Source organism: Budorcas taxicolor, chromosome 4, assembly GCF_023091745.1.
Source record: "Budorcas taxicolor isolate Tak-1 chromosome 4, Takin1.1, whole genome shotgun sequence".
NCBI classification, from domain to species: domain Eukaryota; kingdom Metazoa; phylum Chordata; class Mammalia; order Artiodactyla; family Bovidae; genus Budorcas; species Budorcas taxicolor.
This window is the reverse complement of record NC_068913.1, coordinates 67,491,631-67,634,823: the sequence shown is the minus strand read 5'-3', so window position 1 is coordinate 67,634,823 and position 143,193 is coordinate 67,491,631. Positions and strand designations below refer to the sequence as shown.

Genomic DNA, 143,193 nt, shown 5'->3' with positions numbered 1-143,193 from the left:
TGGTATCTGTTCCTTCACCCTGAACAGCTCAGTGGAGCATGATAATCCACAGGACCCCCTTTACCCAGGTATAAATTTGGTTTAGAATTATATTACCAAGGAGCTCGAACAGAGGAGCCCGGGGTTGGCATTGGCCCCTCACCCAGGGCAAGGTGAGGTCACAGCTCCGCTCCCTTCCCTATGATCTCCCAGCCCCTGAGGATGACTCTTGGATGGGAAACCCACAGCTTTGCGTGATAAACAATGCTCACAGACAGTACACTGGGGACTCATATTAAGGAAAAAGAACATTTTCCTAAAACAGCAGGATTGGAAAAGAACGTCCTCTTCTATCTTACCTCGCAGAGAAGTTTTCTGTCCACTCTGCCCTCCTCCGCAGTCCGCTGGTCTTATCCACAGTGATGTCCTGCTGGCTTCCTTCCCAGAAGCCAAGCCCCTTGCTCTGGGCGTCCTCCCTAAAGAAACGCAGAACCAGCAGGAGCTTGCACAGTTGTTTTTCATTTCTAGTTTGTATCCTTAGGCTCAGCTGTGTCTTCCTATCAGTCTGGATTATGAACAAAGGGAGTTGATAAAATTTTCTTTCCCTGCCTTCAGAACAATCCACAGGGGTGGGCATGTGAGAAAGAGGAGGGGGAGTTTTTCTTGTCAAACTTGTGTATGAACATGAACATACAGCTTAAACCAACTAAGTATTTCTGCTTTACATTAATTTTAAATGTGGTAAAATATACATAAAATTTCCATTTTCACCATGTTGAATATTCAGTTCAGTGGTGTTAAATACATCCAGGTTGTTGTGCAACCAATGCCTAGAACTCTTTTCATCTTGCAAAACTGAAACCCTGTATCCCAGGGTTAAATAACCCCCCATTCCCCTCCCCCAGCTCCTGGCAACCACCTTTCTTTTTTTTTAAATTTGTTTTATTGAAGTATAGTCAATACTCTTCTACTTTCTGTCCCTGTGATTTTGACTATTCTAAGTACTGCATATAAGTGGAGTCATACAGTATGTCTTTTTTGAGACTGGCTTATTTCAACCAGCGTAATTGAACCACTCCTCAAGTTTCGTGCAGGTTGCAGCATGTGTCAGAATTTCCTTCCTTTTTTAAGGCTGAAAAATAGGTCATTCTAAGTATTTTGTTTATCCACTCATCTGTCAGTGGACACTTGGGTCGTTTCATCTTTTTGGCTATTGTGAATAATGCTATTATGAATATGGATGTTATTTTCTTTATTCTTTTGTTCTTGACTCTGGCCAGGTTACCTCAGGGTTATTAGGGTGAAAATAAGCAATCTTAAGGTTTTAAATTTATTGTATTGTTTTACTTCTGAAATAACACCTTAATGGAAAACAGAGGAGACCAGATCTCCAAGTTTATACCAAACAATTGATTTTGAAAGAAAACAGAGCAGAGCTTCTTGGCTCTGGCTGCACTGGGGAAATTTGCTAAAGCACCTGTGCCCAGGTCCTACACACCTGAGAGTCTGAAATAATTGATCTGGGCCTGTTAAGAGTCACCTGAGCACTTTTAAATGGCACAATGCCCAGGCTTTACCCAAGACCCATTAAATTAGGACTTCTGAGGGCAGAGCCCAGGCACTGAGGTACTTTAAAGCTTCCCCAGGTGAGTTTATTGCTAGCAGGGATTGAGAACCACTGGCAGAGCTCCCTGGAAAGACTAAAGTTGGGCCACCTGGACTGGGATGGAGCAGGAAGAGGGCTGGGGCAAGAGCTTGGAGAAAAGGGGACACCTGATGGTGTCAGGTGACCCCAGATGGAGATCCAGATGGAGCAGGGCCATCCCTGAGCCTGCTCACATCTGTATAAGTGGTCCTTCCATTAAACTCTCCTCCATTACCTTGTCTGAGTGAATCACCCTTTCCTGCTAGATCCCAACTGATACAGTTGTCCTCATTTAGACAAGGTTTCAAAAATCACTGAAGGCCGTGAGCAGATGCTCTAAGACTACAACTACTAGACCTGGATCAGGAAAACTGTTAAGAGCAAAGCAAGTTGTGAGACAGCGACTGCAGCCCAACCTCTCCCCCGGCCTCTCTTCATCTCTGGGGCTTGTGCCTCTGTTCTCTCCTTGCTGCCCCCAAATCTGCAGTCCCAAGGTCAGCCAGCAGAGGGCACCTGGTGGGTCTCCATCTGCGGTCCTGGCCCCTGGCTGGCCTGCGGCAGGGGCCGCCACACTCACCTCCACCCAGAGCAGCGCCTGGAGGTCCCCCGGGCAGAGGACTACAGGCAAGGCAGAGTATCAGAGCACATTGTGCCTGATGTTTCCTGGACACGGAGTCACCACTACCTGATGGCCCGATGGATTTCAGACGTGATTTTCTCTTTACTTTTTTGAGGATTAATAAATTACACAAAGTGCATAAAACTTTATGCAGGTGGATACACTTTTACATATGTATACACCTGTGTAGCCACCACTCAGAAGATACCAAAATTTCCAGCACCTCAAGATGCCCTCTTGCACCCTGCCCAGTCAACTCCCCTCACCCCCACAAGGGCGGCCACAATTTTGTTTTCTTTCACTAGAGATTAATTTTGCTGATTCTCGAACTCCGTATCAGTGAAATCATACCCTATGTACTCTTTTGGGTCTGGCTTCTTGTGCTGTATGTTACATCTGCAAGAGTCAGCCGTGTTAGTGAATGAAGAAGGAGTTTGTATTATTCACTGCTGTGTGGAATTTCATTTACAAATGCGTCACAATTTATCCATCCTACTCTTAATAGACATTTGGGGTGTTAACAGATTGGGGGCTATTATGTATAAATCTGCTATGAACATTTTCCAATGCAATTTTTGGTGAACATGACACTCATTTCTTTTAGGAAGATACACAGGAATGGAACTGCTGGGTCATAGGGTAGACATAAAAGATGCTGCCGATTTTCAAAAATGATTGTACCAACTTACACTTCCACCAGCAATATCTGCTTATTCTAGTTGCTCCACACTCTCATTAATAATTTATATTATCAGCTCTCCTAATTTTAGCAATGCTGGGAAGTGTATAGTTATATATCACCGTGGTTTTAATTTGCAAATTTAGTATATTATTAAAGAAACCAGTGAATTCATAAGGCAGAGAAATCAAGGAGTTCTTTGTGCTGTTGCCCTTGTCAGAGAAGAAGAAACTGTCTTCTACTTTGTTCTCTAGGTTTTTCTGCATGGTCTAAGAATTAAATTGACATGTGACATTAGCAGGAGAAAATCAAGCAAAAGCTTAGTAGCATCTGTATGTTGGGGCCCAGAGAAGGTTACCCCAACATATGCAGCAATAGCATACTGATTATTTTGAATTAAAGTTTCTTAACAGCCATAGCAAGAGGGACATTCTGACCCTCCTTTCTGTCTCCATGAAAGCAGGAAATCAGTATCCCTGTGAAAGGTGCCCTCCCTGCATCAGGAGGTAGTGTGTTCTCAGATGCTCAGTCGGGTCCTACTCTTTGTGACCCCCCTGGAGTGTAGCCCGCCAGGCTTCTCTGTCCATGGGATTCTCCAGGCAAGAATACTGAAGTGGGTTTCCATTTCCTCCTCCAGGGGATCTTCCTGACCCAGGACTGAACCCATGTCTCCTGCGTTGGCAGGCAGGTTCTTTACCACTGCACCAAAAGGGAAGTCTCTGCAGGTAGAAGGTTGCCCTTATCCCCAGAGAAGGGGAATTCAGAGCCAAGAAGCCTCTGTAAACAAACCGTGTTCCTTCTTTCATTTACTACCTCAAGCCCACATTCTGTTTCAATTCTTCACTAATTGGGCACCCAAAACTGGTTTCTTTTTCTGCCACTTCCTCACAAACTTACAGTTCCTTTGTCTAAGAAGTATAAAAGCTGCCTGCTTTGGCTACTTCTTAGGTCCCATTTCCCTGAACCTCTGTGTGAATGAACTTAAGTTTGTCTCTCCTATTAATCTCTCTTGGATCAATTTTATTATTATTCCAGCCACAAGAACTCAACAGGGGTAAGTAGGAAATTTCCCCCTCCCCAACATACACATGGGAGAGACTCAGGAAAACTAACACTCCTTGATGGCTAAAACCTTCACCTTAAATACCGCCCTTGGTTAAAGACAAAAGAAGACACTGGGGGAGTGGTTCAGCACTTCAGAAAGAAGGAAGGAACTTCATGTGAAGATGCAAAAGAAAATGTTTGGTAAATAAATGTTTGTTGGGCCATGCAAGGACAATGAGACACAGAGTGGACTCTCATCTTTAGGTTTTCCCAATTCAAGTTAAAAAAAAAAAAAAAGAGGTTCAGGGGAATTAGCACCTAAAGACACCAAGCTTTTCTGAGCAGAGTCGGGCTCAGTATGTGCGGACTCCTTATTGATGCCCTGGGCCCTCTCACACAGCCTCAGATGACCTTCAGTTATGCCTGCAGGTCTCAAGGTGAAAAAGACTTATAAGTCTGTCTGACCCGTGTCTGGGCTGACCCTTCATCACTAGTGGGATTCCTCGGGCAAAGTCGTGTAAATTAAAACCTTTATTTAAAAGGACTTCTCTGGTGATTCAGAGGTTAAGACTCCAAGCTTCCACTGCGTGGGGCATGGGTTCAGTCCCTGGTTGTGGAACTAAGATCCCGCGTGCCACGTTCACATGTCGCAAGGAAGATCGAAGCTCCTGAGTGCTGAAACACTCCTGGCACAGTCAAATAAATAAATAAATATAAATATTTTAAAAAACGACTTCCCGTTTCTTGCAAATTTGTCTCTAAATATTAAATATTTCTTCCCCCATCCCAGGAACTGTCTGTCTCTCAGGGCCGGTTTTGTTGAACGCTGTGTCCTACACCATCTTCTCCACCAGGTGGCAGCACTAGAGCCCCAGGCACAGGCATCAATTAGCCTTCCTCTCATAGTACCACGAAGAATTCTTTTCTCTCCTTTGTATTGCGTTTAAAGAACAAGCTTTGTTTTGCTTTTAGAGGGTATAAGTTTCTCAGCCCCTGTCTTTCCATAGGAATCAGACCTTTAGTCTCCCAAAGCCAAATCTGAGTCACAGCCACAGGGCTTGACCCTCTCATGATGAAGTTTTTGCTGCTGGGTCTTTCCAGTCCCTGGACTGGCTGAAAGCTTGGGAATAAGACAGATCTCAAATGACTTCTACCTCTCCCCATCCCTAAGTATGAGATTTTGAGCAGACTGATCTTGAAACCTCCATTCCCTCATCTGTAAGATGGGTACAATGATGATACTCACGTCATCAGGTTGATGTGCAGATTAAATGAATGTCTAGCATAGTCCCTGGCACTGATCAATGGACTGATCAATGTTAGCGCTTATAACCATAGTGAAAGGAAGTGAAACTGTTAGTCATTCAGTCGTGTCCGACTCTCGCGACCCCTGCCAGGCTTCTCTGCCCATGGAAGTCTCCAAGCAACAATACTGGGTTGCCATTCCCTTTCCCAGGGGATCTTCCCGACCCAGGGATCAAACCCATGTCTCCTGCATTGCAGGCAGATTATTCACAGTGTGAGCCACCAGGGAAGCCCTGTTATGAGTATATATACCCACAGAAAAAGATACAAATTGTTAACAAGGATTATTTCTAGTGGCAAGATTAGAGCAATTTTTATCTGTTTCCCAAATACTTTTCACTAGGCATGCATCGCTTTTACGATCAGGAAAAAGACGAAAAAGACAATTAGAATGTAATAGGTTATTGACACAAGTTGCTGGTGATTCCACTGAAATATTGAAGTATTTTCTCCACTGCTCAATCAGCTCTGAGGGCTAGGCTTATGTCTTACCTATTTTGATATCTTTAATATTAAATGTATCATTTGAAGCCCAGTAGTAGGTAGTGAATATGGACTTCCCAAGGGGCTCAGTGGTAAAGAACCGGCCTGCAGGAGACGAGGGCTTGATCCCTGCGTCAGGAAGATCCTCTGGAGAATGAAATGGCAACCCACTCCAGCATCCTTGCCTGGAGAAACCTTTGGACAGAGGAGCCTGGTGGGCTACAGACTGTGGGGGCGCAAAAGAGTTGAACATGACTTAGCGACTAAACAAGAACAACAGCAGGCAGTCAACACTCATTTCTTGAACAAAATCTCAGTGATAATTGCTTCTGATTTTAGTTTCTCAGTGTGACTAAACATCTTTTCTTTTTCTATGATTTTTTTCCCTTGCTTGGGTCCAATTTAGAATCTTTTTAGAAATTTAATTGAATCGTCTTCAAATCCTTCCCATGAGAATTCCTCTTAGACTGCTGAGCTGGTTTCAGGTGAGTTTTCAGAAAGCCTTTCACCTGAGCTCCGCACAACTCCTACCAGGAGGAGATATGAATGGCGTTTGAGTTGAGATCAATCTTTTTAGTAGCTAAACAAAGACACGAGTGCCGGGGTGAGCTAGATTTCACAAAAACATTTTAAAAGGAAATAGACTTTTCGAGAAATGTATCCTATTTTTAACTTGGAACCCATGGTGAAGAGGGTGGTTTGCTTTTATCTGGAGGAGAGGGGGTAGGGCTATGGAGGATAAAGCTTGGCAGTCGCTATCCTTTGCTTCCTTTGATCTTCACTTTGCATGAGTGGAACTGTGGGGCTCTCTCTAGAAAGGACAGGCTTGGGTACAACACTGCTTTAGCATTTCTTTTAAAAAAGCAAAAGCAAAATAGATGACATCAGCCCTTGGCAGCTGATGCATTTTAGTTCTTTCCTCACACTATTGATAAACCTTGGATTCTCTCTTTCCAGGGAATTTGAATCTGATGAGAAGCCCAAAAATAATTACTGCTAAGCCACCTGAGGCAGGGACCCTGCGAGACATGGAAACTCTACAGCAGCCCCCATTTCTGCAGAGTCTCGATATTCAATCCCTCCTTCAATCCCTCCATCTACACTAGACGCTCCTTCGATTAAGATGTCCAAACACTGAGACTCCTAACTGGGTCTTAAAATATTCTAAGTCAGACTTGGGTCCTGGGCCCAGGTGGAGGTGGTGAGGGGGGGTGAGATGTGGCCAGATGTTGCAATGGTGGTCCTCCTGACATGGACATCTGCATCAGGACCACGTGGAAGATGGAGGGAGAAAGGAAATCTGGGTGCTCGCACACATTGGTCGAGATGGTTACTGTCCCTTGCAACCTAAGATTTCAGTTGATGTGACGCCAAAGCCTGGCTGTGTTCTCTTTGGCCCCCGCAGCTGAGCTCCCGATGCTGGCAGGAGCGGGGAGAAGCTCTTGCCCTCTCTGCCTTTGCACTTGGGCATCTGGCCCATGAAGCAGAGCCCTGTCTTCTGCCACGTGCAGCTCCTCTCTGCAGATGGCTCAGGCCTGGTCCTTGTGAGGCTGAGCTGCAGATATTGTCTTTCCACCCCTGTGTCTCTGCCCCCAGGCACTAAGACATAAACATCCTCTCTGGAAGAAAACTTATGACCAACCTAGACAGCATATTAAAAAGCAGAGACATTACTTTGCCAACAAAAGTCCCTCTAGTCAAAGCTATGGTTTTTCCAGTAGTCATGTATGGATGTGAGAGTTGGACTATAAAGAAAGCTGAGTGCCAAAGAATTGATGCTTTTGAACTGTGATGTTAGAGAAGACCCTTGAGAGTCCCTTGGACTGCAAGGAGATCCAACCAGTCCATCCTAAATGAAATCAGTCCTGAATATTCATTAGAAGGACTGATGTTGAAACTGAAACTCCAATCGTTTGGCCACCTGATGCGAAGAGCTGACTCATTTGAAAAGACCTTGATGCTGGGAAAGATTGAAGGCAGGAGGAGAAGGGGACGATGACAGAGGATGAGATGGCTGGATGGCATCACCGACTCACTGGGCATGAGTTTGAGTAAACTCCGGGAGTTGGCAATGGACAGGGAGGCCTGCCATGCTGCAGTCCATGGGGTGGCAGAGTTGGACATGACTGAGTGACTGAACTAACTAAGTAAATTGGCATGAGGACAACAAAAGAATAAATAAGTGAAAGAAAGTCAAATCATGCAGGTCTCCTTGGCAGAGGCCAAGCATCTCTGGATTGTCAAACTTGCCCTGACATGTCTGAGCTGAGAAGTAAAGGCCGATCAAGCTCACATCTAAAACCCTGGGTCCTACAGGTTTCCTGTTCTAGCTAACAGGAAACACTGCCCTGACCCTTCCCATCCAATGATTTAGTAAAGAGCTAGGAAAATCTCCACTCGTTCAAAGATGAGTCATCAGAAAGGAAGCTGCAAAGTCTCTCCGGGCAGAGGAAAGGGAGAGGAAAAGCAAGTAGCAAATGCAGACTCCTCAACAGAAACACCGCCTTCGAGCAGACCAGGGCTGGGACCAAACAAGTGCCGGGCATTTTAAACAACAGTGAGATGGCCCCCTCCAAGGAGACAGAGTACGGGGGAAGGATGGTGCAGCATCTGGAGGTGAAACATGAGCTCAGAAAAAAAGTGGAAAAAGAAAACAGAAATGAGCCCAAGGAAGAAAAAAACACTGCTGAAAATATCGTTAAGGACACAGAGGGCAGGAATAACAAAAAATGTCAGCAAAATGAAATGGCAATAAATGAGTTTAAGAGAATTAGATGGGCAAAGACACCTGATGTTTGTTAATTAATTTATTAAGCACCTAGGATGTACTAGGCACTATTCTAGGCACCGGTGTAGGGCAGCAAACTTGCCTCCCCAAAATATTTCTTGGGCACACGGATCATTTTGAGCTGAAAACAATCAAGGCCCAAAAACTCCGGAAGAGACTTTGATCTTCTGCTTAACTGCCTGAAAGAATTTAGATAGAGGCTCTGTTCCTGGAATAGAGCCTTCACCAGTGACATCTGCAAAGAATGTGAGCCAGTTTTGCTGGGGGAACTCAGCAGAGAGCAGAGTCCACGCTGCGTCCCATTATCTCGCTGTCAGCCCAGCAAACACTCCTTTGCCAAATGGCTGCTTTTTCATCACCATGTGAATTGCCTTCCTCCCCTTTGAGGTCCCAAACCAATACCCCCAACATTGTCTTTTGTCTTCAGCTAAAAATGGTATTTAAGGTGAGGGTTTTATTCACTTTGGACAGTTAGTTTTCCTGGGCCTCTCCCATGTATGCGTGCATGTGTGCTTAGTTGCTTCAGTTCAGTTCAGTTCAGCCGCTCAGTCGTGTCCGACTCTTTGCGACCCCATGAATCGCAGCACGCCAGACCTCCCTGTCCATCACCAACTCCCAGAGTTCACTCAGACTCACGTCCATCGAGTCAGTGATGCCATCCAGCCATCTCATCCTCTGTCGTCCCCTTCTCCTCCTGCCCCCAATCCCTCCCAGCATCAGAGACTTTTCCAATGAGTCAGCTCTTCGCATGAGGTGGCCAAAGTACTGGAGTTTCAGCTTTAGCATCATTCCTTCCAAAGAAATCCCAGGGCTGATCTCCTTCAGAATGGACTGGTTGTTTATGTTCAATTCTTTGCGACCCTATGAACTGTAGCCCGCCAGGCTCCTCTCTCCGTGGGGATTCACCATGCAAGAATACTGAAGTGGGTTCCCATGGCCTCCTCCAGGGAATCTTCCCACCCCAGGGATTGAACCCTCGTCTCTTATGTCTCTTGCATTGGCAGGTGGGTTCTTTACCACTAGCGCCACCTGGGAAGCCCTCTCCCACGTATACATGTTATTAAAATTTTGTTTGATTTTCTCCTGATGATCAGTCTCATGTCAATTTAACTCCTACACTAGCCAGAAGAACCTAGGATGGCAGAGGACCATTTCTTCCTCCCCAACTCTAGAAATACAGCAGCTGCAAAGCTGACACTGGTTGGGCCCTTACAGCTCCCAAAACAAAGTCGTGTCTCATATTCAGACCATCTAAAGTCGAAAATGCAAAGACCACTGTCGAAGGACCAAGGGAATGAAAAGTATCCATTGAACTGAGAAGCATCTTGAGACAAAACAATGAGACAGGTGGCTCTATATGGTCAATGGATCAGTTTATTACAGAGTTACTTACTCACAGGGTGGGATCCAGATCAGGTGGTCAGCAATCCAGGAGCATTTGCAGCTGAATTCCACACCACTGAGGGGCCACAGGGACAATTTTATAGCTAGCCTAAGATCGAGAGGTATGAGCCTGGAAACAGGACATGCATTCCTAAGTCAAGATTTCTGAATGCTAACTGGGCTCATGGGTGCTGGTAATACGTCAGTGAAGTTTTCATCATTGTTTGGGAACCAACAGTTTAAAGGCCACCTGATCCCAATGATTATTAAATAATATCTATGAACTACAAAGCCCTTGATGACAGAGAAGTGATTTACTGCACAGCAAAGCCCTAGGTAGGGTCAGCAGAGGGACAGGAGAAATGGTAAGGTCCCAAGATGGGGTCTGATATGCTAACAGCCATACAGTCACCCAAAGGAGATGTGGAGTCAGGATATTCCATGGACTACTTCTGCTCCCTCCCATTGGCAGGCATCTGGTGGTACCCAGCAAAGCCTCCTCAAAACGAATTTTCCCGAAATTTCTAACTTTACCCGTGTCTTCTCCATGCCTTGGTCACTGTTGGGCTGACCTAACCATAACCTCCCCAATAGGACTGTCTCTGAAAATATGGCCCTTAGGGAGGGAATTAAAGTTAAATAAAGTCCTAAGGGTGGGCCCCTGACCCAACAGGACTGGTGACTTTATAAGAAGACGGAGATGCAGGCAGAGGTGCCAGGCTAGTATGCAGTGAGGAGGAAGCTGGCTACAAGCCAGGAGGAGGACTCTCACATGAGGCCCGATTTGTGTTACCTTGATCATTAATCTCCTGCCTGCAGAACTGCAAGAAAGTAAATGTTTGCAGTTTAAGACCTCCAGCCTGTATCAGAATTTCCTCCCTTTCTTTGGCAGAATCATACTCCATTGTATGTACATATCACATTGTGTTTATCCATTTATCTCCTTCTATATTCTTTAGAATTCCTTACCCTTTAGTGGTTAACTCTCTCTTATCAGTTAATAATTATGTTATCCTTGTTCATATTATGTAGTTCCTATCTCCTAACTGCAACCCTGACCAACACACCTGCCTTTGGGAACTGCCTTTCTCTCAGTATGACTTGGATGGGGCCACTCATGGCCCCTCATTTCTCCCATCATAAATCATATTACCCTCATTGTGCTAGTAACAGTGATGAGCTCCAGGGCAATAACATGTCCCAGCCACTGCCAGTCAGAGTCCTTCTGGAGGATGGATGGGTGAACGTGGGAATCCCCATGGATTGCTTCTCTAGAGTTCTTGCAGCCACATTTCCAGACACTACAGGGGGCTTATCTTGTGGTAGGAGGAACTGAGACCAATATGCAAAGAGAACTAGAGATGGAAATGAGAAAGGAGGAGGTTTCTGATTCACTTAGAGGTGGGACAGCTGGAAAAGGAAGTTAGAATTTAAGGAAATGAGGAAGTCAATAAGAACAGTGGGTTAGAGCAGCCAGACAGGGGAGGAAACCTCAGGAGCTGGTGGCATCCTGCTGTTGTGATAATCATGATATCAAGACTGGGTCTTTTCGGGCGGGGGGATGGGGGCGGGGGGCGGGTGGGACTTCCTTGGCAGTCCAGTGGTTAGCACTCAGGGCTTTCACTGCCGTGGGCCCAGGTTCAGTCCTTGGTTGGGGAACTAAGATATTGCAAGCCAAGCGGCATGGCCAAAGAATAATTAAATACATTTTTTTAAAAGAGAGAGAAGGAAAAAAAAAAGAGAAAGAGAGAAGGGAAGGGCTCAAAAATGGGCTGGAAAAAGGCCCCTGGATGGAGCACTGGTTGGTGGTGGACCCCGGTGAGAACAGGGTGGGTACAGAGCTCTGGACTAATACCGTGGGTCTCTCCCTGTCCATTTCCAAGACCCTCGAGGGCCCTGGGCTCAGGCCAAGCTTGTGTGCTTAGTTGCTCAGTCATGTCCGATTCTTTGCAACTCCACAGACTGTAGCCTGCCGGGCTCCTCTGTCCATGGGGATTCTCCAGGCAAGAATACTGGAGTGGGTTGCTATGCCCTCCTTCAGGGGATCTTCCCAAGCCAGGGATCGAACCCAGGTCTCCCGCATTGCAAGCGGATTCTTTATTGACGGAGCTGCCAGCGAAGTGCCCGGGGCCATGCTTGCTGTTCCTCAAAGGTGCTGTGGCTCTCAAGCTTCACCAGCTCATCCTTTTGACCAAGTCTGACTGATTCTCTCCAATTCAGCCCAAGCAAGGCTCTTTAGAGAAGCCCAGCAAGTCAGCTTCTTGATCCCAAAGAGGAGGTACTTGGTGTGTTCTTTCCTTGGTCAACCACTTACCGTCACTCTGTTGACCCCTCGGGTTTGTCTCCTTCTCCAGCCTGTGGACTCCTTGGAAACAGGGACTTGGGTTTATCCATTTTTGTGTTCCAAGCCCAGGGTCTGGCCTTGAAAGGAGCTCAGGGCACACCAATGGGTCTGTGACTGCAGGGGTGTGCTCATGATCCCCCTATGAGAGGAGAATGTGATCTGCTCGCCTTGGAGCTGAGAGAGCCACTTGTCCACCTGCTGTTTGCGAAGGGAACAAACCACAGTGAGTTGACTACATTCGGGCATCCAGCCAGAAGGGTCTGCGGACTCCAGGAGCGTGGATGCTGTGCTAACCCTGGGATGGCCGAGACACACTTCCAGCTACACAGAAACCTTTCTGCCCTTTTCTCCCAGGCAGGCAAACTGTTGAGGAACATTGAAGAGTTGCCTTCTTTCTATCCTTGGCAGCTTTAAAGGGCTCACCTCTTGCCAGTGTTCCCTTAGTTCTCATGCCAGTTTTTTCTCTCCCCCTTCAATGTCCTTTCTACCTCCTTGCCTGCTACTACCCTAAGACAGGGGTTCCAGACTCTAGCCTGTGGGCTGGATCCTTGGAGGACCTCAGTCTTTTCCTAAGGGCTTTCTTCTGTTTGGATGAGGCCCACCCACATGATGGAGATTTACTCTACTCAAAGTCTACTGATTTAAATGTTAATCTCATCTAAAAATTCCTTCCAGGAACACTTGTGTTTGCCCAGATATTTGGACAGTGTGGCCTAGCCAGGCGACGCATAAAGTTAAACATCACACTGTATGACCCAGTGCTGGTCAATGGGATGCTAGCAAAAGTACCCAGGGCTTCCTGAAGAGGGAGACAGCTATGCTGGCCCGGGTCATGGTACTTCTTCTTCGCCCTTCCTGTCCAAGAGGTGAGCCTATTAACTGGCATTCCACTAGCCATCTTGAGCCAGCCCTGGAAAAGCCAACAGAAGCTCAAAGAACCTAGCCGCAACATCCTTAAGCCTCGCACCCACCCTGGACTTCTTACCCTTGGGCTTCTTTTCAGATGAGAGGAAAACAGAGCACTGTGTTGTTACGCCTGTTGTCCATGTCTCTGTTACTTGCAGCCAGAAGCAATTTCTAGCTAATATTCTCTGCTTCTTGGCCATGCAGACCTCTCTCAAGTCTGCACATCCTGGTTCCCAGGCTCCCACTGACTCCCTGTTGTACCTCAAGTTAGATGCCCAGTCATTTGGGTTAGCCTGAATGGGATCTTGCCTGTATCCACGAACCCTCCTGGTATAAGGCATAAGCCATGTGGGAAGGACTAAGGAGATGAGGGGCATGATGGGGGAGATGGAAGAATCTGAAAAAAGAATATAACTGAATCACTTTGCTGTATACCCGAATCTAACATATTAATAGTACTGTAAATCAACTATACTTCAATTAAAAAAAGAATTCTGTCTTGAGCACCCAGATGGATACCACGTTTTTTCCTCCAGCAGGCAGTTTATCATCCTCATACCAAACTCTGGTACCTGTGGAAGTGTTCTCAGTGACCAAAGAGCTCACCATCTCTCATCTCTCCCCTGGAGTTGCCATGGTCACAGCCATTCAGGTGGTCTCAGGCTGCATCATCAAAGATACTGAGTTCAGAACAAGGGAGGTGATGCTCCTGCCCTCTTGACTCTGTTAGAACATACTCCAGCTATATCGTGTCTAGTCTTGACCCCTAACCACAAAGAGAACTGGAGCTAGTCTAGGTAAGGTGACCGTCAGGAAAACACAGCAATGAGGATGTTCTGAGGAACTTGGGACCAGATAGCTCTTAAGGGGATAAGGTCCTGTGCATAAATGTCTAAGGGCAGAGGGTTCTTGGTGGCCCTAATACAGAGCAAGGACAGGTGGGCAGAAGCTGTAGGTAGGTAGACTTCTGCAACATAAAAACATTATCTGGGTCAGAGTTGCCCCGTGTGGACTGGAAGCCTGAGGAGGGAAAGAACAGTCCCTGCTGAGAGGAGTTTTGGGGGTACCTAATGGGTTCCTCCTCCTAGGCACCAGGGATGTGTGGAACAGGGACCACAGCTCAAATGCCCACAGGTGCCAGGTGAGTCACATGTAGGAGCAGTCCAGCCAATGGCACACAAAATCAAAGTTAAAACCAATGGCAGCAACAGCAAGCACTATGCATATAGAACAAAGCCTGCTGCAGAGGTGTGACTGAGTGGATGCAGCGCTTCTGCCCAGGGAGGTGGTGGTGGTGGGCTGCTGGAGGTATTAGCTTGCTGGGACTGTCATAATAAAGTACCCCAAACTAGGTGGCTTCACAGAAATTCATCATGTCACAGTTCTGGAGGTTGGAAGTCCAAGATCAAAATACTGGCAGGGCTGTGCTCCCTCTGAAGCTTCCGAGAAAGGATCCTTCCAGCTTCTAGCAGCCTCAGGTGCCCCTTGGCTTTTGGCAGCACAACTCTGATCTCTGCCTCTGTCTCCGTGGCCACGTTTCCCCCGTATTGCCCTCTACTTACAAGGACACCAGTCACATTGGATTAAGGGCCGCCATACACCAGGACAAATTCAATTTACAAGTCATAATGATAACTTAGTTATATCTTCACTGACCCTATTTCCAGATGAGGTCACAGTGGAAGGTGGCCTTATCTTTTTTGAGAGACACAACTCAAACCATAACTGGGAGTCTGAGGTCCCGTCCAGCTGGAGCCGTGTCGGCCTAGGCGTACAGCTAGCTTGGGTGAGCCTCATGCTTATCTGTCTGGTTTTGTTGTCCTATCTTCCCAGCTTGCATAAGCTTCCTCCTCTCCACCTAACTGGCAAAGCCAGAGTTCCACTGATATGTACAGACTGACCAACTCTCTACAGGACAGGTATGGAGGGTCTGACTGCCTTAGGGAAGAGCTGAGAAGGGGCTTGAGGGCTTCCTTATGGTCACGTTCTGGGGGCAGGGTCCCTGGTGCTCAGAAACCTGCTCAGAGGCTACTTCCTGCACAAACACCCCAAAAGGCCCAGCCTCCACATGCAAGTCACAGCCCTGGCTCTGCGGAGCTGTTGGTTTGTGGGGAGATGCTCCCCTCTGCTGGACAGAGGGAAGTCTGCTCTCCTTCCATTTCTCAGCATGTGTTTCCCTAAGTTGCAGGTTCACAAACCCATAGTAAAAACAGTCAGGGGCTAGAGGTTAGCAGGGCCAGTTTCCCCATTATTCAGTGGGGAGACTGAGGCCAGAGAGGGGAAAGGCCTTGTCTCAGGTCCCACAGAGACCAGACGTGCGCTGCCTTCCTCCTACACTAAGGTCTGGGAAGCATCTCTTAGGATCCTGGGGCTGTGAGCTGGAAGAAAGCCAGGGTGGGGCCCCTGGAAGTCTGCACACGGCTGAGCTTGGACAACAAATGGCCAGAGAAGGAGAAGGTAAAGAAGTAGAGGCATCAGAAAGCTAGACAGACCCTGACCCAGGGAAGACAGCCAGGACCACCAGTCAGGCCATTCACTTGGGATGATTCCCCACCAGCCTGTGTGGTCTAACTCCACACTCCTAAGAAGTCATGGACAGACAGAACTTTTGTAAATCAAATGCTCTTCCTACCCACCCTCTCCTCCTGTGTCCCAGATAACCTGACCATCTTTCCCACTTGTGACGCAGTGGTAGGATGGTAGTTAGAGCAAGTTTGTTGTTCAGTCATCCAGTCATGTCTGACTCTTTCTGACCCCATGGACTGCAGCATGCCAGGCCTCCCTGTCCCTCACCATCTCCTGAAGTTTGCCCAAGTCTACTCCTCTGGCAAATACCAGAACATATCATAGCTCAAATGCAATGGAAACTCACTTTTTGCTGCTGTCAACAGACCATAGAGCTTATCAGAAAGGAGTCAGGGAGGGGCTCTGTTCCCCATAGTCGCGAAGGCACCAGCCTCTGCCATCCTTAACTCATGGACATTGAGACCCAACCAGCAGAAAAGGGAAAGGCATAGAGGATGGTACATAGGCTGGGAAGTGATGTACAACAAATTTTAGTCATGTTCCATTAGCTGGAACTCAAAGGACCTGGAAAGGACGAGGAAAAAAAAAAACAAAAACAAAAACAGTCCAGACCGGGATTAGATGGTGATCTGATGGGAGGCGTGGCGATACAAGAATACACCTGGCAAACTTCCTACCACAGGTGCTGCTCTTTGAAATCCTTGAGTCTGTGCCAAAGCTCGCCCCCTACAGGCTGCTCCCTGCCACTGACAGCGCAGCTGACGCACTAAGGCAGCTGGTTCCTTTGAGTACAGGGGACTCCTCTACTCTCAACTTTGTTCCCGAACTCCCAGGGGTTTTGCTGAACCTTCCTTAGACTACAGGGAAGGCTGGGATGCTTCACTAGGCTGTCTCTCCTCTCTCCTCCCCGTGGGGTCAGACTTCCCTGTGGCCTGGTGGTTCTCCCGGCTTCCCTCGCTTCCTCCCTCTTTCCTTTCACATCGGAGCTCCCCCCAATAAAATCCTCATGCGCTTCATCCTGTCTTGACGTCTGCATCCTGGAGGACTCCGACTAGCACGGGGGACTACTCCCTCGTATCCTGACTCCAGCTCTCTTTGGAGTCATTTAATCCAGGTGGTGAAGACAGACAAGGCTTGTCTGAACAAAAGACGCTCTGGGTAATCTCAAAACCTGCAGATTTCATATAGAGGTATCAGGGGTTAGGATTTCGACATATTTTAGCGGGGGGTGGTGTGTGCGTGCGTGCCAAGTCGCTCTAGTTAAGTCTGACTCTTTGCCACCCATGGACTGTAGCCCATCAGGCTCCTCTGTCCAAGGGATTTCCCAGGCAAGAATACTGGAGTGGGTTGCTCTGCCCTCCTCCAGGAAATCTCCCTGACCCAGAGATCGAACCTGTGCCTTCTGCGCCGGCTGCACTGCAAGCGGATTCTTTACCGCGGAGCCACTGGGGAAGGCCCTGCCCGGCCTCGACAGGGTTACTCTACTTTTCTTCACAAAGGCTTTTACAAACCTTTTCCACCCTCCTCGTAACAGCCCTGCAACCCTCCTCTTCACATTCAATAAATGACTTTACCTACTCCTTCACAGAAAAACCAACACAAGGGGAGTCCCTTACCCCTAAGCTTTGTCTGCCTCTCCCTTTCTCCACCTCCTTCTTCTGTCCTTAATCACCATATTCATCCTTAGGTATAATCTATGGCCTCTGTTTTGGATCCCTGTCCTCTGATGCAGGAACCCTGCACCTCTCCCATTTTTTTTTCCACACCAGGAAATATACCCACTGGCTTACAAGTCCATTTTTATTATTTGCTTTTCCCGATTCTCCTTTTTCCTCCAACACAACTCTCTATAGCATGTCTGATTTGCTCTGCCTTTAGAATATTTCCTAAATCCAATCCCCTTTTCTCTAAAAGAGAAGATACAGGTTTATATATAACTGATCCACTTTGCTGTACACCTGAAACTAACACCACACTGTAAATCAATTATACTCCAATAGAAACTTGAAAAGCCCCATCCTCTTTCAGTATCACCACTATTACTATTCTGATCCAGGCAATCGAACAGGCAACTACAGGTAACTATCTCTAACTGGTCTCTCCACCTCCACTCTTATCTCATTCTAGCTCAATCTCCACACACAGCCAGACATAGTAAAAGACACATTGGACCATTGACTCCTCTGCTTCAAATGCTTCAGCGACTTCCCATTGCACTGAAGATAAATGATTTATTTTTACATGGCCAACAAGATCTACATGATTTGGTCTCTGTTTACCTCTCTGATACTATTTCTTACTTCTCTCTTCACTCACATTCCAGATACATGGGTTTTCTTACTGTTCTTTACACAGGCCAAGTAGGTTCCTACCTCAGGGCTTTGCACATGCTATCACCCCAGGTCTTCTCATGGCTAATTCTTTGTCATCATTCAGTTCAGTTCAGTTCAGTCGCTCAGTCGTGTCCGACTCTTTGCGACTCCATGAATCGCAGCACGCCAGGCCTCCCTGTCCATCACCAGCTCCCGGAGTTCACTCAGACTCACGTCCATCGAGTCCGTGATGCCATCCAGCCATCTCATCCTCTGTCGTCCCCTTCTCCTCCTGCCCCCAATCCCTCCCACCATCAGAGTCTTTTCCAATGAGTCAACTCTTCGCATGAGGTGGCCAAAGTACTGGAGTTTCAGCTTTAGCATCCTTCCTTCCAAAGAAATCCCAGGGCTGATCTCCTTCAGAATGGACTGGTTGGATCTCCTTGCAGTCCAAGGGACTCTCAAGAGTCTTCTCCAACACCACAGTTCAAAAGCATCAATTCTTTGGCACTCAGCCTTCTTCACAGTCCAACTCTCACAGCCATACATGACCATAGGAAAAACCATAGCCTTGACTAGAAGGACCTTCCTTAGTCGGCAAAGTAATGTCTCTGCTTTTGAATATACTATCTAGATTGGTCATAACTTCTCTTCCAAGGAGTAAGCGTCTTTTAATTTCATGGCTGCAGTCACCATCTGCAGTAATTTTGGAGCCCAAAAATATAAAGTGTGACACTGTTTCCATGGTTTCCCCATCTATTTCCCATGAAGTGATGGGACCGGATGCCATGATCTTTGTTTTCTGAATGTTGAGCTTTAAGCCAAACTTTGCACTCTCCTCTTTCCCTTTCATCAAGAGGCTCTTTAGCTCCTCTTCACTTTCTGCCATAAGGGTGGTGTCATCTGCAATGTCACCTGCTCAGAGGGGCCCGACCATCTATCTAAACACCACCCTTACCCCAAGTCATATTTCATATAATTTCTCCCCTTTATTATTTTTAGAGTCTTTATCACTGTCTGAAACTATTTACTAGTCAGCTCATTTTTATCTTGCCAGTCTAGTCGCAAAGAACATAAGCTCCTTGTAAAGAGGAAGTCTGTCTGTTCATTGCTGTCCATCCAGTGTCTAGGAACAATGTCTGGCACCTAGTAGGCACTTTGTAAATGTCACTGACTATGTGACAGGTGCCAGGGCTTTTAAGCAGAATGCAAGATTTGGGGGTGGGGGGTGACCTCTTTCTGCTGTGACATTCACTGAGCAAGTCTTCAGAAGTCCCTTGAAGGCCAGTAGTTTGGTCACTTGTGTGCCAAGCTGGAACACAGGAATCGTTTCAAAGTCTAGGAGTCCCAGGGCTTGCATCCAGCCTCCCTAAGGGTGCTGCATAAGCATGTCTCACCAAGATCCTGGCACTGTGACCAGGATGGTGTTTGGGAACAGTTGCTGGTCTCCATTTCTTGAGACTCACAGACCTTGGTTCCCGGTCTCAGAGAAAATTCTGCCGCTCTAGCCACTTCTGCTCATGTTCCAAGCCCCTGGATAGGCATCTTCCCCCATCTCCCCATGTTAACAGTGTTGGAAGACAAAATCTTCCCTTAACTATGCCAAGGACTCAAGGAGGGAAGGAAAGGGCAGTGGTTCTCTTTCCTCCTGATGCTTCCACACCAGTAAACTCAAAACAGAAATTATTCTGGTGATAAATGACTCTGAAGCAGCCAAAGATATTATCACTCAGGACCTTGCCTCCTAGTTTTTGGAGGACAGAGGCAGGAAACAAATCTCTCTTGGGCAGGCTGGAGGTTGAGACAGAACTTTATTAATGACTCAGAAGCCAGAAAGGGCTTCCCAGGTGGTGCTAGCGGTAAAGAATTCGCCTGCAACATAGGAGATGCAGGAGATGTGGGTTTGATCCCTGGGTTGGGAAGATCCTCCGGAAGAGGGTAAGGCGACCCGATCCACTCCAGTATTCTTGCCTGGAGAATCCCATGGACAGAGGAGCCTGGTGGGCTACAGTCCGTGGGGTCACAAAGAGTCGGACCCAGCTGAAGAGACTTAGCACACACACATGCACACGGGAGCCAGAAAAGAGCCAGTGAGAGAGAACTAAGGGAGCCAGCCCAGCCGGATCGTGGCCTGTGTTCACTCCTCCTACATTTGGAATCTTTTTCAGGGCACCTCCCTGCTTTAGTTCCCACTATTGCTCCTGGCACCTAAGTGCAGAAGACCCATAACAATCAAGCCTTGGGGTCCTCTGCTTCTCAGGGGTTAAACGTTTACTGAATGACTATTTGATAAGTGCCTGGCTCTTCTATAGTAAGGAGATTCAGGGAGGACACTACAGTCACTGCTGTGACACTCTCACTGTCAAAGCTTCACAAAGGTCCTTTAAAAGTCAAAAGATTGGCTACTCGCTTCTCAAGACAACAGATTTATGGTCGATTCAGGGAAGAACCCTGTATTAGTTATCTGTTTTTGTATAACAAATGACCCTAAAATCTATCACCTTAAAAAACAACATTTATTACCTCACAGTTTCTGTAGGTGAGAAATTTGGGAGCTATTTAGCTGGGTGGTTCTGGATTAGGGTCTTCTATTAGGTTGGAGTCAAGACATTGGTTGGGGCTGCAGTCAGCTGAAGGCTGGAGTGGGGCCGGAGGGCTTGCTTCGTAGGTGGCTCACTTACTTGGCTTATGTTAGTAGGATTCATCTCTTCATTGGCCATTGGTACTAGTCATCGAAAAGCTGGAGAGGAGACTTCCCTGGTGGTCCAGTGGTTAAGATGCCTAAGGGAAACCACCTGGGAAATTCTGCTAAGGTTCTTGAAGTATCCTGAGCAGAGGTGCATGAAGCACAGCTTTGCCTTTTAGAAATAATCACTGAGGCAGAAGTAGGGAGGATGAACTGGAGGGAGGAAAGGACAGATTTGCCTTTTAGAAATAATCACTGAGGCAGAAGTAGGGAGGATGAACTGGAGGGAGGAAAGAACAGTGATAAGACTATCCTCGCATGAACATGGATGCAACATTATTGATTGAAAGAATTTTAAAAATGTATAATTGTATCCAAAGTGTAGAGAGTTTAAACATGGTTTAATAAAAATCTAAATAAGAGTATATCTAAAATTTTAATTGCTTTTCATATTTAAAATTTTTAAGATAAATTCAAAATTACCAATTAAAATAAAGCCAAAAACTAAGCTTAACAAATATCAAAATTTGAAATAAAAAATTTAAAAATACAAATAATTCTAAAATTTATATGGAAACACAAAAGAGCCCAAATAACCAAAATGATTTTGAGAGAAATGAACAGAGCTGGAGGAATCACCCTCCCTTACTCTAGACTACACTATAAAGCTAATTAAAACAGCATGGTACTGCCACAAAAACAGACAGACAGCTCAATGCAACAGAATAGAGAGCACAGATATAAACTCATGTGCTGTGGTCAATGAATCCATGCCAAGGGAAGCAAGCATATACAACAGGGAAAAGACAATCTCTTCAGTAAGTGGTTTTGGGAAAAGTGGACAGCTACATGTATTAATAAAAGAATGAAATTAGAACATTCTCCCACACCCTATACAAACTTAAATTAACATGTTTTGAAGACCTAAATGTAAGACCAGAAACCACAAAACTCCTAGAGGAAAATACAGGCAGAACACTCTGACACAATTCATTGCAATGTTTTTTGTTTTTGGATCTGTTTCCTAATAAAAGCAAAAATAAACAAATGTAAAATGTAAAAGCAAAAATAAACATAAGTAAACTTAAAAGCTATTGCATAACAAATGAAACCACTGACCAAAAAAAGGCAACTTACTGAATGGGAGAAAATATTTGCAAATGATATGACTAACAAAGGGTGCATATACAAAATATCTAAACAGCTCATACAAGTCAATATCAAAAAAACAACTGATTAAAAAATGGGCAGAATAACTGAACAGAAATTTTTTCAAAGAGGAAATGCAGATGGTCAGCAGGCACATGAAAAGATGCTCAACACTGCTAATCATCAGAGAAATGCAAATCAAAACCTATCCGTGAGATATCACCTCACACCTGTCAAAACGGCTATCATCAAAAAGAATACAAATAACAAATGTTGGCTAGGATGTGAAGAAAACAGAACCCTCACACATTGTTGGCAGGAATGTAAATTGATGCAGCCACTGTGAAAAACAGTATGGAGTTTTCTCAAAAAACTAAGACTAGAACTACAATATCATTCCACTCCTGCATATACTTGAAGAAACACCAAAAAGACAAACTTGAAAAAAATACCTGCACCCCAATGTTCACTGAAGTATTATCTACAATTGCCAAAATACTGAAGCAACCCAAGTGTCCATCAACAGATGAATGGATAAAAAGAAGATGTGGTACATTGGAATACTACTCAGCCATAAAAAGGAATGAAACTTTGCATTTGCAGCAACATGGATGGACTTGGAGGATATTATGCTAAGTGAAATAAGTCAAAGAGAAATACTGTATGATACCACTTATACGTGGTATCTAAAAAATAAAACAAACTAGTGACTATAACAAAAAAGAAACAGGCTCATGTACGGATGTAAGAGTTGGACCATAAAGAAAGCTCAGTGCCAAAGAACTGATGCTTCTGAAATGTAGTGCTGGAGGACTCTTGAGAGTCCCTTGGGTAGCAAGGAGATCAAACCAGTCAATCCCAAAGGAAATTGACACTGAATGTTCATTGCAAGGACTGATGGGCGAAAGCTGAAGCTCCAATACTTTGCCCACCTGATGCAAAAAGTTGACCGATTGGCAAAGACCCTGATGTTGGGAAAGATTGAAGGCAAAAGGAGAAGGGGGCAGCAGAGGATGAGATGGTTAGATAGCATCACCAAATCAATGAACATGAATGTGAACAAGGTCTGGGAGATAGTGAAGGACAGGCGAGCCACAATGAATTGGACAAGACTTGGTGAAGGAACATCAACAAATAAAATACAAACTAGTGGTTACCTGTAGGGAGAGAGAAGGATAAAGAGGCAACATAAGGGCAAGGGATTAAGAGTATGAACTATTATGTATAAAATAAGCTACAAGGATATGCTGTACAACACAGAGAATATAACCAATATTTTATAAAAAGCTGTAAGCGGAGTGCTGTTGCTGTTGTTCAGTTGCTCAGCTGTGTCCGACTCTTTGCAGCTCCATGGACTGCAGCATGCCAGGCTTCCCCGTCCTTCACTATCTCCTGCAGTTTGCTCAGACTCACATCCACTGGGGCAATGATGCCATCCAACCAGCTCACCCTCTCTCAGTCCCTTAAAAATTGTGAATCACTATCTTGTACACCTGAAACTTATACAGTATTGTATATCAACTATACTTCAATTAAAAATATAAAATTACCTATTAAAATAAAGCCAAATAAAAGTTATAATTAATAAAAATCAAAGCTTGTACTAAATGAAGTCTCTTCTAGCAGGTGCCTAATATTTAAGTTTCATGTCAGGTTAACAAACTTAAATATATTCTCTGTGTAGAAAACAGTCATACTACAAAGACTTACTGTATAGCCCAGGGAACTATACTCAGTATATTGTAATAACCAGTAATAGAAAAGAATCTGAAAAAAATATATATGTATGAATGTATAACTGAATCACTTTGCTATACACTTGAAATTCAACATTGTAAATTATACTTCAATAAAAGTATATATTCTATCCCCCAAAATTAAATCTTGAAATAAAAGCTTTAAGAATACAAATTATTTAACATTCTGTACCTGCTCTGCTTATGCTAAGTTGTGTGTACTCCTCTAGAACCACAAACTGAAAGAGGAGGAGAAGTACTATGAAGTTTTCACAGTTCTGGCTTCAGTCTGTTGAGCCTGTGTACTCTTGTACACTCCTGGGCACGGGTCCTCTTTGCCCATGACCCCTTTCATTCCCTGGAAGACTTGATTTCGAGGCATCTTCCTCACCTCCTCCACTTTGGACTAAGGTGTGTACCGTTGGTTTCAGGAGATACTGTCAAAACTGTCCTCCAAAGTCTGTACCAATCCACATTTCCCTCAGCTGTGTGGGAGGGTTCCTGAGCATCTCCTAGCATTTTCCATCATTTCCATTTTAGGCATTCTAGTGGGTGTGTGTAATGCTATTTCTAAAATTAACACATTCCTTATTTTTCTATTCTCTCTGCGGAAACAGAATCCAGCTTTTTCAGCCAACCTGCCCTTGCGGCAGGAGGGAGAGAAGAAGCCACTTCCAGAGGGTCCATCATCTGGGGCCTAACCATGAGTCAGGTCAGCTGAGGCAGGGCCAAGCAGAGGGAAGCCGGGGCACTTGGATGCTCTCTCCACTCCCTGGCACAGTATCGCTTTCCAGTCTCATGTCTCTGCCTCTTGCCTTTCCTCATCTTTGCTGATTGAAATCTTGTTCGCCCAGCAAAGGATGGTCAGCACTGATTTCCTCCAAATAAGTCCATCATTCTCCCTTTCTTCAGTTTTTGTCTGGACATTGGGAAGGGCATGGATGGGTGAAGATGAACAGACCATTCACTTCTCTTTACCTGTCTCCTTCTCTGGGGGTCATCTGAGCTTGGGCAACACTAAGTCTAAGCCTCTATCTGTTTTGACGCCCACCCAGGTAGCTCAGTGGTAGAGAATCCGCCTGCCAATGCAGGAGACGTGGGTTCCATGCCTGGGTGGGGAAGACCTCCTGGAGGGGGAAATGACAACGCACTCAAAGTATTCTTGCCTGAATAATCCCATGGGCAGAGGAGCCTGGCGGGCTACAGTCCATGGGGTCGCAGAGTCGGACATGACCCTTTAAGAACCAGGGGGCGAAAGAACAGAAACAGAAGTGTGTACTCCCGTGGGTCGGCCAGAACGTCAGTGTCCCTGTACACGCCTGTGCTCTGAAGGTCCTCGTGAGTCTCAGTCCGCGTGTCTCGGACAGGGCTGAGTCCTTAAATGTCCACTAACGCACTGTGCAAATCTGTTCGCCGGGGGTCTACCTGGGGCCCCACAGCCCTCGTGCACGCCCGAGGCGGCTCAAGCCCTTTCGGGGCTCTGAAGGACTCCGGGTCCTTCCGGGGTTTTGTGTCGAATCGGCCGGTGGCGACCCGGCGCCGCGTCGCGGGGTGGGGAGTGTGCGGCTGCGCGCGCCGCCGCGTTTACGCGGCGATTTCATCATGCTCCCGGCCCGGCCGCGCGCGCCGCTTCCGCCGCCGCCCGCTCCCGACCTCCCAGCGCTGCCGGCTCATGCCCTCTCTGCGTCCGGCGCTGCTTAGAGCTGCCCGCGCCGCTCTGCTGCAGTCGCTGCCAGCGGGTCTCCCGGCCCGGCCTCCGCTCCTGCCCTGCCGGCCCATCAGCAAGCCCGCCCGCGCCCCGACCTGGTTCCCCGCCGCCGCCTCCCGGAGCAGCATGGACGGCGCCGGGGCTGAGGAGGTGCTGGCACCTCTCAGACTAGCCGTGCGCCAGCAGGTACCGGCATTCTGCGCTTTGCACTCAGCCCCGGCTCTCCTCCCTCCTGGTCCCCTCCTTCTCATCTTCTCTCTCTCTTTTTCCCGGGCACCGGTCCACCTCATCGATTACCCGTCTCTTTCATTCTCTGAAAGCCCTTGGTTTCCAGGCATCTTCCTCGCCTCTTTCACTTTGAACTCAAGTCCCCGCGTGCGCCGGCCACCTTCCCTCGCGTGGACCCCTCTCCTCCCCTCTCCTTGGGTGACTCCCGCGGATCCCTCGACATCCTGCCTCCCTTCTCTCGCCATCTGTTCTCCTTTCCCAGTCCTTGTTACTGCCTTGCCTCTTCCCTCTCCGATGACGCTGGGATCTGTAGCCCTTAGCTTCTCCACCCTGTTCTAGCTCAATAACCTCAATTTTAGATTTCCTGTCCCTGCTATGTTCTTTGTGCTTCCTGGGTGGCGAGATTCCTAATTCCTCCCTGGTCAGTTACGATCCGAAGAAGCTGCGGGTTCTCTCTTCTTACCGCCTGACTCTTTTTTTTAAATCTTCAAGATGCTTTAAATAGTGTTTCTTCCTTGACATCTTCATTCGGTGCTTAGTGAGCCGAATGGTCCGCTGAAAAAGTGAAATAGTTGAAACCTGGAGAAGGGGAGGTTTTGAACTTCCTCCCTCTCTTCTAATAATGTGAGTTCATCATCCTTCGCTCCTGTCATTTTCTGGGTTCCGAAAAGACCACTTGAAACGAGTGAGCTTTCAGATCGTAAACGTGGGAAGCTGTAAATGTTCCTGAGTTACTTGGTGAAGGCAGCCATCCTTCGTATGGAACATTTTGAAATTTGATTTTGTGGAAGGGAGGGAGGTTTCATGGAGTGGAGAGCTTGGTGGTTTAATCCAGGCCTCCTTTTCCTAGGGCACTGCATGGACATCAGAATTTAGAGAGGACAGGGTATTCTCACATCCAGTCAGGTAGAACCAGAAGCTCGGAATAAAACCCCAAGAGTAGATGACCTAGTAGGAAGCACCGAACGGGTTTCTCCAGCACTGGCGCCTGATGCAATAACTTGCCTTGGCTACGGAGGGTGGATCCCTCTCTCGGAAATAATTCATTGGGGAAGCGCTGCAGAAAATTCGGCAAATTCTTCCCCTTTATCTACTTCTCTCTAGTTTGAGCCTGATTGATTCTATCCTGTTTAATTTTGAAGTTTTACTGTGGGCTTAATTTATTCTTTTTTCTTGGTATCAGAGCTTTATGCATGCTTGTTCTCCATCTTCCTCCACACACCCTCCTTAAATAAAATTAAGTGTGATTCCTTTTGTCTTTTCTCTCTCAACTTTTTTTCCCCCTCTTTCTTCATATCCTTCACTTCAGAAGGGAGAATACATCTAATTTGGAAAAACGCACACCCAAACCCCTCCCTCTGCCACGTTACCCTGGAACTGCAGTGCACATTATCCATCTGTAGTAAGACTTTGGAACTAGTTAACTGAAGTACACTTTGATGGGGGAATAGCCTTCCCCTGTTATTACTGTCTTGTGTATTGTTTATGTTGGCTTGATTGCTAGATATTTGGTGCTTCAAGCTATTTTCCGAATATGTAAGTTAGTCTGTGTCAGTCAGTTTGTGTTTTCTTTTCCTAATTTTTCAGGACCACACATAAATCAGTTAACTACCTGGGACTTTGAATCGCACTGATTTCAGGGTCAACTGGAAGGGAATTTAAAGATCATCTGGTTTACCTTTTTTTTTGCTTTCGAAGAAAGGAGATGCAATTTCCACTGTGAAGTTTGTGCAGTTGAAGACATCCTTGGAGTGGGATTTGTAAGGTGCTTAGTAACGGGTTTCGTTAGTGGCACGTGTTTCAGATAGATGGCTAGTTCCTATAAATTTGCCAATCTGCTATGCCATGTGAATGCTGCTGTTTTTTTTACAGATTTGATTTGTTGATTGGCTGAAATGTGTTTCACCATGGCACATTCTTAGTTGTTTCCTGAAGAATTTAGTTTTGGAGCTTGTGAAAGGGCCTCAGAGCACCTAGAAAACTGTTAATTGTTTGATGAAGGACACCCTAGGGCATTGAGCTAAAAAAAAAATTAGCATACAGTGGCCAGACTTTATTTTGCCAGATTTGTTGTTGTTTAGTTGTCAAGTCGTGTCAAACTCTTTTGTGACCCCGTGAACTGTAGCCCACCACCAGGCTCCTCTGTCCATAGGATTTACCAGGCCAGAATACTGGAGTGGGTTGCCATTTCCTTCTCTAGGAGATCTTCCTGACCTAGGGATCAAACTCGGGTCTCCTGCATTGCAGGCGGACTCTTTACCACTGAGCTACCAGGGAAGCCCCAGTTTGCCAAATAAGGGCATTAAAAAAAAACAAAGCAGTGCAATCAAGAAACTACCATCTGGTTTCCCCTTTTATTTCATAAAAGAAAATCTATTTTAATACCTAAGAAAGGACAGGCCATAACTCAGAATAAAGAACAGTCTTTTATATTTGAAAAATGTTCTGATATATTGGCATCCCACCACCACAACCACCACCATGCTGATGAACATATCCTGGAGTGTCTTGTTTGGGAAGTGGCTCTAGGGCAGCGTTTCTCAAAGTATGGTCTGCAAACCCTTGGAGGTCTCCAGGGTCAAAACCATTTTCATGATAAAACTAAGATATTATTGGCATCTTCAGCTCTGGACATTTGCACTGATGGTACAAAACATGGTGAGTAAAACTGCTGCCCTGTTTTACTAATGGGCACATTAGAGCTCTTGCTTAATCCACAAAGGACAAATGATACATTTATGAAGTTTTTGTCAATAGTTGTAAAACATTTGGGAATCGGAAATTCGTTTATTAATCTTCACAAGAACTGTCCAGGTCCATAGGCAGAAAGTTAAACATCGTTAAAAGGTAATGTTTTTTTGTTTTTCTTGGCTGACTGAATATACACCATGATACGTATGAAGGATGAATGAAAAAGGTCTGTTGGAATGATTTCTTACCTGTAATTATTTCATTTTATAAACACAGACTTTTAGTTCTAATCTATGTCTTTATGGTAAGAATTTATATAGAAATTAAGCTTCTAGTTGATGTATCTTAAAGGTAATTTAGAAATATTGATATTTCACATTGATTTCATTCAATACACACACACACACACACACACACACACACACAGTAGTTAGTGGTGAAGAAAGGAGAGAAAATAATTAGAAATTAGGAATCCATAAGTACTTTCTTTCCATGTTTAGATCAACTGCACCTTTTGTTTTCAGAATTAGATCATTATAAATCATGGTTTTAATTATTCCATTATTCAGAATGAACTCGATTATTTTCTTTTTAAAAAAAATTTGTTTATTTTTTAATTGAAGGATAATTGCTTTACAGAATTGTGTTGTTTTCTGTCAAACCTCAACATGAATCAGCCATAAGTATACATATATCCCCTCCCTTTTGAATCTCCCTCCCATCTCCCGCCTCATCCCACCCCTGTAGGTCAAGTATTTTCTTAATTGACTGAGGTTTTTAGAAATGATTAACTCAGTGTAGGATTCCTGACTGTTCCATTGCTTCTGTTGATAGTGAGCCTCTCCTGGAATGTGTGTGTGCCTCATTCTATGCCTGAACTTTAAAAAACAGAAAAAAAATGATTCAGGAAAATTAATTTTAAGTTCTTCTTACCTTTACCGAGTTGTGGCCTTGCTTGCCCAGTGTCCTTTGAAAAGCTCCAAAAGAAAACATGGGAGTGCCAGTACTTGACATACAAAGGTAGGTATTCAAAAGAACTGCTTGCTTCTTTTAGACATTCAAAAAGAACTGCTTGCCGCTCTCTTTTCAGAACACAGACTCTCATAGGTTCTTATCCCCATCAAAAAGGACTGTTAGTGAACCTTTAAGAGATAAGTGTTCTGACAGGTAGAGGAAGGGAAAAGAACCACTGAATGTGTAAACGCTAAGCCAGTAGATATTCACCAAGTATTAAGTGCTTAGGATTGTGCTAGGTTTAGGTTGTGATAGCAGGCAAGAAATATTTGAGTGCCAGCACTGACATTGTAGGGTTCCTGTCTTAAAAGAGCCTGCTGTATAATGGCAGGGACAAATAAAATGCATGTAAATAAATAAGCCAATCCACTGATGGGATGATTTCAAGTATTGTGTGTATAATAAAGAAGTTAAAATTAGAAGGTGACTGAGGATGTTGCTTTAGCTAGAGGGGTCAAGATAATAAAAGTTGTTAGTATAATAACAGACCAGACCTATTTGTATGTAATAAGAGAATGAAAAGAAGAACCAACTCAGTGACTCTCAACCATATCAGACTCAGTGTCCCCTTTTATACCACATATTTTGAAATTCTTTACTACCCTGTAATGAAATTCATGCCTCAGAAATATCATATTTCATAAGAAAAATATATGTACACATAGTGCTCTAAATGTAATACAAATAAAAAGTAATTTATAATAAATAATATGTATTTCAGTGCATAAGTTTGGGGGTATGACTCCACTGGTAGTTACACTGAAGTAAGCAGATGCTGCTGTTGCTACTGCTAAGAAGCTTCAGTCGTGTCCAACTCTGTGCGACCCCATAGACGGCAGCCCACCAGGCTCCCCCGTCCCTGGGATTCTCCAGGCAAGAACACTGGAGTGGATTGCCATTTCCTTCCCCAATGCATGAAAAGTGAAAAATGAAAGTGAAGTCGCTCAGTTGTGTTCAACTGTTACATGGGTCCGCAGCCTACCAGGCTCCTCCGTCCATGGGATTTTCCAGGCAAGAGTACTGGAGTGGGGTGCCATTGCCTTCTCCGAAGCAGATGCTTATACCCCTATACAGATTTACTGTGAATGCAGTTGCTACTAATGCACATTGATAAAGATACATTGCATTGTTTACTCAGATAGGGCAGCAGCATAGCCGGCAGTCACACGTCTTCTTTGTTTTTTGTTCCAAACAATAGCAACTTTCTAAAATTCTGAACAAAGCAAGGTATAGTCTTCCTTTTTTATTTTTTTAGTTGAGGTGTAGTTTATTTGGGGGCTTCCCAGGTGGCACAGTGGTAAAGAATCAGGCCGCCAGTGCAGACGATGCAAGAGACACAGGTTTGATCCCTGGATTGGGAAGATCCCCTGGAGGAGGGCATGGCAACCTGCTCCAGTATTCTTGCCTGGAAAGTTCCACGGACACATGGCATGGTGGGCTACGGCCCATGGAGTCGCAAAGAGTACCACACAGCTGAGCAACTGAGCACTCACGCATAGTTGATTTTAGTCTTCCTTTAAATTACATTTTCCTGGGTGCATCCCTGGAAAATTCAATGTAAGTTAAAACTGGGGAAATACTTCTCATTTATAAGCAGAGTTAGATTCTTAGTTCAGATAATTTTAAACAGCTTTTTCGCCTTCTAACTGGGACATTGTGAAATAGCATGAATTACAGGAGAGGGGGTTCTGTTCACTGAATGGGGGAAGTAGGCAGGAGCTCGGGAAAATATCCACAATGGGGAAAGGATGATGGTAGGCCCCTCAAAGGACTTGGGGTTTTAGAAGGAGAAAGGAGGAATCAGTTTGAAAGTACAGAGGGTGTTGAGGTCCTTTAATGGACCGGAACCTGGTGGTCCGGAGTCAACGATAAGAAAGTAAAAGAGAGAGAAAGAGGCTGATATTCCTTGGTTTACGCAGAAAACCAATAAAGTCCTTGATACGGGGCTTGCGTCGCTCACGAAGGCACCTGGCGCCCTCTCGAGGGGGTGAAGGCACAGTGCGCCTTCTCAAGAAGGTCTTAGAAGCCTGGGCAGGAGAATGAGCACGCCGGGTTCCTGTGCTCCAGAGAATTAGCCTGAAAGAGAGAGAGGAAAGAAAGAAAGACATGGGGACCCAAGCTCTGATGGAGCAAAGGTGTTTTATTCAACATTGTGTGGGTATTTATACTGTCTTACAAGGTAGCTATTTTCAGCAGAGATAAAATCGAAACTTAGAAGTTATCAAGGAAACATGAGGTCATCCATATGAAAGAGAGAGGGTTGTAAAGAATCACTTTAACCGTATGGTTCATGAAACGGAAGGGGTTAGTAAATAGTTACTCATCACCGTATGGAAAAAGTAAGGAAGGCAATGCATGCATTCCTAAGCCCCCGGGATAGTCTGCTACTCCACTTAATTCCTGAATATTCAGGAAGTAATAAGGGACAGAGGATTCATGACAGATGCAAAGCAGCACACAGGAGTATATGTAAAGTTCTTATATGTAAACCCTTTGCATAATGTTCTTTGTTTTTTCCCTAACTCTTTCCCTAAAGTCTCAGCAGTATAAACATGGTTCACAGAAAGGGCAGTAAATGATCCAAGCAATGTCTGAAAGTCTTCTTTTGGAGGCAGGACGAAAGCCCAAGTTTGTTGGCTGACGTTTATGCATAATTTTCCTGGGCCCAGGTCACAGGGGAAGGACTTCATAGCTTAAAGAAATGTTAATTAGTTTTCCCTCCTCCCCAAGGTGTGAGGGCCCTTTCACGTTCCAGGGAGGAGGCATACGGGTGGAGTCATTGACAGGATCGGTTTTCTCCATCCATTTTATGACCTGCAATAAAGGGGGGTTGAGTAAGTAAGCCCAGTTAAGTCTGATTAGTTAATCTGGTTCGAGCAGGGGAGGCACAGGTCAGGAGCCTGAGAATTCTCAGGAGAACGTATTCAGGACTCAGGGGCATTCTCTGTTGAGAAACCAGATTTTTAGCTTGATTAGTAAGGGTTTTATTTGTCCCCAAGTGGGGAGATCATAAGGGTGATGCCACCGAGGGCGGTACTTCCTAGAGATCTTTAGAGCCACCATGGCCCATATTGGAATTTCTTCCTCCTGGGGTTGTCCCGTCTCCATTTTGGAGGCCGGGGTCCCCCTTGGGTCGAATCTTCCAAAGAGGAAGCCATGTGAGTTTGTTGGATCCATCTGGGGAAATACAAGCATACCCCTTTCCCTGTAAGATTAATTTCCCAGATTTCCATTGTTTCGTTAACCCGTCTTAGTACCAGATGGGCAGAGGAAGAGAAGTGTTCTTCAATTCCTTGAAATGCTTTTCTGCCCTCGTTAAAATGTCTCCCTGTGGTAAGTTAAAAAAATTTAAAACAAAGCTGTATTAACAATAGTTATAGGTTTAGAAAATATCTTATGTTGGAATCTAGTAAAGTCTGCTTTAGATAAGAAAGACAGTGGTGTTCCTGTGTATTCCCCCTTTTTAATTTTCTTATTTGTAACTTTAGTGTGTGATGTGCTCTTTCGACTATGCCTTGTGCCTGTGGATTATAATGAATACCTGTAATATGTTTGATAGAAAAAGATTGTAAAAATTGTTTAAAGTGTCTAGAAATATAGGCAGGGCCATTGTCTGTTTTTATAGAACTAGGAGTTCCCATTACAGCAAAACAAGTTAATAAGTGAGTTATAACGTGTTTTGTAGCCTCACTGCGACGAGGTGTGGCCCAAATAAAAGGAAAATTAGTGTCGATACAGACATGCAAGAAAGAAGATGGAGAAAGTTCAGGGCAATGAGTTGCATCCATTTGCCATAGTTCATTAGGTTGCAAACCGCGAGGATTAATACCTTGTGCGACGGGCTGAGTTGAAGATGTAGGAGTCTACAAGTAGAGCAGTTACTAATAATTTCTTTAGCCTGGCGGTATGGGATTTTCCATAGCTGGTGTAGGGAACCAGCATTGTTACGCAACAGAGCATGCTGTTCTTCCGGAGTGCCAAAGGAAACCAGTTTACCAGCTTGCTCATTACTGTAAGTCATGGGACCGGGAGGGAAAGGATGTGCTCGAGTATGTGTGATATAAATGGGAGAATTGCGGTTTCTAACAACAGATTGTAGTTCAAAAAAGAGTTGTTGAATAATAGGTTGATGGGAGTTTATGGTGGAGGTTTCTATGTTTTTTAATACAAAAACTGAATATATAGAGTCAGAGACTATATTAATGGGGTAGGGATGTAGGCAAATAAGTTGAATAAGAGTGTATAATTTATTTTGTTGAGTAGAATGAAATTTTTTTTTTTTAATTTTAAAATCTTTAATTCTTACATGTGTTCCCAAACATGAACCCCCCTCCCACCTCCCTCAGAATGAAATTTAGTATAAAAGACTTTATATTCCTTAAGAGACCAGAACGAAGCTTTGGCGTTTTTAGTCCTATCTATATAAAAAACCTTAGCCTGTGGTATAGGCTGTGAGCTGATAATGCTAGAAATAATAAATTCAGTATTTTTGAAGAAATTCCACAGCTTACCAGAAAGATAATGAAATGAAATTTCTCCAAAATATTCCAGAAAAGCTATTTGGAAATCGGTAGAAGTTTTTAATGTGTTCTCAAATTGAGATTTATTGATAGATATTACAATTTTATGAGGATCAGAGCCAATTAGAGTTTTAGTCCTATTTCTTCCATTGATAATGATTAGAGCAATTAAAGTAAGGTAGGGTGTACGTGACTTTATTCCCCTAAAATGGGTATAGATCCTTTCTACTGGGTGTTCTTGTTGGGCAAGAAGTCCTGTGGGAGAATGAGGAGAGGGGAGTACAAATAATTCTAGTGGTAAATCTAGTTTGATGCGAGTAAGAAATTGTTTTTGTAATTTATTTTGCACCAAATAGAGTTCCTTTCGTGCCTCTTGAGAAAGTGAACGAGGGCTATTTAAATCAGGATCTCCTTTTAAAGTATTAAATAGGTTATTCAGTTGATAATTAGCAATGTCTAAAGAAGGTCTAATCCAATTTATATCACCTAAGAGCTTTTGAAAATCATTTAAGGTTGATCGTTTATCAGTACGGATCTGAGTTAGTTGGGGAGTAATATGTTGTCTATTAAGAACAAACCCCAAGTAATGGTAAGGTGTAGAGGTTTGAATTTTTTCACGGACAATGATTAATCCAGAGGTTTTTAAGCATAGTTGAGCTATATCAAACATGTGTTGAGTTTCTAAGATAGATGGAGCTGAAAACAGTATATCATCCATATAGTGAATAACAAGAAAGTTAGGAAATTGCTTTCTCACAGGCTCAAGGGCGTTGGCTACGTAGTACTGACACGTGGTGGGAGAATTCATCATCCCTGTGGCAGTACAGTCCATTGGTACCCTTTATGGGGTCCAGTATGATTAGGATAAGGGAGAGAAAGCAAATCTCTCTCTGTCTAAAGGGTGTAAAGGTATATTAAAAAAGCAGTTGTAAATCAGCAATAATAATATGCCACTTTTGAGGAATAGTGGTAGCTGATGAGATTCCTGGTTGTAATGCACCCATAGGTTTCATAGATGCATTAACTTTTTTAAGGTCTGTTAGGAGACACCATTTGTTAGATTTTTTTTTTTTAATAACAAAAATAGGAGAGTTCCAAGGAGAACAAGATTCCTCAATGTGCTTTAATTCTAGTTGTGTATCTAAGTTCCTTAGCCGCCTGTAATTTCTCTTTGGTGAGGGGCCACTGCTCTGTCCAAATAGGCTCGTCATTCTTCCAAGTTATTCTAATAATTGTATTGTTTGTTAAATGAGCAGTGGCCCCTAGGTAGGATGTGGAATGCACATCTGAGTTTGCCGTCGCATAAGGAAGTCCCTTCCTATCAGGTTAAGGGGTGCGTCTATCACATAAGGTCTTAGTGCTGCAGGTTGGCCTTCTGGTCTCTCATAGGGATAAATCTGAGTACTCTGATGAACCTCTTGTACTTTGGTTTGAGAAATCTCTGCAATTTGGCAAGAAATTTTTTGTACAGGCCACGATTTGGGCCATAAATGTTTGGAAATAATAGTACTATCAGACCCAGTGTCGAGGAGACCAGAAAATCTTTTACCATTAATTTTGACATTTATAGTCGGTTCGGCAAATTCAGATACTAATGATGTCCAAAAGGACTGTTTTTGATCTGTACTGCCGAATCCACCTGTCCGTACATCATTAGAGGAATTAATAGAAAAGTAAGGTAAAAGAAGTAATTGAGCAATTTTATCCCCCTTTTTAAATTGTCATAAAATCTGAGATGACATCATAATTTGAATTTCTCCTGGTTTAAGGAAAGCTGTTATGAAAGTTCGCCAGTCATGGGGAGTAAAATCTCCAATAGAGGATGTTATAGAATTTAGAAGTGCTTTAGTAAAAGACGAATGTGGGCCATACATAGTTATAGCTTTTTTAATTTGTTGCATGTGAAAAAGGTTAATACCCTCATAATGAGGTATTATTTGCCCTTGAGCATCAGGATTTCTAAAAACTGGAAAGGCGGCGAAACCATCAGCTTCAGAGACCTGGGATTGTAAAGCCAGCAATTCAGAGAGCCTCTGTCGTGAAGGAGAGTGAGTAGGTCAATTATTGTTATTCAGAAAGGTGCTGTTGGTGTTAATGTCAAAAGGTGTCTTAGGGGAGTCCTTGCCAGAATCATTAGGTTCTAGCAAAGGAGAGACTTTGGGAATCGTGCCTGCTGGCAGGGGAGGAGCGCTTGGAGCAACTGGGGCAGGGCTTGTAGGAAAATTCTGAAATATTTTATGTTGTTCTAATTCAAAACTACCTTCATCAGGGAACCAAGGGTTACATTCATCCACTGTCTGAAGGCAAGCCTCTATTCACTGATGTGAAACTGAAAGTCCCTGAACTTTAAATAAGTGCTGAAGTAAAGTAGAAAAGTGATGGGGCTTTCCAGCCATATTACCCATCTCTTAGTACTTAGCAGCCTCAATAGGCCCTTGGGGTCACTTTGTCTGAATTTGCCAAGTGCACCAGGCTCCTGTTTGGACGCCACTTGTTGAGGTCCTTTAATGGACTGAAACCTGGTGGTCCGGAGTCGACGATAAGAAAGTAAAAGAGAGAGAGAAAGAGGCTGATATTCCTTGGTTTACACAGAAAACCAATAAAGTCCTTGATACAGGGCTTGCGTTGCTCACGAAGGCACCTGGCGCCCTCCCGAGGGGGTGAAGGCACAGTGCGCCTTCTCAAGAGGGTCTTAGAAGCCTGGGCAGGAGAATGAGCACGCCGGGTTCCTGTGCTCCAGAGAATTAGCCTGAAAGAGAGAGAGAGGAGGAAAGAAAGACATGGGGACCCAAGCTCTGATGGAGCAAAGGTGTTTTATTCAACGTTGTGTGGGTATTTATACTGTCTTACAAGGTAGCTATTTTCAGCAGAGATAAAATCGAAACTTAGAAGTTATCAAGGAAACATGAGGTCATCCATATGAAAGAGAGAGGGTTGTAAAGAATCACTTTAACCGTTTGGTTCATGAAACGGAAGGGGTTAGTAAATAGTTACTCGTCACCATATGGAAAAACTAAGGAAGGCAATGCATGCATTCCTAAGCCCCCGGGATAGTCTGCTACTCCACTTAATTCCTGAATATTCAGGAAGTAATAAGGGACAGAGGATTCTTGACAGATGCAAAGCAGCACACAGGAAGCCTCCTGTTAAATGCTTCCTGACAGGAGGGGAATAAGGAGAACATGTATCCCATTTCCAATCTCTTTTCTGTGTTTGATTATCTGTATTATCAACTTTGTCTTTCTGTTCCATCCCATGGAATGAAAATTATCCAGGGGTAATTTCTTTTCTAAGTCACTAATTCTCTCTTCAGCTCCCTGATCTGCTGTTTAAACTGTCCAGTGAGTTTTTAAATTTCAGTGATTTATTTCCTAATGTTCTATGTGTTTCTTTTTCAAGTCCCCTGATTGTTTTTGATAGTCTCTTATTCTTTACTCATGTTTTTGATTCCTCTTTTTATTTTACTTTAAACATCTTAAGCATTTAAAAAGTATGTTTGGTCATTCTAATACTTTTAAAGGATCTAATTTCATTATTTGTTGTTTTTGCCAAGTCTCATTCATGGTGTCTTTCTTCCTCATGGATTTTAAAATTTTGAGCTGAGTTCTTACTTTGGTAACCTTAAACTGAAAATCCTGAAAGGCCTGTGGAAGGTCTACTTTAGAGAGCAGTTGCTTCTGTTGGGCCCCCCAGGGCTCTATTAATTTGATACCTTTTAATTTCTCATCTTGAAATTTCCCAGACCATGTGGTAACGTTTTGTTTGTTCTCTCAGATTACTTATTCTACCACGTTACTGTAAGAAAATCAATGTACGGGTGGTAGGTTGTCGGAGGTGAATGAAGTAGTCTAAAGAAATTAGCAAGGAAAAAAATGCAACAGTAAAGGGCAGAGGAAGGTAAGTGACTGAGAACAAATGGGCAGAGAAGTAAGCAGAAAACTAAAACAGTCTCTTTTTTTTGTATGCAAGAAAAAAAGAGATTCAAGGAGATGGTAGTCTCCTTGGTTCTTCTGAGTTCTCAGCGCTTATCTTGCTCTTTACTTTTTTTTTTTTTTTTTTCTTTTTTTACTGTGCTGGATCTCTGTTGCAGGGAGCAGGCTTTCTCTAGCTGCAGAGTGCATACTGCCTAATTGTAGCATGTGGTCTTAGTTGCCCTGCAGCATGTGGGATCTTAGTTCTCCGACCAGGGATCAAGCCCTCATCCCCCTGAATTGCAAGGCAGATTCTTACCCAGTAGATACCAGCAGGGTTTTTACTTTTTGATCAGTGCTTTTCTCCCCCCTGTGCATCTCCTCCCCACGAAGAAAACAAACCAGTAATAATCACAGTGCAAGAGTAGTTATTTATGTACCTGTCTATATGTTTAGATTATACATGCTGAGAGCAGAGACCTACAGTATTCATAATGACCTTTCACATAATAAACCTTTGAATTTCCTCATTCTCACACAGATACTGTTTAAAAGACCTGCTGAAAAGCACATTTCTAACTTTACTTCTGAGACCAATCATGACTACAGATTCTCTTTGTTGGCTAGGGAGATCTCGTACGAAAACTCAAAGAAGATAAAGCACCCCAAGTAGATATAGACAAGGCTGTAAGTGAGCTCAAAGCCCGAAAGAGGATTCTGGAAGCAAAGGTGAGTCTTGGATCCTTGGAAAGGAACGTAAGTAGATATAGAATTGCTCATCTTTACTTAGTCTCTGTGGGTGGGAGAGACCTAGAAAAAAATCTAAAAGTTGCTCTATCTCTGTTTATCCAGAATGCCTTCTCCTCCTTCTCTACTTGGCGGACTCCTTTCTTTCAATGTGTAATTCAAAATGTCAGCTTTTCTACAAAACTTTTCCTCACCCTAACCTACTCCTTCTCCCACCAGACAAAAACCCTAGACTGGTTGTGTTCCATTAATTTCCCTGGAAGGCAATTGTGTTCTTCTTGAGGAATTCTTTTATATTTACAAATAATGGTTATGCTGTTTTAAAATCTCTTCTTTTAAGGAAAAGTTTTATTCATCTGATACCTGCTCACAAACCTTTCATAGTATCTCACATCACTAAACTGAAATCGTTTGGAGTTTTTTCTTTTTTTGGCCAAGCTGCACAGCTTGTGGCATCTTAGTTCCCCAGCCAGGGGTTGAACTCAGCCCCAGCAGTGAAAGCGTCCAGTCCTAACCACTGGGAAGCCAGAGAATTCCTCATTTGGAGTTTTAAGTCACTATTTCACTACAGTGATCCTCTAAAAAATACTCTAAAATACTGCTTATTAGTATCTACATCTAAGTAAGCTTAGTTTTATAATCTTGGAAATAGTCATACATTTTCCTAAATAGTTAAATAAAGGTATCTTTTCTGTAACTCAGAGGGAAAAACCCCCAAGGTTTCTATTGTTTTAAGGGTATGAAAATCTTGTCTGATAAATTTTATATTGAATTCTGAGGAATAAAGTAAATTTAGGTGTGTAAACTGAAATTCCCACTCACTCCTTCAATCACATATTTTCTCTTTAAAAATCTCTTACAGGAGCTAGCATTACAGCCCAAAGATGATGTTGTAGACAGAGCAAAAATGGAAGATACTCTGAAGAGGAGGTTTTTCTATGATCAAGCTTTTGCCATTTATGGAGGTAGGGGATTAATGAATGAAAAAATGTGTTGTTAGTGGCTTTAATATGGTTCCTAAATGAAAAGCACAACTTGCCAGTTGATATCTCGTTGTATCAGGTCATGCAAAGCAGAGGATAGATATCTTACATTTATTTGTTTAGTCATTCATTTGGTATGATACCAGTTCTTATTTCCTTCTACCCTCCTTATTCCTAAAGATGGCTTTTCTTCCATTAGGATCTAGGGAATTGGAGGGGTAGGCAGATATTAAGTGTTTGATGTGTCCATGTACATATCAGACTCTTCTTAAAATTCCAGTGGAGACTTGGGAGTAGTAGAGGGCCATCTGTAGCACTGGCCAGCTGCACTGTGCTGTTCCCCACAGGGCAGTGATAAACCCTAGTTCCTATGTTACTCATTATGGCAACTGCCAGGTGAAAACATTCTTCTTAGCTATGCAGATAAATTTCTACATCCCTCTGAACACTACATGAATTTATATAGACAAATATAATTCACTGATATTTTCATAAGTAATGGAGATCATTGCAACAGTATTAAACTTTCAATACTTTGCCACCGAAACTTGATTTGATTTTTAGTCCCAGCAGATCTCTAAATGTTTTATTTCTTGAGGTTTAAATAGTGGCTCAAATACCAAGAATAAATTGGAGAATGGGGTATTGGGCATCATTGTTATTCCACTGATGCAGCAAGTTATTTTCTCATTTCTATGGCAGAAAACTATAATCTGCTTTTTCATTTTGTTTCTTGCATAAGGAGGAACTTCTTTTTGTTTTTAGGTTTTTCTAACCCTACTTGAAATTTCAGCCTTCACATACAGAAATAGTAAATAGAGTAAGACGTTTTCAGTTTAAACATCTGTCGGCTAGTTGGAAATAAGACTCTTTAGTACTGGGGGATTTGAAATGTTGGCTTGAGTACCTGTTTTGGGAATATGTGAGTCTTTCGGCTTTCTGATGTCTTCTTGCTTTGATTTGTTCAGAGTGATAAGGCAGAGTACGTTTTCCTCTCATTTTGCAGGTGTGAGTGGTCTTTATGATTTTGGCCCAGTTGGATGTGCTTTAAAAAACAATATTATTCAGACCTGGAGGCAGCATTTTATCCAAGAGGAACAGATCCTGGAGATTGATTGTACCATGCTTACCCCTGAGCCAGTTTTAAAGTAAGATTTCTACTTTGAAGGCTGAAATTCTTTAATTTATATACCTAAGTAACTTTTTGATTAAAAAAAATTACCCATGTTCATTGTGAAAATCTGAAAAAAACAAAATATATACTCATTGCCAACAGATAGCCAGTTTAAAATGTTGTATTTATCCTTTCTTTTTAAGTTTAGAAGTAGCATAGTGTGGCGTTTAGTAGTAGCACAATGCTTTCTTTCACCTAATATAGGTGAACATTATATCAATAAGCTTCAAGAGTATTTTTAATGACAGAATACTATTCTCTGTTACAGATGTGGCATAATTTACTTAGCTGGTGCATTAGTATAGGCGTTTAAGTTTTAGTTTCTGAGTTTTGATTGTGCTGAACATCCTAATAGATGAATTTTTTGTATATCCTGGTGATTTCTTTAGTATGAATTCATAGAAGTTCTGGGCAAAACTATGTACATTTTTAAAATTAAATACTACTATGTGTATTGACGTTTCAATGCCGAAATTTAGATTGTTCCTACCAACATTGTTGAAAGCAGGTCAGCATTTCTCAGATATGAAACTGAAAGAGGAATTGTTACTATTTTTCATCATTTCATTTAATATTGCTTGTTAAAGAGCTAATTTTCACTTTTTGTACACCTTAAAGTGAAAGTGTTAGTCTCTCAGTCGTGTCTGACTCTTTGCAACCCCATGGACTGTAGCCTGCTAGGCTCCTCTGTCCATGGAATTCTCCAGGTAAGAATACTGGAGTGGTTAGCCATTCCCTTCTTCATGGCATCTTCCCAGCCCAGTGATCGAACTCAGGTCTCCAGCATTGCAGGCAGATTCTTTACCATCTAAGTCACCAGAGGAGCCTTTTGCATACTTTAAGCTCTCTCTCAATAATTTCAGGCAATTAAAATAAGCTGAAATTCTTGATGATAGATCTAAAAGATCAGGACAACCTATTCTTAGCTGCTTGCTCCACTAATAGGAGCCACGTAGCGATAATACCAGTGTCCCTACAGGTTTCAGCGGCAGAAAACTCTTTCTTTAAGGTTCAGTGTCTATACTGAGTTCTCGCAGATTCTTGGCTAGTCAAATTCCCCATGGTTTTGGCTTTTGCTTGGATCACTAATAATAATGGGATAGGCATGGAGTAACTGATCCTGAAAAGTAGCACAGACCTTGACAATTTGTGAAAAAGTATAATCTAGCTAATATTTTTTTTCCTAAGGGAAGGGAGAACTTGGGAAGCAGGTAGGAATAGATTTAAGGAAGAATTTTCTTTGGCATACATTTTTATCTACCATGGGATATTCCATAATGGATATGGGACTTTTCATCTGTCAGATACACAGATGTAAGCTATGGATAAATATATAGATGGCAGATTGTCTTAAAAGGTAAAATTTATGTGTTAAGCTGTATGAAAATGACTAATTGACTTGGTATTAACTTAGGACTTCTGGCCATGTAGACAAATTTGCTGACTTCATGGTGAAAGATTTAAAAAATGGAGAGTGTTTCCGTGCTGACCATCTGTTGAAAGGTATGGCTTTTCATCTCAAGTAAACACCTTTTCAAGTAGGATTGATCAAAGCAAAGGGTTTGGATTAAACTTTTCTCTCAAGTTTTTACATTTTTTTTCTTGGGACATAATATACAAAGAATAAAGTGCACAGATCTTAGTATATAGAACAAGTCCTTTATTGAAAAAAAATATATATATATACACACATATATACAGATAATTAGAAATTCTAAGTCACTGAAAGAATCAAGAGAGTATTATGACTGTCTCTGTAAAATCAGCCATAGGATTCATATAAATTAAGAATATTATCCTTGGGTTCAGTTTTTCACCTGTCCAGTGCTGAAACTCAAAAGTACATTGTCCCTTTTTCCCACTGATTGAAATTGACATGTACAACACTATTCTTGCAGCTCATTTACAGAAATTGATGTCTGATAAGAAGTGTTCTGCTGAGAAGAAATCAGAGATGGAAAGTGTCTTGGCCCAGGTAAGTACTTGAGAAATGTTATCATGATAACCCAGGTAGGTGCTGTCTTTCTTCAGCATTTGATGACTTGAATTCCATATTGTGCTGACCTGGTCACAGTAGTATAGAAGGAGAGCTTACCTTCTGTCCTTCGTATCATCTGTTTTTGCATTTTTATTTTCTCTGTCAGCATTTTATGATTAACCCTTTACTTATGTCAAACTAGCAAGTCAGTGTAAATAGGAATGAAATTAGTTTTCTCTCCTTAGAAACCAGTTTTCTGGATTTAATAGCAAAAACCAGGACAGTGTCTAAGGATGGGTAGTGTTCAGTGCGGAGATCTGGGGCAGACATCTGTGTGAGACTTTCTTATCAGCCACTTGATCTACTTCTGATTGGACTGTCCCTGACTATGTGCTCTTCTTAGAACCTGATGGAGCAGGCCCCTGCTTTTCCTGTAGACCTTTAGTTTTGTATTTAAGTTGACAAGTTTTAGGGAAGGCATGGAGATCATCTATTCTAACTTTTAGCCAAATGCAGAAATACCTTCTATATCAGAAGTAGTTCTTACTCTTTTTGGGGGGCCACAAACTGCTTTAAAAATTGATGAATACTGCACACCTTTGCCCCAGGAGGATCACATGCCTATATGTGAATGTTGCTGATTTCTCACCTCATCTATCTTTTTAAGCAAAGTATTTCTCCAGCACCATATTTGATCATGAAATCCACCACAGCTCATCTCTTAAATTTTATTTACTTCCTTGGATGGAAAAAAAAACAACCAGTGCCTTTTTTTTTTTTCATCCAAGAAGTAAGATTTTCTCTATCTTGTGTATGAATAAGTAAGGCTGAGTGTAGAACTAACACCCCCAGAAGATGTCCTTTTCATTATAGGAGACTGAAATGCAAAAGTAGGAAGTCAAAAGATACCTGTAGTAACAAGCAAATTTGGCCTTGGAGTACAAAATGAAGCAGAGCAAAGGCTAACAGAGTTTTGCCAAGAGAACACACTGATCATAGCAAACACCCTCTTCCAACAACATAAGAGAAGACTCTACACGTGGACATCTCCAGATGGCCAATACTGAAATCAGATTGATTATATTCTTTGTGCCAAAGATGGAGGAGCTCTATACAGTCTGCAAAAACAAGATTGGGAGATGACTGGCTCAGATCATGAACTCCTTATTGCCAAATTCAAACTTAAATTGAAGAAAGTAGGGAAAACCACTAGACCATTCAGTTCAGTTCAGTTTAGTTGCTCAGTTGTGTCTGACTCTGCAACCCTGTGAATTGCAGCACTCCAGGCCTCCCTGTCCATCACCAACTCCCGGAGTTCACTCAGACTCATGTGCATTGAGTCGGTGATGCCATCCAGCTATCTCATCCTCTGTCATCCCTTTCTCCTCCTGCCCTCAATCCCTCCCAGCATCAGAGTCTTTTCCAATGAGTCAATTCTTCACATGAGGTGGCCAAAGTACTAGAGTTTCAGCTTCAGCATGATTCCTTCCAAAGAACACCCAGGACTGTGTTCTCCTTTAGAATGGACTGGTTGGATCTCCTTGCAGTCCAAGGGACTCAAGAGTCTGCTCCAACACCACAGTTCAAAAGCATCAATTCTTTGGTGCTCAGCTTTCTTCACAGTCCAACTCTCACATCCGTACATGACTACTGGAAAAAACATAGCCTTGACTAGGTGGACCTTGGCAAAGTATTGTCTCTGCTTTTGAATATGCTCTCTAGGTTGGTCATAACTTTCCTTCCCAGGAGTAAGCGTCTTTTAATTTCATGGCTGCAATCACCATCTGCAGTAATTTTGGAGCCCCCCAAAATTAAGTCTGACACTGTTTCCACTGTTTCCCCATCTATTTGCCATGAAGTGATGGGACCAGATGCCATGATCTTCGTTTGCTGAATGTTGAGCTTTAAGCCAACTTTTTCACTCTCCTCTTTTACTTTCATCAAGAGGCTTTTGAGTTCCTCTTCACTTTCTGCCATAAGGGTGGTGTCATATGCATATCTGAGGTTATTGATATTTCTCCTGGCGATCTTGATTCCAGCTTGTGCTTCTTACAGCCCAGCATTTCTCTTGATGTACTCTGCATATAAGTTAAATAATCAGGGTGACAATATACAGCCTTGACGTACTCCTTTTCCTATTTGGAACCAGTGGTATGACCTAAATCAAATCCCTTATGATTATACACTGGAAGTGACAAATAGATTTCAAGGGATTAGATCTGATAGACAGAGTGCCTGATGAACTATGGATGGAGGTTTGTGACACTGTATAGGAGACAGGGATCAAGACCATACCCAGGAAAAAGCAATGCAAAAAGGCAAAATGGTTGTATGAGGAGGCCTTACAGATAGCTGAGAAAAGAAGAGAAGCAAAAGGCAAAGAAGAAAAGGAAAGATAGACCCATTTGAATGCAGAATTCCAAAGAATAGCAAGGAAAGATAAGAAAACCTTCCCCAGTCATCAGTGCAAAGAAATAGAGGAAAACAGTAGAATGGGAAAGACTAGAGATCTCTTCTAGAGAAGGAAATGGCAACCCACTGCAATATTCTTGCCGAGAGAATCCCATGTACGGAGGAGCCTGGTGGGCTGCTGTCCATAGGTTTGCACAGAGTTGGACACTACTGAAGCGACTTAGCAGCAGCAGCAGAGATCTCTTCGAGAAAATTAGAGATACCAAGGGAACATTTCATGCAAAGATGGGCACAATAAAGGACAGAAATGGTATGGACCTAACAGAAGCAGAAGATATTAAGAAGAGGTGGCAGGAATACACGGAAGAACTGTACACAAAAGATCTTCATGACCCAGATAACCACGAAGGTGTGACCGCTCACCTAGAGCCAGACATCCCGGAATGCGAAGTCAAGTGGGTCTTAGGAGGCATCACTACGAACAAAGCTAGTGGAGGTGATGGAATTCCAGTTGAAGTATTTCATATCCTAAAAGATATGCTGTGAAAGTGCTGCCCTCAATATGCCAGCAAATTTGGAAAACTCAGCAGTGGCCACAGGACTGGAAAAGGTCAGTTTTCATTCCAATCCCAAAGAAAGGCAATGCCAAAGAATGCTCAAACTACTGCACAACTGCACTCATCTCACACACTAGTAAAGTAATGCTTAAAATTCTTCAAGCCAGGCTTCAACAATACGTGAACCATGAACTGCCTGATGTTCAAGCTGGTTTTAGAAAAGGCAGAGGAACCAGAGATCAAATTGCCAACATCTGTTGGATCATCGAAAAAGCAAGCGAGTTCCAGGAAAACATCTGCTTTATTGACTATGCCAAAGCCTTTGATTGTGTGGACCACAACAAACTCTGGAAAATTACAAGAGGTGGGAATACCTGACCACCTGACCTGCCTCCTGAGAAATCTGTATGCAGGTCAAGAAGCACAGTTAGAACTGAACATGGAACAACAGACTGGTTGCAAATCAGGAAAGGAGTACATGAAGGCTATATATTGTCACCCTGCTTATTTAACTTATATGCAGAGTACATCATGCCAAATGCTGGGCTGGATGAAGCACAAACTGGAATCAGGATTGCCAAGAGAAATATCAATAACCTCAGACATGCAGATGACATGACCCTTATGGCAGAAAGTGAAGAAGAACTAAAGAGCCTCTTGATGAAAGTGAAAGAGGAGAGTGAAAAAGTTGGCTTAAAACTCAACATTCAGAAAAGAAAATCATGGCACCTGGTCCCATCACTTCATGGCAAATAGATGGGGAAACAGTGGAAACAGTGACAGACTTTGTTTTCTTGGGCTCCAAAATCACTGCAGATGGTGATTGCAGCTATGAAATTAAAAGATGCTTGTTCCTTGGAAGAAAAGCTATGATCAACCTAGGCAGCATATTAAAAGGCAGAGACATTACTTTGCCAACAAAGATCCATCTAGTCAAAGCTATGGTTTTTCCAGTAGTCATGTATGGATGTGGGAGTTGGACTATAAAGAAAGCTGAGTGCCAAAGAATTGATGTTTTTGAACTGTGGTGTTGGAGAAGACTCTTGAGAGTCCCTTGGACTGCAAGGAAATCCAGCCAGTCAATCATAATCATGAATATTCATTGGAATGTTGGAATCCAGTCGTGAATATTCATTGGAAGGACTGATGGTGAAGCTGAAACTCCCAATACTTTGGCCACCTGATGCAAAGAACTGACTCACTAGAAAAGACCGTGACTCTGGGAAAGATTGAAGGCGGGAGGAGAAGGGCATGACAGAGGATGAGATGGCTGGATGGCATCATTGACTTGATGGACATGAGTTTGAGTAAGCTCCCGGAGTTGGTGATTTACAGGGAAGCCTGGCGTGCTGCAGTCCATGGGGTTGCAAAGAGTCGGACATAACTGAGCAACTAAACTGAGGACTCCCTAACACTGCTTTCCTCTGATGGAAATTACTGGACACTTCTCCACTGTTGCCTTGATTTTTTTAAACCTGCTGATTTTCCTCTGCAGTGTCTGGCTTTCCCAACATTAGCTGAGAAATTTTCTCCTTTGTCATTTAAATTGAAAAACTTTTTAATCTGGCTGTTGACTCATCTGCCAATTTATTTTGGGCCATATGAAGTATATTCTGTTCCCTTTTTGAAACTCATTTCTTCCACGTTGTTGCTTATGGCTTAGAAAATGAATTCTTATACTTTAATACTGTTAGGGCCACACCCTCATTTCTCATTTCCTTCCTTTTCCAAAGACATGACCCTTAGTAGAAAAAAGACATGAAAAGAAGCCCAGATTACACCTAAATTATCCTCTTTCACATTCAGAATTGTAGATTTATTAGGGATTTTGTGTGTATGTGTCTTTGATCTTAACAGCTTCGTTCATTTCCAAATAAATTGTCAGAAACAGGAAGTAGTTAGTTGTTTTGTTAAGTCATAATTTATAGTTTGAGCACTGACTTTCTGTTTCATCAGGTATATGTTCCAGGAGAACAGTTTGGATTTTGATTTTGATTGCCATATCATATATATCTGTGATATCTCATACACACACACACACAGTCGACCCTTGAACAACATGGTTTGAACTTTGCGAGTCCACTTACACTGTGATGAGTTTCAGTAGTAAACTCTACAGTACTACACAGTTTTTAGGTCGTTGAATCTGCAGATACAGAATAACTGTGGATAGACAGGGCTGGCTGTAGGTTACACGTGTTGTTCAAGGGTCAGTTCTGTATTCTTGTCAATTTAATCTTCAGTGAAGTGTTAGAAACCCATGGAAGTGGCCTGATGCTGAAATGGCCCCAAAGGATTTCCTGGGCAGAGGCCCATCTGTTGCTTCAGCATATAATAGCATTTTTTGCATCTGTTAATGCTTGTGATTCCTTCTCAGCTTTATGAAGCGTGATATTAATAGTTTATCTAAAAGGCATTGATTCACCCTCTGTGGCTAAGAAACGAGGTAGAATCTGTTCTCCCCATTTTGCAGATAAGCAAACAGGCTCAGAGAGGTTAGGAAGGAACTTGATCCTGAATCACACAACCCATCCGTGGTGGAGTTGGGCAATTTATCCAGGATTTTCTGATCCCGAATGGCCATAAATCATTAGTTGATTTATCTAATTATTTTTATTAGACATTTTTTAAGTTTAAATATTCTTTACTATTAGATGGTGTGTCATCATCATTCGAGGTTCTTGAATTGGAGATCCTATATCATTTTAGAGGGTTTGGCATTGATCATCAGTGTATAGGATGTGCAGTGCACTGGGAAATGCGGAAGTGGATAAGACACAGCTTCTGCCTTCAAGCTTCTCCCATAGTATCTAATGGGAGAGGAAAGTTACATGCACATTTAATTAATAGACAGGGAAGCGCACCTGACTCTTAAGTATACAGAGTAGTAAAATTCATTGTGTAGACTTATCTGCATGATTCTTGCCAACCAGTAGCTATTATAATTGAACAAGAGATAGTTTGCCCTATCTTTCATTGTGAAATGGTACACGTGTGAATTTTAGGTCGGTCCTACAAAGACACTCCATTTCTCTGTTGGTGAATGTAAGCTATGTAAATTGGCTATGGTTTTAATATAGACATCTTAAGATTAGGTTAATCTGATATTTTTATTTTGGGTGAATTTTAATGGTGGGTGGGGTTTTATATATAATATTTTATTGGTATGCCTTGTTTTTTCTCAGTCTCTTACACTAATCATTTTCTTGATGTATTCTTCAGCTCGATAACTATGGACAGCAAGAACTTGCAGATCTTTTTGTAAACTACAATGTAAAATCTCCCACTACTGGAAATGATCTTTCCCCTCCAGTGCCTTTTAACTTAATGTTTAAGACCTTCATTGGACCTGGAGGAAACATGCCTGGGTATGTATCACTTATTGTTTATGTAATTTATTATAACTACTTGTAATAAAAGGTAAATATTAGTAGCAACCATGAAGGAAAATGTTTGAAAAATGATTTGTACGAAGTACACACAAATATATTAAGGAGAAATAATGATAGATATATTCTAAAATTTTATTTCTTCTAATTCTTTCTGAGTATAATTTTTTTTATTATATATTGTCATTTGGGGGAGGGCATAAATACAGAAGTCTGTAATCATCACTTCTTATAGTTATTACTGCATAGGGCAGGAGAGAGAGTTGAAGAATGATTTTGAAGGATATTGAACCCATTGTTGAGGAAGACTTTAGAAACCATTTAGTGTAGATCACACTGCCCACTGGAACTTTCTGCAGTGTTGGAAATAGTCTATAAGCTGTTGCTGTCCAATATGGTAGCCACTACCCACTGCCATGTGGCTGTTGAGCATTTGAAATGGGGCTAGTGCTTCTGGGGAGCTGAATTTCTAAACTTATTTATTTATTTTTTGGCCATGCCACATGGCATGTGGGATCTTAGTTCCCCAACCAGCAATGGAACCTGTGGCCCCTGTGCTGGAAACAGATCTTAATCGCTAGACATGTGACTAGTGGCCTACCCTGTTGGACCGGATACATTTAGCTTGTTGATGCATTAAAAGGTGGTTTTTGCAGATAGAGTAGAAAACCTGTAACAGTTTGCAGTATGATCCAGAATTTATATGTTCAGATTCTTTGTTCATTGTTAGCAAAGTTAGTCAAAGTATTCCATTTCATAGCCTCAGATATTTTTCTCATGGTCTCATTTTAGGGTAAGACAGGATAGGTTTTGCTAGATAAAACTAGATCATGCTTCCTGGAGTAGAGAGTGAAGAATAACAAACACGAATTGTGACAGTGTATTATTGGAGTAAGACAGTGGGCTGGTTTAGGATATTTTGTGGAAAGAGGCAAAGGATGAGCCTTTCATTTTGTTAATACAGAGAGTCATAAAATGGGCCATGACCTGTGACCTGCCTTCCCACTGCTGTGAATTTATCTAAGGAAAGAATTCAAAAGGAAAGGAAGGTATACTTATCAAGAGTGTATTAATTAATGATAGAAGATAGTGGAACAAAACAGCAAAAATCTTGTTCAGTAAAGTTCTTGGGGAAAAAATAAAAAACAGCTAATTTTAATATGTCTTTAACTATTCCTACTTTAAAAGAGGATTTTAAAAGATAATTCAAGATAACCTGTGCTCTGAAAGTGGTTTATAACATCTAATTCTTGCTCTATGTCTTTAAGCAGTAACATAATGGGATTTTATTATGGATGTGAAAACAAATGTGACTACTTTGCCAAAAAAAAAAAGAGTATATAAATTGAAAGTAAAAATAACCTATTCATCCAGTAATTTGAGGACTGCTAAATAAATGATAGTAGTTTATTTTAGTAGAATACTCTGCAACTGTTAATAAGAAAAATTTACTGTTTTTTTAATAAAATGGAAAAGCATAAAAGAAAGAATTAATAATTTAGTACATTCTACTTAATAAATATGCATAGTAACTGTAACTATGCTTATATTTGGATAAAAACCAAAAAATAAAAAGAATTGATATATTAGAGTGAGAAGACGGTAAAATTTTATTTTTTGTTTAAAAATTTTTTTCCATAAAACGTTTCTTTTGAAGTAAGTTCTTGAGAGTGCTTTCTTGTGTGATATTTTGCACAGAATATTGTCTGTGAAATTGAAAAGAAAACAATGGCTATAATGGTATATTTGAGTGACTATGTCTTTTTAAAATGTGGAGAAAATCAGAAGCAGCCTTGGGCTGAAAATACAAAATACCACAAAGATTTGATCATTCTGGATTTCCCTATTTCTTTGTGTCTCTGGGTACAAAGAAGAAAATTATATGGAAAGCCTTGAAAATTGCCTGCTGTGATGTAATGGTTTTGTTGAGTGAGTTCTGATGTTAATTGTCAGCCTGTACTGGCTTCTTTTTATTAATAGTTCCACGGTTATGCTTTGATGTGGGTTAACAGCAGAGGGATGCTTAACTTTATTTTTAAAAGGATCTAAAATTGTCATCTGCCTCCAAAGTAAGTGATTAATCAGGAGAATATCTGAAGTTTTAGAGACATCATGAGAGAAGTCATCTTTGATTCACTGGAGTGATAAAATGACATTTCTAACAGTGGTATTTCCATACCAATCACCTGGTACCTTCTCTGTTACCTGTGTGAGAATGTTTGCTACTGAGGAAAATATCTATTTCTAAAACATTTTTAGGGCCCATACAGCTTTGTGTGAATAGTATATTTAGGACTTTTAGGATTTGTATCTAGAATTTCAGATTTATTGGAAAACATGATTTCTTCCTTTGTAACAGACTGGTTTGTTTAAATTTATAGATATTTGAGACCAGAAACTGCACAGGGGATTTTCCTGAATTTCAAACGGCTTTTGGAATTCAACCAAGGAAAGTTGCCTTTTGCTGCTGCCCAGATTGGAAATTCTTTCAGAAATGAGATCTCCCCTCGCTCTGGACTGATCAGAGTCAGGTACCACCCATGGTGTTCTGCTGGTGAAATTAGTGAGTGACTTTTGCATTGAAGTGGAAACAGAGGCTTGCTGATTTGAAACAGCTTTCTTCTTGCTTACCTCATTTTTAAACTTATTTCTTTTTGGTTGCCCTGGGTCTTCGTTGCTGCTCACGGGCTTTCTCTAGTTTCCGCAAGCAGGGGCTGCTCTTGGTTGCGGTGCACAGACTTCTCACTGGGGCGGCTTCTGTTGGCAGAGCACCGGCTCTAGGGCGCATGCTCAGTAGTTGTAGCGCCCAGGCTTAGTTGTTCCCCGCCACTTGGAATCTTCCCCGACCAGGGCTCAAACCCGTGTCCACTGCATTGGCAGGCAGATTCTTATCCACTGTACCACCAGGGAAGTCCTTTCTTACATGATTATATCTTTATTTTTATCCTCCAAAAAAGTTTGTTTCATGTTTGTTACCTTCAGTTGTAGTCTCTGAGATGATGGGCGGTTTTGAGTGACTGTGTGGTTTGAAGGGAAGGGGTGAATAGCTGACGTTTCACATCTGCTCCAAAATGATCTTTTCCCCTTGTTCATGTTCTGTTTTGAGGGTGGCAAGATCTTGATTGTCAACGCAGGCATTTCCTGGAAGTGGTGGTGGAGATGAGAGTAGGGTGATTTAGAAGGAGGTGAGGGTTATGGCAGGAGGGCCATCCTAGGCATCCAGGGCAGACAGTGTTGCTGGTGTTGGGGTGAGGGTGTTTCAGTAGCCAGTTGGTATTCCTCCACATATTTGGGGCACCTTTATGACAGAAAGTCCAGCTAGCAAGCCTGCTTCTGTCTACTCTAGTTCAGACAGTGTCTTGTCCCTATTCTAATAACCTCCCTTTGTCAGATGTATCCAGGAATGTGCAGAAAGGCATCTTGGTCCTGCTGAGTTATGTTTTTCTCATTATGAGTTAGCTATTTATGACTTAGGTTTTTTGCAATTTCTATACATTTTCTTAGTGATATTTTAAGGTAATAAATTTCATATAAAATGGGCTGTGTTGGTAAACTTCACTTTCTTTTTCTTAGACTCCAGAGTATTTTCCACAGCCCCAGCAGCCCACCCACTTCCTTTGTTCTCTTCTTGTCATGCTGTGCTTAGTCTCCCAGTCGTGTCCGACTCTTTGTGACCCCATGGAGTGTAGCCCGCCAGGCTCCTCTGTCCATGGGGATTCTCCAGGCAAGAGTACTGGAGTGGGTTGCCATGCCCTCCTCTAAGGGATCTTCCTAACCCAGGAATTGAACTGGGATCTCCTGCATCACAAGCAGATTCTTTACCAACTGAACTATGGATCTTACTTGCTGAAATTACAAGCATCAGGCATCGCATATCCTATAACTATCAGAGCATGCAAAGCCCCTGCCTAATCTTGTGAGTCCTGGTGACACCCTCTGAGGAGATGCTCCTATGTTCTCACCAGACTTTATCTTCAGGCCTGTAGTCCCTTCAGCTGAATGGTCTAGGAAAGGGAGAGTTCATGAGGAAGGAGCTTGTACAACTTAGAGAAGTGGAATGGGGAGTACCTGCTGAGCCTTGCTGCAAAATGAAAAGTAGTCCTAAATTTTAACTGGGTATTGTAACATTGACAAACTTGTCAGACTTGAATTTGTCTTATTTCTCAGTCTCTGGGTTTCTCCATGTCTTTTTTCCTTTTGCTTTTGGAAAAGAAAGTGTCTGCAAGCGTGCTTTCAGAATAGCTGTCTGAGACTGAGCTTGTCTAAAGCCAGTGTTTTGGAGAGGGTTTACATCAAAGAGAGTAACCGTTGAGTGATTATAAAGGACCATGAAGTAAGGCAAAACTTGGGGCCTGTGGAATAAAAAGTGATAAGCAGGGAAAGCAGTTTAGAACAGAGAAACGGTCCCAGGAGTTAATGGGGGAAAGTCCACTGGGGCTTCCTGCCATTTTATTTCCTGGTCTTCTGGATTTTGGTTGATTTTGTCATGTGCCTCTGCAGAATCCTGGTGGAAATCCATTCATCCTTCACAAGTCAGTATCTCCATGGTTTTTATTCCATGGTAGGGCTAGGACGGAGAAGGCAATGGCACCCCACTCCAGTATTCTTGCCTGGAGAATCCCAGGGACGGGGGAGCCTGGTGGGCTGCCGTCTATGGGGTCACACAGAGTCGGACACAACTGAAGTGACTTAGCAGCAGCAGCAGCAGCAGGGCTAGGACTTGTTTAATGTTTCAGCTTCTTCTTGACTTAAAGTTGGCAGGTGGTAAGTCTTTGTATAGCTGTGATCCCTTTCGTTTAGGTGGGGAGTATCAGTTGTCCATATGAAATTTTTTAAAATTAAATTTCATTTTGATTGTCTGGCTCTGTCTTCTGGTCTGATGACTATTTTGTCTCCACAGTTCAGGTAGAGTCTCTGAACGCAAAGACGAGAGACAGCTGATACAGTCAGTGCTTGTGATGATCTCCGTCTCCTGTCTGTGAGCTTGGATTAATTGACAGGACTTTGGCAGCTGATTATCTGGGGATTCTGGGCAGGGTCTTTATTTTGATCTGCCCTTCATTTTAGGTGTTCTCTTGCTGTCGTCCTGGTTGGAAGCTTTGTGAAGACAGACATCAAGCTTCTCTTGTCTGTCTCTCATTGCTATGCTCGCAGATGTTTGATAGCTTTTGAAAGGCAATTAAGATATAGGTGCTGCTGGACTGAACAAGAGATGATATTAAAAAGTAAAAGTAAAAAAAATAATCAAAGCTCTTTTGCAATGCATTTCATGTATTTTTAGGACCCATTTAAGCAATTTTTCATTACTTCTAAAACATCTGAGATAATCATGGAAGTGCCCTAGTAAATTATGTATGTGTGTTTTAAAGAAGAGAGATTTGATTTTGACTCATAAAATTAACTTAAAACATTCCCCCCCAATAGCTACTAAATTGCCATTCAGGGAAATCTTTTTGGGAAACCATTACTATGTGCATATTTATTTCATCATTATGCAGTTCGCTTGATGTTAGCTTGTTCAATTCATGCTTTACGTCCTCTGCCTTGAATAACACATCATTTAGGAAGCTGTTACTCTAAAGACACCAACTGTATGGTGCCATTATCAGTCATTTACTTGTTCAGAGCAATAAAAAGGAAGAAATCAGACTATTATAAAAAGCTAAATTCACTTTTAATTGCCATTCTTTGAGAAGTAAATATCAGGCACTTCATTTAGTGTGCATTAGTAAAGACTTGCCAGTGCTTTAAGAAAAATCGTTTTATTTGGAAGGCACTATTCAGTAACTCATTTTTTGTGTGTGTCTGACATTTGCTCAGAGTCTCTTAAATTTTATTTTTTAAAGATTGTTTTTTAATGTGGACCATTTTTAAAGCCTTTATTGAATTTGTTATGTTATTATTTCAGTTTTATGTTCTGGTTTTTTGGCCAGGAGGCATGTGGGATCAAGATCAAGATCACTCCCAACCAGGGAGTGAACCCACATCCCTGCATTGAAAAGCAGTCTTAACCATGGGATCACCAGGGAAGTTCCTGGGTTTTCCTAATTTTAAAAAAACTGTATCAATCTGTTCTTTAACAACTATTTTCCATATCATTCTGTGTTATTGTAAAATGAAGTTTAAAATAAGGGCTTTGTTCATTTTTTTTAAGTGTGCCACTTTTATCCTTTATATTTTTGCTTTCAGAGAATTCACAATGGCAGAAATTGAGCATTTTGTAGATCCCAGTGAGAAAGACCATCCCAAGTTCCAGAATGTGGCAGACATTTACCTTTATTTGTATTCAGCGAAAGCCCAGGTCAGCGGACAGTCTGCTCGGAAAATGCGCCTGGGAGATGCTGTTGAGCAGGTAAGAGTCCATAGATAACTTAATTTAGAGCATACTTCTTCCTGGAGTTCAGCACTTAGCAGATTCTGTGTACTGGATGATAAAATGTTTTGACAGTCACTTTATTTTGATTACAGTGTGTGGGTTTTTTTTTTTTTTTTACAGTATTTATTACACACTGTTTTTATAGTGGGAGGGAATTACCTGAATATGCCAATGTGTGGGCCATTGGGACTAACATGAAAAAAAATTTAGTAGGGCATGTGGAAAAACTTCGTTGGTTTGAGTTGTACCGCATCAGTTTTTTGGGTTTTTTTTGGCCACACTCGTCTTCATTGCTGCATGCAGACTTTCTCTAGTTGCGGTGTGGACTTCTCATTGTGGTGGCTTCTCGAGCTGTGGAGCACGAGCTCTAGGGTCTTAGGCTTTCGTAGTTGTGGTGTGTGGGCTCAGTAGTTGCAGCTTGCAGACTGTAGGGCTCAGACTCAGTAATTGTGGCACACCAGCTTAGTTGCCCCACAATAGCTGGAGTCTTCCCAGCCTAAGGATCGAATGCGTGTCCCCTGCATTGGCAGGCAGATTCTAACCACTGGACTACCAGGGAAGTCCCCCATCAATCTGACTTTTAACAATATGGACTGCTTTTGGGGAGACATTTTGACTCACAGGAAGCAAGCCCTTTATTTTAAACTCCTCTGTATTACCCATAACAATTGGGATAAGGGCTTGCATATAGTAGAATTTCTCTATGATTATTTGCCTAGAGAAATGAGTGAGTAAAAACTTGGTAACAGTAGTTGCTGCCTAATAATGGAATGAATTGCCCTGGGAACAATGAGCTTCCTGTCTGAAAATATTCAGGTGGAGGCTGAGTGATAATTTGTCAGCCATATTGCAGAGAAGAGCCCTGCAAGTGGGAGGAGATGGGGCTAGACGATGTCTAAAACCCTTCTGTACTAAAGTTGTAAGGGGATTTATACTATATGGGGCTCACAAGTTTTAGTGGATAAGAATACGTTAAAGCCCTCTCAGCGTGTCTTATGACTTTTGTTAATTCAGAAGGAGTATATGCCATTCCTTAGGGTCAATACTGTGAATGTCGTTTTTAGTACTGTAGACTTGGAAGGTATGAGGTAATAGGCTGAATTTTTGCTGACCCAGTGAGTATGGTGGAAAGATTTTGAATGACATCATTCATTATTATCTGCTTGTTAGCTTGACAGTTAAACTTTTGAAAATAGCCTTAATCACATTTTTGGGGTATTTCAGATCATTCTGAAAGCTGTATACATTAGCTTGCTTTGTGTTTCAAAGATTTTTCAGTAGATGATAAATAACTCAATGGAAAATGGTAACCTTGGCCTTCAGAAGCCTTAATGTTTGTGATTTTCTAAAATTCCTCTGTGCTTGTTTGCATGTTGCTTGCCTACTTGTCTATGAGCTTGTTTATTCATTTATTTTAGGGTGTGATTAACAACTCGGTGTTGGGCTATTTCATTGGCCGCATCTACCTCTACCTCGTGAAGGTTGGAGTCTCTCCGGAGAAGCTCCGCTTCCGGCAGCACATGGAGAATGAGATGGCCCATTATGCCTGTGACTGTTGGGACGCTGAGTCCAAAACATCGTATGTGAGTAGAACACAGTGGCTCTAACCACGTGATTTTCACGTTGTTAACTTAGACGCATAGATGTCAAAGCTGCCTTTTATGTGCTTCTTGTCAGAGTGGAACAAAAAGGAAAGAGATCTCTTCCTGAGCAAAATGGAAAAAGTAGTTGCCCCGGTGTGCTCTCATAAGAGGGGGCTACCCTTATGTCCCAGGATCCCTTTGTAGATATGGATGGCTTTTACAGAGAGAGAGAGAAGGCTGGTGACAGTGTGTTCCTGGCGTGTCCTTTGCTGGTGTGGGCAGTGTGATTGGTAACATGCCTGAACGCAGCTAAGATGGAGTGGCCACCTTCCTGACCCCCGCAGATACTGGAAGTGGTGGCCAGGCTGAGTAAAGAAGCCCATAGTGCTCTTCGTTTGGAGAGCTGTTTGGTAAATTTGGAGGATAGACTAGGAGATTCTGATCTCTTATTTACGAACTACCTTTTCTCAAATTCTGTGTATTTATTAATAATTCAGAGAAGACCTCCAGGTTACCTCTTCACTGTTCCTTCCCCCCCTCCACCCCCCAGACGTGAACATTAGTACTAAAGTCTAGGATTAAAAGGCATTTAGATATAGGAGGTGCTTTAGCATTGGTAGCAGTGGGAACAGGGCAGCAGCCACGAGAAGCGGGCCCCAGAGTCTTCTGCGTTTCCTTTATTTGGTATTGGAGAGACTTCTCACCCATACAGAGACTTAACTCAGGGTCCTTGATTCTCACATGCCCTTGGTTTCTCTTAAAAAGTAAAAATTTAAAAGTGCCTTCCTTTGAGAAAATAGGTTCTTTTTATTTTAATTAAAAAAAAATTTTTTAATGGTACTGGTACATCTATTTGCAGAGCAGGAATAGAGCTGCAGATGTAGAGAACAGACATGTGGGCACAGGGTAGGAAGGAGAGAGGAGCATTAACGCATCTACACCACCGTGTGTGAAATAGACAGCTAGTGGGAAGCTGCTGTAGAGCACAAGGAGCTCAGCTGGGTGCTCTGTGATGTCCTAGAGGGCTGGGGCGAGGGCAGTGGGAGGGAGGCTCACAAGGGAGGGGGTATGTATATACTGAGGGCTGATTCACGTTGTTGTACAGTAGGAGCTAACACAGCGTTGTAAAGTAGTTATCCTCCAGTTAAAAAAAAAAAAGTCATTTAAAAAATAGCAACCTTTTTTTGTAAAACGGAAAGTGAAAAATAATTCTTTAAGTGTGTTATATAAAAAGTGAAACTTCCAACTGTGCTCCCCAAGAGTATTCCATGTCTGTTTTCTCAGTCAGGGCTCAACAAACATTTTCCGTAGTAAACACAGTTAAGTGTTTTAGGCTTTGTGGATCTCTGTGGCTCTCTTCTGTTTTTTGTTTTTTCTTTTTTTAACAACCCTTTAAAAATATAAAAACTATTCTTAGTTCCATGACCCTTGATTTGTCAACCCCTATTCAAAGTAATTTTATATGCTTTAAAAACATATACATAAGTGACAGATAGCCAATAAACACTTGAAAAGATGCTCAACATCGCTCATTATTAGAGAAATGCAAATCAAAACTATGAGGTATGGTAGAAACCAACACAAAATTATAAAGCAATTTCTCACTAATTAAAAAATAAATAAAATGTTTTAAAAATACGCATGTGTATATGCATATATCTGTAGTGACTCTTATTGATATTGTTTTTAGCATATACTCTTAACTTTATTGAATTAGGAAAGAATCTGTTAGGTTTTTCTTGTTAGGTTAACTTGATTCACAAACTTACTTGACATATGTTTGCTTAAATGATAGTGGTAATTAGTTTTGGATTATAGGTGATCATTAGTTTCTTTATATGTACTAGATATTCTGAAATCTCTCTTTATTTTCAAGTTAAACCAATAAAGTGTTTTGTGTGAGAAGATTTCAAGCTAAACCAGACCCAGATTCTTGCTGTTTTCAATTTAGATTCTGAATCCTGCATGAATGGCATTTCATTTGTTTGTTCATTCGGTATTTGTAATTGTTAAGGGCTATATACCATTCTAAGTGTATCAGCCTATGTAATCCTCACAATAATTCCATTCATTGGTTCTATTTCTCAGGAGACTGAAGTGCTGAGAAGTTAGTTGATTTGCCCAAGTCTCAGCAAGGGAGTGGTGGAGTGGGGATGTGAACCAGGGCTGTCTGACTCCAGGCCCCTGCCCTTAACCATGGTGCTACACTGATTTCATAAACCCTCTGCACTCCTGCTCATCCTTTCTGAGTGTCACTGTGAGCTGTGGCCAAACCCTCAAGGATGGGAAGTCAGAAAATGTGGGATATACAGCATGGTGACTATAGTTAATAGTACTGTATTGTGTATTTGAAAATGGCTTAGACAGTAGATTGTAAAAGATCCCATCACACACAGACACGTGATTATAACTGTGTGTGGTGATGGATGTAACCTAGACTTATTGTGGTGATCATTTAGCAATATATACAAATATCAAATTGTTACATTATACACCTGAAACTAATATCATTGTGTATGTCAATTATATCTAAATTTAAAAGAATTAAAGAAAAAATTAAAAAGAAAATGTGGGCCTAGCTTTGAGATTAGGCCTCACATTTTGTGTAAGATCATAAGAAGACTGGACTCAGTTCAGTCGCTCAGTTGTGTCTGACTTTTTGCGACCCCATGAATTGCAGCACGCCAGGCCTCCCTGACCATTACCAACTCCCAGAGTTCACTCAGACTCATGTCCATCAAGTCAGTGATGCCATCCAACCATCTCATCCTCTGTCGTCCCCTTCTCTTCCCGCCCTCAATCTTTACCAGATTCAGGGTCTTTTCAAATGAGTCAGCTCTTCACATGAGGTGGAGGATTGGAGTTTCAGCTTTAGCATCAGTCCTTCCAATGAACACCCAGGACTGATCTCCTTTAGGATGGACTGGTTGGATCTCCTTGCAGTCCAAGGGACTCTCAAGAGTCTTCTCCAACACCTAACCAAAAGCTCTGAAGTAATAAACTTTTAAGGAGAGGGGGAAATGCTTTTAGAGACTTGAATATTTTCTTTTTGTGTGCTTCATATTGTATTTTTTTAAATAAAAAGGTTACTGATACAGTTAATGCTCTAACCTTTTCTTCTCTCTCCTAAGGGTTCACCATGATTTCAAAATTGTTGTCTACCATTCTCAGGCATATTTTTGTAGTTTCACCATTTAGTACATAAATATCTTCATCAATATCTTTAGTAAATGATAATGAGTAAGTATATGTTTAAGAACATAGATATATTAGTTGGCATCTTTAGTGACTCAGATGATCAAGTTACATGTTTTTAGCTTTTTTTTTCCCCCTTAATTCCTGTTTTGTTGTTTTTATGTGCTGGGGTTTCTGCGCTTATATTAGTTTTATTTTTGCCTCTTTGTTTGAAACACCCCATGTGGTAATATGTGCTTGGAAAGCTTATTAGGTGTTATGGTTGAATTTTCCCAAACTCTGGATCAAAGGCAAAAATAAGTATTTATGAGAAGGACTAACTAGACATCTGCTGAACTAATAAGCCTTTTGCCTCTTTGGTTCTTACTCAAATAACAGGTTCTTAAGAGTCTTTGAAAACACTTTAGATTGTGCTTTTGAAAAGTGACTTGGGCAATAACAAGAAATGGAACCTGCCACTGCTGTGATAGTAATGCTGTTATTAAGTTTTATTCTGTGATCTAAACAGTACCTGTTCTTTACTGAGTTTTCTTTTGTTGGGTAGGAAACTGGATTGAGTACAGACCCCCACATTTGTGGCCAGCTGAGATGTGTGTTAGTACAGCCATCTGATGCCAAGTTTTGAGGGCAGTAGACACTTCGTACAAAGAGAATGCAGTCATCCCTCAGTGGCTGCTGGGGTCTTGTTCCAGGACCCCCACCGACACCAAAATCCTGGGATGCTCCAGTCTCTTACGTAAAAAGGCTTAGTATCTATGCAGACCCTATGCACATCCTCCCATACACTTTAAATTAGCTAGGTTACTTATGATACCAAACATACTGTAAATGCTTTGCAAATAGTTGCCAGGTTTGCAGCAAAGTTTAAGTGTTTGTAACTTTCTGAACATTTTTTTTCTAAATACTTTCGATTCACAGTTGAATCTGCAGATGTAGAAGCCACAGATACAGAGGACTGGCTGTATTGCTGGGTGTTAACACTTAAATATGCCCTTCAGAATCTACTTACGGTTTTTCAAAACCTTTTTAGAGGGAAAAGGCCAATAAAACAATGAAGTAACAACATGGATAAAGTTCCTTTGTCCTCTTTGTCCATCTGTCCTCTCTGAGCTAAGTTTACATTTGTATGGTTTCTTCTTTGACCTTTCCGTGTGGTGAGTACTTACACAGAGTTTACCCACTTAAATTAACAGATTAAAAAGAAGAGGAAATAGATGACATTTCATATATTTGTGTTCCAGTTTAATAACGTCTTTCCAATATACAAAAATCGAGTGTGACTTTGGTATCACCATCATTGTTAGGCCAGCATTTTGACATTCCTCTTAGTTCTTAGGTTTTCCCTTGATCTCTGAGTCCTGGTTTTGGCATATGTCCATTCTGTGTATCCATCAAGGCTGATGTGATGCATTAGCACTCTGCTCATTTCCTCCTCCAGTGTAGTCTCGTTATTTTTCTTTTTCTTTCTTTTTGAATGATTCAGATAAATGTATACATGCTGTATTATTTTCCTTATAATTTCTCATAAATATCTTCCAGTGAAGAGTTACAAGCGAGACTGTAGGTGCAGGGCATGCTGTGATATAACTTAACTCCCAGTGGATTTCCCCCCACAGGTGTTAACTGTTGTATCTTTGTCACTTGCGTTTAGAGTGGCCATCGCCACAGCACCCTAATAGCATGTTCTTCTTTCTGCTGCTCTTCTGCTGTAATGCCATGATGTCTGTGGTAGTGTCTCCTCCTCCCAGCTTACCAGTGCCTTTGGTGAATCCCTGCCTTCCTGCCTGCAGCTATTATTGACCTTATTTTTCATCACCTGTGTTGGTCTCTGAACCCACAAGAGATTTTCAAGGGGCTAATTGGGTCACTCACCCTTGACTGTTGTCTTCTGTGGTAAAGACTGGTAAAACCCTTCCTCCTCTTGACTGTCTTCCTTGCTTTTAAAAGATTATGAAAGTTGTTTTCCTTCTCCAAAAACTTTTTTGAGGTGAGCACCACATTTAGATTTGTGGATGCCTATGTTCTGTGCTGACTCACAAAAGGGAGCTGGGTTGACCCCTGGCTCCTCCACATGAGCGGCAACAGGAAGTATCTGGGAGTGTGCTGTTGTGTGTGTCCTATGGAATTCGGGAGGTCGACTTCTGGCCAGGACTGTGATTTACTTGCTAGTGTAGAGCTCTTCTGAACTAGCCATGCCCTTCTCTTTGGCAGTTCTTAAAAGTGCACAGAGAGTAATGACTTTGTAGGTGGAAATTCTTTGATTTGAGCCAAAGTGCTAACAATACAATTGTATGGGCAGGAGGGAACCGTTACAGTCGTCTTTGGGAATCCATGGGCATTGGTTCTAAGACCCCTTGTTGTTGTTGCTCTTGTTTGGTTTCCCAGTTGTGGACTGCAGCATGCCAGGCCTCCTTGTCCCTCACCATCTCCCAGTTTGCCCAAGTTCATGTCCAGTTTATCGGTGACCCCTTGTGGATGCCAAAATCCATCGATGCTAAAGTGTTTTATGGAACAGAGTGTTGTGCTAGTGGTTTCTACCACATTCATTTTGACTTCTGGTCAAAAATTTGAAAGAGATCTACAAGTTTTGTTTAGGTTCACATTTTATTTGCATAGCTAAATCCCAGCAAATACTAGTTTACCCCACATTCACAATATGGCAAAATAATTCTGTCCAGAAAATAAAAAGACTATTTTGTGTACATGTGTGGATTATATTTTATAAGATTGCTACTGCTTGATGTATAAAACTGTACCCATTTCAAACATTTGTAAAAGTTGAGTGGAAATTCTATAATTGAATTATTCATGAGTACGTATAATCTGCATGCATTTGTGAATGAACCTTGTGTGAGTTACAGATGTTTATTATGTCTTCTTAGGGCTGGATCGAGATTGTTGGATGTGCTGACCGTTCCTGTTATGACCTGTCTTGTCATGCGAGGGCAACCAAAGTCCCACTCGTAGCTGAGAAACCTTTGAAAGAGCCCATATCCTTTCTGGTCACTTCTGCAAATCAGGAGTAAACATCTTGAAAATGGATAAGTTCAAGACTGTACCTTGATCTGTGGATAAACTGAGATGTTTTAGTACTTTATTTAAACCAATCATTTTATGCATCTCACTGTTGTTTCTTGTTCTCTTTACCTATAGTCTAACATGTGCCCACTCAGTGTTTGGTCCTTGAGAGAAAAATGCTCTGTATCTCTCAGGATGTTGACCAGTTTTTCTCAGCCGTTTCCAACACCTGTGTCTGCGTACATGCTCTTTAGATAAAGGGTGCTTGGTGAATGTTTTCTCTGTTAAAAGATGAATGCCCTTTTATGATGAAATAATATATCTCATTTGATCTGTAGATCAGCAAAGGAGAAATTTCCTTCCTTTACCAATGAGATTGTAAGTTTATCTAAGGGCTAGAGTGGTGACAGGAAGTAGATCCTATTGTGCTGACATAAAGAAACAAATGAATTGTTATCAGAGTTCATTATGCTATGTATTGGGTTTTTTGCTGATTAGATAATGTCCCTTTATCTCATTGTAACTTTGGAAAAGTCTTTTTTGATGATGTTCACTTATTTTGAGTGGGGTTTATCTGAATGATTTTATGAGTAGTTGTTTTGTCTTGTACTTGAAATCAGCATAAAGAGGATCTTGGGAACTGGTAGTTGTTTTAAGTCAATGAAGGCTTGTCCTCAGAATCATTTCTGGAAGTACTGGGGCAGTTCTGTAGCTTTGTATTCCTTGACCCCTTCATACAAAACAGTCAGTGTTGTTCAGTTTGAACCCAATAAGGGAGCAATTGGTAAGGCGTATAAGAAGGATGCAAAGCTGTTGATGGAATACCTTGCCATTTGTGATGAGTGTTACATTACAGAAATGGAGAAACTGCTGAATGAAAAAGGGTAAGTTTTAAGATGTGTACTTTAACATGGGCTCCAGTCAGCCATGTTCTCTTTGCCATGTTTTGAAAATTAGGGGGACATTAGTTTCTTTAGAAATTTTTGCAAGTGAGTACCATCTCTTGGCTACTTTTGAGGGACTGTTTGTTGAGATTTTGGCATTGAGGCCTGGAAGTAGACTTAAAATGGACTACAAAGACCTTTCTTCCTCCCAATAACCTTCTTAAAGAAGGAGACTTACCCACGGTAATTAGAAACTCCATCTATCTCTCAAGTCAATACCCTTTTTCTGAGTTTTGGAGTCCTGAGCATAATTGTTGTAAGTATAAATGAAAAACCATAGAGAAGAATCTTTAAAGGAATTCAGCAAAATTCATTAAACAGTGTAGAATTTACCATGTCTGGCAAACAATAAAAAAAATCTCTAGCCATATGAAAAAGCATGAAAAGACCCAAAATAAGGAGAAAAATCAATCAAAAGAAATACCCAGAAGTGACAAGCATCATGGAAATAATACAGAAGGATGTTAAAACCGTGTTCATGTGCTCAAGGTCATAAGAGAAACCATGAACATATGAAGTGGGAAATGGAAAAGTACATATTTTAAGAAACCAAATGGAACATCTAGATAGAGGTGATATCACAAATGTAATTGTGTGTACGTAGCCACAATACAGTCTAATGAAATCTTCTCAGGTTCTTACAGACAAAAGCCTATACCCGCCGAAAATGGCTTTTCAAAAAAAATACTTCAGGAAAAAGAAGAGATATTTTCAGACAGAAAACTTGGAGGATACATTGTCAGCCAGAGTTACACTACAGGAAATGTTAAAGGAGTTCTTCAGGCAGAAGTGTGGAAACTTAGATCTACCCAAAGAAACTAAGAGCTCTAGAAATGATGGCTGTGTGGGTGATATGAGTGACATTTTCTTTCATTGATTTAAAATGACATCTCTAAATTTCTTTGAAAGATAACGGGTTGTTTAGAGAAAAATATTAAGTGTATTGTGAAATTTGTAATGTGTAGAAATAGCATTTGTGTCATCAGCCCAAAGGATGGGAGCCAAGTATTGGGAATATGTAAGAATATGTATACTTTTGTAACGAGCACATGTTACATATGCTAAGTTTAATAAAAAGGGACTTGTAGTCAACTTTAGATAATTGCCTGGATAAGACACGGAGAAACCAAAGGGATGTAACTAATAAACCAATAAGGGCGCTAAAATGGAATAATAAATGCTCTAGAAAAAGATAGGAGAAGAAAAATGAACAAAGAACAGATGAGACAAATAGAAAACAACTCAGGAAGTGGTAGATTTCAACTCAACAGTATTGATAGTTATTTTAAATATAATGATCAAAACACTCAAATTAATAGCCATGTCAGACTGGTTAAAAAATTCGAGACCCAGTTAAATATTGTTTACAGGAAACCAACTGTAATTTTAATACAGACATACTTTGGAGATATTGTGGGTTTGGTTCCAGACCACTGCAATAAATTTGTCTCAATAAAGTGAGTGACACAAATTTTTTTTGTTTCACAGTGCATGTAAAAGTTATGTTTACACTATAATGTACTCTGTTAAGTGTGCAATAGCATTATATTTTTAACAACAGTGTATGTACCTTAGTTTAGAAATATTTCATTGCAGAAAAATGCTAACCACTATCTGAGCCTTCAGCAAGTGGATATCTGTAGTAACATCAAAGTCTTCTACTGATTATAGATCACTATAACAAGTATGATAATAATGAGAAAGTTTGAAATATTGTGAAAGTTACCAAAATGTGACTCAGAGACATGAAGTGAGCAAATGCTGTTGGAGAAGCAGCGCTGATAGACGTGCAAACGCTGGGTGGCCACAAGCCTTCCAATTTGCCAAAAAATGCAACGCTTGTGCTTCTTGTGAAGCACAAGAAAGCAAGGTATGCCTCTACTCAAATTTTAGGTTTAAAGGGAAAAGAATTTTTAAAATATTTCCCATAAAAACATTAATCAGGAAGGTGGAGTGCCTTATTAACATCAAAGGAAACTTAAGAACAAGAAAAATTATCAGGTTGTATTTCATAATGATAAAAGGATCATCAATTCATCGAGAACATACATCACTTCTAGCCATGTGTGCCACTAAAAATCACCTCAAGATATGTAAAGCAAACTTGACAGAACTGAACAGGAAATTAGACAAATTCACAGTGACAGTTAGAGATTTTTATACCCCTCTCAGTGGTTGGTAGACAAAAAAGAATTGGTAGGAGTTTGAAGGTATAAACACTATTTATCAACCTACTTGTTGTTTGTAGAATACCTAATAACTGGAGTATATACTTTTAAATACATTTGGAACATCTTTCATATTTTTTGTATCACAGTGCAAAGAATGACTTGGCATTTTCAAAGGGTTGTTTTTTAATAAACGCAGTATGGGAGTCTGCTTATGGTCTCCAAACCCAGCACATTTTATAACTGAATATTTCATGATTAGCCCTATACAGAAAGATTGCCACACCTTGTCATAGACATTAGGCTAAGTGAAAGCTTTACACAAAAGATTATATGCCAGACTCTAGGAGAGACAAACCTGGTTTAGAGTAATAGAAAGCACATCAGTGGTTGAGTGAGAATGGAGGGGATCAAGAGAGAAGGGACCCAGGGGAACTTTCAGGGCCATAGTGGGTGCATATGTATAGGTATTTGTCAGCTATTGCAAGATGAACACTTCGAAGTTGAAAACAAAATTATCTATTTCAATAGGAAAATTTTAAAACATTTCTGGTCTCCTAGAATTAATGTCTGTTTATGCTAGAATAACCTCATATCCCATTAAAGTTAACATAGGTTACTAACAGATTTATATACAAACAAGACAGCTTTTTAAAAATTATTCTCAATAGTAACTGTCTCCTTGCTAATTTCAGCTTTTTTATAATTGTTACATACCCTACACTTAGACTGTGCTCACAGAGAAAATATATATGATACTGTCTATGTGGAGTCTTTAATACATGCATGCACAAACTCCAGAATAGTAAAATGGGAAGAAATCAATGAAAATCATTCATGTGATGCGTGAGACCATCAGTGCTAGAAACTAGCAGAATGCAGTGCACCATGTAGCAGCCATACAGCTCCAAGGACAACCACCTGAGGGCTCTCTTCCCAGCACCAAGCTGCTCGTGAGGCCAGACACATCTAAACTGATCATAGTGTAATGGAATGCCTCATAAGCTAAAATACAGGTGTTGCATGAAGTGCTTTATAAAGGTGAATTCTTATAACCTGAAATGGAATGGGCATATCTCAGGATAGAAACATGAAGCAGTCAGTGATTTGGGGGGGGATAGTATTTTATATTGACATATCAAGCAGAATCTTTAAACTTCTTTTAAGCTGATCTTCATCAGCATAAGTATAAAACTTTAGTTTGGAAAAAGTGGGAATTTAAAAAATTCTTTCTGTAAGATGACAAGTTGGTCATTTTTACATTTGTTGGGATAGTAATGAGAACAGTGGTCTTTTTGCCAGCAGACCTGTTTCTGACAAATGTAATTATTCTATAACTGAGTTTTTAAAAAAATTTTCTTTAGTTTTATCTTGATCTCAGAATCAAGGAGTTGGTCACTAAGTCACTTGTGGAATTTTATAAGACTAGCCACATATTTGGGTGCCTTCCAAAATACTGTTTGGTGCTGTTGTTAGAATAATACTTAATTTGGTACTCCTTATGAAGAATTTAAATTTGACTTCAGTTGTTATATCTGGATTGTTGACCAAGTTGTATTACACATAAAATGAAAAGAGGTTTAGCAGTCTGTAAAACTCCTTTAAATTAAGGCATGGGCATATGCGTCTTCACTAATATGTGCTTTGTTTCATTGTAGGGAATTTACTGTTGAAACTGAAGGGAAAACATTTCAGTTGACAAAAGATATGGTCAATGTGAAGAGATTCCAGAAAACACTACATGGTAAATTTGTAAAAATAATTAAGGAGCAAGCAGACAAAAATCATTACTCCTTAACAGCATTTTTTTTATTTTTAAGTTTCATAGCATAACTATTTTATGGAAAATTTGAAGAAGAAAATGAATCCTTAATGTTACAGCCCTAAATTTGATGAATATGTTCAAGACATTACCTTGTTTTTTAAAAAAGAAAAAAAAAAAAAACATAATTGTACTCATACTTAAAAATAACTTATAATGCCATCTTTATATGTTCTGTGACCAAGGCACATATGAAGAGTATCTCTTTGATTAAAAGCATCTTTTCTTTTTTCCCTCACTTTAAGGAAAAATTCTTTTATTTTTTAAGCAAAAGAGAGAACTTATCCACACTGTCTTTTCTGGCAGATTAACTTATTAAAGGTCATTTAGGCTAGTGGTCGTTCATGCTTTTTAAAAGCCAAGGAGATGATTATTGTTTTGTAGGACAAATTCTATGAGTTGGTAAGTGAATATTTTGGAGAAGGTATGAAGGATTCTTGGTTGAATTGATGCTCCTGGAAACTGCAAGTAGTGGGTATTTGAGACACTACTGCCCGTGGAGTGAGCTGGCCTCCTTTTCCATTTGTTTTTGGCTTGCCTCGTTGTTGCTAGGCCGCATGGAGTGGTAAAAGCAGTCAGAGCAGTGATAGGAGAGAGCAGGGGAGCCCTTCTTCATGCCCTGAGGCCTTTTAGCCACATCCTGGCAGCTGGCTTAGAGCTGTCCTTCAAGATGCCACCTTATGGGCAGAAAATGCCTTGGTCATTTCTCAAATGTTACTCGCATGTGCGAGCTTTGGGTTCGAGTTATCTCATTTCTCTTGAAACAAGCTCTCAAGGTGAGGGTCAGTTTAGTTAGATGTGGATAGTGCTTAGCCATGGTTCCTTTCTGAATAATAAGTGATAATGAAGACAATTCCGATGTATACCACAAGTATAACTGCACCCATGGGAAGAGCTGTGGGTTTCCTGGTCTTTGATTGACTTCTGGTACCTGAGCAAGCTCTTCTCTAATGGACTCCTGACCCCAGAATCTTGGAAATACAATAGCAGTAACCTGACTGTCTTAAGGAGTTCCCATCCAGATAGTAAGATAAAGAGTAAAGCACAAATCACATGATACTTGTATGTAGGAGTTGTTTTCATTAAATTTGCCAGCTGCGGTAGTGGATTTTTAATTCTAGCAAAGTCTTACAGAAGCGCTAGAGTTTCAGTGCTTTCTGCATAGGTGAGGCAGAAGGCATTGCTCATAGCTTACCAACTTGGTGAAGGAATACACTGGTATCTTGTTTTATTTTTTATGGTATGTAAACAATTAAATTTGGTGAAAAAAAAAAAGTTTTCCTCTCCTGTTTTCTCTTTAAAGGCATCATGTTTTCTACCAGGAAATGGTTTTTAGGAATGTTCTGATTTTTTTTTTTTGTCCTGCTGTACAGGATCAATCACAATCCATCTAGAATAGAGATATTTTTAGGGCCAGTTAGAATTGTTTCGAGAGGACCCGAAGTGCATCATGTGGGGTTTAAGAGAGTCTTACTGAATTTCTGTCTGTCTTACAGTGGAAGAAGTTATTCCAAGTGTAATCGAACCCTCTTTTGGCCTGGGCAGGATCATGTATACGGTATTTGAACATACATTCCAGGTTCGCGAGGGAGATGAACAGAGAACGGTGAGTTGCCATGCAAAGTGTACTGTTTGTTGTCTTACAGTGTCAGAGAATGACATCTCCTGAGTGATGTTAAGACAACTCTGAAACAATCAGTTATTATTTACTGGAATATTAACACCTTTGCTTAACTGTTTACGAAGCAAAGCACTTCCTTATCTCATTTGTGCTTTCGAATGTGTAGGTTATTCCAGATGCCATTGTTTTAGTTGCTTCTGAGTTCTGAGACAACATATTACTTTGGGAGAGCTGTCTGTATTGCATCAAGGGAAGAAGGCGATGATTTATAGAATTTGGACAAACTTAAAAACTGTGTTTATACTTTGGTAAAGCATTAAAAGGAACCTTCTCAAACTGCATGTAATTGTCTGAGGTATTTTGAGGGTAAAGATGTAAATTCCTAGGTTTTAGTCCAGAGATACAGATTGACTAGGTCTGAGACCCCAGGATCCAGGTTTGTGTGTGTATGTGTGTTTATAAGAAACCCAGATGATTTCATTGTGGGAGATTGACATACTATAAATTGAGCAGAAGTATGTGACGTGTAGGCTTTCCCAGCATTCAAACCTAGCTAACGCTGCATGTTTTTAGGAAGTCTTCATCCACCAAGCTTTCTTTTGGCTCCAGTGCTTTTGAATTGCTGCTCCATGTCTTCCACATAGCTCTTCATTATGGCTTATTTCGCCTTCCTCACCTAACCTCCGGTTGTGGAAATTATACGCCTTTGATGTATAACTACAGGTTTCCAGGAAGTTCACTCAGAAGAAGAATGCTAGAGAGGAAAGGTTGTACAGGTCAAAGCAACTGAAAGAAGCATTCTTACCTGTGTGACCAGCTAAAGCTGAGTGTGTACACAATGCTGGACATCAGCTCTGTAGTTTATCCTAGGGCGTTTAGCCTTAAAGATGAACTGATTAGTTCTCGGTTGGATGGCATCACTGACTTGATGGACATGACTTTTGAGCAAGCTCCCGGTGTTGGTGATGGACAGGGAAGCCTGGCGTGCTGCAGTCCATGAGGTTGCAAAGAGTCGGACATGACTAAGCAATTGAATTGAACTGAACTGAACTGATGAGTTCTTGGCACCAATATTTTTAAAAGTTTGACATAACTATTGATAATGTACAGCTAATAAAGCTACTCTTTTATTCTGTGCCCTAAAGTCACATCTTCATTTCCTGACGTTTAAGGAGTGGCTTTTCATTCATTAACAGATAGCAGGAACCTGAGCCTGGACCCCAGAGATAAGACATAAGGGATGGTTCTTCCTGAGGAATGACATCATACTTTACTGAATGTGCCCTTTTTTAGAGACCAAGTTTGCTTCAAACTTTTCCTGGTTATTTTTCTAATTAAGAGTTTTTTTTAGAAAAGCTTTCAGCTATTCCTTTGACTCTATCGTGATAAAACTAAAGTTGTAATAGAAATTTCTTAAAGGCTAGGCAAGAATAAGTTATAGTGTTTTATGAATTACATAGAGATTTCATCATGAAAAGGAATTTGATTAGGCTTTAAGAAGCCAAAAATGTTTCTAAATTACTAGCACATAGTCCCTCAATCCATTTTCCTATAAATTTGGTATAAAAGCATTGCTGGTTAGATAAAAAAAAAAAACCACCATTTTTCTATAAAGTCAGTTCCCCACTTCTCTCTCACATTAAATGGAATTATCATAAGAGGAGGAGAGGAGTGGAATTAGGAGTGTTCCACAATTCATGTGCCATATTGGTGCAGTCTAGGGTTTATTTACAGTGGAATAGTCACCATTGCTTGACATTTTAAGATTAATTAGGCTTTTGGGGGGCCAAACTGGACCCCATGTCATTCATTATTTTTATGGGACCTATTCATTCTGAGTCCCATATTCTTGCCTTCAAGTGAACCTTTTGTACAGATCCTATTTAAGAACTATCTTCAGCTCTCATTTCCAACCCAAAATGGTAGAATTGTTTGCCTTCTGCCATATATTTTTGCTTTCTTTTATTTCTGAGTAACTCTGAAATCTGTTTCAGGAGCAGTTTAGGAGGGCTGTATTTCTCTCTGGGTATACAGAACCTCATTTTGGGTTTTTTGTTTGTTTTCTTCCTACTGCTTATTTGGGACATGCATTTGTAAGCTAATTAAACTGTTCTGTTTTACTTAGTCCCTAAGACTCAGACATCTTCAACTATGTTGAATCTCTTAAAGGACAGAATGGAATTTTGTCTGTCGACACTACTTTTTTGATGATTTGGGGGTAGGTTCTTAGGGATCTCCACAGAAAGAAGTAAGGCTTTTAAGTAGTACCAAATAATTACCATCTTAGATGTCAGTTTTCAGAATACTTTGCATCATTCAGTGTTTTCATGATTGACCTGCAAAGCAGGCAGAGCAGATAGCAGAGGCCCGCGTTTTAGACAGAGAAGCTGAGATGCAGAGCAGCAGAGCCCACTGAGTTGGTCCAGACTCTGAGCTGGAAACCAGGTCTTTGTGATTCTAACTCTGGTTATCTCGCTATGTTTTATCACACTGCTTTTTAACATCCTATTTTCCGGTATTTTGATAGTGAAATTTGGACATTAATGTTTAGATCTTTATACATTAACGCATTTCAATGTCTTATTAAATCATCTAGTTCTTCAGTTTCCCTGCTGTAGTAGCTCCATTCAAATGTTCCGTCCTTCCACTGAGCCAGAACCAAGAGTTCATGCCATTCGTCAAAGAATTATGTAAGTAAATCCAGTTGGTTAATCTCCATGGGAATACTGTCAGGCAGACTGAATTTTAGGAAATGTCTCTTAAAAAAAAAAGTATTGAATAAAGAGTATGCTTGCTCGGGATGTTCTCTCCTGGCATTTGAATGAGTTGGGATAGACCCGAAGAGTCAGATTGCATATTGCTTCTCCTGCTGACCTTGCCGGTCACTTCATCAGGGGACACCAAATGGAGGGTGACAACCCTGCAGATCTGCAGCCGCTGGACTCACAGCACTGAAAGGGATCTTTGCGGCCATCTGGTGTGGCCGCACATTCAGAGTTGGGAGATGGGAGGCATCCACTGAGCTGCTTGGGGCCACACCAGTCTGCTCACCCTGGCTGCTCATGCCCCTATAGCCGAATGAGGTGCAGGGATGAGTGAGGGTTTGGGCTCCAGCAAGGGCTTAAGCTTTGGGAATGTTTCTGTCTCTTGCAGCTGCAACTTCTTGCTCTTTTGTGTTAGCTCCTGTTATAAGTTTCCTGAGCTCATATGACATTTTTAATTTACTGAATTTATTTTGGATAGCGGAGGCCTTGACCAGGCACGGCATCTCTCACAAAGTAGACGATTCCTCGGGATCCATCGGAAGACGCTACGCCAGGACTGATGAGATTGGTGTGGCTTTCGGCATAACCATTGACTTCGATACAGTGAACAAGACCCCTCACACGGCCACATTGCGGGATCGAGACTCCATGCGGCAGATCAGAGCAGAGGTGGCTGCCTTCGCTTTGGCATTTGTAGTCTTAAAAATGCTGGTTGCTTCCGAGCTGAGATGGATTTTGTTGTGTTTATGCTTCCCTTCTTGTTTTTCTTTTTCATTTTAATCGTAAGTTTGGATCAGACAGAGCACAGATTTCCCAAATCCCCTAGGCTTAATTATGAAAATATTCATTAACACTTCTCTAATATTTTACAGCCGTTTGTATCACTCTGGGCTCATTCTCTGACAGTTTGCATTTATGATTGTTTATCTGAGCAAGAGAAATATGATCGCAAGTGGTTGTTGCCATAGTTTTATTGGCAGGCTTTGGGGGGCTTAGACAGTTTTATCTTCATATTTCCATATAAGTATACACACGAGTATGTATAAACTTCTCCATGCTAATCAATTTCAAAACAGTGAATAATATTTCAGTAATTGTACTTGATCGGAAGGGAACCATGGAGATGGGAAAAGTACAGGAGGGAAAGAAAAGAGTGGCCACTTTGACAGCTGCCTGACCAGTTTATGTTGAGCAAGTTTGTATTTTGAATACCTTTCATTTGCTTTGCTTATTACTAAGAGTTTGTAATAGGGAAAACAGGAGTGAAAGGCTGCTTTTTTCCCAAAGGAATTTTCAGTCTACCTTAGAGGTCACAGATTTCTGGCTCATCTTTTTACAATACCAGATCTGGCTACTCTGAACCTGTATTCCTGTCAGGCAGGGGTTCTCAGAGTGTGGTCCCTGGACCAATAGCGTCTGCATCACCTGGGAACTTGTTAGAAAAAAGAAATCTCCACCCCAGACCTGCTAAGTCAGAAACTGGGATGGAGCTGGGGTTTGGAGAGGGAGAGAGGGTGGGCAGAACTGTTTTAACAAGCCCCCCAGGGACTTGCTTGGCAGCCCAGTGGTGAAGACCCTGTGCTTCCAATGCAGAGGTGTGGGTTTGATCCCTGGTCAGAAAGCTAAGATCCCACATGCCTCATGGCCAAAATGCCAAAAACAGAAAACAGAAATGACATTATAACAAATTCAATAAAAACATCAAAAATGGTCCACATCCAAAAAAAAACTTTAAAAAAGAAACAAGCCTCCCAGATGATTCCTATGGTTGGTCACTCAGGTTTGAGAACCCCTGCTGTGTGGTGGCCACCATTGGTTCTGGCTGATGAACAGCTGGCCCCTTCCTTAGGGCCTTTTCAGTTTCCTGACTCCCTTCACTCCTGTTACTTGACTGACCGTGGTTCTAAGAGTTGAATTAATACGAATGAAGTGACTTTAGGTAGCCTGGAGGCTTGGAATGACTAGGAAAGGCTCTGTGGGGAATTGGGGTACCCAAAGGAGCTGGCAGGGCTTCTGGGCTGGAGGAAGAGCAGGACCCCAGCCTGGGAGGGAGGTAAGCATAACTAGGTAAACAGGCTTCGGTGGGAGTCACGTAGAAACACACCGTAGGGACCAGTTTTTGGAGGGATCCTGTCACTGTGTAGACATGGACTCGACTATGTCGTTTCCTGAGTTCAGGGTGAATCCTCTTTTTTTGACAGCGTGATCCAGCTGGTTGATTCTGGGACTTCTCTTTTCTTTTACCCCAGGTCTCTGAACTGCCTGGTGTTGTCCGCGATCTGGCCAATGGCAGCATCATGTGGGCAGATGTGGAGGCCAGATATCCTGTCTTCGAAGGTCAAGAAACTGGGAAAAAAGAGGCAATTGAAGAATGAGAACAGTTTTGGCAACTTCTGACCATTTGCTTTAATAAAAGAATAACTCTTATCATGTCCACTTTACAAAAAAACAAAACAGCATCTCAGTTCCTCCCCAGGACTACATTTTATCCTCAGTGGCTGCCTGATCTTACTCCCACAATTAAAGTGGAAGGAATTCTGAACAGACTTGTAACCTACATGCTCTTGTTTCTGCTATTTTTCCGACCTTGGGTAGACACTCATGACTTAATGTGAAACAGTGAATACACCTTAAACTTAACTTTAGTCATAAGACCGTAAAACTCACCTGAACAAGCTGACGACGTGTAGTGTATTTACAGAGTTGTGCAACTGCCACCACCATCCAATTTTAGAAAATTTCCGTCGCTCCTAAAAGAAATCTCATGCGCATTCCAGGCCCAAGCACCCACTTACTGTTTTCTGTCTCTATGGATTTGCCTTTTCTGTTCTCCTTTTCTGAGCTGATGCATTGTGCTGAAGAGGCAGCAGTCTCTGAGTAGGGGGACTGGCGTCTGGGAGGTGCTGCGGTGTGGAGGAGGCTGCAGAAGCAGGGGAGAAGGAAGAGACTTGCTGGGGTGGGGGTCAGGGCTGCTCACCCCAGTATCCTGATGACACTCTGCTCTTCAGAGTGTCCAGGTGGGGTGCATCAACAGAAACCGTCTATTTTAATTCTAAGGTGTGCTTGGCTTCCCAGATGGCCCTGGAAATCGGTGAACTCCTGATGCTAGAGGAGCCCCATCTGCCGTGTCTTGACGTAGCGCTTCTCAACTGTCACAGTGTCTTTGATTTTAGCCTTGTAGTTTTTGGCTCTGCTTTTGAGGGACTTCACTGCTATGATGTTTTTGTATAGAGTCAGAACACATGTGTTTCATTTGTTAGGAAGAAATTCAGGATGTGTGAGTTTGACCAGCTATTTATTTGCTGTGTTAAGACTGTCTAGCACCCCATCATCCTCTCAGACAGTAGGGGGGGTGGGGTGCCATATCTAGAATGTTTTCCTTGTCTTGAGAATGAAGCGCAATTGAAGAATCCCACTGGGATTCTCTCATCTTTCTCTCTCCTGCAATAGTGCCTACCACAGTGCTGTACACGGTATGTAGCCAGTAAATAGACTTCACATGAGTCTTGATTTTGAACAAATCTCTGGGGTATAAATCCTTTCACTGATGGCTTATTTCTCCTCTGACCTATGCTTTTTAAAGTATTCATTATTAAATTAGAAGAAACTAGCTTTTAAATAAACTTGAGTTTTTATTTTCTAGGTATTTTTTTCACCCCTTATAATATAGCTCTTAACTTGGTGTATATTCTAGTATTCTCACATTGGGGCTGGGACAGAGGTATAAGGGGGCAGTTGTCTTTACTACTTAACATTTATTTAACTTTTCACAGTGAGCACCTCCCTAGTCAATCACCCCAACCTCAGGCATTGTTAAGAGCTGCTTAATAGGAAAAATAGAGGAGTAGTAGTAGTAGTAGTAGATTTATCTACTTTGGATCATAAAAGGATTGGAACCAAAGCTCTCTTCACTTTTCATTGGCAAACACATTTGTCATGTGTTAGATGGTGGATATGAATTCTACAAGCCCTGCTTTCTCTGGTCTTTCCTCTAGGTGCAATGCATGATTTCTCCCCAAAGAGCCCCTACTGCCTATCAAGTGATTGATGACCTGCATGGGGAAGCTGGGTCAATAGCCAATGGTTCTGTCTGTCATATGCTTGCTTCTAAGCAAGCAGGGGAAGAGCTGTTTTCTAAAGAGGCTAAAGAGTTGTGTGTACAACTCCTCTCTTCTGTTCAAGTCCAGTGTGGAAGCCAGGGACTTTCTGGCTTGATGTGCTATGCAGCCCATCATTTATGCATTTGTATCAAACTGTGGGCTGTCTTGGGAGCTGGCTAAGTAGCACCGTCCCAGACAGTAGCACTGTCACACCTGTTCATTCTCAAAAATAGGAAGAAGGGTGACAGTCTGATTCCCATGCAATGTACATTAAGAAAACAGTAGTTTCTTGAAAACAGGTTGAATTCAGGACATTCAGACAAGTAGGAGTTGTGTCTAGAGAGGTGGTTGGTGCCTGAGTTCTGCAGGAGTCCAGAACCTTAATACTGCTTAATGGCTCATAATAAAATACTGAATATAGAGTGCTCCAGAATTCATTGTGAAATCATATAAATAAATGATCCTACTAGTCAGGTGAGATAGTACTAGAGATGTCAGATGTTCAAAGGTCTTTGTGATAACAATTTGAAAATCATTTTGTCAAATCCCTTGATTCTAGACCCTTATTTATTAATCCCTTAACCAATATAAACATAGGCTAATGATAGTGACTGTCTTGCCTAGTGGAGTCTATTCACAAGAGAACCAAATAAACCAGAAATAAATCCAAATTATCTCTGGATGCAGCTGCACTTAACCTCCTATCACCAGGGATAACTATTAATCTGCATCTCTTGGGAGGGGCTAGGATGAAGAGATTTGGATAGCATCAATCACGTTAAAGAGCCTTGCACCAGCATCTTTGCTGATAGTCTGACTATGTGTAAGGCAGGTTTTGTTTGCTTGGCATTTGTCCACCCCAAAGAAGTTTAGTTGAAGATTCAGCATATGAATGGATGAATAATTTTATTGTGCCTCAAAATTTGCCTGTTTCTTCAATAAATCTCGGTTATTGGGTTGCGTCTAAGCAGTAATTGTGTTAGGATCATGTGGAAGGGATTAATGGCTCTCCTGGAAATTGGTTATTATTTGGGAGCATCACCAGGAAATACCTGAGAGCTGGAGCCTATGGCCCTGACCTCTTGCCAGGAGCTTTTCTGGTGCTGGTGACTTCTGTTCTCCCAGCTGTGAGGGTAGACCTTTCTTGCATGATTAAGGATACATCCTTTTAAACCTTTTGCAGCAGTGAGAGTTAGGACAGTAGTTCTCAACCCTGCCTGCACACTGAATCACTGGAACTTTGAAAAATGCTCATGTATGTGTACCCTTCAAGCCAGTTTACTGAGTTTTGATGTTCAGACAGCAAAGTTTTGAAAGCCCCCTTAGGAAAACCTCTGCTAAAACAGATATTTTGGCTCAAGCCATAGAAAGGCTGAGCCCTCCCCACTCCTGCCCCACTCCAGAGTGGGGAAGCATCTTCTGAACAAAATTTTTACTGACAACAGATTAAAAGTTGTCATTAAAAATACCAAAGTTTCAGAAAAGATGAATTTAGCAGGCATTGTTTTATGTTGCTCTGGTGAAGTGTCCGTAAACGTGCTCTCATGAACCCTCCACGGCTCATAGCCTGCCTCCCTTGTCCAGTGTTGGGGGTTCAGGCCTCTCTGCCCACCTGCCCTTCAGGACTTCAGTGGTTGGAGCTCAGTGTTTCCAGGGAAAATAGCATGTTTGCTGGGTGCCTATCATGTGCCAGGCTCTATTCTAAGAGAGGTCCTTTGTGTTCTCTCTTTTCACCCTTAAGGTAATTTAAATATTACTGTCCTTAAAAAAAGAAGAAAAAGTGAAAGTGTTAGTCGCTCAGTCATGTCCGACCCTTTGGAACCCCACAGACTGTAGCCCGCCAGGGTCCTTAGTCCATGGGATTCTCCAGGCAAGAATACTGGAGTGGGTTCCCATTTTCTTCTCCAGGGGATTTCCCGACCCAGGGATCGAACCCAGGTCTCCTGCATTGCAGGCGGATTCTTTACCATCTGAGCACTCGGTTACTTATTAACACAGTTCCAAACAGTCTGTTGCTGTCAGGAAATGCTTGCTTGTACATAACCCTCGCCCTACAGCTCAGGACCTTTCCTTCTTGTCCCACACTTTGGAGTTTGTGAATGCAGATTCTCAGCCAGGTTAGGAAGTCTAGGCTTCTCAGCCATGACTTAGCTTCATGAGAAGCTGTGCCTGCAGACCTGTGTTTGAGGAGGGTGTTGCCAGCACTAGAGATGACAATGAGGGGAGGAAGAGGCATGAAAACTGCTCCCAGGCTCTGGTAGACTACAGCACTGATTTTTGTCTGTCTCCACAAACCCATTTCTGTCCTCAACCACCAATTTTGCTTAATACCCTATCAAGCTCAAATTTTCCTCCACTCCCCCTTCCCATTCTCTTTCTCTTTCCCTTGCTCATCTTTCTACTTTAATCTCTTGTCCACTGTTCAACATTTTCCCATTTGGGGTATTTACCACAAAACACAATTCTTACTTAGCATCGGGAGATTCACAGCATTCCTGTGTACCTCAATATGTAGATTTACCAAAACCCTTTGGACATCATCTGTGTAGCCATTTAAGATTCTTTGCTCAGGTTAGGACGTGTATCAGAACTGGGCTATCGGTCCAGCAGCTAGAGCACGAAGTACACATAGCTGTTTGCTGTCTGGGGCTGTGAGGAGGGCTAAGAGAGTTATTACGCAGGAAACATAAGAGGCTCTAGCTTAGAGAGGGGAGAGCTGTCACCTGAATCAGTTCTGTTTCTGCTCTCCTTGAGAGTTCATTTCCTTTTCTGAAACCTGGTTGAACAGAATGATTTCAGATTTTAGTAGGTTGGTCCGTAAACGACTAAGTAAAAGCTTTCTCCTTTACTCCTCGGAGTCACCAGCAGAGGTGGTTGAGTGGGAGGCGTCTGTCCTAGGCCTGACTGGTTGATACTTGGGTTCAGAATCTGCGACCATTCTCGTTTTCCTGTTCAATGTCATTTCCTGCAGGTGAGATATTATCATAGTAAAGCATTGACTCTGGAGGCAGACATGTGCACAGGAAATGGACTCACACACACAGGCAGTGTTGTGGTGGGACACATGTCTAACCCAGAGCTGACAGTCCTTTACTACTAAAGAAGCTATGTCCTCATCTGAAAACAAGAAAAAAATCCTCCATCAGTAGAACTTTAGGCAGATGAATCTGTGCTGGGCCTGGGGGGTTGGGGGTAGGGTATGGTGTGGCTCTGTGTTAAATGAAAAAAGCTTGATTTTTTATTTTCAAAATCTAAATCCACTCCAGCTTGGCTAGAAAGAAGACTGCAGAACTACTGTTGTGAATGCTGGATGGAGAAATCTAGCCCTGGGTCACGTGCTATTGGGTTTGCAGAGAAGGGGGCCTGTTTGCAAGAGCAAATGTGCACTGGCTCTCTGCCCCGTGGGGGCCCAGACTCTGTGGATTGTGTGTGTTGGGGGTCAGGGACAATGTAGTCAAGGTGAGCCCTGGGGGATCCCTCAAAGGGGCTGTCATTGCTTTTGTTCCTTGTAGTGTTTCCCCTACTTTTGCACCACTGTGCACTTTCTCAGCCATATGAAATGCTGGACTGCTTGCTCTCCTGAGAAGGGCTTCCCTTTCAGAGTACGTATTTAGAAGAACCTTGTATCCAGTAAGACACTCAGACAAGCAGGTGTGGGGTGGGGAAATGAGCAATGAATGGACTTCAGTTTTCCCAGGTGACCTTAATTCAGGAGCCGTGATCTTGCTGAATGAGGGTGGCTGCAGCTGTGAGTTTTGTGCTGGAAGCCAAGTAAAGTGGACTCTGGTCCTGACTCTGAGAATCTAGCAATGCCAGCCTTGCTCTAACTGTCATACCTCCATCCCAGGCCACAGCCTGAACCTGAACCTCATGGAAGTTTCTGGACCTTGGGGCTGGGAAGAGAGAGCCCTTCCTCTTTGGGAGCCAAAGCTTTCTGCCCTCCTCTTTCAACTTTGAGGACTTGGAGCAGACATGAGCCCCAGGAGCATTTTTCCAGGCAGTGTCTACATTTGCTGGATCTTAGAACTCAATCACCAACAATTAGTGCAGAAGCAGTTATGCTAACTGAAACAATTTAGACTAATTGAAACCTTTTTTGGCTCATCAAAACTCACTGTTCTGCATCTGAGGGTGAGTTAATTGATAGTGAGATTAAGCACGAGATTACAGGAAAAAAAAAGCACTAACAAGCTTTTAAAAATCTTTATGAACATTCATTTTAAAATTGAGGCCAGATCTTCTATCTTGCTAAAAAGAATTCTGAAGCAGGCTTGCAAACTGGTCCACTCCATTAACCTGTCCTCTGGATTAGTAACAATGGATGCCAGTCTTGACTTTTTCTCATCCATGCCACATCGAGGCCATCAAGTCCACATTCAGTAGATATTCAGAATCGGGCCACCACCCTGGTCCAAGGCACCAGGCCATCTCCCACCTGGTCTACTGGACTCTTCCATGAACTCTTTGCTGTACCTGTACCCCATCACAATCTATTTACACCCAGTAGTCAAAGAGGAGCCTGGTGGGCTGCAGTCCATGGGGTCGCTAAGAGTCGGACATGACTGAGCGACTTCACTTTCACTTTTCACTTTCATGCATTGGAGAAGGCAATGGCAACCCACTCCAGTGTTCTTGCCTGGAGAATCCCAGGGATGGGGGAGCCTGGTGGGCTGCCGTCTATGCGGTCGCACAGAGTCGGACTTAGTCAAAGTGGTCCCATTCGTTCTAAAAACTCAGTGGCTTTTCTCCTCACTAAATAACACCTGTGTGAAGCCCCTCTGCCCCCTCCCCACCGAGCACACATACATAGACACCCCGCTGTCCTGCTGCCCCAGCACACCTAGAAGCAGTCCCTTGGCCCTTGCTGTTCATCTGCCTGCAGTGCTTTTCATCTCGGTCCTCACATCTTCTCCCTCACCTCCTTCAAGACCTTGTTCAGCCGTCACCCCCATGAGCCCTCCCCCAGCCACTTCACCTACAGTTTCAACACTGAGCAACACCCTGCCTCCCTACTCGGAACATTCAGATCCATATGCATTTCATACTCTTCCTTGTTCTCTTTTTCTCTTTAGTGGTTAACACTTGATAATATATTTTGCTTCTTTGTCTGTTTAATTTTCAGGGTCCCCACTGGAATATAAACTTTTATCAACTACAAATTGGCACCTGCTTCTACAAGGATTAGATCATGTGCTGCTGCAGCTGCTGGTTTCCAACACCCCCTGAAGGAACTCAGGGGAGAGAGCAGAAATGAGGCACACTGTGCTCCGGGGAGAACTGGCAGCACAAGGCTTCAGATAGTTAGATGTCTTCAGGAGCCAGTTTTATGAGCCCAATATGAGCCCAATTCTTGTATCTCCTCATATCTAGAAAACCACTAAAATCACTTATGGTGATATCTGTTCCTTGTGATTAGCAGTAACCTTCACATGACTAGCAGAAACTTCTGCAAAAAATATGTGCCTGATTGCATGTGCTCCCTCTTCACCAGAATCACATGTATATACTGACCTTCCTCTTTGAAGCAGTTTCTCAGAGCTATCTCCTGGGCTATAGTCCATTTTGCCCTAAGTAAAGCTTGACTCACAACTGTCACAGTGTGCATTTCTTTAAGTCAACAATTCCATGAGGACAAGAATTTGAGTCGGCCTCATTTAAGTCTGTTGTGCCCAGAGAAGTGCCTAGCACTCAGTAGGTGCTCAAGAAATATTTGAATGACTTCTGAAAGCATCTTCTCCAGGGAAGCTGCCACATTCAGTATTTTGGTGTAAAAACTGTCTTCCTTTGAAATGACTAGCCCAGAGATACATATATAACTTAAGTCTAGGCTTAAATTACATTACTACCATAACATTGCTGCTGCTGCTAAGTCACTTCAGTCGTGTCCGACTCTGTGTGACCCCATAGACGGCAGCCCACCAGGCTCCCCCGTCCCTGGGATTCTCCAGGCAAGAACACTGGAGTGGGTTGCCATTGCCTTCTCCAATGCATGAAAGTGAAAAGTGAAAGTGAAGTCGCTCAGTCGTGTCCGACTCTTTGCGACTCCATGGACTGAAGCCTACCAGGTTCCTCTGTCCATGGGATTTTCTAGGCAAGAGTACTGGAGTGGGTTGCCATTGCTAAAATTTTGCAAATTCAGTGGTTTTCAGATTCATCCTTTTGGAGTCCTTAGTTCAAGTGAAATCTCTCTTGAAACCCTGACATTTCCTTGGGTAATGACAATCCACGGCTGGGACAGACAAGGCCCTGCCCTCACACCCCTCATGACTCAACCTAACACCAAGGAGGGACCTGTGAGTGAGGAGTTGCCCACTGCCTGAAGAGGCTGGCACAGTGGGAGATACAGCCAAGAATGGCCTTGTATGCTGGTGGCTCCCAGGGCCCTCCTATGTGAGGGTGGTTGTTAAAAGTGTGAATTTCCACTCTCCATATTTTGGGAGTTCTGGAGTGGGCTCAGAAACCTGTGTGACTTTAAATGCCCTTGTGCTTCTGAACCACACCATCAATGCAGGGACTTCTTTTTTAGCTTAATTGTGCATGCCACTGTGTGTGCGTGGTCAGTCATGTCCGACTTTGCGACCCTATGGACTGTAGCCCACTAGGCTTCTCTGTCCATGGGATTCTCCAGGCAAGAACCCTGGAATGGGTTGCCATTTCCCCTTCCAGGGGAATCTTCCCCAGCCAGGGATTGAACCTACGTCTCCTGAGTCTCTTATATTGGCAGGCGGATTATTTACCACTGAACCACCTGGGAAGCCCACTAGCTAAATTAGAGCACTGTAATTTTATCCTGAGGTCAGGGGCTTTTAAACTTGGATCCATGGTTCCTGTGAGCATTTGTATAGACATGCACTATTGAATACACTATATGTTTGTGTGTTATACATTTGTGTTTTTTCTAGGGAAAAGAATCCATCACATTTCCAAGGAAGGACTTTCTCCTCATTCCTTCAGATGCAGACTTTAACATTCAACTCTGCATGTTAATGGTGCGAGGAGAGCCCAGAATCTGTCAGATGGAGGAATGAGATGGGTCTGGAGACCCAGGGCCGGAGAAGTTCATTTGCTCAGGAACTAGTGACACAGACCCCATAGTGCACCCTTTGGAAACCCTGGAAGGACGAGGTACGTGGGCTGAGCTGAAAGGATAAGAAAGTGAGGAGGCAGCTGCAGGGTTGCTTGTGGGCCTGCCACTAATCTTCCCCAGAGAACAAGAGGCCAGAACTGGAGGAGGCAGGGAGAAGTGACAGGTCTTTGAATTTCTCTGCCTGCGTGGGCAAAGGAGGCTCCATGGGGATCCATGATCCAGACTGTTAATCGCTGTCAGGCCTCCAGGAACCAGAGGGGGCCTTACTCAGTGCCCTGCAGAGCTAATTAAGAATCACAATTAATTACTTTGTTTTATTCACTGCAGAGGCTGAATGCTGATTATCTTCTGGAGTTAGATCAGCACCTCCCTCCTTACCCCGCTCATGGGTCTGTCCAACAAGCAGATACCCAAACTGGACTTGGACGCAGCCTCAGAGGTTCCTCCTCCTCGGGCTCTTTTCAAAGTGCAGTGGTTAACACTTGGAAGTTTCTGTACATCTGGCTCTTACTCATTTATCCAAGCAGGCCCGCGGCTCCTACCATATACTCACACAAACATGATACAGAGCACCAGTCCTTTTTCCTGATTTTACTCTTTGTACTGTTTGGGAGCTGTTTCTTCTCAACTAGACGCTGAGTTTCTTGAAATGGGAACCTTGTCTAATTTACTGTTACTTCCATACTGGGTAGTAAATGGGGAATGACTCACTAAATGGGGAATGACTGACTGATGGACATGTGTGTTTAGTGTCTGGGTCCTCCCCTGCACATCCCTAGGTGTTTCTCTGTCCATCCAGGCCTCCCTTTGTGGCCTCAGTGGTGTCTGCTTCCACGTCTGTGAGCTTCTGTGTGTGTTCCAGCTCTATGTAAGTCCACCTGCTGGCACTCACTTTTTGCATCTTATCTCCACCTTAAGTCCCTTTTCTGTTGTCCTGCTAGTTACTGTCCTCCACTGGAAACCAGGGGTCTGGAGGCTTCTAAACAGACCCTCCCAGGAGGGAAATGTCAGACCTGCCTTTCACTTGCCACCATCACCTGCCATGATTGCTGACATGTGTCATTACTGGCTCATACCCCAGCAGGCACTTTGCGACCTCACTGTGATGATGAGCCAGGAGGTAGCAGACGTGCTGGGGACAGGGCTCTGTCTGTGGTCTCTGACAGACAAGGGAGCCAGAAGCCTGGTGTGAGGACTACCACTGTGGTCTCAAATCTTTCCTAGCTTTATAAATCAGGGGAGGTGAAAGGGTTAAACAGGAGAGCCTAAGGGCACAGGGGTCTGGGAACTTGCCTGCTCAAAATGTGAGTCTGCTAATGAGGCCCCTTTCCAGGAAGGCCAGCAGACAAGGGGCTGTCTACACTAAAGTAGATGCTAACAAGGATGGGCTTGGCTGTGACGAACAGGGGCTGAACGAGGGTAATGAACGGAGGACCCAGAGACAGGGCCTAATGGCTCTGGTGGCATTTCAAGCCAGAGCTCACTGGAGCCATGACCAGGAGCCCCAGTAATGAGGGGCTGCAGGGTCAGCACAGGACCAAGGAGGGGCCTCTCCAAACTGCAGAGGGAGCTGAGTCAAACAGCCCCTCTGGCTAACTTTGCTGCGCAAGTGATAGCGACTTCAGGGGTGCTCCAGGGCAGGCCCTCCAGGGAGCAGGCTGGCGGGATAATGAGTGGCTGGGACATGGCACTGAGCCTCTGCAGCTGCCCGAGTTCTCCACGCTGCTCTGACCAACACTCAGCTCCTCCAGCAGCGGGGCTCTCCAGCGGCCCCTTGGGCCTGAGTCATTTGCTGCCCCTTGCTCTACAAGGGCCCACGATGTTGCTAATGGAAGCAGCCATTGTGACACCTCTGAGGGCGCAGGGAGACTTTCCAAGAACTGCAAGGGCTCTACACCTGGGAGTCAGGGGCCTCCACCTCTCTCTGCTGCACAGGTGTGAAGCAGAGCATCCCCCTCCTGCATCTTATTTGAGCACCTCCCAGGGCTTAACCTCACCGCTCCCAGCCCCAGCACTGGAGGAAGTCCAGGTGCTCTGGTGCTCTGGGACCACCCAAAAAGCATATTCTCCACACAGCAAAGTCCTTGACAAGTCTGAGGTTGTTCGAAAAATGAAAATTTGCAGCCTCATTTACAGAGGACTTAATCATGTGGCCAGTTGACAGATCACCTTTGATGATAAATCACTGTGCAATTTTTGGCACACATGTCAAAAAGAGTTCAGAGAATTGGGTGACATCTATTATACTTATTTGTGTGAAAGGCTTCTCAGCATGTAGAGCTATAAAAATGGAAGGAAATAAAGAGGCTGGGTCCTGATGCATCCACAGATTCACAAATAATTTCTTATTTGTTTCACTAAGCTGTGTTTTCACTATTTTCCTTTCTAGGCTCAGCAATTACTTATAAAAAATTTTAGACATCTATATTGTTTTAATCACTTGTACATTATATTTTATGTCAAAAAATCAGTTGTAATAACTCAATCCAGAAGACTTTTTTTTAAAAAAAACCCTTAGAATGTTTTGTCATAGGAAGTTATTTCAATTCTAATTTCTAAATATTTATTTGTGGCAGAGAAGTATGATAAGGTAAGAAATAAACTTTTAACCATAAAAAATGCTGCATTACTAAGAAATTCTGTAGGGGGAATGGAATGGAAGTACAAGTCCCAAGAGAAAAGGAACATCCTAAAATTTCCAGCCGTTAAGGAAGAGCAGGTTGCATTTTTGTTTTAAATAGATGAGAGTTAAATCACCACTGTTTGGATTTTATATGATGTATTGTAAAGCATTGTGGCAGTTTTATTTTTAAAATGTAAATACCAAATGCCAGAAATCACATTCTTCACAAGTTTTAAAATTTATGTGAAAAATATTAGATGCCAACTTAAAAATGTGCAAGATGAGATACATAATTTTTTAAAAATGGGGTGGGGGGCAGTACACCAAGAGCAAAAGCTCTTTCAAACCCTGGCCTGATGGCTCTCCCTGCCCTTTGACTCCCACCCTCTCCTGGAGGGAAGGGCAGATGGAGGCCAAGATGGAGCCAGCCCCGGTTATCACCCATGGAGACTGCAGGGGCCAGCTCTATACCTCCCTCGAGACTCCAGAACAGGAAACAGGAACAGACCGTAGCCTGCTGGGGTGCGCCTCTCCTTCATGCTGAATTAAACTGCCTTTGCATTAGCAGGAAGGGCAGACACTGGCCTGGTGAACATAAGGGACAGACCCGCAGGCATTGGTGGAGAGGGGGAACCGGCCCCAGGCCAGGGCGAGAGTCTCTGCAAATGAGGGTGGACCCAGCCCACCATCCTTGGCCCACAGCACCCCTTCCCCTGAGGGGAGGCTGCGTTTCCACAAAGGCATGGTTTATTTCTCAGATAGCACAGATGTTTCTGAAGGGGAGACTGAAGCCCAGCCTCAGGTCGGGGCTGAGGGATTAGTTCCAGTCACCAAAGTCAAACTTTGGTTTCTGCTCTTTCTACCCTACTCCTTCTCCCAACCCACCCTCCAGGCTTCTTCTCCCCGTTTTGTCCAGTACTGTGTATCTGGTTGGTCTAGGAGTATGTGTCGTCCTGGAAGCATCTTCCTCCTCACCTGCCCTTCCCCCAGGCTCTGAATCTGTGCACCAGGATGAGAAGAGGCCCCTCAGCAAAGGAGGCAGCATATCCTTCTAAGAGCCCAGGGGGCAGGAGGATGGGGTCAGGGGTCGGGGCTAGGTGAGGCTTTTCTAGGTTGAGAGTTCTGGGATGAAGCCGGTGAAAGTCATCTCTTCAGCTGCTGTGCCTCCCTCCAACTGCAGGGGGCGCCACTGAACACAGAGGCAGAAGGCTTGGAGGGGCCAGCCATCACTCTGCTGCTGGTGGGAAGACCCTTAGCTGTGAGTGGGGGCAGAGGAGCCCCTGGTCTGTCATGAAAGCCCTTCCTGGCTCTGGGCCTCAGTTCTTCATCTTATAACAGGGTGACAGTAAGGATCCAGCCAGAGGCCCGTGTGGGCAATGCCTGAAGATCTGTGACCTGCTCTTCTCTGGGGGTTCCTGTGACTTCTCAGCTCGGCTCCCTCTCGCACTGAGACTTGGGGCCCCGCCGGCCCTGGTTCCTGAGACCCGCCCCCCCTTGTGCTTCCCTTCTCTCTGCCCCCACCAGGGCCTGCATGGCTGGAAGAACCCAGAGAAAGGTGCTAAGGAAAATGGGGATGCTGTCCTGGTGGTCAAGTGATGGGCGAGAGGGGGCACTCAGAGGTCATACAGCAGCTGTCTGCCTGATGCTGTGGAAGCTGATCCTCGTGGGCGATGTGGGGATGGACATGGCCCGGGCCACAGGGACTCGGAGGGAGTGATGGTCCTGCCAGCGGTGCCACCTCTTCCTAACAGCTGAGCGTACCTGCAGGGGAGGGGGAGGACGATCCTGAGGTCCCAGCCAGTCCTCTCCCCTGCCCCCTGCCTCTTGCTGGGCCATCACGGGAGGCTGAGGTGGCCCACCTGACTGCCACCCTCACACCCAGGGACGGGCTGGTTCCAAAAGCAGGGTCCTTCTCACTTCCTCTGTAGCCCTGATCTTCTCTATGCCCCTGCAAGATATGCCCTGCTTACCCCAGCATGCAGCTGAGATGGAGCACTACTCATTTCAAGACCTGACTGTCACTGGTGCCACTGTATTCTCACCTGCATTGCAATGGAAGAATTTTCTGCAAAATGGATCATGTCCCCCACATGCTGGCCTGCCACATGGCTAAAGAGAATAAATGCTTCGCAAGCATTCACTGTTTGCTTGCTTTAGTGGCTCCTCCTCTCTCTACCCTTTAGCAGCCCATCCTGGTCTCCACTGTGGACTCTCCTACCTGGGGTCTGCTTTAACTGACAGAGACCCCAACATGCAGACCCCACTATCACCCTGTGCACGGGCAGGTGAAGGGGCCTCAGGACGTCACTGGAATTCCTCTGGGGTGTGTGGAAACTCTCGAGCCCTGGGAGGGTGTCTGCTTCCTGCCCCAGCACCCATGATGGGTCCTCACCCATCACAGGCCTGAGTGAGCCTCTCTCCTGCAAGTCTGCTCTGCTAGGATTCCAGGCTTTGTAAAGCTCACCAGGTTTCACTGGAGCCTGGCTCTCTGAAACCACCTGGAGGCCTGTTGTCCCTCAAGCAGTAGGGAGATGGAAGGGTGCACTGGTGTCTTTCTGCTCCCTGGACCATAAAAGCCTGGATGCACAGCTCACATCCTGAGCACATCTCAGGATGCGCTCTCCTGTCATCAGCCATGTTCTGGCTTCCCTCTCCCATGAGCCCCTGCGGCCTGGGCGGCTGCCCACCCAGCTTTTCGGTTGCATTGTGGAGAGCTGGTGTATTGTTTCTGCCTGCAGAGTTGACCTTCTAAACTGGTTGGAGTCCCTGAGACAGGATTCCTGTCTCCCCAAAGTTGAGTGGTTTCTCTGGCCCTCCCTTTTCCAGAGTCAGGGACTCCCCTCAAATTGCCCTGGAGTGGGGTCTGAGGACCTCAGAGCCCAGGCCTCCCTGGGACGGGTGTCATACCTCGCCATTGAAGAAGCAGTAGAAGACAGACACAAAGAAACCCTGGGGAGGAAGACGGAGAGGTCAGTGGCCTGCTGCGGGAGCCGCTCTGCCTGGGGGTGGGGGTTGGAGCAGGGATGGGGTGGCTGGGGGAACACTCTGACTCGGGCCCCCAGAGGCTCAGAGCCGGGTGGGCACCCCCATCATGGAGCAGGTTTACTGGGGTTCACTGTGAGCCACAGCCTCGGAGCAGGGGCTGGGGCCTACAGTAGGCGCAGGCGAGGGTGACCCTGATCCAGTCAGGGGTGGGCCCACCTGACCCTGGGTGTGCACACACTTGTACTTCAGTGTGTATGAAGTGAACCCCGTGGGCGCCAGCCCCACTGAAGTGCTCTATGAGGGCAGGGGTGCCTGAGCATGCCAGGTCAGGGAAGCTCACGGCAGCCCCATCCCGCCATGCGACCCACCTGGAATGACTGCAGGAAGGAGTTGAAATAGATGAACACGATCTGCGACAGCTCGTCCTCCCCAGGGTTGACAAAGAAGAGCATGTAGGTGATGCCCAGAAGGGGCAGGAGAACCAGGGTGGCCTTCACCGCCTTCCTGGGGGGTGGAGGGGGAAAAGGTGACAAGACCCATCTGAGCCCACACTGCAGGTGGGTCCTCACTGGCTGGTGTTTCTTCTGGGAGCCTGAGTGAGGCCCCCAGGTGAAACTCAGAGGCTCCTGCCCAGAGGCAGGGGGATGGCCCAGATGGTCTGCTCATTCCTTCCCTGCTGAGGGTCGAGGCACCCATCACTTACCTGTACTGGATTGTCTCTGATGTGGTGGATGCTCGTAACTTTGTCATTAAGATCCTGACAATGTTGAACAGAAATATAAAGTTGATCTGGAGGGAGAAGAGCAGGGAAGGAAAAAGGAAGAGCTATGAGGTGGGGACGAGCTGAGAGACAGCCTTCTCCCCTGCAGCCCCCTGAAAATCCATGTCCCATGCACACTCCCGTTCCACCTGTTACCCCGGCACCTGCGTGGGGTCCCAAGGCCTCTGCTCCTCCCTTCTAAGGGCAGGCAGGTACCCCATTTGCTCAGCCCCCTGTCACCTGAGGGTTCCAAAGCCTGCTTCTCCACCCCCAGGCCCAAGGGAGGAAACACAGACTTGGAGGCACAACTCCTCAGAGTCCCCAAATCCGTGCCCTCTCCAGGGATGCCAAAGGAACCCAGGGCCCTGCTTGGCCCTCCGCCCACACTCCCCTGCTGCAGGGCCCCCACGTGTCAACTGAGGGGCTCCTGGAGGTCCTTTGGACAGAGCATGGCCCTGCCCTGGTGGAGCAGATCCGGCCAGATGGAGCAATTAATAACTCAGTTGCTGGGAGGACTGATTAATCTCTCACCATTCATTTTATAGAGGAAAACGCTAAAATATTCACAGACACCTCTGAGGCCATGGGGATGAACAGGCCCCTGGGCTGACTCCGAGGCTCCTAGAAGGGCCTCATTTATCTTCATTCTGAGCCTTCCCTTAGCATCGGAGCCTGCCACACCCAGCCTCTCCCCAGGACCTGCCCAAGTAGTCTCCCGGGGCAGCTTCAGGCTGTGTGTGGTCTCTGTGGGCATGCAAGTGTCGGCTCGTCTGTGTGTCTGTCCGTGTGCTGCCCTCTCAATGTTCCATGTGGGTTTGTGCTCTGTGCTGGGATGTCTGCCTGGGAGTGTGCTCACATGTGAATGTGTATCTGGGGACACGGACATGCCTGTGTCTCTCTTCATCCATCTCCAAGTACAGGTAGACAAGAAAGTGAGCACTGTAGGCCTGACACCCCAGGAATCTCTCCCAGGAAAAAGGGAGATACATATTAGCCCAGGGGTGTCTGCTGGGTCATGTGTGTACACACGTCTGAGGATGTGTGCACACACACACACACCCCTCCTGTCCCAGGCCTGAGACTCTGTCATTTCTGAAGTCTCCTAAGTTCCGGACCCCAGACAGGGAGTTTGGGGACACAGACATCCCTGTGGCCTCTGGATCACCCCTAAGCTTGAGGGTGCTCCAGGGGCCTGGGGTGGGGGTGGGGGTCCCTTCTCAGTCTCAGCCTGCCTCTCTTGAACTGTAGTGGCCCAGTGCGGTGAACCCAGGGTGAGGGGTGGTGGAAGCTTTCAGCCAGGGCTGCCATGCCCTAATGCACCTTGCTTCTTCTTGAGGCTCATCTAAGCTCTAGCTCCTGGGTTTCTGTTATATTCTCCTGGATCATGAGGTCACTTTGACACATAGGTAGATCCTAATTTTCTCATACAAGTGATACAAAACACTTGACCTTTTCTGATTCTTCCTAACTTCTCTGAGAATAGAGCTTACGGGAATCAAAATATATTCTCATTTCTTCCATATTTCCCTGCATTTTAAACCTTATTCAATATTCATCCATAAACCCTTTAACCAGTTCAATTATCCACTCACTTTTATCCATCATTCCTTTAATCCATCCATCCAAATATTACTTGGCCATCCATTTATTAACATCTCTACCCAACTACCCACTTATTTAAAGTGTGATATTCATCTACCCATCCATCCAACCACCCATCCATCCATCTAAATATCTATTCAACATCCTATCCATCAATTTATCTACCCTCTCACTCACTTAACAGATAACATACACAGATTCACTAACCACCTACCCATCCACCCATCTACCCAGTAAGCAGTTGCTGTGCACCTCTGAGTTACAGGGCCTCTTCTGTGAGGCAAGAGCAGGACAGGGGCTGGTGTGGAGGGTCTGGGAGACAAGGCCTTATCCCCTCTCCTCATACCAGGCAGGAGTTGGTGACACTGTTCCCACCCCATCTCTGGTCTGTGCAGCCCCAAAGTCACTCTTTCCTTTTGAGTTTGGCTCCCAGCCTCTCCATTTACAACATCTTCTCCACCTCATTTAACTGCAGGCACCTTCTTCCCTGCCCCAGGGAGGTGCTGACACCGCCCTCCCCGCCTCTCCCGCCCCCACCTTCCCAAACCTTCCCTGTCTGCGCATGTGCAGAGTCAGGCAGGGAGGGAGGAGGCCTGACATCTCTTCCTTCTTGGCTTCAGACATGACTCCTCCTGTCCTTTAAACCCAGGCCTGGAGAGGAAGCCCCAGCCCTTGGGGGTGTCCTCCGCACCCCTTCAGCTCTGGGTATTGGGGTGCTGCCATCACATCTCTGCTCCCTCTTCACACCTCTCCCAGCCTCAGCTTGTCATGCACATTCACTGGCTCAAGCAACATAGCCAGCCTGCTAGTCTTGCCTGGATAGAGTGTCTCAGAGGCCCAGGTCCTGAATCCAACTACACGCAGGGCCCTGTCTGGGCCATGGAGAAAGCCCAGACGACTCACATCCCTGACCACAAGGCCGCTGGACACACCACAGTTCTTCAACTAGAGTATGCACATCAAAGGTGCTTACTCCCAATACAGACCCTGGACCTACCCCAGAGATTCCCAGGGGCAGATGAGGGCCCTGGAGCTTGACTCTGGGACAGGGGAAGCTGAGATGCTGCTGGGAAAGACACCATCCATGGAACAAAGAGCCGAGTCTTTCGCCAGACAGACCTCACGTGCCATCCACCATTCACCTATACCTGCAGAGGGCAGTTTCCAGGCTGGGGCTTTCTCTGGTGCCAGGGGAGCTAGCTCAGCCAGAAACAGAGAGGGGCCTGGAAATGTGGGGATTCCAGGTCCCCAGGGCATCCTCCACTGACGGGACATGAAGCGTGTGGGTAAGTAACCTGGCTTCGCAACCGAGGGTCAGTTCTGAGACTCTTCCGCTTGTTGCCCCGGGGCAGCCTGCTCATCACTTCACCTCTGTTGGTTTCCTTCCTCGTCTTCTGCTTTCACTCTCATCCTACTTCTGGGGACCACCTCCCACGTGAACACACCTGGCTCTAATTTCAGCTATTCCAACTAGAATCTGCATGGCCTTGGGCAAATTGCTTAATTAACATTTCTGAGCTTCTGCTTCCTTGCCGATCTAGCAGGGATTGCCACCGAGCCTGTCTGGGAAGGTCACGTTCAAATACGGAGAGCACTGAGCTTGTGCTTTTCCCACTCCGACTCCAGTGACAACAGCCTCCTGCAAACCCAACCAAGCCAACTCCCTTCCCAGGACCTAGAAACGAGCACGGGTCTCTTGGACAGTTGTGAACTGCCAGGGGAGAGCAGCAGTGGCAGGGGCACTGAGCTCGCATCCAGTGGAAAGGACAACGAGATGTGGTGGGTGACCCGCCCCTTGGGTCTCAGCTCAGCTAGCTATGAGTGGTAACCCTGTATAGTCATTTCATCTCTCAGGTTCTTCATCTGTGAAACGGGAGCATTATCCCTACCTCCAGGCTTCAAGGATGTGAGGACCGGGAATGAAGATAGAGCTTCTGGAAGGGTTGAATGTAGAACCTGGAAGCCCTGTCCACGCACATAGCAGAGTGTGGGCTGGGTCCATGGGGAAAGACAAGCACAGGGCCCTTGGTGAGGGTGGAACCAAAGAAGAGGGCATGGACAGGAGGCGGGAATCGGGTCTTACATTGGGCCTTCCTGGCTTCCCTGGTGCCTCAGAAGGTAAAGAATCTGCCTGCTAATGCAGGAGGCCCAGGTTCTTTCCCTGGGAAAGGAAGATTCCCTGGGAGAGGGGCACAGCAAACCATCCCAGTGTTCTTGCTTGGAGAATTCCACGGGCAGAGGAGCCTGGCAGGCCACAGTCCATGGGGTGGCAAAGAGTCTAACATGACTGAGTGACTAACACACACACGCACGCATGCACGCACACACACACACACACGCACACACACACACACACACACACGGCCTTCCAAGCCTGTCCCCCTTCTCTGTGCATTTCCTCACTGCTGTCCAGCATCTTTGCAGAGGGGGCTTGCACCCCACCCAGGTCAGCCTTCCGTGGCTGGTTCTCAGGCTCATCAGAAGCCTTCTCCCTCCAGAATGGGCTCTCAGCTGCTGTTGGGGAAGGGATGGGTCTCATGGGGTTTCCATTCACACTGTGGAGGGGGTGGGGATCCGTGACTCACTGCAGCTGGGAATCCAAGGACAATGATCCCCCCCTCTGACTGCTGACAACGAACGGCTTCCATTTCTGAAATGAATGGAACCCTGATGGCAGAGTTTCAGGCAGTGGGTGAAAAACCTTCTTAGTCATATATATCAAGGACACTCCAGAAAGGGGTCAAATGAATCCTGGAGGAAGCTACAAAACGGTGGAGAGTAAGGAGATAAAAAGAGATAAACAGTCATTGTCTCCAAGGTAGACCAAAGAAACCCCCATTAGGCACCTGCTGTGTGCGAGAGGGGCATGGCCGTTCCCTCTCAAGCTTCCCACAGGGAGCGAATGGCCCTTTAAGGAAGCTGGTACATACAAGAGCCTGAAATTACCAAGCCTGAAATAACTCTTACGTAAATGCCAATTTCTTATGGGGCTCTTTTGTATGTTCCTTTTTTTTTTTTTCAATGTATGATATATAATGGGTTCATTTTTTTGCAGAATGCAGCTTCTACTTAAACTCTACCTTAATTAAAGCTCGCTGTGGTTTAGAGACATGGCGGCAATTATATCTTAGATGTGAATACTTTTGGCAAAGGGCGGGGAGCTGGGTAAGGAACAATTGCTCATTATGCTCCTCTTCATTCGGTCCCACTGCTCCAGGCTGGGGGCGGTGGGCTGAGCCCCGGAGGAGGTCTCTGCGGGTGGAGGGAGAGGTAGGTCTGGGCTGAATCGAATCCTGCAGACCCTTCTCCCGTCACCAGTTGGCCCCTCTCCCCCCCCCGCCTGGCTGTCTCGACACTGAACCTGGCAAGGGGATGTCAGATGTCAGAGGCACTAGAAATCTGCCAGTCAGCCTCACTCTCTGCCCAGAGAAAGAACCCAAGGGCCAGAGAGGGGAAGGGGGCTGCATCAGAGTGTTGGAAAAGAGGGAATGGAGTGCCAAGCAGTGTGGTACTGTGTACAGAGTGTGTGGTGGGGGGCAGGGGGAGGGGCTGCTCCAGGCCACGTCCTTCCCCAGCATCTCTGCGGTGGGTCCTCTGCAGTCCTCCGGGTGCCCAGCCCCGTCCCAGTTCCCACTGAGGACCTACCAGGAGCACGAGGATGATGGGGCCCTGGTAGATGTAGTCCACCAGGTCTCCAGGCTCCTTGCCAAACCAGCACCTGCAAAGATGGGGTGGCTGTAAGCGGCCGGCTGAACCACAGCCTGGGGCCACTGCAGCCTTGGAGCCAGGGTCCTCTGGCTTGATCCTTTCTGAGACCCCATCTCCATGGCTGCTCCTCCCCCTAAAGCCTGGATGGACAGCTCCAGACCCACTGACCTCCTTGGCTCACTCCTGAGCTGCCTTTTTTCCTATGTGGAGGGTCTGGTCTCCTCAGGTAGACTGAGGGAGGGTCTGGGTCTCCTTCCCCCCACTCCCCCACCCCCATCCCAGACTGCTGGGCCCAGGGCTAGACCCACAAGAGACTCATGAATGCAGAGCTGGGTTCCCTCTCGCTGGCCCAAAGCCCAGCGGCCTGTACCACCTGTTCCCGCATTGCTTGGAACATGCCGCTCCTGGGCCAGGCACTTAGCCACGCAAAGCCGCAGGTGTGGAAGCAGGAGCCTTCTCCCAGTGGATCCCCAGCCTCATTCACTTGGGGTAGGAAGCCTGCTTCTACGCTGGTTGGTTATTCTCTGGGGATGCCAGGAGTGGAGAAGCTTCGGGGTCTGGGCAGGGTTAGCCCAGGACCCAGTTCGACTGTCAGCAACTCTTAGTGGACCTCAGAAAGGGCCCTGCAGACTTCAGGAAGTTCTATGTCTTCCACACCCTGGAGGCCACCAGTGCACACTGCCTAGGTGTGTGCGCGCTCACTGCTGCCCTCCTAGCACAGGGATTTTTTTCTTTGCTTAAATGCCCCCACGACGGGAAGCTCACTACGTCTCAAGGCAGCCCTCTCACTCTTGGGCAGCTTTTATTGCTAGGAGCCTGGAACCTACCCATTCCTGTCCCCACCCCTAAATCTCATCTGTTCTCTCCAGCCTTGGAGACTGCTAGAAGATCTGAACATAGAGACTGACGTTCCTTGTCCTCTCTTCTCTCAGCTGGTGGCTCCCAACTTCCCCACCATTCCCTGGCGGACCTGTTGCCGCCATCTGTGCTGAGGCTATTTCAAAGTCTCTGGTGCAGAGGGCCCCCGTGCGGAACACTGCAGCCCAGGCAGAGACCGGGACGCAGACTGAAACAAGTGTCCACTGGCCTGGCCCGGGGCATCTGGGAGAGGCTCAATGCCACAATCTTGGATGTGCTCTGGCCTGAAACCTGGGAGCCCTTGGCCGCCTCCATACGGCCCAGGCCAGGCTCGCCACACCCAACTCCAGGAGGAGGGCGTACCAAAGGCCAAGGGGGTCATGCGTCGGACGCCAACTCAGTTCCACAAAGTTGACTTGACATGCGTACCTCTGGGTGCGGGGGAAAGTTTTTCTATTTTAAAATAACGGAAAAGTGAATCTGTCCTGGCATGGCTGCACTTCCTACCTGCTCACGGCTGGCCAGTCCTACTTACTGTTCATTCTCGTAGTAGAGCTTTCCAATGGCCCAGGCAATGATGATGGGGCAGGGGACACCTGAAAGCAGGACAGATACTGCTGCAGTGGACAGAGAGATGGTCAGGACACCCTCTTGAAGAGCAGAGTCGGGGGACCACACAGGGCTAGGACATTGTTTCCAATCATTCAACTGCAGGCCATCTAGGACCTTGGGGGCCCCTGTTCCTAGACCCCTGCCCCACCCCTCCCCCACTCTCAGCTATCCCCTCCAAGCAGGTCAGAGAGATGAGAGGACAGTGTGATTTTCTGAGATTTTTTGATACAGAAGTGGAGCTGGCCGCTTCTCTTTTGAGGCGAGAGACAAAGGTCTTTGGATCAGCCATTCCAAGCAAGAAGAGGAGGACCATTTGTGGACTGTGCTCTTGGAGGGATTATCTGCCTCTCCCTCGTCTATGTGGAGGAGAGTGCCTGCCTCCTCAGGCTGTCCTGGGGATGGTAGACAGCAACGTGGTCCCGTCCTTGGACCCTAGATGAAAGGAGGTGACCCTGTCAGCAGAATCCTCTCCCTACTCGACCCTGCAGGCCCCCCGGGACCCTCACACCATCCAATGAAGAGGAAGAGCCACTTGCGCAGGCACTCAGTGGAGTAGGTCATGACAATGGCCGTGTGCAGGTAGCAGCCCTCTACGAACATCCAGAAGAAGTTTGTCACCACGAAGTAGTTGAAGACGGTGGTGACGCAGCGACACCAGACCTGCAAGGGCAGGCGGCAGTCAGCAGGTGCCTGGAGCCAAGCCCCCCAGTGCACAGCTCAAGTGCTGACAGAGGGGAGTCATTGAGTTAGGTCACGGACACGGAATTAGACACTCGAATCTCATTCAGGGAAACTTCATCCTTCATCATTTCTCTTTCAGTTTTTCAGATTAAGGGGCCAGGCTCCCCTGGAACCAGGGTGTCTGACTTCTCCCTGGTGATTTCTAATCTCCTTCTTCATAAAAGAAAGTGGGAGTCTGGCTCTGAGCTTTCTGCAGGGAGAGGCTAGAACTGAACAGCACTGCTGTGTATCACTGTCATTTTCTCCAGCACATGTATTGGGCTCAGTAGCCCAGTAACGCGACCCCATAGACTGTAGCCTGCCAGGCTCCTTTCTGCATGGGATTTTGCCAGCAAAAATACTGGAGCAGGTTGTCATTTCCTCCTCTGGGGGATCTTCCTGACCCAGGGATCGATTGAACCCATGTCTCCTGCCTCAGCAGGTGGATTCTTTACCACTGAGCCACCTGGGAAGCCTATTTTTTCGAGGATCACCTTCAGTTCACAGCAAAGCAGCCTGGTTTCCATTTAGGGACAGACTATGAAATTTCATGCAAAAAAAAAATAGTGAGTCAATTAAAAGAAAACTGCTATTGAAATAGTACAGGGTCTGTGAAGGTGAGCCACAGCTCTGGAGGTGATCCTCCCAGATTCCTGGGTTTAGGAAATTCTAGGCTTAGCATGATAGCAGCTGTCTCTGGACTGGAGAAGGAAATAGCAACCCACTCCAGTCTTCTTGCCTGGAGAATCCCAGGAGGGAGAGCCTCGTAGGGGGAGCCTCGTAGGCTGCCGTCTATGGGGACATGACTGAAGCGACTTAGCAGCAGCAGCAGCAGCTGTCTATTGAGGGAGACTCGCTAGTGCTGGGGCCTCTAGCAAGTGGCCATACCTCTCTGAACCTCACTGCATTGTAGAGAAAAAGACAATGCCATCTTACAGGCTGGTTCCAGGAGATGGAGGTGGCAAAGGCAGGCACCATGAAATGAATGCCATTGCCATGTGCCTCCTTAGTTGAGGGGAATTTATCCTTGTCCCTCTGAGCAGAGTTACTACCACTCCCTCAGAGGACAAGCCTGCCCAGAGCCACCATGCGCCACGGCCAGGTCTGGCTTCAGGCCAGACCTCTTCTCAATGGACCCTACCTGGCCATCTTTCCTGGGGATTTGTCCCCAGGGCACCCTCGGAGCTGAGAGCATGGGCAGTGTGGGAAGTGGACTGTGGACGGCTCAGCCCCTCTCTGCCAGGCTCTAATAGCCTTGGCTGTCAGAGCATCAGCTGAGCTGATCTTAGCCTCTGTGGCTTCCCCCCATGATCCCAGCCCCGATCTCAGGCTGCATGTGGCTGTCTGTCTTCCCTGTTCTAAGAAAGTCCTGCTGAGGAGGGACTCCAAAGATTCTCTCCTCCAAATCCTGCTTTCCCCCCAAAGCTTAACAATGCCTTGTCAATACAAGCCAACAGTGGGCTGCACGACACCCCAAACTGATTGAATTCCATTGATGCCAAGGCAAGGCTCGACAAGGGGCCAAGTCAAAAGGCAAACCAGGCTGGGTGTGTGCTCAGGACTAGCCCTCCAAAGACAATGTGTTGACCAGTCTCTAATAGTGGACAGAAGAGCTCTACGCATGGCTCTGTTTCACAACCTGGACGCTGTATAATGGCGGTTGACACAAATCCAGGGTGGGCAGCTAATGTGCTGTTCTGCTCAATGTCCTGATGGCCCAGTTGCAGAGGCATCATAACAATGTCATCTAACCTCTCTGAGCCTTGGTTTCCATGTCTGGAAAATTCCATGTAGGAAAATTCCTACAACTCTCTGATTGGAATCAAGTGAGCTAAAGCTCAATAGAGGTTAATTTCAGCCCCCTTTCCTCTAAGGGATCTTAGGGAGGTGCTGAATGCACAAGACGGGGAGTGGAACAGGATAAACCAAAGTCTGGTGTCTGGTCTGAGCTGCTCTCAAGACCCCATCTGGAGCCCCATTTCCCGACCCCTAGCTCTGGAGGGACAACGATGTGGTAGAGGTGAGCTCAGGTTCAGGTCCGCATGTGAAGATCGGGTGAGAGAGGTGGGAGCCCCCAGAGCCCCCCCCCGGGCCCAGCCCCAAACCTCCACCCACGACCTCATTGTTCTCGTGCACTTCGTGGTCGATGAGCTGCAGCAGGAACCACATGACATTCCGCAGGATAAAGGTGGTGATGAGATTCCAGTGAATCACATTCCGCAGACAGCGAATGCTCCTGTGCGAGACCCAGGACAGCTGTCAGCCGGGACAGGCTGCACCTGGGCTCAGAGCTCAGCTGGGGCAGGGGACAGGGGTCAGCTGGGCCTGTGCCCCTCCCTCTGACCCGAGGTGAGGGAGAGACTTAGCTTGGGATGAAGGCAAGGCAGTCTTCCAGGGCCAGCACCTCTTTTGCATTCTGCATACCTGCTAGTGGTCAGTGCTCTGGTGTCTCCCCAGGCCCCTTTTGTCCATTGGCCCCAGGGTCGCCGGAGTGGAGGTGAGCATGTCTGGGATGGGTGAAGGGGATGCCATGGCGGGGAGGGCGGAGAAAAAGCAGGGGTGGGGTGGCTCACCGCAGGGCCAGGAAAAGCAGGAAGGCACCCACGAGGGCTGCCACGGACACGCAGTGGCCCAGGTAGTTGACGATGAGTGCGATTCGGTAGTGCAGGTCATACTTCCTCTGCTGGACAGACAGATAGACACACAGACAGCTGAAGGCCTGGGGCATGCGGCTACTCTAGCGATGGCCACCCAGTGCGTCCTGACTTCGGGGGCAGAAGAGGCTCCAGGTGTCATCAGCACACCTGGCTCCCACAGCTCTCTCCTGTTGGCCCTGTGTGGCTCTTGGTATAAATGGCTGTGGTCAGGAGTCCTGACATGCACTTTGGGGCAGATCTGAACACAATGTATCCTGAGCTAGGCCAGAGGTGCAGGGATGTAGACTTTTATTTTATTGTTGTAATTAATTTATCTTAATTGGAGGCTAATTACTTTACAATATTGTGGTGGTTTTTGCCATATATCGACATGAATCAGCCACGGGTATACATGTGTCCCCCCATCCTGAAGCCCACTCCCACCTCCCTCCCCACCCCATCCCTTCTATTTTATTTTTAATTCTGGAATGGAAGTAGCTACACCATTTTTGAGTGTAGCTACACCAAATTTTGAGTGTTTTGTCTCAGCTCACACCCTAGTGGGATGCGCCTCAGAGTGCATTGACCTCCACCTCTGGGCCTCAGTTTTGACATCTGTGTAATCAACCTGCCCTCCGGTCTCTGAAGCCGTGAACTATGTATGGCAGGTCTGGGGTTCCCTTGGGACCGGTCTGCTCTGGGTACAGCTGTGAGGGGGTGTCTTGTCTGTAAAGATTTTAAGAACAGTATCAAGGCCAAATAAAAGTCAGTCTGCTTTATCACCACTTGCTGGCAATTCTAACCAGAGGCAATGATTAAGACAGTCCTTCCTGTCAGGGCAGACTGTCCCGACACCCCATCCTTACTTTGGTTTACCAGTGTTCACATCTCAAGCACTGCGAGATGGAGAGTGAAGGCGGAGGGCTGGAGGGGACCACTTTCCCTCCTTTATGACCGTCCTGCTTGCCTCTCTTGTGGCCTCACTATAGATTTCCTTTGGCTCACATTTGTAGAATCACTTTCTCAGGGTAGACAAATGTTTTTCCTCTGAGCTTGGACTTCTTTTGGGGAAAAGTTACAGCCTCACTGGGGGCTGTAATGGGTGAATGAGGAGGAAGATGGAGGTGGGATGTATCTTTTGGAGTCAGGAGTTAGAAGTAGCTTCAAAGGGGAGGAGGTTGGCACCACAGACAGTACAGAATCCAGTTCCAGAGCAAGGGGAGGGGTGAAGTCTGAAGGGGACCCAGCTTCCTGTGGGGAATAGCCCTCTGAGGACTGTGCCTGTTTCCACATGGAGTCGCACAGTCAGAATGCCAGATGGGGAAACAGGCCCAGAGGACGGGAGTCACACAGCCTGTCAGATGTGGGGACACTGGTCACACAGTCACTTCCTGCTTGTGTGGCATGCCACCTTGCTTGTGTTGCTCACCAGCCGAGCTCTCCCGAAGGTGGGGCCTTATGTCCTCTTCTCTACCGCACCAGTGTCACTGAGCACAGGACAGGACATAGGGCAGAGACAAGAGGTGCAAAAAGGGGTGGGTGGTTGCCACAAGGACTGGTTCTGCCCCCCTTGGAATCCTCTGTGCTCAGTCTGAATCCTACTGCTTATACAAGGACCGAGGGTGGGGCAGGTGGGGACACTCACCTTATCATCCAAAATGGGTTCACACTGTGAGTAGTTGATCCGCAAGGCCCATGTGCCATTCTCCAAGCACTCTCGGTAGGCATTCCCTGCAAAAGATGCCAAGCGCCAAGCAGGGGTGGGGGTCACTTCTCTCCTCAAGAACTCTCTCTGGCTCCCTGGTACCCACAGGTTAAGGTCCCTACGTTTCAGTCTCTCTAGACCTGCAAACACAACACGTCTGACATTCATGTGAAAGTCATTAATATGAAAAGTGCATAGAAGGCTTACCACCCAGGGTAGCTAAAAGGCATGATTAAAACCCATTTCTGATACAATCTTTGACTAGCAATTTGTACATTTCCTTTAATTTTGTTCAAAACTGAACCCCAGGGACTTCCCTGGTGGTCCAAGGACTAAGCCTCCACGCTCCCATTGCAGTGGGCCCAGGTTTGATTCTGGTCGGGGAACTAGAGCCCACACGCTGAAGCTAAGAATTTGCACACCACAGCTAAAAATTCTGCATGGCACTACTAGAGATCCCACACGCTTCAGTGAAGACTGAAGATCCTGTGTACTGCAACTAAGACCGGCGCAGTAAATAAACATTAAAAAAAAAAAGATTGAACCCCATTGTGAGCCCTGGGATGTGGCTGAAGATTCACTACTTTTAGCACGATGAATAGCCTCCAAACTTATCACAGTCATTTTATGCTCCCGAGATCCATACTTTTCCCACCAGCACCAGCACTTCCATGTGCAGCCCAGTCACTATTTACACAGCAGGTGTCTGCCCCGTGCCAGCTCCTCTTCTAACTGCTTCATTTACACTTGCCCATTCAATCCTCACAGCAACCCGATGGAGGAAGCACTAAGATTAACCCATTTTACAGATGAGAAAAGTGAGGCACAAGGCAATCGAGCAGCTTGCCAAGGAGACAAAGATAAGAAGATTCCAACCCAGAAGGTCCAGGTCAGAGCTTCTGTTCCGAACCGCTAAGCCACTGGGCAGTGGCATAGGAACGACGGCAACGTGGGGCAACCAGACTGTGCGGCTGACCCTGAGCTGCAGCTGCCTCGGAGGCCACCATGTGCTCTCTAAACGCTTGAGAACTCGCCTCTGTGTTCAAGTTGGAGTGTGATGTGCAAAAAGACATTTCAGAATATCTGTGTCTGATATAGAGAAGGGAGGGGTTTATTGAAGGGGGACATACAAAGTTCAAAGAATGCTCCTATTTTCTCTAAATCCTAGCTTGACTGTCAAGATCTAGCTCCCAAGCCACCCTCTCCGGGTAACCCACTGTCCCCTCCAGCCAGGAAGAACCTCTCATATCTGATAACTCCAAAGCCCTCTGCGGCCTCTGCTCGGCATCTTGCTGTTTTCTGTACCTTACCTCCCCCGCTTACTCAGAAACTCTAAACCACCCATTGTTTATCGGTAATTTGTACCAGGGTTCTGCTCTCTGGCTAATGGGCAGTTGTCTGTGGATTTTTCTTTTGCGCTTATGTTTGAATCACAATACAAAGCTAATTAAAATAAATGGTTCACAGAGCACAGAGTCACAGAGCTGGAGGGGGGAACCTTTGATTGTTTTTGGAAGCAATGAATTCTGAAATAATTAAGTTACTTTAAAAATCCACTTCCGCTGAGCTAACAGTGAGTTAAAAGCAATGAAATTACGAAGGCATACTTGCTGAAGAGCAGAAACAATGGCGGAGATTCTATTAGCCTAATTGTTTTTTAATTTGAGCTCATAGGTTTTTCAAATTTGGGGTTGTTACTGGCCCACTGCTGACTCCTGGGCCTGTCACCTGTCAGCGAGGTCCCCCGCCGGGGTGTGAGTCAGTTAGGCCAGTGTTGGTCTGATACCGACTCTGACCCAGGGCAAAGACACCAGCTCCGTGCCCCTCACCGTGGCGCCCAGCCCCAGTGGGGTCTCTCCCCCTACAGGTTATACACAGAAAAGTTGTATGTGAAGAGAATGTGATGCATAGGCTCAGTGATGTCACTGAACTAACGAAGAGTAAAGGGTGAAGCCAACGTAAAGGCATTTTGGGAGGGTGGATGCTTTTATTAAAGAACAGTCCCTCCCTATAGGGGATTAGAGTCCCTCTCAACAGGCCTGGGTGAAATGAGACAGACTCTGATTCTGGCTAGAGTCCAAAAGGCAGAAAATTTTATCTTCTATGGATGTGTTCTTAGACATTATCCAGCCTTCCAGAAGTTCAGTGCTAAGCTCCTTCCTCCAGGAAGGCCTTTTTGATTGCTTCCATCTAAACAGTCTCTTTCTCCTGAGTCTCCCAATACCTCCATGCTCTTCAGTCCTGTCAACCTGAGCCCCACACTTAAGCTCTTGCATATGACCTGGACCTGAGCTGTTCGGGTGCATGAGTCTGGTGTCTCAGATCAGTGTGGGGCTCCCTAGGATGTTGTTGTTCAGTTGCCCAGTCATGTCTGATTCTCTGCGACCCTGTGGACTGAAGCATGCCAGGCCTCCCTGTCCCTCACCATCTCCCACAGTTTGCCCAAGTTCATGTCCATTGCATCAGTGATGCCATCCAGCCATCTTATCCTCTGATGCCTTCTTCTTCTTCTCTCAATCTTTCCCAGCATCAGGGACTTTTCCAATGAGTCGGCTGTTCACATCAGATGACCAAAATACTGAAGTTTCAGCTTCAGCATCAGTCTTTCCAACGAGTATTCAGGGTTGATTTCCCTTAAGATTGGTTTAATTTCCTTGCTGTCCAAGGGACTCTCAGGAATCTTCTCCAGGACCACAGTTCGAGGCATCAATTCCTACCCCTGAGATGAGAACACTCATCTCCCAAGTACGATATCTTGTGGTGGTACTGACCATGGGTGGGCTTGAGGATGGGAGGGGTCAGGCTAGAGAGGCTGCAGATCTGAGACCTTTCTGGTCCCTTACATCAATGCCCTTGGGGTACGAAGCTCTATGGAATTCTGTCTCCTCCTTTATTCCCCACCCCCCTGGAGTCCACCCCTCTCCTGTCCCTCTACCCACCTCCTCTCTGGTCATCTCGCCTGGACTGGTACAGCAGCCTCCTCTCTTGCCTCCCTGCTTCATCGTTTGTCCCCCTCGACCCTCTGTCCTTTACCCCTATTTCATGTTGGCATCTAAATAAAAGCCATCTGCTGCTGCTGCTGCATGCATGCTCAGCCATGTCAACTCTTTGAGACCTCATGGACTGTAGCCCACCAGGCTCCTCAGACCATGGGGATTCTCCAGGCAAGAATACTGGAGTGGGTTGCCATTTCCTTCTCCAGGGGATCTTCCCAACCCAGGGATCTTCCCAACCCAGGGATCGAACCCATATCTCCTACATCTCCTGAACTGGCAAGCAGATTCTTTAGCACTGAGCTACCTGGGAAGCCCAATAAAGGCCATCAACAGCTTTTTACCGCTCTGGAGAATAAAGTCCAACTTTCCAGGTGTGCTAATCAAGGCTCTTGACACTCAGGCCCCAGCAGAACTTGCCTGGCCCTTCACTACCTCTCCACATGGCTGGTGATATTTGCACCAGCAGGCCTGGCACACACCACCCCTCGAGACTCTCACCCAATACTCACTGACAAACTCCCACTTCTCTTTTAACCCCCAGCTCTAATGCCACCTCCTCCTGGAGGCCTCCCCAGTACCCAGGGTACTAATCTCTTTCTTTTCCCTCTAAACACCTCCTTTATGTCTTCCCATTTCTTGAAACATAGGTCTTCACACTCAATTATTGCCCTTGAACTACAGCAGCACATCCATTTCATATCATAGTCCAGCACACACACACATATCCATCACATGACTAAATCCAGTTTCACAAAGCAAATTTTATCTTACCACAGCTATAATAGCTTCTTTCTATTCTTTTCTAATGAATTATATGTATTTTATACCCAAATGCTAGTCACAACCCCCTAAATTTACTTCACAATCTGCTATAGAACAACACAGTTTGAAAAAGAAAAATCTTCTAGAGCATCTGACCTCATCACTATGGGCTTCATCTCTTTAGAATTGATCCTTCTTTTCTTTGCTACTGAACTTAAGCTCCCTGGGGACAGACAAGTAGGCAGAAACCATGTTGGAGTCAACAGATCGTGCCTCGGGGGTGAGCCATTGAGTACACGTGGGCTGAATCAAATTAACTCAAATCTGGCAAAACCTGGGAAAGCAGGGTCTGAGGTGTGGGATGCAGTGGTGGGAGGGGGGCTTCCCCTCTGGGGACCCAGTCATGCCTGGGAATAAGGCTCTGGTTATACACACTGAGTACCAGGAGGCTGGAAGACAGATGCTCCCAGCACTTCGGGAGAGTTGGCTAATGAGGACACTAAGCCCTCAGGCACAGCCTTGGACAGAAGAAAGGAAGACTGGAAGAGTTCCCCCTGGGAGCCAGAGGAAGACGGGCATGGAGAGTCTCAGGGAAGGTGGTCAGGCCAGAATTGTGGGGATGGAGGCGGCAAGGCGGGTGCCTGTTACCACAGCAACACAGGTGCCCCCACCAAAGGTCGATGCCAGTGCTGTGCAGTGTAGTCTTCCAGGGGCATCAGGGTCTGTATGATGCAGGCAAGGTCTTCTCTTCTAGGGCTCTGTGGTATGGGAAGCCCAGACTCTCACCCTGGCAGCATGACAGGACTCTGCCCCCAGAGCGGCCCTGGCCAGTTGAAAACCCTCATTACAATATGCTCTCTCCCTTCCAGAGGCTGACACTTTGATGAGAGTTTCTGGTTTGGGCAGTCACCTGAGTGGTCCAGGAGCCTGGCTGGGAGAAGATGGAAGCCTACATTCTAGCTGTAGTTTTGTCTCTGGCTGATTAAGTGATGTTGGTTAAGTCCTACTCCTTTAGGCCTCAGCTTCCCCACTAGTGAAAAGTAATGTAAACTGCTTCTCAGTGATGTTATATTAGCATTTCAGGGGGTGGGGGGTCAAGCATTTGCTACATGGGACTTTTCAATCTGCTAAATGGCCAGTAGTACCCTCAAGCCCTTGTAACAACCTCAGACATCCATATGTCACTTTTAAGCACTCCTGAGGTTGGCACTTCTATCTCTGATAGTTGAACCGACAGTGTATGGGAGATGGGGGCCATGAGGAACCATTTTTTTAGTGGTAGTTATGAAACAGAGTGAAGAGTCAGGCGGGGTGTGGGGATGAGTGAGACTGTGGTGGAGGAGAAGCAATGTGGTCATTGGCTGTCTGGAAAGAAAATGACAAGAAGCGAGGGTGGAAAGGTGCTCACAGGGAGACGGGAAGGGCCAGAAGCAATATTTACTGAAGGAATAAGGTCACTGTGCAGGACTGAAACTTTCAGTACCACGGATAGCAGAATGCTACCACTCCCTGCTTCTCACCGGGGGTGCAGCTTCAGTGAACTGGAGAGCTCCTAAGACCTAACCCTAAGCAGCCCACCCCTGCCCCACATTCACCTTCACCCCTGTGCCAACAGCAGTTTCCTGGAGCTACCCAAACAATGTGCGTCTCCCTGAGTTAAGCCTGCACATTTCCTGTCTTATTTGATTACTGCACGTTGCGGGGGGTAGAGGTGGGGGTAGCTGGTGATGTTGACCCAAACTCGGAACCCACCTGCCGCACTGAGAGACTGAGAATCTGCCATCATCAAGCCAGTCAACAGGTTAGGAAGGGCCTCCTCAGGGCCATCTGCTTGTGACAGAGGGGAAGGGAACTTCTTTCCCATTTTTTTCAGTGTTGTGTGGACACTGCTCTCCAGACCCCACCATCACTCTGGACCTCCCCAAACCCCCAGCTCTCTATTTCTGCCCTTCTGTCCTTGAGTAGGTATGGGAGGGGTAAATGTCCACACCTACAGCAGAGAGTGGGGAAACTGAGTCGGGAAGGCACAGTGCAGAACCCACTGGGTCCATGACAAAGGGAAGAGGTGTGAGTAGAATCCAGCTCACTGTGTGAGATCACTGGCCTCTCCAGGGAAGGGGCAAGTGGGAGGAGGCGCCTACCCTCGTTCGGGCCGCTATTGTGCAGGCTCCCTCCTTCCAGTCATGCCTAGCAACGCTCCATCGGCTTGTCGCCATGACGCCGGCCAGCACAGGGAGGCTGGGAGAAGGACCCTCGAGGCAGAGGCTGCTGTAGAGAGGAGGATGTCAGGGGAAGGGGGCCCCGAGAATGCATCCAGCTCCTCACCCACCTCATACAGAGAAAGTGAGGCTTAAAGAGGAGAAAAACCTGCCCAAAGGTGAGATGAGTAGAATCAGAACTGGCTCCCAACCATCGTTTCTGTGAACTGATGGGGGGTGGGGCAGGGCATCTCTGGCTGGCAGTCTTTTGTTCTCCTGTTAACACAGGGGTCTCTGGGGGCCAGGGGGTCACTTCTCTCCGGAGACCTTTGGGGATCAGATCCTCTTAGTGTAGACAGACTGCCCCCTCTTGGCGCCCCAAGACACCATCCAGAGACCACACAGCTTGGTGCCTCTTAAGGTCAATAGAAGGCCACACCACCCCAGCAGGAGGACAACCATCCTTAGTGTGAGCGGGACCCTCAAGGACACGATTGCTCCTCCCTCCAGACCCTAAGCCACACTCTACTCCCCTTGCTGAAACAGCCTACTGTGCACAGGGAGTCCCAGGCACTGCTGTCTCTTGACTGTGACAGGGGCCCATGAAGTCAGTATGTTTCCTGTGTCCTTCACATAGATAAGGAAACTGAGACTCAGATGGGGTGGATCCCCCACCCCATTCACTCAGTGAATCCCAGCACAGCCAGGACTTAGGTGGGCTCCCCTGAAGCTGAGTCTGGGTCCCTTCTGCTCTTCCTCATCCCCAGCCCCACCCCTGCAGGTGCTGCAAAGGGAAATTCCGGCCAGACTCCAGAGCACCTGGTTTGAGGTGGGTGGGTTGCCTTTAGGGTCCTTTGGTGTGGTCCCTGAGAGTCACCGGGGGTGGAATTTGCTGTGGTGGTTCCCGATCCTGCTGGTGTTGCCAGGGTGGAGGGAGAGTGGACAGCGAAGGACGCTGCAGGTTCTGACTTAACAGCAGGAGGGAAGGGAGGAGAGGGAGAGGGACAAGTTCAAAGGTCTCAGCCAATCTGGATTCATATTTAGAAGGTGCATCCTGAACATCAAGCAGCACCCTTCAGGAGTGTTCCAGTCCTGCCTCATGATGCCGTGGATGAGCATCTGGGGTCTGAGTAGTGTGAGCAGAACTGAAGCCCATGCCCTGGCATTCAAGGCCTCCATGATCTGGCCCTGTTCCCCGTCTCCCGCTGTTCCCACTCTCCCTTCCACCTGACACATCACTGGCCCAATTATCCAGGGTGTGCTCCATAGCACTTGCTCCATGAAGTCTTCCCAACTTGCTTTCCTTTCTTTTTCGGAATCAACTTTCTTCCATGTATTCCTACAGCCTTGGCTGTGCTATTTCACTGAAGAGCAAATACCAAACAGTTCTCTTTAAACATCTCTCTCTCTAACACAGGAGACCCTGGAAGGCTGATTCGGGTCTTATGCCTCTTTGAAGAGCTTGTTTCTAGTGGAGAAGGGAAACATATAAGCCCAATGAAGGGATATTAAGTGGAGGATTCCTGGTGAGGGGGTGAGGGAGTCACAGGAGGCCGCATTGGTCTTGCCTGAGATGAAGGGTGCTTAGGCAAAGGGACAGCTGGGAGTCCACTGTTAATGTTTCTCAGTCCAGGCCCCATGCATGCAGATGCGGGGTGTGGGCCAAGAGCTCTTAGAGCCAGCAGAGACTGTTCAGGGCCCTGGCTTTCTGTGGAACCCTGGGTAAGTATCTTTTACTCTACGGACCAAGCATCTCCCAGTCTTAAGCAGCAAGGGAGGGGAATGCCAGACTCAGCACAGAAGTTCTCAGGTGTTTATGGCCAGAGAGGCATCCTTTTCTGCTATCTTTCTTTCCTCCTCCTTCCCTCAGCCAAACCCTCAGTGATAGGCATCCAACTTTCCCTCTCTCCCAGCAGGGGACAGTTCTCAAAAGGGTGACTGCTGACCCTTGGGCTTCAGGGCTCAGGGTGTGGCTGGGTCTCACTGGGGACTAGGAATGCAGACATGAGTTCCTGGAGTCACAGCTTCTATTTCTCAATGCAGAGGGCCATCTTCCTGGGACTCTGGAGCTGAGGCTCCACCCTGGCACCAGACCTGTCCTCAAAAAACTGTGATGTCCCCACTGCTTCAAGATCTCAAGAACCAGTCCTGCCCACCCACCCCCACTCCGGAAGCCTTCTAGGAATGATCCAGTGCCCACCAAGCTTATCTTTCCAGTCCGTTATGGTTGATTTGGGTGAGCTTGGTCTTTAAGCACCCTGGGGCTCTCTGAGGACAGGGCTTAGCCTTTTTCATCACCCCTGGTTCCCAAGTACAAGCAGGCAGACCCAGGGGGAAGACCCCTGTGGCTGGAGACCATCTAGTTTATGTGTTTCCATTTTAATACAACCAGGTCTTCAGCGTGTCTCTGGAGTGAGGTTCTGGGAGGTGGGGACCCCAGTCCTCCCCATGGGGTTGAATTAGGTGGGGTGTCTCTTCACCACCCTGGCAGATCCTTCAGTATTGATGGGCCTGCCATTCTCAACAGGACCTGGTGGGAGCCTGAGGTCAAGGAGCTGAGGGTGAGCCAGGCTGGGCTTAGAGATTCCACAGGAGGAAAATGACCCTGCCCATGTGGTTGCAGGACCCTCCTTTGCAGCCCAGAGGACCACAGTGACAGCCAAGAGGAGGTGTCAGAGCAGGGCAGACAGAGTGAGCAATGGGAGGAGGGAGAGACAGAGGATTTGGGGAGATGGAAGGGAGTACAGAGAGGGAAGATGGAGCTAAGGTAGGAGAGAACCACACAGATAGAAAGCAAAAGAGAGACTGAGAAATACACAGAGACATACACACAGAAAGAGACATTGAGAAAATACACCCAGAGACAGAGACAGAACCAAACATAGAAACAGAACCAGAGATAGAGTCCTGGAGACAAAGAGAGAAACACAGAGACTCCCGCACAGAGACGCGCACCAGAGTGAACACAGGTGAGAGGTGGGAGGAAACGGAACACAGTGCCCACCTCCGGCCAAACCACCGCTGAGCTCAACCACTTCCCCTCTCCCTGGGACAGGGGCACTGGAGCCCGAGAAGCGGGTGGGACTTGCTCCAGGTTCTACTGTATATGGACATTATGTTAGTTTTAGGTGGCCCAGAATTTGAACCTGCTTCCCATATGGGCACAGGGAAACCTGGGGTGGGGTGGGGGGCAGAGAGCACCTCCTGCCATCGAGCTGAAATGAAAGGCCCTCCCCTTCTAGGCTCCCCTGTAGCCAGAGCTGGACTGGGGAACCCCAGTCCCCCCTTCCCCCACTTCCTCAGATGCTCTGGCACCAAGGAAATCAGTGAGCTGGGAGCCCACAAAATGGAGGTGGGGAGAAGCCTTCCTGAGGACCACTGCAGAGAAGCTTGAGATCCTAAGGGAGTGATGATGGCAGGGCTGAGGCCCATCTGGTGATCAGGGCTCACGGCATTGCCAAGGCCCACTCAGAGAGAGTGGGGGTTCCCTCGCTAGGCCAGCTCTGCTCTCAGTTCTTGGCTGGGTACCCCATATCTGATCCTCCATCCTATCCAATAATTACATAAACTTCCCGATATCCTTTCAACAAATCCCTTCTCTGCTTAGTCCGTCAGAGTTGCTTCCTCGGAGGCAGCAGAGCCTTGGCTAGAATCCTTGTCCAGAATCCTTGTCCTGTTATAAGCTGTGTGACTTTGGCAAAGTCACCCCTCGGTGCCTCAGCTTCCTCATGTGTAATATGAGGATAATACTATGTCTCTATCATTGGTTGATTGTAAAGATCAATGTGTTAACATAGGTCAAACGGCAGTACAGACACACAGAACCACTGAAGCAGTGACGTGGAGGTGGGGAGAACACTGGAGGGGACTCAGACACACGGACACTTAACTCAGCTCTGCCACAGACTAGCATAAGTGGCCTTGAACAAGTCTCTTCTCTTCCCTTGGCCATTGCTGCATCCAGAAATAGTCTCTGGGTAAGAATGACAAGGCTCTGATCAAGCCTCCCACACTCCCTCCTGTGGCTGTTCACTAACCACATAAGAACTCTCGAATACCTTGTCTCCAGCCCAAGGCACTTGCCTGGGCTTCCCCATCCAGCCAATTGCCTTCTCCGCTGCATCTTCATTCAGAAGTCCCTCCAGCTCCCCAGAGCCCACATACACTCATCTGTGCTCGTTGATTTCCTGGTGTGGTCCCTGAGTCCGTCCCCTTCCTGTCCCGCTAGTCTTGTCAGTTACAGATGTGTCCTTTGCATCCGCAGCCTCCCCTTGACCTAGGTCAGTTACAGTGGCTCCTAACCCCTCCTCTTGTGGCCAGAGACTCTGAGCCCTGAAGCTGAACTCCTCCCTGTACAAGCGGCCCCAGGCTCCCTGCCACACCAAAGGTGAAGTCCTATGCGATGCCCTACATCACTTGACCATCACCCACCCATCTGCTCTCCTTTGCTTCTTTCTCCTACTACCTGTACTCCATATGACACCAGCCAGTCCTGAGGCACAAAGCATGCTCCCACCTCTTCCCCTAGACCTATGACTTTTTCACCTGCTAAAATCGCATTCACATCTCTGAGCCTCAGCTTTCTCATCTGCAATATGGGCACAAGAGCAGTACATACCTCAGGGGGCCTTAGGGAGGTGGGAACATGGGAGGTCATGTATGCCAAGCCCTCTCAGTGGTAGCTGGCACCTGGACCATGGTCCACATTTGGGAGTTTGGTGGCCGATTCTCTGTGCTCAGCTGAGTGGGTGAAAGTTCACCAGGACTAATACCTAAGCTGCTGTCCCACCTGGACAATGCCTGCCCTCTAAACAATGAGGCTTCAGCCGGGATCTGGCTGCAGCATAACAAAACTGGGCGAGAAGAGAGCCAGGACCCTTGCACCTCTTCCCCCAGGCTTCTCATGGGACCTCTTTTCCTCCTGTGTCCTTCTTCGTCCAGGAAAGATCCCACTGAAAAGGCAAACAGAGCAGAAGGAAGCAGTGGCCAGGAGGCAGGGGAGGAGAGAAATCAATCATTGCCATTGACATTAGCTGCCTCGGCTCTTCACACCTCAGCTGTCACACTGATTGATAGCAATGCTCCTTCTGCCCCCATGCTTTTCCCATTCACCAGGAGTCAGACTGTGGGCAGTACTTTGGTCCAAATGAAGACAGTGGTTCATTAGTACCAGGGGCTAATCGGCACTACGTGTGCCAACCTTGGTGGCGCCCTGACCTTTTCTTGGCTTCTCACCTGACGTGGTGAGTGGTGTGGGAGGTGCTGCAACACCTCCTTTGGGAAGCCGTCCCCGTCTCCCCTCCCACCTTCCTCCTCATCCACAGTCCCCTTGCACTCCCCCATCACGGCATTTCTTACTCTGTATCCCTTTGTCTGTTGCAATTGTGAGTGAGGGCCTCAATGCCAGTGCAGTGGCTGGCACATAGTAGCTGTTTAATAAACTGTTTGGAGAAAAGAGACCCAGGCCCTGTCCTCGGGGGCTCCAGGTGGGTTGGGGAGAAAGGGGACAGCCCAGGCAGGGGTGGGAACCAGAGCAGGGCTGCCCCAGATCCACAGGCTGAGGGGCGAAGAGCCACATCACCTCACTTAGCATTTATCTCTGGCTCAGACTGAATCAGGGACCCTGATCTCCACTGCCCCACCCCACAGAGCACACAGGATCCTAAATACACAGTTTTATAATCTCAGGACTGGCAAGGAGCATGGAAGCCATTCCTTCTGCGTGCGCATTTCCTGGATCGGGGACCTCACCTCCTCCCTGGAAGGTCTATCTTAATCATGGGTAGGAAGCGTGGTCAGATGACGCAGAAATCTTCCTCAGCAGCCCCACTAGGTCTCCCACCCCCTTCCATTAGGAGCACCACTGCCGTTGGACTCCTCCAAGCAAGCTGCTCTCTGGGCCCACGAGAGCCCTCCGCTGGTGCAGACAGGGCAATGCTGCTTAGCATTAGATGCAGAGGCTGCGGTCTAGCCCACTAACCATCTCTCTGGGTGAAGGTATGAGTTTGGACAGACATACATGTTTGTGTGTGTGTGTGCGTGCGTGCGAGAGAGCATGCATGAGTGAGCTGATGGGGGAGCTATGCCACTATTCAGACACACAGAGGTTGCTATGATGTTTCCAGGATGTGAGGGGCTTCAGACAAACAGGGGCCCTCCACTGCTGCCTAGCATCTCAGAAGGCTCTTTGCTGGTGTGGGTGGGGCTGGAGATGTGAGTGGCCCTTCAGGGTGGGCTAGTGATGTTGTGTCCCACGCCTCACAAGACACTGCCACTTGGCTCCCATGGGACCTTCCACAGGCATAGACTCAGGCACCCCCTTCCCCTCCCAGAGCACATACGGAACCACCCCACCTGGATGCTGTGTGACTCCTGGAGCATCTGCTGCTGTCCTCCACAGAGTGGCAAGCTAGCCAGTGATTTGCCAGGAGGAAGGGGGGGCACAGGCTGTTCTCCCCAGGAGGTGGGGGTGGGCCTGATTCAGACACCACGCTGGGTGGCAGGAGTAATGCTGACCACTGTCCCTGACTCACAGCCCAGAAAGCCAGTCCCAGGACATCCAGGTAGGGAAGAGACTACACCCCACACTCTGGTCCAGAAACAGCTACACTTCCCATGCCCAGCCCCAACATAAGCCTCACCCCATCTTTCCTGCCTCCTGCTCTCCCCGGCTCCCACAGTAGATTCTGACCACCGCACTCACTCTAGGGGTTGGCAACATATCCTAGGTGCCCCATCCCTCCCCACCGCCCCGGGGAGATGCGGGGCGGAAATCGGCTAAACAAAGAGAAGCCCTAACGGAGAAACTTCAGGCACCAGAGTATATAATGTGGGAGAGATATTTGTCTTCAAAAGGAAGGATTTCCTTCTCCTCTTTCTGGGTTCTCAGCGCATGGAGCACGGGAATCGTGGGCAAATCAGTCTTACCGAGGTACGGGCAGAGGGAGCGCCCCTAATAAGCGCCCCTAATATTATGTCTTTAATGCCGGCGCTATGCCGTGGCTCTCAGGTGTTCGACGCTGGCGTCGGAGCCCTCGCTACTCTCTAAACCGCCCTCCTGGGAGCCAGGTGTTGAGCTCGCGGCGGAGGGTCCCAGGGACACTCACGGGTCGTGTTGTACTTGACTCCGTTGAAGTACTCGGGGCACGGCCTCTCCACCAGGGCTCCGGCCGCGCTCCGGGGCCAGCACGTCCCGATCTGGTCCAAGGTCGTGTTGCAGTAGGAGTAGGGACCTGGTGATGGGAGAGAGCGGAGCGGGGATCAGAGAGGCTGCTGGGGCCCGCGGGGCGCCGCAGGACGCAGGGCGCGAGGCGCTCGAGCGCGGGGACCTGGGCGCACCCAACGCGCCAGGCAAGGGGTCCGCGCCGCTCGGGTCTGCTCGGCTCCCGCCTACCCTCGGAGTGCAGGGGTAGCCCCCAGCCGTCCAAAACCAGCTCTTCGGCCAGCTCCAGGCTGCAGTTGGCCTCCAGCAGGCTGTGGAGCAGTGCCGCGTCCATTGCGCCCCGGAGCCGCGCGCGGAGAGGCGGTGTGACTGCGCGCCCAGCGTGGCTGCCAGGGGCTGGGTTCGAGAGTGAGCGGCTAAGAGAGCGCAGTCTTGGCTTCTCTCGTCCAGCCCCGACCTGCCAACAGCCTCCCGGCGCTGCGCTCGAGCGTCGGGGACTGCCAAGTCTGGACCTTAGCGGAGAGGAGCCGCAGAACGCACCCGGCTGCGGGTCCACCCGCTCGGTCGCGGCCAATGGCTGCACCAGGGGGCGGGCCCGGGCGGCTCCTCTCTGCCAGGCCCAGGCTCCCGCCCTCGGCCCACGAGTCCAACCCGGAGTCCGCCTTCTCCGGCTCACACCAGGTCCGGAGGAGGGCGGCGGGAACGGACAGCGTGCGCCTTGGGTGGCGGAATGACCTGCCCGAGGGTCGAGTCCCGGGGGCTGCAGGGGGCAGGAAAGCGCGCCCGCCCGCCCGAGAAGCTCGCCTCATGTTTCTTCTCCTTCGGTGTCTCGCCATTTGTTTCTTCTCCTTGAGCGAGGACACTGGAGGGGATGACAGGGAGTGGAGAGCCCACTCTAGAAAAGCCTCCGTGGCCTCTGGGAAAGGAGTGGATTGGAAGGGCGTCGAGGGAATCAAGGGAGCCACGAAAGAGGCTGGCGAGATCAAGAGGCTTGAATAGATGCAGACCTGTACCAGCCCATGGGGGTGGAGAGGGATTTCCGGGAAAACCAGCCCTGGTGAGGCAGGACTGGAGAGAGGGGTGGGTGGGTGGCTTCCAACAGGAGCCAGGAGGCAGGGGTAATGCCAGGTCTCCCGCTTGGGTGACTGGGGGCAGGAGTAGCGTTGCCATTCACTGAGATGGAGAAGTCCAGGGGAGAAACCGGCTGAAATTCTCTGGAGAACCTCAAACACCCAGGTCTTACTGCCCTGGGTTTCAGAGGGAATAAAAGGAGAAGTGAGAATCTCTTTTCCTCTTGGCTTGGGCAGGGCAACCTGAAACTGGTTTCTACAGCAGGGGGGGTGTGTGTGTGTTTAAGTAAGTGTGGAGGGGAGATCAGATCCGACAGCAAGTGTGGAGGAGCTGAAAACCTTTATCTGGAATTTGCCCAGGCCCCTCAGGACTGCCTGCTGCTTAACTCCCTGTGGCTCCATTCTGAGTGTGAGGACAGATCCACTGCTCAGGTCTACTGAGGGGGGGATGGAGGTGGATCTGGGCTCAAGATACAGGGCCTGGGATATGGCTCACCTCAACTCAGGCTGGATTCAGGCCTGCCTTTGTCTCTGCTCTCCCTGCATGTTACCCCAGTTCTCACCGTCTCTTCTGGGGCAGTTTCTCCATCAGTGAAACGTTCTCAAAGGCCCTTCCCAGCCCTGAGACTCTGGTCCTGAGTTATGAGATGCAAAGACTGAGGGAGATGTACATGCGTGTGAATGTGTATGTGTGTGCTTTTATCTTTAGAGGGCAGGGAGAGCTGGGACCAGAGCTGGGCTGGAAGCCCCAGGGTGGCTAGTCCTAGGCCTTCTTGCCATCTTTCACTGGGAACAAAGCTGCAAGGGAAGGCTGAGAGCATCCTGAGCCAGCGTTATTTCCTGAGCAGGGAGAGGGGAGAGGCACACTGGGCTGTGTTTGTGTGCTCCAGTCTCACCAGCCTCCATATTAATGCTGCTCTCATTGCCCAGGCAGAGCCAGACAGCAAGCACGGGAATCTCTCTGGGGTCAGCTGATTGGCAGATACGAGGTGGAGACCAGCCAGCCAGGTCTATCCTCTGCCTTTTCAATGGACAGAGCCCTTGGCTCAGCTCTGGGCAGCTGCAGAGGCAGAGGTCCCTGACTGTCCCTAATAACCAGTGCCAGGAGCAGGCGAGGATCAGTTGGGTCCCAACCCCAACCCTAGGCAGAGTCCTGCCACCAGTGCCAGGCTGAGACTCGGGCCGAGTCCCAGACCAAGCCCTGCTGCACAGGGCTTGTCCCCCACAGGCTAGACTGTGGCTGGCAGGATCAGCCCATTTCTTCATTGGGAAGTAGTTTCACTCATGCACAAAGGAGGGCGCTCCACACACTGCTCCCAGCACAGAGGGAAAGGAGAGCCCAAGCTAAAGTTATTAACCTGTTCATCACCAGAGCCACCGCACAGGAAAAGCAGCTGTCTCAGGGGGAGGTGAGTGCCCAGTGACCAGAGGCCAAGGACTTAACGTCTCACATGCAGGATGGAAGGCTGGCCTGGGTGACCTGGACTGCTCTTAACTGGAGAGCACATGTGATAAAGCTTCCTCTGGGAAGTGACCATTTCAGGGGCAGAGCTAAAGACCATTCTGCATCCTGACAGGACAGTCAGGACCTGAGCACAGGCCCAGAGACCCAAGGCCCCCTGGCCTCCAGAATGCAGTGCAATTTCATCGTGGAGTTTATTATCACCAGCACGATTGTCTGCTATTCTAGGTGTGACAGAGAGAAAAATGGAAAAAGGAGCAGCTTTGGAACAAATGCATTTTACAGCTCATTTTAGTGTTTGCAAATAAGTAAATGAGGAAGAAATTGTAAAGAGCAAAAACTTTCCTCACCTAGATGAACTCCAACTACCCTTAAAGTTTGGGCCTTTTTGCTAGCTAAGGAAGCAGAGGTGGGTGGGAGGTCCCTGGGATGGAGGTGAGCTCCCAGGCCAGGCACTGGGGCAGGGGTATTCAGGACAGTCTGTATGCCCCTAGGCTGGTGGGAGAGGTAGCAAATAAGCTGTAGGGCAGTGTGACAGGTGCTGGGGGAGACACCTGTGTGTCTTGGGCTTCGTGGGGGCAGGTACCTCTGGCCCACCTCTGATGGCAGCTGCAGTGGCAGTCCAGGTGCTCCAGGGTTCAGCTGAACACCGGACAGGCGTGCAGAGCATACACACACAGCATCTCACATAGTCACGGGTCTGCACAGTACACGCTTTCTCTCACTCATCCCACCACCCATCAGATATCCACTAGAAAACAGGATTTAAGGGGACAGCCTTTGCATGTCTGAGTGCCTGTGCTCAGTCAGGCTGAAGAGTATACAGAACTGGGACAGGCTGTGGGGTTCACTGTGGTTACAATGGGGCTGCTGAGGGCATGGAAGGCTTGGGAGAGGCCAGAAGGTGCCCCACTCTTGCCCTGTTGCACTGGGGATGGTGCCCCAGGCCAGACCAGACACTCCTTCCTCATCCCATCTCACTTCACCTTGGCACAGTGGAGATGGCCTGGTGTCTTCAAGTGGAGCCAGGGACCAGGCTGTGGAGCTGGAAGGGCTCCTGGCAACTGTCCAACTCCACACTCTCATTTACAGATAGCCAAATGGAGGCCCAGAGGAAGAAAAGGAATTTCCCCCTCCAACCCCTCCCAGGCCATCCTCCTCTCCACAGCAGCCAGACTGGGCTCCTTGCCTCCTCCACTGGGCAGAGGAAGTGATTTTTCTAAGATTGTGTGACTTCTCGCAAGAGCAGCTCTCCACTGCCCTTGGGACGAAGCCCAGCTCTTTAGCACCGCAAACAGCGCTCTTCATGATTGTCTATTCCCCATCCTCTCCTCTTGCTGAACTTGAGATGCCCTGTGGGTCCACTCACCATTCCCTTGGAACATTCTCTGCCTCCACACCTTCGCATGTGCTGTCCCCTCTGCCGGGAACGCCCTTACCGCTCTATTGCAGTTACCCCAGCTGACTCCCATCCACCCTGCTAATGCTCAGCTTCGCCCCCACCTCCTGTGTCTCATCTGGGGTGGGTGGCTCTTCTCCATGCTTCGGTCTGCTGGGGGCTAGTCTATATCACATCAAGGTTATTAGTTTTTCTATTGTGGAAGGCAGGGCTGGTCATGTTCACTAACCAGTCCCCAGCACCCATCAGAGTGCTTCATGCTTGTGCTCAGCAAATCAACACTGGAGGAATGGGTGCTTTGGCAGAAGCCCTGTCTCCTGAGATCCAAGGGTCTCTTCACATATGACCAGTCCTGGTGTGTGTGTGTGTGAATGTGTGTGTGTGTGTGTGTTGGATTAGGGAGTTATTTCCAAGGGATCCTTGATTCCATTTGGACTCTTACATTGCCTATGGACTGAAAAAATAATATGCCTTACAACTTACAGTATATGCTCTATTAGATTCCTCTGTGATGAATAAAACAGAAACAATCCATTTAAAGCCTGCCTGAAGTCTCTTGTGATTATGTGGGGCTTTCTTCCCTTTATTTGGACCTTAGGGTCATGCAATTTAATTGATCATAGTCTTTGATTCATGACCTTTGTCATCATTAGCCTATACATGGCCCAACTTTATTTCATTTTAGTCTTTTCTGTTATAGAAGTTTGTATGTAGTAGCACATATAACGATCTATTGCCCAATCCAAAACTAGATCATTACCAATCACTTACAAATTTATCTATACACTCCTTCCTCAGAGGGAACATTCTTTGAATGTTGCATTTATCATTCCTTTGCTCTTAATTTTTTCAGTTTTATCACACGTACATATATCTAAACAATAGGTTGTTTAACTTGTTTCTGAGCTTTAGGTTAGTCAATATGCATTTTCTCAATTGGTGGACACCTAAAAGGAGATACCTATCATGTGGGGACAAGAGAAACTATTCCTGAAGTTCAAGGGCATCCTAACAGCCAGTACCGCCCACTGCAGAGGCATGGTTAATGAGGGATGATGCGTCCCCACTGTGGCTGCTAGGCAGCACCACCAGCAATGTGGTGGATGAATAATTAATGACACAGGGAAATGTTCACTCTGAGTTACAAGAAGAAAAAGCAGGTTACAGAACTGTAGACACAGGATCATCTTGGTTTTGTGGAAAAAGAAAAAAGAAAAAAACAGGAAATTCTATGGTGTGATAAACTTCTGGCAGATAGAAACATTAAAAAATTCCTGGGTTGTGGGATAATGAGCATTAATAGTCTTCTTCGATTTTTAAAAATATCTTTTTCCAAATTAAATATATACATATATTACATATTCCATTTATGAAATGGATGAATGATATTACAAGTCAACCAGGGGAGGCCTTGTGATTGTGTTGTTTAAACTAACCAGTCTGTGGTATTTTACAGCAGCCCAAGCAAATTAATGGGCTTCCCTGGTGGTTCAGACGCTAAAGAATCTGCCTGCAGTGCAGGAGACCGGGATTTGATCCCTGGATGGGGAAGATCCCTTGCAGGAGGAAATGGCAACCACTCCAGTATTCTTGTCTGGAGAATTCCATGGACAGAGGAGCCTGGTGGGCTATAGTCTGTGGGGTCGCAAAATGTTGAACATGACTGAGTGACTAACAAGCAAATTAATACGATGGGTCAGGTGACTTGTTCAGGGTCATGCAGCTGTCAGGTGGAGGAGCTGGGATCCAGATCTGGGATCGGGTCTGTCTGACCCAAGCACCTGGGCTCTTGACCACCCCACTGTAAGGAGGGCAGACGGCAGGGTTTTCCTCTCTGGTGCGCAACTCGAGCTGCGTTTGGTGCCGGGTCCCAGCTCTTGCTAGCACTCTTGTCTCCTTCTGCTCTGGCAGTAGCTCCAGATCCCAGGGACACTGCAGCCCTCCTCCTTCCTTGCTGCCTCTGTGGCTGCAGCCCTGAGAAGGCTGGGACATTGGATGGAGCCTTGGGGACATCTTTCCAGAGCCCGTGAAGACCCAGGGCTCTTCTGAGCTCTGCAGTGGCTGTCCCATGACTCTGAATCAGCTGCCAGGAAACTCTAAGGGGTCAGAACTCAGGGACCCAGCTGCTACTTCACAGGTTCTTACCAGGAGGTGACACCTGTAGCCACGGCAACGGGGAATGTATTTTACACCTTCTGCTGGAGTTTGAAGCAGAGTGGTGCCCCCTTCTTGGGCACCTGAATGCCAGCCCAGCCACTTCCTTAGGCACAGACATAGGGAGCCGGGAGCTGGAGGAGGACTCCCGGACGAGCCCTTCTTCATCAGTGACCTGTGCCCCCAGTGGGGAAGGAGGCTGCCCAAGGACAGACCCAAGGCCCAGGCCTGGAAGCCAGTCTCTATCTACCACCCGCTAAGCCTGACTTGGCCCGCTTCTCCCCCAGGCCCAGAGGCTCGCCCTCATTTCCCAGGGTCTGCTGCAGGTGGTGGCAAGGGGCTGGCATACCTAAGAGGTTGGTGAGGGTCTTGATGGAGTGGCAGTACTGTTCCAGCAGTGCCCACACGGGCTGGTCTCTGGGTGCCTGGCTGGACCCCACCTAGAGGACAAGAGGGATGAAGGTCAGGCTCTGGCTAGACAGTGACAGCATATGTCTACCCCTCCCTGCTCCCTGCCCCGCCCTGTCCTGTCCCTTACTCCTCTATATTGTACAGAGTAAAAAAGAGGAGGGAAAGTTCAAGGCCCCACACAGCAGACAAGCAGCCTGGCCAGGCCTGGAACCCTGAAAAGGCCTTAGAGGTGGTCTAGTGAGGCTTGGTGCCCCAGGGAAGAACATGCTCTGTCCATCCCTCAGCCCCTAAAGGTTTCCTCCCCAGGATGGGATGTGCCCTGTGCTCTTCAGTTGGCAAAGCTGGAGTGGGGGTGTCCACCAGCCCTTCAATCCCCCAGCAAACACTGTACAATCCCGACTGTGTGTCAGGCTGGGGGACTGGCTGGGGGACACAGTGGCATCTTCAAAGTAGTCCCAGGTCAGGTAGGGACCCCCTAGACTTGGAGGCTCAGAAGAGATGGGAGAAGAGTGGATAGTTTGTTTCCCTATCACACAGGTAATGAGAAAATTACAAAGGTTAATATGTGGAAGAGACTCCTAACTTGAACTTGGGAAGACAGGGGAGGCTTCCTGGAAGAGGTGGCATGTTAGGGGCAGCCAGAAAATGAGTAGGAGAAAAGGAAGGGACCATGGTGCCAATGTAGAGACTTGCCTGGGAACAAATATGGTTGTTGTAACAATGGCAATCCCATCCAAAAGAGAAATCACCCAGGATTACATCTCCTGAAAAAGTCATGAGGGAATGCTAAATATGGAGGGATAAAGTAGATGTGGTTATCTCTGTCCTCGAGGGGACCATCTTTTGGTGGGAAAGATGGATAGATAACCAACTTGTTACAGGGTCTATAATTTGCTTAGAAGGAATGGGGTAGCATTACAGAGGAAGTCACACTGATGTGGGTTTTGAAGGTTGAGTAGGAGTTTGCCCAGTTGATAAGGGTAGTGCTGGGATAGAGGTGGTGTCATAGGGTAAGGGTGGTGTCATAGATAGACAACACATGTGCAAAAAAACAGAGAGGTTGGGAAATGCATGGTGTGAGACTGAACAAAAGCAATGCCCTCTACAATTCTAACCATCGTCTCCCATTCCTTCCAAGACCGCCACTGTTTTTATCCTATGACCAGTGTGTGTGAGTGTGTGCACTTGCGTGTGTGCATATGAGATGACTTTTGCACCACCCCAACACTGATATTCCTGATTCTAGAAAGGACTGCCCCGGTAGTGGGTAGCCCCTCCCCTTTCTCCTGCCTGCCGGATGCTCCCTCCCTGGCAGCTGGGTCAATGTTTGTCCTACAATATTCCCAGGACCAGAGCCGGACAGCCCTCAAACATCACGTTCCTCACATCAGGCTTAGTCCATTTCCTGTGCCGGGGCTGGAGGCCACACGCTCACCCTCACCACACCGGCCTGGAGCTCCTAATTAATGACCCCGCTTGGTCAGATGGAAGAGCGGGAGCGGCACGGCCAGAACCCACATGCACTCATTGCTCCTGGGTTCTGTCAACTGTCTCCACGGGGCTAAGGGCAGAAGGAACTGCTGGGGAGCCGAAGTCCTGTGTGCAAGGTTAGTGTGCATAAGGGGTATATGTGCGGGGCATGTATATGTCTGTGTAGGGTGTGTGCTTGTGTATGTGAATAATATGCATATAGTGTGTGTGCACTATAAGGAGCTTCCTGAGCCATCAGCCAGGAGCTCTGGCCATTTGGCTTGCAGGACAGATACTGGGGGCCATGGTCTTGTTGTTCACATATCCCAGGGATGCCAGGAGCTACCCAGTGTCAGCTTCTTGGGCATCAGGAAGGCCCGGCTGCCCAGAGAGCCACCTGCCAGGGGTGAAGTGGGCTGGGGAGGGACACTCTGGGTCCCAAGATCCTCCAAGAAGAATTCTGGTGTCCCACCCTCAGCTGGTCTGGGGAAAGTGCGGGTCCTAGGCCTGACCCATTACCCCTTTCCAGCCCCCTTCTCTTTGTTTGAGAAGCAGCCGGTAGCAGTTTATTTGGGGGATGGGGTGAGTTCCTAGGAAGCCCCCAGCCTCTGGAGGTCACTGGAGGAGCAATGCTCAATGCAGAGGTGCTCGCCATTGATGGTGGACTCTGACCGACCAGAGTTTGCATCTTAAATGCAAGCCCCTTCTCTCAAAGCCCCCAGTTACCAGGCATCTCGTGTTCAGCTTTAGGTGGGAGTCTGAACATGTGTGCTAAGCTCACGGACAGGGACGCAGGACATCCTCCAGTGGGACTCAGGCATGGTGGGGCTGTCCTTGTATCAGTTGCCGTGATCTGAGGCCACAGCTGAGTCTTCTGGCTGAGTAAAACAGGGGGCACAGCCACTGTGCTCAGCATCGATGTGTGCTGTTCAAGCGTGGGCAAAATGGCGAGCAGATCAGAAAGGGTTTGGAATAACTCCCAGATCTGGGCCCCCTCTCCTTCTTCACTGGTCCAATAAGCTGTTAAAGACATTCATTCTCTTCAAGGGGCCGGCTGGCTGGATCTGACTCAGCTCAAACCTGCGGCATACTCTGGAGGTGCCTATTTTGGACACAGCTGCTGCTGTGGGTGGTGGTGAGCGGTAGGTGGGCAGGCAGGAGGAAGAAGAGACTGGTGCCCTCAGAAAGCACACGGTGGGCCAGGGAGAGCAGAGACACAGCCACGAATGAATACCCCCAAGGGCTGGGTGATGAGCTCTCAGAGGCGGCAGACGCGAACCTGCCCACATTCAGGGCTCTGGGGTTGCTGCTCCTCAGTGCTGTGGCCTTGGCCAAGTTATTCAACTTCCTTGAGTCCTGCCCTCCTTTGAAATGAGGAATACAGGCCCCTGGGATTTGGTGTGCATCACACAAATTACTGAATGTCAAGAGCTGGCATATAGAAGGCACATGTTCCATGTGTCCATGTCGCCATGGACTCTAGGAGGGCTCTAGTTAGAGCGTTCAGAGATAGAGGGTTCCAACCCCATTAGAGGGAGTCCCATGGCCTGGATCAAGCCCTTCTCCTCTAGAAAAACCTCCTGGAAACCCTGTGTTCCACCTTCCAAACTCTCCAGCCAGTGCAGCTCCCCCTCAGCCCTCAGCAGCCCCCCTTCTACAGACAGTGGCCCCTGAAAGTACATCTGCACCTCCCTCACCGGGCTCACTGCTCAGCAGTGCTCAGTGGATGCTGGGCGAGGAAACTGGGCATGGAAGCTGAGTCCAAGGGAGGAGGAAGGGTAAGTGGAGCAGAAAGAAATTCTAGGGGCAGGAGTTGGGCAAGCAAAAGCTGAGAGGCAGGGAAGCACAGGGCTTGCACAGGAAGCAGCGAGCTTCTGGTCTAGGGATGCTATTAAGAGGGTGGGACTTCCCTGGTGGTCTGGAGGTTAAGAATCCACCTGCCGATGCAGGGGACATAGGTTCGATCCCTGGCCCAGGAAGATTCCACAAGCTACGGGGCATTTAGGCCCACAAGCCACAACTACTGAAGCCTGCCTGTCCTAGACACCCATGCTCTGCAACAAGAGAAGCCACCGTGATGAGAAGCCAGCACAGATCAACAAGAGACTAGCCTGTGCTCACCGGTTGGAAAGAGGCTTCTTTGATGTGTAGTCAGCATTTCCTGCGTCCTAGATGAAGCTCTGAATGCTTCAGCAAAGCCCATTTAATCCTCACAACTGCCACTGAGGTCTCTGTAATGATCCCATTTTACAGGTGAGGCAACTGAGGCCCGGAGTGGTGAAGTCACCGCTCAAGGCCACACAATGAGTGAGTAAGGGGCAGAGGCACGATTGGACAGATAGTCTAGTAGATTAAGAGTTGGTCAGACACACACGGACGAGCTGAGTAAGCAGGTGAAGGCCTGTGGTCCATGGATGCTGGGAGGACCCTGGCTCCAAACAGGGTGAGTAAGAAGCTGCTCTCACCACTGGAGTGGGGGGCTTCAGGCAGAGAGCTAGGTCATGGCAGGAGAGGAGGCAGACCCAGTCAGTTGGGCAGGGCTGTGCTCAAGAGACACAAGAAGTCTGGCTTCTGGAACTGACTCTGAGCCCCCTGAAGACCCCTTTACCTTGTGTGGCAGACACCTTGGGCTTCTGTACTGATTAGCTCTTGGCTGTTACAGCAGCAGAGAGCTGTCCTTACGCCTCAGTCCTGCCCCACGAAGCTACAGGCTGCCGGACCTCAGGGCCCATGTCTGTTTGACTCACATCCAGGTCACAGTTCCCAGTCCAGAGCCTGGCACACAGCAGATGCTCAATAAATGTCTGTGTGGATGAGACCATGGCCCCGTCCACCAGGTAGAGTGGCACCCTGACCCCCAGCTCTGGGAACTTTTCCAGCTTGCCAGGCAGCCTTCTTTCTGAATTCTCCCTTTGAGAATGGCTGGGGTCCTAGTTCCAGCCTCGGTGTGTCTGGAGTCGGAAGCTCTCACCTTAGACGAGGGCAAGGGAGTCGCCCTGGCAGGGGGAGGAGGCAGTGGGTTGAAGCCAAGATGCCAGCTGCTCTTTCTCCACCCTTGGGCCCTGTCCAAGCAGAACCTGTGCCCCAGGGGACAGGCGGGCTTGAAAGGTGCCATCTCCCTGGAGCCAGGGGGTCTGGCCCAGCCTAGTGCTCCCTCCTGGCTTGGTGACAAGGCTTCCTCTAAAATTAGCCACTGGTCTAAGCCTGGGAGATTTGGGACCACAGGTCCTGCAGCCAGGCTGCCAGTAACTGGAGGGGAATGGGGTAAGCTCCCTGCCTCCTCCCGCTCTGCCCAAGGTCAGAGAGGACTCCTCTGGCAGGGGGAGGAGTCCTCCCCAGGGTTCTCTTTCATTCACTGGTTTCATTGAGCCTGAGCTAGGAATAGAGGCAGGAGGAACTCAGGCCCTGTCCTGGGGAAGGAGGAGGAGATGAGGGCACTGGGGGACAGGGAAGGAAGGAAAGAGGAGAGAGGGAAGAAAGGGGAGAGGAGAAGAGGAAGACTAGAGGGAGACAGAGAGGCAGAAGAGGGGGAAGAAAGGTGGGGGAGAGGAGGCTGAGCCTGGGCCCTGAGCAGACACAGCGGAGGCCATACGGGAGCTGAGGCTGGCCGAGGCAGAGGCTGAGGGACTGGCAGTCAGACAAAGGAAGTAGGTGATGATTTTCTGGAGTATCTGGACAGGCTTTCTGGAAGGTGCTCTGTTCTAAAAAATCAGCTGCCCAGATCTCTGAGTGAAGAGCCCAGGAGTTCACAGCAGCCTTCCAGCCAGATCTCCCTTCCCCGCATGTTCCAGCAGGTCCCTCTGCCCAAGATGTCCCACTCTCCCATCCAGTCCGCCAGCTTGCCTGGAGAAACGTCCAGACCTCCCCTTGCCAAGTGCTCTCCCTCATCTCTGAAAGCCCGTGGTGCCCTCTCACCTCTGTCCCTCTTCCCTGTCCTGTGTCATGCCCTGATCTCTGCACACAGATGTCTGAGGGACCAGCAGGGAGGAATAAAGAGGGTGGGGAGAGGGAGGGAAGGCAGGAACTGCAGGAAGAGGTCTCATAACAGGTCACGAGGCCTAAAATGATCTCTTAATGATCAACTCATCTAATGTCAGTTTGCCTAAGAGTCACCTTTTTCTGATTGTGTTGGTATCTGAATATCTTACATTTTCATTAACAGAACTGAATCTGCAGTCAGTCTATCTTCTTTGAATCCTGTCCCTACTACCAGTAGATGACCACGTGAACTTGCCTCAGCTTTCTCATCTGTCAAATAGGGGCAAATGATGGTCTTATGCCCCAGGGTGGTTGCGAAGCTTAAAAGCAGTAATGTGTGTCAGGGCTTAGAACAGTATCAAGCATGTGCTAAGCCTGGTGCAGATGCTAAAGAGAATAAACAAAATAAGCTTATGGAATAATATACCCCTCCCTCTGGAAGATTTGAAGTGACATCTTATAAAAATAAAATTTTGGATACAATGACCTGAGACAAACTGACTGAGGAGGCCTAAAAATGCTTAAAATTAGATAAAGTAGAAAATGACAGTTAAGAGAATACAGAATAGTCCCGTAATTCATAAAGTGCTGCAAATCTGAGACTGACTAGGAATATGTAATTAAATGGGCATTGCCCTCAGACAAATTGGTTTTTTAAAAAATCCTAAAACATCAACAAAATGGCAAAAATGGAGAGACCAAATTAGCTGATTAAGTTAGAAAACACTCAGAGAGTATTTGAATTTGGGGGAAGAGTTATTAGATGAATTAGCTTCTGGTAAATGGCCCCTGAGTTTCCCCACCCCCATCCTGTAGACCCTGGGTATGGGGGGCGGGCGGGGGTGTGCAGGGCCCTGGCCTTGGTCTTGGGGAGGGGCTGTGCAGGTTAGGAAGGGTCCAGGCTTCTGGACTCTGTGTTTTCCCTGTTTGCTGAGCCTTCTTGGGACAGGTGACCCCACCGGAAGCAAGAAAAGTTGTTTTGAGGTCCTGAGGGAGTGTCTTGTTGCCCAGAAATCTGAGGATCTGGACCCAGATAGGACTCTTGGGGTCTTCACAGAGGGTGATGTTGTTGATGTTTAGTCGCTAAGTCGTGTCCGACTTTTTGTGACCCCATGGATTGTAGCCTGCCAGGCTCTTCTATTCATGGGATTCTCTAAGCAAGAATACTGGAGTGGGTTGTCATTTCCTTCTTCAGGGATTCTTCCTGACCCAGGGATTGAACCTGTGTCTCCCTCATTGGCAGGCAGATTCTTTACCAGTGTGTCACAGAGGGCGAGGCGGTTTTAATCAAGGATTTTGGAATCCAGCACCATATTCCTTAGCCTTACTTGCCCTCCATTTCCATCTGTAAATAAATGTCCCCACCTTCCTACTGTTTTAGTAAAGGGCTTGGCATGGCGCCTGGTGCCCAAGAAGGCTGTATGATTTCAGCACTGCTTTCAAAGTAGCTTCTCAAGGGCTCAGAGGGCAGCCAGTAGCACCAGAGTGAAGGCTTGGCTCCTCCAGGCCCTTGCAGTGGGGGCTGGCCCAGGGTATCCTCACTATTCAACTGCCTGCTGGAACTTTCACAATTGCAATTGTGAGATCAGGCACCTCCCCAGGTCAGCGAGCCCTGGGTTCCCCAGGGATAGAAATCAGGTCCCACCAGGACCACCATGCTCCCTGGAACCTCATACCATCTCTTCTCAGGGTTGGAACCCTGGAGCCTTCCCTCTAGCTTGCTCTTTTCTCAGTCCCTATCCAGGAGCACCGCATCTCCACCCCCGCCATCCTGCCCACCTCCCACTAGATCTCCTCCCAGTTCTGGCAGAGGCTCTCACATCTGCACATACTTGTTCTTAGCTCCCATGTGTGTGCTTAGTCTCTCAGTCCTATCAGACTCTTTAAGACCCTTTGGACTGTTGCCCAGCAGGCTCCTCTGTCCATGGGATTCTCTAGGCAAGAGTACTGGGGTGGGTTGCCATTTCCTCCTCCAGGGGATCTTCCTGAGCCAGGGAACCAACCCATGTTCGTTCTGCATTGCGGGTGATTCTTTACTCGCTGAGCCATCAGTTCTCATGACCAGCTAGTAAATACACAATTAATTCTTCACCATTATTTTCTTCCTGCTCATGTCTGCTCTAGGCTATCAACTTCATAGGGTAAAGGCTGATGTTTTCACCCTTGTGTCTTTACCACGCATGATCCTCCTTAAATACTGGTTGAATAAAGTATTACTGAATAAATGAGAGGGCTGGCGGCCAGGTCCCTCCTGGGTTCTCTTGTTTCCCCACCACCTGCTCCAGGTCACTTACTCTATTTTCATAGACAACAGAAATTTCAGAATAGTTGGAAAAGGATCCAGAAATAAATAGCATTACCACGAAGACCAAGAGCAAAGAAGACTGCTCTTTGGGGCTAAAGAGACCACAGTGCTCTTTGGCAGTTATGCAATGATACCTTTGGGTGGTTAACTAGTCTCTGATCTTGGGCCATCCAGGGGGCTAGGGGCAGGGCCTGGGTGGACTCTAAGGGGAGAGCAGGCTCTTGCCTCTGAGGTTCCTGGTCCTGACATCCCTGGGACCCAGGGTAACCTCCCACAGACTCTTCCACCTGCGCTGGAGTCTGGGGCAGCAACCAGCAACCCTCTCCATCTAACCAGCTTGGGCAGTTGGCATCATGGCTCCCAGAGGGGCAGGGCCAAAGGGCAACCCTGGTCCTAACACCAGCTCTCTTGGAAGGCACCCACCCAGGGAACAAGTGCTAGGGGGCAAAAGAGCTCAGAGAAGACATCAGGAGTAGGAATGAGAGGTTGTGGGTGGTAGTGAATCTACTCCACAGCCTCCACCTCTCCCTGCAATGTCATTGAAAGGACCTGGCAGGTCCAGGGACTATCTGCCCATTGGCGCACTGACCACACCCTGGCACGGTGCCCCGTCCTGTCTTCCACCTAACCAGACCCCCTGGAAGGGCAGGGTCCCTCATGTCTTCATCTCAAGTACCTGGTACAAAACCCCAGCTGTGTCTACTGAGTGCTAACTCTGTGCCAGGCACAATCACAACCATTCCTCATGACAACCTTATTCATTAAGCACCAAAACCATCCTCATTTTACCCAGGAGGAAACTGAGGGGAAACGTGAGTAGCCTGCCCAAGGTGACACACTAATCAGCAAAGCAGGGATTTGATCAAGTCTGTTGGCAAAACCACTTTGCCACAGACAGTGGATGCTCAAGGAGTCCTCTGTGACATATGGGGATGGGACCAGGCCTCCTGACCTCCATCCTGGCTCTGACCCTTGCCCTGCATGGCCTTGAACACTTCTAATATCGTGGCTCTTCATGAAAAGTGTGGCCCTCCCTCTCTGAACCTCAGTTTCCCCATCTGTAAAATGGGAAAAGAGTTAGAGATCAATTCCTCCCACATCCATTTCTGGGTATCACTCCCTCCCAACCTCACTCCCACTTCTTCAGCTCTTTCTGTGCAGCTCTTCTCCATCTCAACACCCCCAGCTCCCACCTGCAGACCCTGACTCTGGCCAGTGCGCACACCCACAGCTTTGGGCATGGGGGGATACTTACAGCTTTGAGAAGTGCTTGGCAAGGTTATCCCCTTTGCTCCATTGCTCATTTGATACAGAGGGCTGCCTGGTTTCAGGCACTGAGAGGAGGGTGGGGACTGGCCTGCCTGCAGGAGACAGGGGACAGCTTTCTGGGGATCCCTTGTGGGGAAGGACCAGAACTGGGATGGGGTGAGGAAGGGACTTGAGGCTCCTACAAGGAAGGAGGAGTGCAATCCATGGAGGAGGGGAGAGTGGACCGAGACTAGGAATTCCTGGGCCTGAGGAAAGGGCATGTCCTAGACACTAGGGCGTCTCCCTGCACCCTCTGCTCATCCACAAGGGCTGCTAAGTCCATCCTAGCTAGTGTTAAGAGTTTCATCTCCCTCCCCTTCCCCCTCACTTAGGCAGGACATCTCCATCCCATCACCGGATGCAGGGATCCCCATCTCCATGCCAGCCACCAAGCCCTAAGACCTCTTCCATCCATCTCCTAACAGGGCTGAGTGAAACTAAACCCAGTAACTAAGCAGTGAGCCCCCCACTCCCCACCTCCGCCCCCTCGCAGTCAGGAGAGCACAGAGCTCCAGCTCCCGGCACCCCCACCCTGAGAACAGCACCCCCCACCACACCCCACACTTACTTTAAGCAGTGGCGGGAGAAAGCAGAGCAGACAGAGGACACAGTGCGGGGCGTGGAGGAGGCGTGGGGCCCCCGCGGGACCCCCCATGCCCTGTGCGGCCGCGAACAGGAGCGCACCACCCAGCGCAGGCCGTCCCGCCCCGCCCGCTGACTCCGGTGCCTCCCACCCTTCTCCGCTACCGGTCGGAGCGGAGTGGGCCCCTCCCTCCCCAAGGCGCCGGGGCGGCCGAGGTACGGCCCTGGGCACTGGGGGTATCTCCCGCCTCCCCCGCCCGCAGGGACACCGCCCCACGGCCCGCCCCCTCCAGGTTATTTATAGCGGCGCTGGGCAGCGGCTTCTGCCTAGGCAGCCAGAGCCCAGACTCTGCCCCCAGAGAAGGGGTTAATGCCTTTCACCAGCCGGCCACCTTTGCCAAGGCTGGAGCTCCCTGCTCCGGGGAGAGAGGAACCGAGAAAGGGAAGAGGGGGTCTTGGCGGTGGTTGTGGCCAGAACACTGAATAGGCTGGGTAGATCGCATCCCCACCAGGCTTTCCAGCCCTGCCCGCATCTTCTAATTGTCCTGGGGAGCTTTTAACAGGCACCATGCCTACTGGAGACTTCCCTGTTGGCTCAGACCGTAGAGGGTCTGCCTGCAATACAGAAGACCCAAGCTCAATCCTTGAGTTGGGAAGATTCCCCTGGAGAAGGGAAAGGCAACCCACTCCAGTATTCTTGCCTGGAGAATTCCATGGACAGTGGAGACTCCCGGGCTACAGTCCATGGGGTCACAAAGAGCCTGGCATGACTGAGAGACTAACACTATGCCTATGGGGACAATTGAAATTCCTACGTGGAGGCCAAATTAAATAATAGCTCTGTATCAATGTTCAACTTGCTGATTTTGATGACTGCACTGTGGAGTCTTGTTCTTATGGAGTAATATTTAGGGCTACAGGGGCACCATATCTCAAACTTATTTTCAGATGCTTCAGAAATATACATACACGTGCACACATAAACACATACATAGTGATAAAGGGAACAATATACCAAATGAGGCAAAATGTAAATAATTGGGAAATGTGGGCAACTACATGTGTGTTCTTTGGATCATTCTTCCAAGTATTCTGTAAATTCGAAATAAAAAGCTAAAAACTGTATAAAAAAAAACAAAACAAGGACAATAAATGCAGCGATGCCAGGCGCCGCCCAGAGCTTCTGTGTTTATAGGTTGGGATGGGGCCCAGGCATTGGCATGTTTCAGTAGATTTTACAGGGATCCCAATACCAGGCAGGGCTGAGTGATGCTGGTCTCAGATGCGGACAGGCCCAGAGTGGGGCTGGAGGTGAGGCTAGTTCTCTGGGAGCCCTTGAAGCAGCCTCTGGAACTGTCCAAACAGGTGGGCCTGGTGTGCAGAGTTGAAAAGCTTAAGCAGCAGTTCCAATGTTGTTAGGATCTGAGGGGAAAGCATTTGAGGAATGTGATTAGTGAGGCACTGAGCTTTCCTGGGAGGGTGCAGCCCAAGTTATGGAAACTTAGACAGTTTATGTTCAGTCTGGTCTCTGCCTGGGACACTTTTCTGTCCCTCAGGTCCTCCCCTTCTCTACCCTTTTCCTCCAGATAGCCCTTCCTGACTGTGCCTTCAGCTTCCTCATCGCCCTCCCCTGAAATCTTGGGGCCTAAATCTGAGCCCCTGGCTTCTCTTTGATGTGCATTGTTTGCTGAAGGCCCTTGAATGAGGTTGGTCTCCAGCTTGGCGGGGAGGCTGGAGGCTCTTCTTTTTATTTCTTCCTCTCTTTCTCCTCTGTTGTCCGAGTCTAGCTCCTGTGGTGCAGAGGCACCTTTATGGGGAAAGCAAAGGAAGAGTCGACCAGACCTCCCCATTCATTTGAAGGTGACGGGGTTGGGGGAGGAATCGCTGAGACAGGATATGGCTTTACCAGACCCAGTCAGATAGGCTTGGTCAGAGAGGGCTCCTGGCAGGAAATGACCACTCAGCAGGACTTTGACTGAAGGGTGGGGAGACTCAGAAAGAGAGTTGATGGGTCATCATGAGTATCACCAGTCCTTTTCAGCCGTGTTAGCAGAGCACCTCCACGGCCAGAATCACAGTGGGTGCTGTTGAGCAGAGAGCAGAGGCTCTGACCTCAAGGTCAGCCTTGTTGCCTGTGCAGAGAGCGCCAGCAGAGGGAGCAGATGTGGAGCCAATGAGATCTGGGTGTAAGTAACTGTGAAGGGAGCTGAGAGATGGTACAAGGTGCATGGCAGCTCAGGGAGTAATGGGGGGACTCCAGGGAAAATGTGCTACAGGAGACCTTTGAATGATGTAAAGTGATGAAGAAGGGAGAGATCTATCCAGAGAGGGGTTAAGGAGGGTAGAAACTAGGAGATAGGCAATCACAGCTGGCTGGCCTGGGCGTCTGGCTGGGGTAGGGACAGCGGAGGCCCCAGGGGTGGAGGACAGGCCACAGCGAAGCTAGATCTGCCCTAGTTCTAGGAGGGTCTACAGAGCAGGCAGGGTGCTGGGTCCTGATTCCTCTCTGGCCAGGCATTCTGTGTGTGCTTCAAAATCGGTGCCCTTCCGCAGCCTGGAATGTTCATAGGAGGGCATCTCTTGGACAGCTAGAGCCACATTTTGCACCAACGTAGGAATTGATCCCCAGGAACCCAGGGGTTTACATCTTCCAACCCCCAAGGGCTTGCTTTGCCATTGACTGGCTGGTGCTCCTTTGCCTTGGAGGTGAACCAACTCCAGACGTAATTAACATCTGGGCTCCCAGGCCTCTCACCGCTGCGGGTCTCCTTTCCCCCTCTCTGTCCTGCTTTTCCCCTTCTCTTACCAGTCTCTTCCGGGAGCACCTCCCTTATGAGCAAAGGATTCTAAATTGCCCTGATAGACCCAAACACCAGAGAAGGGTATGGCTTCTTCCAAAGACAAACCTCAGCAAGTGAGTCAGAACAGAACCTCAAGTCTGTTTCAGAATACATGACCTAGTTAGAGTCATGAGTGCTGTATGGGAATTCTCATCTCATCACTGGGGACCTACAGGAGCCTAGAAGGTCAGGAAAGTCTGGACTTGGCCCTCCTAAATGGAATGGGTTAAGAACATATAGCAACAATACAAGACAGACAAACATTTTCAAGCCCCTAAATTGTCCCCTGGACAGCTTTTCTCTGCTCTCAGAGATTGTTGGTGGCGGAAGAGACCCTGCCTGAAGCTATTGATCTGGGCAAGGCTAATACAAAGTGTCATTTATAAGCTTTCTGTTCCTAAGGGAAAACTGGTGCAGAAGACACTTTTATTTATGAAAATGCCTTTGTGGCCCTATTTTGATTATGAAAGATGAACTGAGGGTGGTCTAGAAGGGAGGTGGGTGATTTCTTTGTAAAATAAAGCAGTGGAAATTCTGAAATTTAGCTCAGGTTTGCATCTGAGACAGTGAAAGGAGTAGAAGGGCTGGAATCTGAGTTGAGGGTTGTCCCAGGGGCTCAGAGAGAAAAAGGGGACAAGGACTGCAGGGCAAGCCAGGTCTGAGGAGGGGCAGGCTGGAAGGGCCTCCTAGCAGTGTGAATGGTCAGTGAACATCAGCGATGGGGCTGTAATTACCCTCCTCCTCCGCTACCCTCACCTTTAGAAATAGTGCCTTCTATGAGAGAGCAGGTGCCAGTGGTGCTTGGAGAAGGAGGCCAGGTGCTGGGCCATGTGTGGACAGAGCCAGAGAGGGGTCAGCAGAGGCAGGAAGTGGGAGGGTATTGGACATTTTGTCTGGATTGGTCTTGTCCTTCTGAGCAATGCTCCATTCTCTGTCCTAGTGTTTTTCAATGTATTTTTTCATTATCACTCCTCCCCCCGAAAGGAGGCCATTTTAGATTTCTTTTTTCCTATTTTCCCTCCCTGCTATAAAATTTTAATGCCACAGACGTATTGTGTGTCTGTTTACGTATTATAGTTCTTTGGTGGGTCATCAACCCTTATAATATCTTGCCTTCCAAGAACTACTTTTTGCTTCCTTAGGAGCATGATTCTTCTCCTCTGCCTTCCCCCAGAGTGCATGTTCTAATTCAGCCATGTAATTGCATTGGCCCAATGCAATCCGTCAGGCCGGACAGACAAGAGGGCCTCACCCCACTGAGCACAGCTGGTTGGTGCAAGAGTGGGCAGCTGATGTGAACTGACCCAATCAGAGTTCTTCCCTTGGGTTTTTGAACTTTGCATCTAAGAGAAAGACTACTCCTCTCTTGGAGAAACTGACAGATGTAAACTGCAGCAACTGCCAGGATGTTGACCATTGTCTGGGGAAGGCCAAGCTGAAGAAAAGGGAGCAGAGAAAAGAGGAGGGGAGAAGGTCCTGGTAACCTTTGAGTCTCTGGTTCCAGTCCAGCCAGAAACCCACTGTGCCTCTGCCCCCAGAAAAGAACTTTCAGTAAATCTTCCCTGACATCCTGAGCTAATCTGAAGTGTGTTTCTGTGTTGACAATCCAAGGAATTCTGATCAACACAGAAGGGTCAAGAACTGAACATAGAGACTTTCCTGGTGGCCCAGTGGTTAAGACTCTAAGCTCCCAATGTGGATGGGGTGGGGTGGGGAGGGGCTGGGTTCAATCCCTGGTCAGAGAACTAGATCTCACATATTGCAACTAAGAGTTTGTATGCCGCAACTAAGGCCTCATCCACACAGCTAGATAAATGAATAAAAAGAATTGAACAGTAGAGTTTAGAACAAAAGGTGAGCAAGAAAATGGAAAATACCCCATCCTCCTGTCTGGGAACCAGAACTGTTAGGGAGAGCCTGAGTTTCTGTAAGTCTAATGGGCAGGGACAATCAGGTCATGGTGTTGGCTGTGAAATGAAAGGTGCTTTTGGAGGACTCTTGGGTTGCACATGTCTCAGCAGGTGAGGGACAGGGCTGGATCTGCTTCTAGAACGCTTGCTTGAGCAGCAGGGTGGTTGGTCTTGGGTCAGAGCAACAAGTCTGAAGTTAAGGAGAAAGCAGAGTGGCTGGGGGCATTGGCCCAGGCAAGAGATAAGAGGACATCTCAGTCCCAAGTCTGTTGGGAAGGCAAGGCCTGCACCACGAAGGGGACGTTGGCCAAGCTCCCCATCCTGCCTTGTGGGGCCACCGTCCTGACACCATCTCTCATTTTGCCCCCTAGCTATTTATGACGCTATTTCCTTATTTTAGCTGTGCTCACTCACACCCATTTAGCCTCAGACTGCAGAGTATGCTTTTCTGATGCAATTTCAGAACACGGTGTTATAGCGCTGCTGAAAGAACCGGCATTGATTTTGCTCACTATTTGCTTTTATTTTTTCTGTGGGTTCTATGGGCTATTACTTTGGTCTCTCTCTTGGTCTTTTTTTCCCTCCCAAATCCTGGTTCAGGGAAGCCAGATCCAAGTCTGAGTTATGATCAGCTTTGTTGTCACTTGTCTCTAAAGGAAAACAAGTCATCATGTTTGATTAATGGGGATGAAGTCAGCTCTGGCAGAGTTCTTACCGACTCACCCAAGAGCCTTGAACTTCGTGCCTGGAGAACAGCTGTGGAACTTGTACTTTCCAGAATAGCCTGGACTCCTGGGCTGAGTGGCACTTGGGGTCTGGCTCCTGGTTGTCGTGTCTGTGGTTTCACAGCTGCCCCTGTGTCCTGTGCAGGCTCCTCCCAGGGGCAGGCACAGTAGGATGGACTGGGCAGAAACCCATGGAAGGGATCCCGAAGGCCGTGCAGGCCAGGCCAGTCTGCTGCTACCCCCTGGGAAAGGGTCTGGTCTCTGGCTTCCGCTCCGCTCCAGAGTCTGCTGTGGCCCCTATGACTTTACTCTCTCGACCTTTCTCCTCAGTGGCTGTACCTGTAAAATGAGAGAGTGATGCCTATTCTCAATAGGATCGGAGGAAATGCAAGGGAAGATCTTTATGGTCACTCTGCTTTTTCAGTTCAAAATCAACAAATATTGAGGACCTACTATGTGCAAGGTCCTATGCACGGGGTGAATGTGGGTGCCTAGAACAGAGTAGGTTCCTAACAAGTGTTTGTCAAGCTAGCAGATGACTGGGGATGACTACAGGAGTCTTGGAGTAGTCAGGGACAGAGGGATTTGAGAAGGCCCTGGCACAATGGGCAGATTCTGAATGTTTCCAGTCAAGTCTGCCTTTCCTGGACTCCTGTAAGAGCACTGGGCAGGAAGGAGGAGGACTGTCCTTAGTATGAATTCAACAGTTATGGAGCACCTATTCAGTGCAGGATGCGGGGAGATAAGACATGATGGTTGTCCCAGAGTGGTGGGGGACACAGACTAGTGAACAGGCTGGGGCTGTGAGGGTCAGCGAGTGTGGGTCACTAATACCATCTAGCCCCCAGGTTGGCAGAGGATGAGCAGAACGCAGCTGGGTGAGGGTGGAAGTGTGGAGGCCAGAGGAGGGGCAGTCAGAGAGGACAGAGGGCATCCCAGAGAGACTGAGAAAGCAAGAGTCTGGGGGAGGGGGCGGGGGGATGGCTGGGAGGTCTTGGGGGTGGAGTTAGTCGTGGATGGGGATGGGGATGGGGAGGTGGTGAGACCACTGAAGTGAGGCTGAGCAGTGGGCAGAGTCCCGAACAGGGGGCACGCAGGCCGGATAAAGCAGGTAGTGGAGGAGCTAGCTGTGGGGGTGACAGGGTCAGATGGGCACTGCAGAGGGAACAGAGTGGGCAGCTCTGGGACACGCCCCAGAGGCAGGAGACAAGTCAGGAAGCGCTAAGGATCGGAAGTGGCGGTGGCCCGAGTCCTGGTCCTGACGCTGCTCCCCAGAGAACATCAAAGCTAGAAGGGCCTTACCAGTCACTCAGTTCCCACCCCACTTTGCAGATGAGAAGCCAAGACCCAGTGAAGGCAGTGCGGGAAGGCCGCCCCCCTGAAGGCTGCTCCTAGGCTGCACCTCCGGCTGGTCCCCCACCCCGCTTCTCCTGGGCCAGATTGCCTCTGCTTTGGGGTAATGTGTGGGCATCCCAGATGGCAAGAGCCCAAGACATAGCTCAACAAAAGGTGAGTGTTCTGTGAGGCTGGTGGGGCCTGGATTCAACCCTTTGCTGGCAAAAAATCAGGCCCAGTGACTGGGCAGCTTGGCAGCATCTGGCTGAACTTGACCCCAAGGCTGCATTGGGAGGAGGGACCAGTCTTGCTGCATAACTTACCAGCTGTCAGCCCTTGGCAAAAAGCTTCACCCCCTGGACCTCAGTCTTCGCATCTGTCAAATGGGGATAAGGATGTCTGTGATTAGACTGCCTTACATCTCGCCCGGGTCATGGAAGAGGCTGGAGAAGTTCAGATTCCCAGAGGTCTGGTCTCCCTGTCAGGGTCCCTAGTCTCTGCTCAGGCCCTCTCCATGTGGGATTTGTTTGATGGCCTTTCGGGCAGACACTCTCCTGGCCCGGGGTATAGTTGAGGTGGGGTGTTGGTTCTGCCTTGCTTCGTCGACCAGCGCCAGCCTATCAGTGCTGTGGGGTAAAGTCCGCTTCCTTCCGTCCTGTTCTCTTTTCCGCAGTCCTCAGCCCTTGCTGGAACATGACCTGACAATGACAAATTGCAGGCCATGAAGGTTACGACAGCTGAAGACTTACACCTCCTGATTCACCCCCTTTAATCTTCCCAAGATACACAGAAAATCAGCTGTACCGAAGGCTAGAGCTAGGCCGGAAGCAAGAAACATTTAGTCAAAGCTCTAAGAATGTCCTGAACCAGGATGCTGGGCCACCCTGGGCCCTGCCTTCCAGTCAATATGCTTGCTTCCCAACTGTGGTGGGGGCAGGAGACTGCTTTCCCCTTGGCCTTGCCCATCCATAGCTCTTTCCATGTGACAACAGCTGTCCTTGGAGGTTTAGCTCAAGTTGGTGTAAGCATGTTATCCCACATCCCAGGGGAGGTTCAGTGACCTCTCTGGGTGGTCATGGATTCCAGGGAGCTCATGTTCTCATGGTCACCTCTGGTCAGAGTCCCAGCTTCTGCTGGCCTCTTGTCTTGCCCTTATCTCTCTGTTTGGCTTGCATAGACCCACACATGCATTTCCCCTGGGCCCCTGACCACGGACCCGGGTCCGGCTATTCCTGCTATGTGGAAGCTCGACCATGAGACCCTTCTTCCTCTTGCTGAGCCAAGACCCTCCTGCTCCTGCTGGCTGCGCCTGGATCCACTGCCTTGAAACTCACCCCTGCCAGGCCCTGGCCCCACTCACCCCTGCCTGGGGACAGAGGTTGTGCAGAGCCCAGTGAATTGTCTGCTGGGGAATAGGGAGAGAGAGTAGTCATCTGTTAGAAGCCCCAAAGGAGATGCTGCGAAGAAGAACTAAAGAGCTTCTTGATGAAAGTGAAAAAGGAGAGTGAAAAAGTTGGCTTAAAACTCAGCATTCAGAAAACTAAGATCTGATGGCATCTGGTCCCATCACTTCATGGCAAATAGATGGGGAAACAGTGGAAACAGTCAGACTTTATTTTGGGGGGGCTCCAAAATCACTGCAGATAGTGACTGTAGCCATAAAATGAAAAGATTCTTGCTCCTTGGAAGAAAAGTTATGACCAACCTAAACAGCATAACAAAAGGCAGAGACATTACTTTGCCAACAAAAGTCCGTATAGTCAAAGCTATGGTTTTTCCCATAGTCATGTATAGATGTGAGAGTTGGACTATAAAGAAAGCTGAGCGCCAAAGAATTGATGCTTTTGAACTGTGATGTTAGAGAAGACTCTTGAGAGTCCCTTGGACAGCAAGGCCATCCAACCAGTCCATCCTAAAGGAAATCAGTCCTGAATATTCATTGGAAGGACTGATGCTGAAGCTCCAATATTTTGGGCATCTGATGTGAAGAGCTGACTCATTGCAAAAAACCCTGATGCTAGGAAAGAATGAAGGTGGGAGGAGAAGGGAATGACAGAGGATGAGATGGTTGGATGGCAACACAGACTCAGTGGATATGAGTGAGTAAACTCCGGGAGTTGGTGGTGGACAGGGAGGCCTGCTGGGGTTGCAAGAGTCGGACACAACTGAGCAACTGGACTGACTGACTGACTGACTGACTGGGTGTGTGTAGTGGACAGTGCCCTTCATGGATGGGTGTGCCCACAGGCCACCAGAGAGGCGAGACTGAGACCAGCATGGTGCATTCAGGGTATTCCTTCCCTCCGGCCTCTGGTCTACCCTGACCTACCCTCATGGGTCTCAGAGCTACTCTGCTACCTGACTTTGCCGGTGTTCATTAGGGCTTTTTAGAGAAACAGAACCGGTAGGGTATATATACACATGAAGAGGTCCATTTTGAAAAATTGGCTCTCACAGACGCGGAAGTTAGAAAGTCTGAAATCCATAGAAGAACTAGCAGGTTGGAAATTCAGGGGAGAGTTTGCATTGCAGTTTTGAGTTTGAAATATGCCAGGCAAGGCAGATAGACTGGAAATGCAGGCAGGGTTTCCAGGTGGCAGTCTTGACGCCAAATTCTTTTATCTTTGGGGGAAAGTTCTTTCATCACCCCCACTTGGGGAAACTGTTTCATCTTTGTGGCTGCATGCAGGCTTTCTCTAGTTGTGGTGAGTGGGGGCTACCCTCTAACTGCCATGCGTGGGCTTCTTATTGCGGTGGCTTCTGCTGTGGAGCTCAGGCTCTGTGCATGGGCCCAGTAGTTGCAGCTCACAAGCGCCAGAGCATGGGCTTAAATAGTTGTGGCACATGGGCTTAGCTGCTCTGCAGCATGTGGGATCTTCCTGGACCAGGGTTTGAACCCATGTCTCCTGCATTGTAAGGTGGATTCTTAACCACCGGACCACCAGGGAAACCCAGTCCTTTTTAATAGTAAGAAAAATTTATTTTAAAATGTAGGAGTTTGTTATGCTTGTTCTGGGGAATGAGAAAGGCTTTCTCTCGACCTCTCAGGTTGGGTGGGTTCATGTGGGCATTTAAGCAAGTATACTGTGGAGGAGACCCCAGGGGTCCTGAACTGGAGTCTTCCCCCATCACACTGAACGGGCTCATGGTTTCTGGTTCTAGTTGGAAACTTGGGGGCCAAGGGCTGCAAGGAGCTTGAGACCCCTGGGCTAATTTAGGGGTGCCCTTGGAGCCTGGGGTGCCTAGTTTCCTCCTCTGTTGTTGCTCAGTTGCTCAGTCACTTCTGACTGTTTGAGACCCCATGGACTGCAGCACACCAGGCTTCCCTGACCTTCCACCTGCCCCACATACAAACCCCCAGGGAGTGGTGGGTGAGGGAATACTGAGAGAGCTGCTTTTGGGTCAGACGAGGACAGTGCACAAATAAACTCCAGCCAGGCTCTGCAGAGTCCTGGAGGGAGTCAGAGAAGAAACCAGCTGCTTAGGACTACTGAAGCCTATGCTCGATAGATAGCTTGCAGATGAGCTGTGGCCAGCATTTCACCCCAGACTGTCTTCTCAGCAACCTCTGCCCCGTGGTCACTTGGTATGAGTTAGTCCTTCCCCAATCCTTTCTGTGGACCCAGCCCTCTGTCACCCTTTCTCTGGGAGGATGGGAAGAGGTGAACCAGGCTGATCCAGGGGGATGAGAGGAGAAGCAGAGGAAAAATTCAGGCCCCACTTTCTGGGGCTTTGAGTCCGCCCCAGTCAAGGAACAGCCCAGAATGGGGTATTGGAGGCTGCGAGTATATTGAGGAGGGGTGGAGGCCATGGGAGCTGGAACAGTCAGAGGAGAGGAGATGAGAACCCAAGGATGGATACACTTAGTCGGTGAAGAGAAGGAGAGAAAGATCATTCCCATTGCCTCGAGTTCAGGGAAGGTCATCACACTTTCCTTATAAGGAAGTATTTTCATGAGGAAGTGAAATCGCACATTTAAATTCTTGACTTCTGCATTTCCAAGTAGTGGCCTTTGTGAGTTACCAGAAATTAAAATAATAATAACTGAGGCATACATAGTCGAGTTCCCTGCTAGGCAGGACTCTAATCCCTTCACATAGACAATAGAGACTTACATAATTCTCACAAAACCTTACTGTTGTCTCTGTTTTAAGGATGGAGAAACTGAAGCACAGAGAGATTAAGCAGTGGGCCCAGGGTCACAGGGCCAATAGGTAGTGGCCCGATGAGTCGAACCCAAGCAGTGAGGGTCAGAAGCTGTGATCGTAGCCACCATGCTATGGTGTCTTTCTGCAGGTAGGGCCACCTAAGGTCTGTAGGTTTTTAGAGATGTCACTCTTGTTTTCTATGAAGTGAGAACCTCCATTCTCCCCATACCTAGCTCTCCTGCATTTCAGAGCCCACCTGGGCATCACAGACCTGGCCCCTTGGCTGGTCTGACCAGAAGGCTGCTTGCAAAGGGGGAATTGGAATTTCACTCAAAAGCCTTTTCTTCCCTTAAGGACTGTGCTCTCAAACTGAGCACTGGAGCCATTGATTCAGTGATAATAGGAGGTGTTTGTTCGGAGAACTGCGTCTCCTGGCACAATCTGCTAATGTTCTCTTTGGCGTGTATATAGAATGTTGACAAAGGAAATTAATATTTGTCCTGCATTTCCCTTGGCTGCTCAGGAAGAAGGAGAAATTGATTTTTGAATGTAACATAAATACCATCAGAGGTTGCCCCATACTTTTATTCTGTGCAAGGTCTTATGTGTGCCTCAAAGGGGCTTAGTAGACACTGATTAAAGCTGGACTGTCCACTGTATTCTAGTTGTGTGACTGTGGGTGTGTTGCTTCAGTTCTCTGGGTCACAATTCTCTTTGTATAGTGGAGCTCAGAATAGGACCTATTATAGTTCCTGCCTCCTGGGATGGCTCTGAAGGTGACATGGATTAATCAAAGCAGAAGGTACTTCAGTGCCTGGACTGTGGTATACTCTCAACAAGTCTAGCTGCTATGACAGGCTTTACATAGGAAAGTGGATGCGAAATGTGATCAGGATGGAGGAAGTCACCCAGGTGATCCAGACCAGAAGTAACATTAATCTTTTACAAAGACTCATGTTATGATGAAAGTCTAGTGATAACCGGCAAACTCATATACAAAATAGAGAGGCTAACCTGGTGGTTCAGATGGTCAAGAATCTGCCTGCAATGCTTGATCCCTGGGTCAGAAAGATCCCTTGGAGAAGCGAATGTCTACCCACTCCAGTATTCCTGCCTGGAGAATCCCATGGACAGAAGAGCCTGGTGGACTACAGTCCATGGGGTCAGAACGAGTCGGACATGACTGAGCGACTA

The 143,193-nt window shown here is 46.6% G+C and overlaps 2 protein-coding genes across 2 annotated transcripts; one reads left to right on the top strand and one right to left on the bottom strand.

Annotated features, from left to right (window-relative positions):
• The first annotated feature begins 25,228 nt into the window (after positions 1-25,228).
• Positions 25,229-74,930, top strand: GARS1 (glycyl-tRNA synthetase 1). The gene is made up of 17 exons (XM_052638450.1): positions 25,229-25,478; positions 38,284-38,385; positions 39,266-39,368; positions 40,393-40,534; positions 41,975-42,063; positions 42,459-42,535; positions 48,730-48,875; positions 51,278-51,427; positions 55,086-55,248; positions 56,691-56,855; positions 62,933-63,040; positions 63,807-63,952; positions 67,839-67,924; positions 69,499-69,608; positions 72,220-72,313; positions 72,867-73,057; positions 74,638-74,930. The coding sequence occupies exons 1-17, from the start codon at positions 25,257-25,259 to the stop codon at positions 74,761-74,763; spliced, it is 2,220 nt and encodes a 739-aa protein (XP_052494410.1). The 5' UTR covers positions 25,229-25,256; the 3' UTR covers positions 74,764-74,930.
• Positions 74,931-86,716: 11,786 nt separating this feature from the next.
• CRHR2 (corticotropin releasing hormone receptor 2) lies at positions 86,717-131,137 on the bottom strand. The gene is made up of 13 exons (XM_052638451.1): positions 131,028-131,137; positions 121,337-121,427; positions 114,847-114,972; positions 101,725-101,810; positions 100,017-100,126; positions 99,562-99,679; positions 97,230-97,383; positions 96,647-96,707; positions 95,191-95,263; positions 89,887-89,972; positions 89,552-89,687; positions 89,106-89,147; positions 86,717-87,959 (listed from the first exon to the last, which is right to left on the bottom strand). The coding sequence occupies exons 1-13, from the start codon at positions 131,112-131,114 to the stop codon at positions 87,819-87,821; spliced, it is 1,311 nt and encodes a 436-aa protein (XP_052494411.1). The 5' UTR covers positions 131,115-131,137; the 3' UTR covers positions 86,717-87,818.
• Positions 131,138-143,193: the final 12,056 nt, after the last annotated feature.

Excerpts from the sequence above, each read along its gene's own strand:
- GARS1 (XM_052638450.1), top strand. The coding sequence starts at position 25,257 with ATGCCCTCTCTGCGTCCGGCGCTGCTTAGAGCTGCCCGCGCCGCTCTG. Across the intron at positions 38,386-39,265 it reads AGAGGATTCTGGAAGCAAAG|GAGCTAGCATTACAGCCCAA; the intron begins GTGAGTCTTGGA and ends AATCTCTTACAG. Across the intron at positions 39,369-40,392 it reads AGCTTTTGCCATTTATGGAG|GTGTGAGTGGTCTTTATGAT; the intron begins GTAGGGGATTAA and ends CTCATTTTGCAG.
- CRHR2 (XM_052638451.1), bottom strand. The coding sequence starts at position 131,114 with ATGGGGGGTCCCGCGGGGGCCCCACGCCTCCTCCACGCCCCGCACTGT. Across the intron at positions 96,708-97,229 it reads CTTCCTCTTCATTGGATGGT|GTGTCCCCTGCCCCATCATC; the intron begins GTGAGGGTCCCG and ends TCCTGCTTTCAG. Across the intron at positions 89,148-89,551 it reads CCTTCCTGCAGTCATTCCAG|GGTTTCTTTGTGTCTGTCTT; the intron begins GTGGGTCGCATG and ends CTTCCTCCCCAG.